Source organism: Protomyctophum parallelum (genome assembly GCF_964188405.1).
Source record: "Protomyctophum parallelum genome assembly, chromosome: 5".
Classification (NCBI taxonomy): Eukaryota; Metazoa; Chordata; class Actinopteri; order Myctophiformes; family Myctophidae; genus Protomyctophum; species Protomyctophum parallelum.
The window spans coordinates 51,251,971-51,357,004 of record NC_139702.1 but is presented as its reverse complement, the minus strand read 5'-3'; the positions used below and the strand labels follow the sequence as shown (position 1 = coordinate 51,357,004).

General features: G+C 43.2%; 6 protein-coding genes across 9 annotated transcripts; 3 read left to right on the top strand and 3 right to left on the bottom strand.

Annotated features, from left to right (window-relative positions):
* Window positions 1-13,520: 13,520 nt before the first annotated feature.
* LOC310858915 (zinc finger matrin-type protein 4-like) lies at window positions 13,521-20,257 on the bottom strand (the record flags this gene model as incomplete). The annotated part of the gene is made up of 6 exons (XM_083765219.1): window positions 13,521-13,649; window positions 15,215-15,311; window positions 15,504-15,731; window positions 15,866-16,007; window positions 18,121-18,213; window positions 20,147-20,257. The coding sequence occupies 6 exons, from the start codon at window positions 20,255-20,257 to the stop codon at window positions 13,637-13,639; spliced, it is 684 nt and encodes a 227-aa protein (XP_083621345.1). The 3' UTR covers window positions 13,521-13,636.
* A 1,440-nt stretch (window positions 20,258-21,697) lies between these two features.
* zfyve27 (zinc finger, FYVE domain containing 27) lies at window positions 21,698-36,095 on the top strand. 3 transcript variants are annotated; one of them, XM_083764684.1, is made up of 14 exons: window positions 21,698-22,008; window positions 22,414-22,659; window positions 23,031-23,101; window positions 23,225-23,411; window positions 23,915-24,010; window positions 24,170-24,282; window positions 25,703-25,830; window positions 27,550-27,618; window positions 28,870-28,890; window positions 30,757-30,898; window positions 31,050-31,096; window positions 31,215-31,296; window positions 33,779-34,613; window positions 34,839-36,095. In XM_083764684.1, exons 2-13 carry the CDS (start codon window positions 22,427-22,429, stop codon window positions 33,847-33,849), a joined length of 1,260 nt encoding a protein of 419 aa, XP_083620810.1. In that variant the 5' UTR covers window positions 21,698-22,008; window positions 22,414-22,426; the 3' UTR covers window positions 33,850-34,613; window positions 34,839-36,095. The 3 variants fall into 3 exon arrangements, with proteins under 3 accessions (XP_083620810.1, XP_083620811.1, XP_083620812.1); XM_083764685.1 differs by having other exon boundaries at window positions 22,411-22,659; XM_083764686.1 differs by lacking the exon at window positions 28,870-28,890.
* A 426-nt stretch (window positions 36,096-36,521) lies between these two features.
* LOC310858609 (golgin subfamily A member 7B-like) lies at window positions 36,522-40,016 on the top strand. The gene is made up of 5 exons (XM_083764795.1): window positions 36,522-36,581; window positions 37,761-37,886; window positions 38,284-38,436; window positions 38,549-38,650; window positions 38,774-40,016. The coding sequence occupies exons 1-5, from the start codon at window positions 36,570-36,572 to the stop codon at window positions 38,855-38,857; spliced, it is 477 nt and encodes a 158-aa protein (XP_083620921.1). The 5' UTR covers window positions 36,522-36,569; the 3' UTR covers window positions 38,858-40,016.
* A 3,251-nt stretch (window positions 40,017-43,267) lies between these two features.
* r3hcc1l (R3H domain and coiled-coil containing 1-like) lies at window positions 43,268-50,156 on the top strand. Of its 2 annotated transcripts, XM_083764807.1 has the most exons (8): window positions 43,268-43,311; window positions 43,728-44,173; window positions 44,412-44,599; window positions 44,697-44,767; window positions 44,915-45,010; window positions 45,735-45,875; window positions 47,441-47,497; window positions 48,096-50,156. In XM_083764807.1, the coding sequence occupies exons 2-7, from the start codon at window positions 43,739-43,741 to the stop codon at window positions 47,467-47,469; spliced, it is 960 nt and encodes a 319-aa protein (XP_083620933.1). In that variant the 5' UTR covers window positions 43,268-43,311; window positions 43,728-43,738; the 3' UTR covers window positions 47,470-47,497; window positions 48,096-50,156. The 2 variants fall into 2 exon arrangements, with proteins under 2 accessions (XP_083620933.1, XP_083620932.1); XM_083764806.1 differs by lacking the exon at window positions 47,441-47,497.
* A 1,959-nt stretch (window positions 50,157-52,115) lies between these two features.
* Window positions 52,116-91,917, bottom strand: LOC310859123 (lysyl oxidase homolog 4-like). Its single transcript, XM_083765517.1, has 15 exons — window positions 91,794-91,917; window positions 89,161-89,432; window positions 87,900-88,678; window positions 85,646-85,860; window positions 76,163-76,201; window positions 75,433-75,640; window positions 75,020-75,200; window positions 65,288-65,442; window positions 64,454-64,621; window positions 61,283-61,445; window positions 60,484-60,727; window positions 57,874-57,989; window positions 57,367-57,503; window positions 53,428-53,539; window positions 52,116-53,304 (listed from the first exon to the last, which is right to left on the bottom strand). Exons 2-15 carry the CDS (start codon window positions 89,429-89,431, stop codon window positions 53,234-53,236), a joined length of 2,859 nt encoding a protein of 952 aa, XP_083621643.1. The 5' UTR covers window position 89,432; window positions 91,794-91,917; the 3' UTR covers window positions 52,116-53,233.
* A 2,508-nt stretch (window positions 91,918-94,425) lies between these two features.
* On the bottom strand, window positions 94,426-99,152 carry LOC310858418 (pancreatic secretory granule membrane major glycoprotein GP2-like; the record flags this gene model as incomplete). The annotated part of the gene is made up of 7 exons (XM_083764525.1): window positions 94,426-94,457; window positions 94,910-94,985; window positions 95,432-95,591; window positions 95,762-96,010; window positions 96,267-96,424; window positions 96,699-97,201; window positions 98,651-99,152. 7 exons carry the CDS (start codon window positions 99,150-99,152, stop codon window positions 94,426-94,428), a joined length of 1,680 nt encoding a protein of 559 aa, XP_083620651.1.
* Window positions 99,153-105,034: the final 5,882 nt, after the last annotated feature.

The following is a 105,034-nucleotide window of genomic DNA, read 5'->3' as shown; positions in this document are numbered from 1 at the left end:
CAAAAAAGTTGGACGCAGTCACCCTCGAAGCATGCATTTATTGAACATAAACCAAACTAAAGACTTTTTTTACTAGGGTAAAATAAAATGTCGTGGACATGTAAAAGTCTAAAAGTCGCCACACGTGGCGAGTTGTCTCATTCACTCAGCCTCAATGATTACCCTACCGGGCCCGCCTCGGCGGCCTACCATGTTCGTCGAAACCACGTTGGTTAGCTCATCTCGGGACCCTCGCCCTCGGTTATACCTTTTCTGTATTTTGGACGGCGTTACCGAGAGCCCCGAAAGGGGCTACCGCCTAGTACCACGTTGGTTTGTGTTTAATATATAGGCCTAAATCCATCCACATCGTATCATGACGAAGGGTTCCGACTTCCGAGTCCGACTTTTAAACTTTGAACGTGCCGTGGTCATGAAACCTCTAAACATCGAAGTGTGCTCCTCCCCTCGCCTAAAAGTCGTGTTGCAGGCGGCCGGCATCCTGCCTTCCACATGGTCATGGTGCGGCGTCTGCGGCCTCTTTAGTCTAGACATCAATCAACTTTTACATCTCCTTAATCACGTCCAAACAGTCAAACTCGGCACGAAAACCCTGCTGTTTGTATCTACAGTAAGTATTTTGACACCAATCACGCATATTATAACATTTACATAAATAAATTGTGCTCTTCGTCTTTTCGCCGACCTTACCTCTTCAAAGTTGAGAAGAAATAGAACTAAGAAGGATGTTTAATGCACGATTGAAGTGACAGGTAGCACAGAGCCTTTAGACCCGCCCTGCCACGCACCCTAAAATTGCGGCGATAAGACTCCCATACCCTTGGGTATAAATCTATAGTTTTGCACGCTAGTCCAGCTGGTGGCGGTAATGCACCTTAAATGGTTTGCCAACTGCCAATAAACCAATAAACCCAAAAGAAGGAACGCGCGCTTTATTTAAGGGTATGTGAGAGTGTGAATGTGTGAGTGTCAGTGTATGTGTTGGGACTCGGGAGTGGAAATAGAGAGAAAAGGATATCCATACGGTTGATCCAATAGATGGATCACTAGATAGCGGTAATGCACCATAAACTGGATGCCAACTGCCGTAAAACTACAAGAAGAAGAAGAAGAAGAAGAAGAAGAAGGAACGCGCGCAATGTCACATCCGACTACAGCAGTCAAAGTAAAGTGGGTGGAAGTAGAAGCCAGGGTTCCCCAATTAATTTTTCCTCAAGGGCCATATTTTGACTAGCGTACCAGGCTGGGGGCCGAGTCTGCACGCGCGAGAAAATTCATTTTCAGGGCAAGACCCCATTTGAAAAGGATGCCCAGTTTGACATGCATAGGCTACTGACCCCCATTTAATGCCATTTATATCTGGGACCCTTAAAAAAAAAAAAAAAAAGAACATTCTTTTTTTTCGAAATTCTTTCATGGGCCACAAGGGGGCGCTCTGTGGGCCGCAAATGGCCCGCGGGCCGCCTATTGGGGTACCCTCTGGTGTATAGTACTGTAGGCCCATATAAGGAGTTGTGATGTTTTTCCTGGTGCATAGGGTACAAATGCTTACTTTTAAACATTTAACTAGTCAATGTATTGGGGACAATCCAGCCAAAGCTTGAACATTTGAATATATTATCATGTAAGTTTAAAATGTAATGACTGAGTCCATTTTCTATTGACCTGTAGTAAATCACCACTAGATGGTGATGTTGCTTTGATAATGGCATCTAACCAAAGTCCTTTTCCAACTACAGAGCAGAAATTAGGTGGACTAACAACATTTTGCCTGTTCTCATTAACAGAGGGCATGGAGGAATGTTAAAGGCCTATGCTTCACAGGGAGTAAGGAACATATGATACAATTTAGTTCTCTCACACTGCATTTCTCTCGATCAACTGCGGTAGTGTATCTGTTAAAGGTATGTTTTTAGGCATTCTATGCTTTATTTCAGATAGAGACAAAGCTTGTCAGACAGACAACCTCAATGACTATTCCTTGATTCATTATACTCACACACAGCACAGTACTTTGCAAGCCTTTTTGCCTCCTTTTTGGGCATCCCACGTTTTTGAAACCCTCTACAGGGCTTGACATTAACTTTTTGAGGCACTTGTCCTTGGACAAGTAATTTTCCCATTCACTTGTCCGGACACAAAAGTCACTTGTCCGGAGCACGAGCACATAAATACATTTTAAATCAACTAACTAAGTTAGTTTGGTGAATACATGTTTAAAATATAAGATGAATATTCTCAGTTTAAAAGTTAATAGCCCTAGAATGTCTGATCTTACGTACATTTCATCATGTATTCCAAATACACAGCCATAGATCGGTCCTATCCGCGCACGTTAGCAGACTGACCTCGTCATATTCATTTGAAAGTTCTGGCAGAAAACGTGTATTTAGTAAAATATCTCCACTTTTCAACGAGCTACACACGGAAGACATTCTCTCCAGCGAGGGGCCTGGAATGAGTGCAGGACTGAACATATCAAAACCTCCTTTAGGAAGCAAATATGTATAGGGCACACAAAATAGGTGGTGATCACACCCCCACAACAATCGCAACACACCTGCCAATTGTGTGCCCCATACGTCTGTGTTTCCCAAACTTCCCAATCCTCTCAAACTGTCTTAAAACCAATAACATCAACGGTCCCCAAATAGGGTATAAAAAGCATGGATCAAAAACCGATGAGATGGCACCTTTGTGGTATTTAAAAAAAAACACAACCTTTTTGGTTGAAAATGTTGTGTGCTTTTTTCTACCATCAAATTGTTTTTTAAATGTTTACATGGTCATGTTTCACCTTTGTTAGCTGGACTGGTTTATAGTCTTCCGAGCTCTGGTAGAGCAACCAAATGAGCCTCAACAAGTGGTAACTGTATAACTGTATAAGTGGAACTCCTTGCCTAGAGTTCTAAAACTAGAGACGACTCCATCATAGTCAGCTTGCTTGGTGATGATGAAGTTGGTCATGGCCAAGTACTTGAAGACTTTCTCTCCTGGCGTGGGGATGCCTTTCTCCAACTGAATGTCTTGAAAACCAAGGAAATGTGTGTAGACTTCAGGAGATCCCCCCCCCCCCCCCCCCAGTTCCCCAGAACAGTGTTGTCCATGGTGAGCAAGTCGACCTGGTGACCACTTACAAATACCTGGGTACTACATTAGACAGCAAGCTCAAATTCGACGTGAACTGTGAAATATTGTGCAAGAAAGGCCAACAACGCCTCTTTTGCTTGAGGCAGCTCGCCAAATTTCACGTTGACAAATCCCTAATGAAACTGTTCTACAGTGCCTTTATTGAGTCAGTTATCTCCTTCTCCATCATTTGTTGGTATGGAAACCTAAACGTAAAGGACAAAAACCACCTAGGTAGGATTGTGAGAACGGCCTCAAAGATTGCCGGAGTTAATTTCAGTAGTCTAGACCAAGTATTTAAAAATCAGGTGCTTAAGAAAGCCAAGTCCATTTGTACGGACAACTCCCATCCCCTCAGCTCTGAGTTGAAGCTGCTTCCCTCTGGCATTCGCCTAAAAGTTCCAGGGGCCAAAAGCAACAGGTATAAGTTCTCCTTCGTGCCTGTAGCTATCCATGCTCTAAATGCAGATAGGAGGGGGGTAACTTGTCACCTGACTCACTTTATTTATACTGTATTAATTATTTATACAACTTTCTGGAAAAGTTATGAATTATAATGTTACACTGATACCTTGAACTGCCATCCTGTTTTAATGTTCCATGTGTACTATGTGCCTTTTTACTGTGTTTTTGTGTTTCATGTTACCTGCCTGTGTTATGCCTTGCTGTAAACCAAATCGCCCCACGGGGACAAACAAATAAATGAACCTGAACCTGAATAGTAATAGCCGGGGAGCCACAGGCCCAGGATTAACCTGTGATGTCATGCTGTACCTTTTATTTGTGTTTTCTCCATTCACTTGGTCATTAAGGTCCGCAGAATGAGAGGCCTGCTCAGCTGCTCTGCCGAAAATACCACACCATAGACGACCAATATAAGGCAACATTTTCCTAATTTCATCATGCTTTAAGTAGCATGTCACAATTGTGACATATCAAACTAGGGGGTTTTCATGATTCTGAGTCCATTCCAAGCATTAGTTTTGCATGAAAAACCCTCCTTGGCTTAAATTTGACCATAGCCACTTGCCAAAATGTGCCCAAATGTGCTGACCTCATCACATTTGTGATGACGGCTATGGCTGTTTTTAGGCCAAGGTGTGTTTTTTGTGCAAAAGTAATGCTTGGAATGGATTCAGAATCATGAAAACCCCCTAGTTTGACATGTCACAATTGTCACATTGTCACATATATATATAATATATATTCCTATTGAGGTGTCAAATACACTAGAGTCCAATGACTGCTCTCCCATCTCAGGACAGCTGAGAGGCAGCGGTCTGTCAAGGAAAGGAATTTTGGCAATGAATGTTTTTTCAGTTCCCCAGTGGAAGAATGGGTAGACTCAGGGAGAGAGCACAGTATACCCACAAGCAAGAAAGAAAATTAGTGGAGAAGCTTTTATCTGTCAACCTAAGGCTAAGTTTCAATGTCACTAACAATGTGCAGGGAGAGAGAATATTAAGAAGAGAGGGGAAGAGAGATGGGTGGAATAAGATGAAAGAAGTGAACGGGGAAAAAATTAAAATTGCTGCGAGAGGTCAGAGTAAAAATATGGGGAGAGAAAACAAGTAAAAAACAGTGTTCTTGTCTGCTGTTACAGAGTCACTGGGGAACAATTAAAAATTTACTCACAGAACAAGCAGAATCCTAGACAACTATACCATAAGACCTTGGCTGGGAACTATACTGTCTGACTATCTCTGCACTCCCGTCTACTATCATGTGTGTGCATGCGCGAGCGTGCGTGTGACCCTGTTCTCACCACCCAGGCCCCTTAATTTACAATTACTCTTAATCCAGAAGAGTAAATTATCGAATGTATGAACTGGAACAACATTAGGGGTTTCACTCCTTGTTCAAGTGTAAAATAATTTGAACCAACAATCTGTCAGTCAGCCCATACTGCCAGTGCCAACAATACATTTTATTCTTTATGATTGCAGGTTTGTTTAAAAATGTGGCCAACACTTCAATATTTTAATTGAAGTGTTGTGGCAAACTAATCCAGTGTGCAATCAATCCAATTACAACTGTGAAAGCCAAGGCAACAAACAAATATTTGATTTCCCCTTCTGTCCAGAAAAGCAGACTGGATTGCTTCAACTTTCAAATTTGAAGCAATGTATTGAAGTGGGGAATCAGCAGTTTTCTGTAGTGTGTGTGTGTGTGTGTGTGTGTGTGTGTGTGTGTGTGTGTGTGTGTGTGTGTGTGTGTGTGTGTGTGTGTGTGTGTGTGTGTGTGTGTGTGTGCGTGCGCCGTGCGTGTGTGTGTGTGTGTGTGTGTGTGTGTGTTTCTCCATCTGTGTGGCATTTATATTAACAGAAACTATGCCTTCAATCAACTCTACCATCAGCAACATCCAGTTGCCTATGGATTTTCTACAACAAAACAAATAATATGCTAAATACACTTAGCAAAGGGCAGAATATAGATTTTCTTCCTATCTGATTTCATTGTTATACCTGCCACTGCTGCCAGATAACTTTATGCATACTTCCCCTGCCTGCATAGCCTACCACATGCACACGGATGGACGGAGAAACGGACAGACAGACGGTAGTACTTAAGGAGGGCAACATGACCCTTGAGAGCCTATGACACAATTTATGTTTTATTTACCCATCCATGTAACCTGTTGACATGTTAACAACTATAAGAATAATGACTAAGATCAACATCAACTAGCCAGCGGCAGCACCAGCAATCAAGGTCAACCCACTAACCATCTTGGATGACAAAGTATGTCATGAACAGTATATACTGGCCATACACCTTATTTCTAAACCTCATGTTTATGTTAATTTGTTTTCCCCTTCCTGTCTTCATGCTGCACAGGGACATTGTAATGTCAGCCACCACACAAACCATCATGTGATGTGGCCATGATTTAACTGTGTTTGTTTGACTGCAGGGCCTTTAAATAGTCAACACTGATTGACAAGGAAGTGGCAGTGCAGCCAGTCTACGGTGGCCCCTGAGGCACAAATCTGCCTGGCTACAAAATGTCAAACTGTCGTGATTGTAACAGCTCAAAACTTCCCAGTTAGATCAATGTTTAAACAAGGATAGGATGATGAAGTTGTAGCATAGTATAGTAGGCTGCTGCTATATTATTATCACAACATGAAGTTATACCATGATGTCGACCTAAATGGCATTATGATGAACAAGGATAGGATGATAAACATATTTTTGGACCACAATTCTTATATGAGACGACTCAAAACAAAGTCGGACGGTGTTTTAATTGAGCTATACTCCAACCTCTAAATGTCCGACATTCCCTCGCATGAACAGTATATACTGGCCATACACCTTATTTCTAAACCTCATGTTTATGTAGATTCCCCCCCCCCCCCTTCCTGTCTTCATGCTGCACAGGGACATTGTAATGTACTGTAGTATACTATGAGGTGATTATAAATTATGGTGCCTGCTGTGTCCCTGCTGCAGTTTGATAGGAAGTTTATTAGAGCTTTATAGCATTACAGTTTCCCAGGCCAGGAGATAGTCACATCCCTTCATTGACACAATGTTTGTCGACTCAGCAGCATCTTAAATTAACCTGTTAGGAGACTAGCAGAAAAAGAAGCAGAGGGCGCGGCACGCCTGTGTGTGTGTGTGTGTGTGTGTGTGTGTGTGTGTGTCTGTTGTGTTAGTCACCTCCTTAATTGACAAAATTGACTTATGTAACACAAGGGACCTGTTTCATTACCATGAGCTTGGCATTCAGTGTGAACATCACTGTGAGAGACACTACATCAATAATCCACACAGTTCTCTACTGGAAGTGAGAGAGAGAGAGAGTGCGTGCGTGTGTGTGTGTGTGTGTGTGTGTGTGTGTGTGTGTGTGTGTGTGTGTGTGTGTGTGTGTGTGTGTGTGTGTGCGTGCATGCGTGCGTGCATGCGTGCATGTCTAAGTTTCTCCTCCCCCCCTTAAAACTTTACCTGATGATGTGTGACATGGGGGTTTTCAGAGAAGGCAGAAATGATGGAGGGAACTAGGGAAGGCGGAAGGGTGAGGTGATTAAGGGAGGAAATTAATTTGTGCCGGAGGTCAGAGGATGGAGTGTGGTGTCAATTTGTCTTGGGAGGGAAATGGACAGTGTGAGGGAATTAATCAGTGCTGAGCTGTGCTCATTGCTCATCTCACTTGTTCTGCACAAACTCTATTTACTGCACCTGTCTGACATTGTGAGTGAGAGATACAGAGGTAGAAAGGCAGCCAGCTAGAGAGAGAGAGAAAGAGAGAGAGAGAGAGAGAGAGAGAGAGAGAGAGAGAGAGAAAAAAGAAAGACAGCCAGACAGACAGACAGACAGACTGAAAGATGAATAAGGAAGAGAAGGAGAGAGATACTGGATGAGTGATATACTATTCCACAGGCTGCTGCCTGTGGAATATACAGCTGAGCATCATGTTTTAAAGGCTAAGTTTCACTTGGTCTCCATAGGGAACCACTGCTGGTGGTCATCAAATTATTGGCGTAGGAATGTGACAACTAACAAATGTATCCATGAATTCAAGTCCCAATGGGGTGAGTAATCTATAGAAAAGGGTAATTTAAACTAATATTTTGGCACTTTATTAAGTGCCAGGTTCTCAATCATCCATTTGAGAAAGACAGGTGTCAAACTGGACAAAGTTGGATATACAGTATGGAGCAGCATCTGCTTGGATATTGTAGGTCCCTTTGAGGACAATGAACAGAATAATCACAGCCAAAGCAATGGAAATGGAATGTACGGTCGGCATGATACAGGGACAATGAAATAGAAGGGTGGGAAAAGAAGGGAAAAAAAGATATGGTTGAAATGGAAGAGGCATTGGATTGGTTTCCATTTTAAGACTAGATTTGTGATGCATTTCAATGCTGACCATGTGAAGATAGGGGAAAGGAAACCAGAGCCAGGTTTAATCCATCTGGGAAAGCAGCCCTCTGCATCTGAGGACAGGAAGGCTGCTACAGCATGGCCGCCGCTAAGCCTAATTTATATACACTTTCTGAGAGTTATTTTCAGCGAGCGATGCAGCCATACGACGCAGCATAAATTAGGCTTAACGACGTGCTTCTCAGAGACCGAGGAGAGAAATGATAATTTCCTTGATGAGTTTGATGTTGTCCCAAACTAAGACACGCCAGAGAGAGAGATTATGCAAAGAATAGAACACAATCTTCCTCTTTTTTTTTCTTTCTAGAAGTTTCTTCCACTCTCTCTCTCTCTCTCTCTCTCTCTCTGTCTGCCTCTTCATCTCATTCATCCTGTTTTGACCGATTTTTTCAAGCATGTCATAAGAGATGGAGATGGAGTGACATGCTTTTTGTATTTTTTCCAGTTTTCCATGTGTTTATGAGGTGACAGTACTACGTTAGACCCCTTGGTGTGGTTGTTATGTGGAATTATGTCTTCCCTTTGTATTTAAGGTTTATTCCTGTAGAGACTGAAACCTTGACCTTGGCTTTAGTTCAGGTTCATCACCACCCACCAGGCAAACCAGGTAAACCAGGCAAACCGCGGTGGGCGTGTCCACATAAAAAAAACACATTTAAAAAATAAAAAGTAAACTTTTTTGAAAAGGTCCACGTTATATAATAATAATACGTGATGATCGTGTTTTGGGGCTGAAAGAAATCACGGCACTCCATCTTTAAACATTCAGCAAATTGGGTACCTACCCGCATATGTTCTGGTTTTGTGTTTTGTCCAAAAATTTAATCATTTTGGCAAATAATTCACGACCAAATGAAAAAATAAAATTAAAATTGAGGAAATCTCCTCTGTTATATCTCTTGGGGGCAGACCCAAATGAGCTCTGCTCATAGGAAACTATTTGATCTATTTAGATTCTTGGAAGACAGATGACATACCTTCAGAACATATGTGGACGGCCCAAATAATGTCACTATTACCACTGGAGACTTAAATATGAAACACAAAATAAGGCAGATGTATTCGTAGAGGTATGGACCCCCTTTTTGGATTATATCGAAGAGCGCAGTTGATTCTGTGTAGGACGGAACCCACCTTCACTTGCACACATGCATTTCACAACCCTGTACCACTTGGAAATTATTTAAAAAAAAATCTCTTGTAACTTTTATTTTCTTTGTTTTCATTGTTGTTAGTATTTTATATGTACACTGTCTTGTATGTAAGTCTGTTGTGTTGTCATTGTGTCTATGTCAAAAAAGAGAAAACCCTCAAAATAAATGATGATAAAAATAAAAATAAACATTCAGAAAAAATCTGTGAAAATAGACAAGCTCACAATGACTCGCCACACATAATGAGCTTGTAGATTCCCAACGTGGCAGCCAAAGACATTTGGTGTAGTAGAGAAAAGGGCAGGCGGCCAAGTAGACCCCTGGGGAACAACAACAACAACAACATATATTTAAGTGGTTAAGAATAAAATCAATAAACCAGGACAGGTTATTTCAAGGCCTATTTCATCCCAGAGCACTCGCAATACTAAAATGACAAACTCCATCAAGAGATTTGACATTTACCAATGTCCAGATTCAGACAAGCTGCAATGATGTAAATCACAGTTCTGAACACAAGATTATTCTGACCTTAAGGGCTGTCTGAAAACGAAATGGGTTGTTACTTTGAAACCTCCACCTCCACACACATTCATCACATGTCCACTCTGGCTGGGGGGGTAAATGGTTTGGACAATGTGGGCAGATCTGCCTAATTGACCTCAAGGTAAATTGTGGGTGAAAGTACAGATTGGGCTCACTGGGTGGAAAATGGCCATGGCCAGCTGTTTTATTTTTGCACTTTTCCTCTCTGGGTGGTGTAGTGGCAGAAATCTATTGTGCGCTCTGTCTCCTGAGAATGTGGACACTTGTGTCTTTTAGTATTAAGGTTTTGAGTTGAAAAGAGAAGACAGACACAAACTGAATAGCAGAAAGTTTTAATGCCTGCATGTCCCACCCATTGTTCTGACACAGATAACAGTATAGCAAAAACTGTTTCATATTGTTGCACCATGAGATTTTGTGTGTGTGTGTGTGTGTGTGTGGCGCTTTTCCGTTATTTGCTGATGAGATTCTCAGATTGGTGCCTTCATGACAATGGCACACACAAGAAGGAATGAATTTGGATGAATACAGTATCTGACATCAATAATATGTACTATCTATTAAAAGTTCTGACATCATCTTTACATCTGTGTGTTTCTTGATTTAATTAATATAATGTTTTCATGCACATCATATTACGTACTACTCATATACTGCTGTTTGGTGAGTGTTAATGCCATATTCTGCTCCCAGTGTTCCTTGTACTAAATAATGGATGAGTTGATGCAGTTATAAATATATAAGTAATATACATTTAAGTAACACAATTACTTAGGAAAAGCTCAGAACACCTTATAGAGCGTCGTAGTCCCGCCCCCTTTCATGACGACGCTAGGACCAGAAGTGAATTCCTCATTCATTTTTCCCATAAGCTAAATTCCAATACCGCAACTTTCACACTCGCTCACTCTCCTCGCGTCCTCCACTCGCTCCTCGGCTCCGCCCCCAGCGAGGAGGAGAGGATTCTATGCGAGGACAGAGTGGTGGTCGAATTTTCCTCTGGAATCGGAATGTACTACGCTGTCATTTCAAAGCGACGGCACAATCCGCGATCACTAATGACGTGTATCAATTCAATTCAATTCAAAAGGCTTTATTGGCATGGGAAAACATACGTTGCCAAAGCAAAAGTGGTGTCACACAGCTGGATCACCGAACAGAGCCGTACAGTGCAGAATAGACAATTCATCATTTTGTAACCGAGGCCAATGTGTATGTATTGGTAACATGTGCAAGGCAAGGCTATTTATTCCTGAAATGGTGAATAAGCGCCAGGATGCGCACACGTATAAATCACCCCCCCCCCCCCCTCCTCCGACAGTCAGTCCTCCTCCGCGGTCTTTGCAAATAACGGACACTATAATAGGAATTAGGTATAGTCTCTCTGACTTACATATTCAGTTCAGTCCACTGTCCACATATAAATAAATATTTTTTTCATTTTTGTCACCGTCATTCATAGCAGTCTGTGCATTCAGGCATGCACAGAGATAAATTAACTATAGCTTTTGAGGTGCGCACAATATAGCCGGCATAATTTATATATCCTACTTTTATTATGCTTATATCACACAACGCAATAAAGCCAGTGGCTTGTTGTGGTCCTTTCACTTTCACATAAGTAGGCTAGATAGGCTACTTTATCATTCTGAAGCTCTATTCATTCAGCGAAAATGTGTCTCTTCAACAAACAGTTGAACAGTGCGTGCATGTGTGTGTTGGCCGTTGGGTCGGCGACTTCAGCCAGTCAGCCGGCCGGCAGCTAGTGGATGGGGGGGGGGGGGGGGGGGGGGTGCACAGTATCGGGTTTCATCAGTGTTTTCTGTGCCACATGTGGAGGAGGCGGACTTATGTCACTGGAGAAGGAAAAAAACATGTACACGTGATGCGGAAATCCGCTGCGAGGAGACAAAATACCCCACCGAGCCTGCACCTGATGTACACTCGCTCTATGCGGTCTCGGAGAGCTCACTCGGCTCCTCCACTCGACTCTCCTCTCCTCCTCGATGGAGCGCTTTAACAATCGGAACGTTAACCATTTCCGGGTCACGCTGGAATGACCCCGAGTGACCGAGTGGGAGTGAGCGAGTGTCCGAGATTTTGGGTATTGGAATTTAGCTATAGACATTTAAAAAAGTATTTATTTAAAGACGATTACACCACGGAAAAGGCCAACTCGAGTTGTGACAAATCATGACAACAAAGACAACATTTTGGGCCACACAAATAATTACAAAGAAGAAAAACAACAACAAAAGTGTTGTAACCTTGCCGTTTTCTTCTTCTTTCTAATTATTTGTTCGGCCCGAAGAATTGTGTTTGTTGTCATGATTTGTCACAACTCGAGTTGGCTTTGTACGAGGCTTAAAAGGTCTTTAAATAAATACTTGAGTGTGGAAAATGATGAGGAAAATGAACGGGGAATCATTTCCTGGTCCCTGGTAGGGGGCGGGACTGCGACCCTCTATTACTGATAACCTACTAGTGTGTACTAGTAGATAATGTAATGTTCACATTCAAAATAATGTGTACATGAATTATATCATGAGAGAAAACCTTTGAAATAAGCGATTACGTAATAAGTAATTAGGTAACCAGCGAATGAACCGAAAGCAAAATAACACCTCAAATCCATGGAGAAATGACAAAACAATTAAAACCTAAATATAGCTTAAAAGGGAATACCACAAATTTTCAAAATATTTCTATGTCATTAATATACCTAAGAGTTGTTGCGTGGAAATAATAAAAACCCATTCTGTGTTGCCTAGAACTGGAGGTCTGGAATGTGATCATTAACATTATGAAGTACATCTTTGTGATGTCACTGAGATGTACTTCACAATGTTTCAGACCTCCAGTTCTAGGCAACACAGAATGGGGGGGACGTTTTTTATTATTTCCACACAACTCTGAGGTATATTAATGACATAGTACAATTTTGAAAATGAGTGGTATTCCCCTTTAAGGGTCAGAGACCAAGTCAAGACTTGTAGTTGTGTGCCGGTGTCACGCACCCAAACTAATACGTGTTGTGAGCTTGCAGATCTGCTATTCTCATTGTGTGACACCAGCGTGCAACAAATTATACATCAGGTTCCAATTGCTGCGAGACTGTGATATAACTGAGTGAGACCATCAAAATGTGATGGTGAGACCATCAACATGTGATGTTGAGACCATAATGGCCCACTGGGTTACATTTGTACACTAATTACTACTGAGCTAACTGTTATAGAAGGAAAACTACAGTAGGTGAATCTGAGATATAATTAGAGAGGGATCTAATACTCTGCCACCAAAATGTGGAATGCCCTGACATCATCTATTAAACAATGTGTAACACTGGTTTAAAAAAAACAACTATCAGGACAGGACACCAAAAGGGGAGGTAAATGTAAATTTCTTTTTGCATGCTATGATGAATTGAATACAATGGAAACAAGTCCACAGGACGTTTTTGTGTTATCCTTTTAGCTGACAGATTAAGTATTCAATCAATTAAAAATTACTTTGTATTTTCTTTCGAGTGTTCTATAACCTGGTCTAGTTTAAAACTTTGTTCCAAAACAATATGACGCTAATGCATGCAGCTAAAGCTAGCATTAGGTTGTATTGAACATTCAAGTTTAGTTGGTTTGGGTTGGTGGACATTGAGATGAACCAACAAAATCTATGTACATTTAGACTATAAAGTGCTATGTGACTTTTGTGACATCACAAACACTATGTCATGATCATCATAATAGTTCACAACCTCCTCTATGGCATCACAGATCGAGTCCTGTGTTCAAACATGACAAATTGTTCAATATGACATCACAATCTGTCCTCAAAGCGTGTACCTGGCTCCATCGAGGTCCTCCAGTCACCAGATATCACACAACAGCTAAATCATCACATCTTTGGTAGGCCTACTGCTTCAAACTGCAAAAAGGTTTACAATAATATGTCAAAATAAAATTAAGACAATCTTTAATGAGTTTCTTTGAGTTGCCAAACACACTTAAAGAACACTTCATCCTGGATCCTGTCTCATATGGACAGAAACATCAGAGTCAGAATTTGGTCAGAATTTATTGAAAGGATAGCCCCTTGGGATGCAGCATCTCATTTTAGAGGGGGTCCCGTATACAGGGAAAAACATTACATACAGTACAGTGCAGTTACACAGATAGACAGTGCACAATAGACAATACAGATGTAAATGTACAGATACAGTTAGCTTGCTCATCCTCTCTCCCACCCACTCCCCCATCCCCCAACTCTTTTTGGACAAGCATATTGAGACTAGTACAGTACAGTGGTTTGAAACAGGGGTCAGAACTTCAGAGTCACATTCATCATTTAGTTTTAGCAGTAAAATAAAACAACGACCAATTGTGAGTTTTTAGATCTGCTATTTTTGGTGAATAGCTTTTGTGTGGAGGGAAAAAAGTAGGGGGCCTAGTATAGACACCTGGCAGAAGTATATGGTTTAACTGGTTATTACTATAAACTTGAATCTGACCCTGTGATATTTTAGACAAGTGGCTTTACTACATATCTTACATATCTACAAACATAATGTGCTACAGTACCTAAGTCACAATGAATCAAATGTGTCTTTCAGTACTGTCAGAGAGGGCAGAACTGTGAGTATTGAATATCCAGCAAGGTTGAGTATGGAAGAGCTGTATCCAGAGCTGACCCCCATAAAGCATTTAATCACTTTAATACATACACCTTTAACCCAAAGCCTGTGCCTATTGTCCATTAAATGCTGAGGAAGATTAATACATTTACCTTTAACTCAAAGCCTGTGCCTATTGTCCATTAAATGCTGAGGAAGATTAATTTATGAATAATCATTATTTGTTCCTGCATTTCATTTCTGCAAATCTCAATGGAGCAATGTGATTCTTCTTACCCCACTGTCACTCATCCTTTTCAGCTGCACTATACTTAGCGGGTCAGTGTACTCAAACCATGGGTAAAAAAAGAAGGGAGGGAGGCTCAATTTCCCTTCATGATATGGCAAACGGGCAGCTTGTCTTCCCTAACCTGGCAATGCTCCAAGTTGTAATGATGTATTTGCTTTGGTCTGTCGCAGCAGCAATGATTTCCCATTAGGATGGATGGTTCTATCATTGTCGTCACTTCATCCCATTGACCACAGTAATTATCTCACTGCATTTAGGCATTACAGCGTTTAAGTGTTTAGATTGGTGGATGAATAGCAAAAGAATAGAACCACATACGCGACAGTGACGATACACATGTAGTACGCACACTAACTTTCTCTCACTCACTCTATATCTCTCTCGCGCACGCACGCACGCACACACACACACACACACACACACACACACACACACACACACACACACACACACACACACACACACACACACACACACACACACACACACACACACACACACACACACACACACACACACACACAGGTACGTGGTGGAAAGAATAAGATGCATGCGGAAGAGGCAACTCACTTGTTCTGGTGTTTGGAGCCTTGGAGGTGTGCGTAGTACTGTTCAATTGAGTTCAGAGTCATGGTACACACACTGCAGGTGAAACTGCTTCGAAGCCCTGCATATAGAGCACATTACAGCAACCCATAATCATCCTTCTGACGTCTACACACACCCGCACCAAAGTGCACGCGAGCACACACACACACACACACACACACACACACACACACACACACACACACATTACGCACACACCCATGCACACACCGTTCGAGTACTAGGACTGTAGTGTCCAGTATGTAACTACCTGTGTTTTGGCAGCCATCCAGGCTGTCTGCCAGCTGTTCCAGTAGGCGTGCTCTGTCTGCATTCCTGCGGTGCCTCTTGCCATCGTAGTGCTGCTGTGCCATGGTGGGGTTGTTGAACCATGCCCCACACAGACAGCATGACTTGCACAACACATTCCCATTGGTTGGAGGTGGGATAGGGGCCAGTGACATCACAGTGGGTGATATGGGTTGACAGGGCAGCGTGTCTGAAAACAAAAAAGTCACACCTGTGTGAACTGAGTGTGGTGCTCCCTGGAACTTCCAGACCCACAGCAACATGCCCAGGGGGCCCAGTGTGTGTGTGTGTGTGTGTGTGTGTGTGTGTGTGTGTGTGTGTTACCTGCTGGAACTCCCAGTACTAGTCTCATTCTCTTGGCATGTGTTTTCCCCTGGTAGTGGGACTGAGCCACGATGGCTGAGGTGAAGAACATGTTACACAGTGTACAGCACTTATTTCTATCTATTACACTGTCTTCACTGCCCTGGAGGGAGAGGGAGAGAAAGACAGAGAGAGAGAGAGAGAGAGAGAGAGAGCGATGGGAGGAAAGAGAAATAGTCTTACACTTTGCATAACTCTCCAATGTACATACTTCGGAAAACTACTGTAAAATAAAGAAATGCACAAAAATTGACCCATAAAGGTGCATTCCCTTTTAACACAAGAGTTAATTTAACGCTGTGGATTTTACTGTGCATGCACACATTGCCAAATTGTTTTTTAGAGACTGGAAAGAATTAAAATGTCTCCGTTTATCCTATAAGAGCAAAGGAAGAAGATAGTAGTAAAAGTGTAATTAGTGAAAGAAACACAGGACAGAGATAATCGTTTCAGAAGTAGAACAGGAGAAACATGAATGTATAAGAAGTGAAAGGAAAACTCATAAAGCATTCAGAAGAGCCAACATCCATTATGTGATATTTGTGTCAATAACTGAGAAGCGTGACAGTAAATATCAATCTAAAGCCCAGAGCAACTCAGCAAAATGTTTTGAGAAGAGAGAATAGCTGAAGACTCTAATCGCAAACAATATTGTTCTCTTTATTTATTTGGTTTTTCACACATGCTTTAACTGGAAAATATGCTGAAAACTAAAATGTTACGATACAATTCTAAATGTATTAGGCATGGATTATATACTTAAGTTGTATACTTTCACTTATAGTTATAGTGTTATTGTATAGAATACAGGCAGACCATGCGTGCGTGCGTGCGTGCGTGCATGCGTGCGTGCGTCTGTGTGCGTGTGTCTGTCTGTGCGCGTGTGTGTGCGTGCGGTGTGGCGCATGCGTGTAAGTGTGCATGCATTTGTGTTTTCAACTGTACGCATACAATTAGGGAAGACATCATTGCACATAACAACCACACCAAGGGGTCTAATAAAGTACTGTCACCTCATAAACTCATAAAAATACAAAAATCACACCCGTGTGAAGTGAGTGGTGCAAATCTGTGTGGGGTCCCCGGTTTCCGGCGAGCCACACACATAGCTGTCTATAAGAGTGGTTGCACCACTCAAGAATCATAGCACTCCATCTATAAGTGGTTGAAGGATGGAGGAGGACATTTACGCATATGTACACCTTGGAGCTAGTGCTGTTGGTCATGCATAAGAATCAGTGCGATGCAAACTTGACTTCAAGTGGGAATCTGTTTGTTATTTGACAGACTGACTGGCAAATGCAGCACCACTCGTCACCATCACTGCTTATATGAGAATGACATATTCAGTGTAAATCCTGCACCATTTGCATTTATATAAGGGATAAGAATGGAAATGAAGGAGTTTTTGCACCATGTCCCTGGGGACAGGTGTCCTTCTTGTGTGCGTGTGTGTGTGTGCGTGCGTGCGTGCGTGCGTGCGTGTGTGTGTGTGTGTGCGTGCATGCGTGCGTGCGTGTGTGTGTGTGTGTGCGTGCGTGCGTGCGTGCGTGCGTGCGTGCGTGCGTGCGTGCGTGCCTGCGTGCCTGCGTTCGTCAGCTACACTGCAAAATCCTGAACTCTCAACAGTGTGTGTTTCCTTCCATTCTCCTTCATGGAGATCTATAGCTCAGCCACTATTTGTTTTCCCTGACAATTATAGGGAGACAGCATGTGACTGTATGTGCAAAGAATCGCTGCAAACCAGGCACACACACCTGATGACCTGATGAAGATCAAATAGATCAGAATTCTCAATAAAGAACGTCTTTCTTGTACCTGTGGTGTGCGGGCTCCATCCATTATCCACACACACACACACACACACGCACACATGCGCGCGCGCGCACACACACACACACACACACACACACACACACACACACACACACACACACACACTTAAAGGCACGCTACATTTTTTGACCTACTTTCTACCTGACTGTCTTCTTCCATGACAGACTCTTCCAAAACTGTCCTCCTGCAGCCTGAACCACATATACCTACACAGTGGCATTTCAAACTTTACTCCACACCTACGCACGCACGCACGCAAGCATGCATGCAAGCACACATTGCCACACACACACACACACACACACACACACACACACACACACACACACACACACACACACACACACACACACACACCCCTCCACACACACACCACTTACTGGATTGTCAGGTCGTAGTCTCTTGGACGGTGGGCCTCCATCTTCAGGATGAAGCATGTAGAAGAGACGCACCTTGTTGGCATGTTTCCTACTCTGACAAGAGAAGAGAACATTATAGTACTGTATACTATCAATTACAATGAATAAATAATTATCACCTCAGTTTTCTTATCCAATGTCAAAGCAATATTAGCCTGGGGTCCACCTATGCTTTCTATGGCATAGACCGGGAGAATCTAAACGCAGCTGTGCGACATGAGACTAATTATAGTTGGAGCGACAGAGAGAGAGAGAGGAGTGTGTGTACGTGTGTGCGTCAATTTAACAAAGGTGCAGACTATCAGAAATCAGCAGAGAGTGATCGACGTTTGCGCTACTCTATGCCGAATTGAAGTGGACTCGGACCCAGACTTTTTTTTTTCTCTCCCTGGAAATAACTACGTCTGTGTTTCCGAGGCTACCGCAATATTGAAGGTGTGGAAAACAAGATGGGGGCTTGCAATTCACTTTTCAATTATCCACATTTTAGACAAAAGACAAAAGGCAGCAGATTTCAACCCTTGCAGTCTTTTTCAAGTCTACTTGTAAAAGACTGCAAGGGTCGAAACATTGAGTATGCTTGAAAAAGACTGCAAGGATCTAAAAGTCATATCTGCTGCTGTTTGCCGTGAATAAAAGTTGGAGCAGTTGTGAGCTGTACAAGCCCTCCTCCCTGGCCTGTGTGTCTCTGTGTCACTGTGTTAGGCTGTGCAACAGTGACACTTGGTGGTGAACAGACGCGATTTCCGTGCATGGACCCAGGGACAGACCCAGGGACACACATAGCTGTCTATAGGAGTGGTTGCACCACTCAATAAGATGAAACATGACATATATATGATACCCAGGTGTATGTATATGTAACTCACAGTAGACCATGTGGTTGGAAAAGTCCCATGAGTACTGACAGTTTAGCAGGGTTTACCCCAGTGGGAGCTGAGGCCATACCACTGACACAGTTGAGTTTATACTCTGTCGCACGATGAAGTTGCCAGTTATTTTTTTTATGACAGTTGTGTTTGTGTCCTGGGCTGGCCTACCAAAGTGAACTGCACAAAGCTTAGCTCAATGGTTCCCAGAGGCCTTTGTGTTGCTTGCATCAGATTCCGTCGTTCTTCCAGGTTCTTGAAAACGCCCCCAGACACTGCGTAACTTAGTTTTACTGAGGTTAGGGTTAGGTTTATAGTTAGGTTTAGGCTGTCAATCACAGCGACTTGCCAATCACAGTGCACCCTCTCAAACGTGTTGAAGATCCATGTTTGCCTTTGGGTTCCAGGGCCAGTGCCGGATCTACCATTTGGGCACTTTGGGCACGTGCCACCAGGGGGAACTAAAACATTGTGTTTTATTGTTGCTGAAAAGTGCAATTTTGTGTAAAGCAGCTACAATGTGCTAGATTGGCTGTTCAAGGTGGTCTGTGTGAGGTGAGGTCAGGTGGAGAGGTGACTCTGATGGAATAAAAGATGTGATGTCCAGTTTGTCCACCATACAGCTTTGCTTTGTTTTCATTCTGCATGCATAGCGTCAGGTGGCTCGACAAAAAAAAGGTAAAAACACTGAAATACACTGGCACTGGTGGATTCTCTCACCCATTTGCTTACTACAGTATGTGGGTTAAATAAAAATAATGTGCTTGTTATGCCTGACTGTCACTCTGGGGCAGGGTAGGCGGCCGGGAATAGGCCAATATAACAGCATAAAACTGCCCCAAAATGGCCCGCATTTTTGCACGTGCATGTGTAGGGGTCCCTTCCAGCTTCAGTGCCCAGGGGCCCTCAGAGGTGTTAATCCAATTATTGATAGTTTTAACAAATGAATGGACCATGAGACTGAGAGTCTGACTAATCATGCTTTCAAAACTGGAGTTCCTTTAAATTAAAAAGTTTGAGAATCAGTGGCTTAGCTACAGGCACCACAGACCACACAACCATGGCCTTTTGCAACTGCGAGGTGGAGAGCCCTTGACATTTCATTATTTAATCCTCACCTGATAATGTGCAATGCGTTGTGACTCTGAGATAAGCTGGGCATTGCAGATGTTACAGTAGCTTGCTGTGAACAGGCCCTCTCCTTCTGACACCACACCTTCAGATTTCATCTACAAACACAGAGGGGTGATGAGGGAGAGGGGGAGGAAGAGGTGGAGAGATGGGGGGGGGGGGGTACCGGGTAACATCAGCAGTCATGTCGTCCTACTGAAATGGAACTTAATGTACTTATGTCAACTCTCCATCATCTGCTTTTAGACACGCACACGCACGCACACACACACACACGCACGCACGTACGCACACACGCACACGCACACACACACACACACACACACTATAAAAAAGCCACTTACCTGTGCAAGACTCTGTGGCGTGCGCTTCAATCAGTTACACTTTGTTTCTCTTCCAATTAAATGAATTAATTTTCCCAATTTAATTCCACTGCTTTCAGTGCTTTGATGGTGTAGCTGCCTAAACTACAAGCCGTTTTATCATGACTTCTTGTGCCAGACCACGCACTTTGCCTCCCTGCACGTCCCACGGTCCCACCACGGTTCCCACTGACTGGCCGCAAAGTCAAACTGACGATTCCTACAGACTAACGAAGGAGTCACTGCAGGAGGCTACACTGGATGGGAAGTGGAGGGGGGCGTAGGAGAGAGAGAGAGAGAGAGGGGGGGGGGGGGGGGGGGGGGTAGGGGAGACCTGAGAGAGATGGGTCATGGGGGTGGGGAGGTGCCGTGCTTCCATGACAGAAGTTGTCTAACATGCATGCCATGATGCTTTGCGTGATCTCAGACAACTGGTGCGTGACACGCTGCGTGTTCTCCTTGTGGACTATATGCCATATGTCGAGTAGTAGCCATGCCATGGTTCACAGGACGCTCGTAAGTCACGTCGATTGTCATGATTAGATTATTCATGACAGTTGTGTTTTCAGACCGGGCATTTTATGGGGAGATTTGTGAGGGACGTTGCCAGGATTACAGATCAAAATAGTTCGTGGTGTATGGTTGGTATTCATCATCATCAAGGTTCAATGTTGTTCTTTATTGTTAAATCTTGTAACAGGTACATATTAAACTTATTTTAGTTTGGCTTCCTTCAGACAATGCAGCAGCAAATATATCATATCAAACAGCAAACACAGCACAACACAGCAAACAAAAGAATATAGAGTGCAAAAAAAGAGCAAACAAAGAGTAGAAAAAAGTGTACATGCATGTTTTCCTTGTGCATGTTTTCCCTGTCATTCATTCATTCGAATTTATTTATGTATTTATTTATTAAATATGTTATTATTTGTTTTACAGTCTGGTGTGTGTATTATTATCGGTGTTGTTATTATAGTATTATATTATTATAGTATATAATATTATTTTAAAATCAAAATGTCACATGCGATGTGAATGATGATGATTATTTATATGTTCTTGTTGTAACCATGGTAACGAACGTGTAGTGCGATCGACCAGATCTGACATCAATTCCTTTTCCGCATTCTATTCGCCAGCCTGCCTGGGTCACTCGGCTCCAGAGAGGGGAAGTGAAGTTTTCCGGGAACAACACAAGCGATAGCTGGCGACAGCCAGTTGTCCAAAACCAAGTGTTTTCAAGCATTACGTGTCTCAGCAAGACATCCGAGAATTCCCAAACAGTCGTACACTGTAAAGCAGCAAATGTCACCGTGGGTCTTCAGGTGGCTGTCTGTCTACTGAAGGCTGACTGAGTGAACGGTCTCATCTGTGATGCTATCAGCTGGAGTAGCTAGCTAGCGACGTGTTGTCACCAGGCTCTCACCACTCTATGCCTCTCTAGTTGTTGGACACCGCGTTTGTTGTTCATCTGCATTTCTCAGGTAATACCAGCAAGCAACACTGTTGTGGAAGTATATCAAGTAATGCCAGCTTCACTGACTTCTGTAGTCTGTAGAAGTGTGTATATATATATATATATATATATATATATATATATATATATATATTATCTATCTAAGGTATAATCCAAGCTAACGTCGCTTAACTCAACTGTCAGTGTCAGTCAACATCTGTGACAGTTTTCTCATAATTTTGTTATGTCAAATTATTTACTTTGATGTTGACTACACACAGTGCAATCTTGATCAGTTTCTGTGCACTCAGTGGATGATTTCACAATCAGGATGTTACTGTGTGTATTTTTATTACTTTTACGTTTTGGCCATTGAACGCTCTCCCTGTTAGTTTTGACTGCTACTATTTGTTTTGTTTCCTTTCCCAAGCAGCACAATAACAATAATGGCCCATAATGCCGGAACGTCCCAGGACCCCCCACAGCGTCCAGGGGAACGCGGGGAGCTTGTCCACACGTCTTCTAAAGACACTCCCGGGTCCCCGGAAGCCTCTGAGTTGGGAAGCCCACGCTCGGTCCAGAACTTTGACCTCCTCAACATGGTGGTGTCCTACAAGAGAATGGCTCTGTTTCTAGAGCCAGTCACAGATTCAGTGGAGCTGATTCGCTACTTACTCGGGTGTGTTTGCTTCAACAACAATATTTATTAATAACAACCACACATCTTATTTATGATAAGAATTGTGAAATGTATTTCACACAGATTCAGGACTTGTTTTCCGTATCCTACAGCTCGGTTTCAGATAAGCTTCTCAGAACATGACAACTTTATAAAATGGCCGAAAAATATCAGATCTACAAGCTCATGAAGTGTTGTGATGACTTGCGACCTTGTAGATCTGCTATTTCTTCCCCGTGCAGGCCAGGGTGGTTTTGGTTATAATGGACACAAAAAAACGTTCTGGATTGCACTATAGTTGAAAAGAGACATATGTTGCAAAGTCAAAGTGCTTCACATTCTGAAATGGTCACTATTTCCTGTCTCTCCAGGTGGAGGATGCCCCTGTGTTCTCTGCTTGTGTATGTACTCCTCAATATCTTCTTCTTTACTGTTAGTGAAGGTAAGGTTTAAGACATTAACCTGACATTCAACAGAAGGCCTCATTTCCGAATGCTACAAAGCACGGAACTAATTGATTAACTTCTGCATGCATGTCTGTCTCCTCTTTCATCTGTTATGTCAGTGGGTTGGTTCTTGGTATGTGTATTGGGGGTGTCGGCACCTGCTGCCCTGGGCTACCTGCAGGAAATGTGTGGGCGTGAGACTTCTGAGGCAGAGCTCCAGAGGAGGCGATACAATGCAGTACACCGCCGCGATCTGCTGCAGGTGCACCTCACCAAACAGGACGCCATGCTGCAAGTCAAAGACCTGTAAGTGTGTGGAATGTGGATGTGTAATTCTGCATGTATGATAACCCATTCTGACCTGAGATCAGATTCATACGAGGTTTCCGCCGGACACACACTGGTCTGATTAAACCCATTCTGACCTGAGATCAGATTCTAGAAATGTCAGTCGCTCTTCGATTTTTCAAAAATAGCAGACCTACAAGCTCGTATCGCGCCACTCGGTGGCGCGATATGAGCTTGTAGATCTGCTATTTTTAAATAGCTAAAGCATAACATGATGCTGACACCAAAATGGGTGCCCGGTCAGAATGGGATAATAACACTGTCAATCAAGAGGAAGAGGAAAATACCAATAAAGCAAACGATTATTTTCTACTTCAGTGTGAAGTGTGAACTAGTTCTAATTTATGCTATTTCTATGCATTTTGCCCTCTTTTTTTTTTGCATTACTATGTGGAGTTTAGATTGCGTTTATCTTAACTGAGTTTGCATTAGTATGTTCTCATGCGTCCATTTTTCAATAGGTTGAAGCATCTGGATGATATGCTGTCTATTGCCTGTGTGTCAGCAGAATCTGTGTACAAGGTCCTATACTGGGACAATCACTCCAAGTCTTCTAGGTACACACACACACACACAGTCACACACATACATACACACACACACACACACACACACACACACACACACACACACACACACACACACACACACCTGCACTCCTGTACATGCAGAAAAGATAGTGTGTGTTTGTGTGTGTGTGTGTGTGTGTGTTCTAGGTTCTATGGAGGGTCATTGTTGGTGATGTGTCTGCTGTACACCACTCCAGTGGCCTGGATGCTGGCTGTGCTCAACAGTGCCCTCTTCCTGTGGAACAAAGACTTCTGCAGAGGTTACTTTATAACATAGAAATTGCTATCTGATATCTTCCTCATCTGGGGGTCTCATTTATAAAGAATCGGTCAGATAATATTTCTTGCCCAGTATTGCTTTTGTTGATATGAAGATTTAACATCAAGCATGCTTGTTTTGTTTGGGTTTTTTCTGGAAGTATTGTCAGGCTCTTTCTCTCCTAGAAATGTTAAATTATAATTCCCGGAGATAATGATCCAATTGAATTCAGATGTGGCAAATGCTGTCTGCTGTGCTGCATGTTCCTTACAAATTTAACCATTTAAAAGGGAAATAAACAGGCATTCCAGCGGCATAATGTTATTTCCATGTTTCTGAACTTTTTGTTTTGTTTATATCCTATCTCTGTAAGCTCAAAGTGAGAGTTGTGTCTGCGGCAGTAAGATGGACTCATTCTTGTATGTGTTGGCCTCTGCCAGGGTTGCAAATTGAATTGTGACGTATCCTGTTTTGTAATATTCATGGCCATGTGTCATGTGACTCATGACGTAGTAGAGGTTTTACAGTTAGGTGCGCTGGGTGGAATTGCATTACTGCTTTTTGCAGAGGATGTGGTCCTGATTTCATCATCGGTCTGTGACCTCCAGCTCTCATGCTTTAATTAAATGAAAGGGCTTTACATTCCATTATCTAATCATATAATGGTCCAAAATGGGCAGTAGTAGGATTAATCACTGGTTTTAGCTGGCAGGCCACTATGTTGGACCAAGCAAGTTGAATGGAGGCTGACTCTTGGGTTGATGAATTATTTTAGTTTTCTGGAGAAGAGGGGAAGCAGGAACAAGCTGCTGCAGAACAGCCACAGAGTAGAGCTGCCAGTTCCCACTTGAACAAGAGACGCAGTCTCAATGTGTGTTTACTGGTTAAAGGTATATTCAGTGATTTCACTTAATTCAAATATCACTTATTTGTTTGTTTTGTTGTGATAATCCTCCCTACTATAGAGTGTGCTGACCATATAAGGAGTTCCTCCCTGTCCCCAGTTAACCCCTGGGGGTCAAAAAACCTTAGGTTTCATTTTTGACTCTCTATCCTGATTGGACGAAAGGCTGGGTCCCACAGCCAAAAACGAAACCTAAGGTTTTTTGAGTGAAATCACTGAATATACCTTTAAATAAAGGTCAAATTAAAAATTAAAATAAAAGAGGTGAACTTTTCAACAAATTCTAAGTTCCAAAGAAATAACATCTAAAAGCCCACAATGCATCACACGCTTGTAGTTTGGCTATTTTCACTGTTAACTTTTGACGCCTCCTGGTCCAAACGCCTTCTGCGGGCCGAGTTCGCCTTTTGGCGCTTAATTTAATGATGTTGCAGCAGCCTTCAGACTGTCTGTCACTTGGATGTAAAGCTCCCGTGGGATGCTGTAGGTTGTAAAACGGTCTCTTTTGTGGTTCCAGTTCTGCTGAACCTTCTGGACCTGTTCAACTCAGGCCGGGCCCAGGCGTCAGAGATGGAGACGGAGCACACAGAGCAGGATCAACATGGCAACCTGCAGGACTGGACCCCTACACCCACCAGTCTAGAGGTGAGGTGGACCACTTAAACGCTCCGTACTCTGTACTTTAGCAGTTTGAAGCAGTACAGCAAAACTATGCCAAAAAGATGGGAGGCTAGTTTCCATTGTGGCAAGACAATACATTTATTTTTTTATTGTCTCCACCAGGCCGAAGGCATGTGGGGAGAGTATGTTTTGCACTCCGTCCGTCCGCGTGTCCGTCCGTCCGTGTGTCCGTCCGTGTGTCCGTGAACAGCTAATCTCGGCCACCGTTAACCCGGTCGATGCCATATTTTGCACACACACTCCCTGGATGCCAACCATGAACCTCTGCCCCAAACTTTCCAGAACGGCCTGTTATAGCGCCACCAGGAGGCCGCTTTGTGCAAAACAAGTTTTTGCACAGTACACCTACAGATTTTGTCCAAACATCACGCAAATTGGTACACAGTCTCTCTAGAGCCATTCAACGAAACGGGTCTTTCAGATTTATCAGACTCCATCCTGATTGGTTAAGATTGGCTTCCAAAGTTCACAGGAGTGCTCAGTTTCAAACAAAATGCTGCAAATCATGAACACATCGCGTGATTTCCGTGAAATTGTGCACCCACATTCCCACTAGGCCGAGGACGAAATGCCACATGAACAATTTCAACTCAGCCTCAAGGTGGCGCTATAACTGGCCGAAAAGTGTTTTTACCTCTAACTGCACGGATCTGTGGATAACCTGGTGGAGACCTGTGCCCGGAAGGGCACTTCTTCTTTTTTTTTTTTTTTTATCCCACGATTTTGTAACCCAGTTTTCTTTTCACCCAGTGCCAATTATCTAATGTAATCCTGGGCGCTACACTTCCTCTGCCAACCTGGGGGGGGCAGCGGACTGACCTCATGCCGCCTTCTATGCATGAGGAGTCCAAGCTGCTTCTTTTCACCTGACAGAGGGGAATTTCCCCGGCCGGACGTAGCGCGTGGAAGGGACACGTTATTCCGACCAGTTCCTTTCCCCTCCATCAGGCGCCCCGGCTGGCCAGGGGGAGGTAGTTTTAGAGACCAGGATTACGGCATGTTTTTGTGAGGGTATCTACCCTAGGGGACACGGGGAGAACATGCAAACTCCACACAGAAAGGCCCTATCGTCAACCCCCGCCTCGGGTATGGGCACTGATGACGTGGAGGAGGGAACACGCCGCCAGTGCCCACAGCGTCCCCAGCGGGAATCGAACCCAGGACCTTCTAGCTGTGAGGCTAGACATACATTTAATTTGAACAAGAACACTGCGGGGCTAGTAAAACTGAGGACTAGGTCTACTCTTGTTTCCCTCTACACACCAAATGTATTTTCCCAGAACGTTCCCCCAAGAATAGGGATACTAGGGACATTTCAGGTGGTTAACTTTGCCATCTGAAGGGGTGGGAGATGGGTGAGGCCGGAGATAGGAGATTGAGGGGAGGGGTTGTAGCTAGATGGAACACAATGATGGCACATTAACACAGAGATCACATGCACTCTCTGTAAGCTGCTTACTGTATGTCGTTGATCCCCTGCTATTCCATACATGTATATAATCTCTGTGTGTGTGTGTGTGTGTGTGTGTGTGTGTGTGTGTGTGTGTGTGTGTGTGTGTGTGTGTGTGTGTGTGTGTGTGTGTGTGTGTGTGTGTGTGTGTGTGTGTGTGTGTGTGTGTGTGTGTGTGTGTGTGTGTGTGTGTGTGTGTGTGTGTGTGTGTGTGTGTGTGTGTGTGTGTGTAGGACCTATCACCTGGCGTGGAGGAGGCCGAGGAAGCAGAGCCTGATGATGAGTTTAAAGATGCCATTGAGGTAGTGATGACCGGCATGCCTATTTTTAACTTTGGCTCATATTCAGCCTTTCCTTCCACATATAATGTATTGGCTTCGCCAATTGGAATAATTAGTTGAGCCACATGAAGACGGTGTACAGTACATCTGCCTGTGTATGTCTGTCAGTGTCTCTGCAAATCTGTCCACTAGAGGGTACAGCTTGCCTTGTTAGTTGGTAGCCTCATAGACAGAAAGGTAGATGCTTCCTTCGGCTCTGGGTCGTATGCATACTAAGTATTAAAAGGATAGAGACTGAACTGGCGCGAAACTCCGCCCCCTCCGCTATTCATGTCAGTGGAAGTTGCTCAGTGGCGTTTTGAAGCCGCCGGAGGGACCGTCTATTTCCGCCTTTTTGGGCGCATTTCCGCATTTGACCTCCAAAATTTGGAGGTCAAATGCGGAAGTGCAACCGAGCGCTCAATGTTAAAGCTCAGCTGCACGGGGTTTCCTCGTCATGCATCCACGGGTCCGCCTGCAGTCCTTCCTCTTACCACTAGGGCCCAGCGCTTCAACATTGGAGTGCCTAGCTGGCCCCTTGGTCGTATGTGCAAAAGTGAGGGCAAGCTTCCGCGTCGGTGGCTTGGTGCCAAGGAGCGTAATGAAAGGAAGGGACATGAGTCACTTGACTGTCCATATAACTACTGGCACACTTCCGCCCTCAGTGCGATACGAAGAAAGAAAGAGAGTGCCGCCCATAGTCTCAACATTGTTACACACAAATGGTTAAAAAAATTGTCTACATTGCATTTTGACAGGTCCCCCATTTCTGTAAGGTTTGTCCCTATTTTATAGAAAGATTTTCATTTGCACATCTACTTCTGAAGAGAAGCAGTAATTGATAAAGATGGACAGACCCATGTTAAAGTTCAAATTAATAAATTCCACCAGTGAACCTGAGCCATGGTCTCTTTGAATTGAATTGATTTGGATGCAAAATGTTTAACTTTGATTACTTTAAAGGTGTAGATTGCATATTGGCCTGCAACCTTATAATGGAACAATTGTCGGTATCCGCTGAAAATACACATATTGGTCGATTACTACATTGAGGTAAAAAAAAAAAACTTTACAACACCCTGTGCCCTCTTTGCTTATAGTGGCAATCGGCAAGTCTGATGTGATGAATAAGAGGTAGCTAGTTATTTGATATCTTCTAATTAGTCAGAGAGTGACAAGCTCTTACCCAAATGACTCCTCTCCTGTTCTTTTTCTGCTGTCTTTTGAACTCAGGAGCACTCTCTTTCTCTGCAGGTGAGTGTTGCGCCCCTCTGTTTAGCAGAGACCACCACACTGAGGGCATTTATTTTCGTCAGTGCTAAACCCCTTATCCCTAAATGTCTTTGCCTTTTTTACTTTTTTTTTTTTTTTTTTTTAATAGATCAAATACCTATCTACAAGCTCACAACGTGTTTATGTAGATCCGCTAGTGCGGGGGTTCCCAAACTGTGGTGCGTGCACCCCTTGTGGTGCGTGAACGCCCTCTAGGGGGTGTGTGACATGAAAAGCGTATTGGCGGTTTTACGGTGTTATTTAGCGCATGCGGCAAACTCTGGTAGAGCAGCTGCGGGAGTATACAGCAGCTGTGTCTCTCAGTGCAGTGATATTCTGTGATTATTTGCCATAATCATATTACAAAACATTTATCATTTTTGGCCAAATACAACGAGACTTAGCGTTGGGGGGTGCTTCAGCTAGGTCTGGAGGTAACGGGGTGCATGTTTGGGGATGGGCATGTGTTTTTCAAAATAGTAAAGAAAAAGGCAAAGAAGTTTAGGGATAAGGATACGTTTTTCACATTGTGTGGTCATTGCTCATTATGATCAATCTTTCTGTGTTTGTGTGTTTTGAAGAATGTGTGTATGCATGTCTCTTTCTCATGTGTAGACCAAATTTTACGTCTTACAATTTACATTTCATAGTAATAACTGTATGACATTTTTCTTTTGTATTGCTCCGTTTCCCTTATAAGGCGTCGCCTTTGGTCTTAGTGGTAAGTGGTTTCTCCCTCTTCCCTCCCCCTGTCCCTCCTCCATCATCATGTCTCATCAGGTGGACATTCTTGTAGATTGTCAAGTCTGATAAAAGATGGGAAATATTCCAAATATATATAGTCCTGTCTTCTTCATCTCCCTGCAGTGTGTTTTTGGTAAATGAATGCATGTGTTCAATGTATTATGCACATTTTGTAGGCATTCTGCAACATAGAGGCATAGGATTTGTACTGGTCTGTTTGTTTTATTGACTGGCTGTGGTATTAAAGTTAGCAGCCCTTTGGCTGCCTACTGTCACACAGTCAGTGGGCAAATGTGACCTTTCTGTCCTCCAAATGTCACTAAATGTTTGGGCTTAATAAGTGAGTAATAAGTATATTAGTCTTGAAACCTGAAATGAAAGATCAGACTATACAGTCATCTGTGTTCACAGCTATGTGTGACGATAGTTTGGTTTTTACAATTCATGGATTGTTTGAGCTAAATACATGTTGTTGAAAATCTCTTGGTTAATAATAGGCCTACACCCAGTTGGGTTTATCATTCTGAAGGTCAAAAGGAACAAATAAACAAACAAACAAACAAGCAAGTTAATTTCTTGGCTACTTTCAAAGTGTGAACCGAGTGATTTTAGTCCCAGATGGAACCTAATTTGTGGTGTTTGCCAAATGCAATTTGTAATTTGGCAATAGTTTCCTGTGGGTGTAATAGTTAATGGTCTAATAGACACACAGACGTTGTCAATTTTATGGACTGACTCAGCAGTCAGCACTGCTTCAGTGACTTTGTGAAATCTGTCTGATTACTTTGTACAGTTCCGGTAACAATAAAAGGAATAAGGCTAAAGAATACAGGGCGGAGTGTTTAAGATTCTATAGTCCACTACAAAAAAGTAGAAATCGAATGTTCCAAGAATAATTTGATCATGGTGTTCTCCACTGATTACTCCCATGGTGGGACGTAAAATGATATCATTGTGAATTGAATGATGCCCTCTGCTGTTTTCACAGTGAATTACGTCGAGCTTGACCCAATGCTGAGCCGTCTGGCAACGTTTCCTGGGATAATTATGTTTTTAACTCAATTTGTGGATGATAATCTCTATCTCTCTCTCTCTCTCTCTCAGGAGGATGATGATGTCCATTCGGGGCCTCCAGACTATGATAACATCTCTGACAATGGCCTCCTTAGCCGCAAAGAACCAATCCGCAGCAAGGTCTCCATGCTGACTGAGAAACTACGCAAGCGTTACCCCACCACGGCCACAGGTCAGCTCTGATTACTCCCTATATCGCTTCCTTCTTCCCACACAACCAGTTGTGTCCTGATACACTCCTGATCACAATATTCTCAAGTCCATATTTTTAACGTCTATTTTCTGCCTTCTCTCTTTATCACTTTCTTCCTCGCTCCCCAAAGGCAACTGTTCTAGCTGCAATGCAGTCTTCTCAGTGCTGAAGAAAAGGGTGAGACTGACAAGCCTTCTATGAACAAGAATCAGAGACGTGTTCAGTGGTTGTGTGTGTCCTAGGCTCTCACACATAACAGACATGATAATAGACCTTGTGTCTCTTCACGTTTCAGAGGAGCTGCAGTAACTGTGGCAACAGCTTTTGTTCTCGATGCTGTTCCTTCAAGGTGCTCAGATCCTGCATGGGAGCCACAGGTGAGAAGCCGGGATACAGCAAGAAATACCTGGATTACTGCTACTACAGTGAATTCTGAACTGTTCATTTGACTGAGAATGTAAAATGTACCCTTAAAGGCGTAGTGAAATGAAAAAGACGTTTTTCACACTTTTAGACCATATCCGTGGTCATCATATGGGCATACCTAACAATGGATGCCAAAAAAATGGGAAAATTCTCATTTCCGTGTGTTTTTATATCAAAAGTCCATAAAAACGATTGTATTATTTATTTATTAAAACGAAAATGTGCTGCGTGATGACGTGTAGAGATACACATCGATAAAAGCCAATAAAAATGAAGCTCACCCGTTTAATTCCCCATATCTGCGCATCCGTCCAACACAGCTGCTTCTGATTACAGAAATCCTCCGTTTTTATTCCCATTCAAGATAACATCCAGACAGTGTATTACTCGGTTTCAACTTAATCATCACGCTAAAATATGTATCTGAAAACATTATAGGGTAGAAATAAGCCACACAGTAAACTGGTTGTGCTGGCCAAACATCTGATTTGTAAACAAACACATACCACGCTGTTGCGCATAGCATAGCTACCGTCCCTAGCTACCGTCCCATCGCCTGAAGGGATGCGACGCTCTGATTGGTTCAGAAACTTCAGACCGGTGTTTCATGTTGAAACTTCAAAATAAATTGATCACCATTTCCGTTTCCCTACACCTTTAAAGATCAATTTCTGCACCCTGAGAGTTACATGAACCAGATTTTACTGTACTACTGCCATTGTTCCAGAATTACTGCACCTGGGGGGGGGGGGGGTCTGTTTGTCACATGGTGGGACCACTAACACATTGATTGCTGAACCAGTATCTATACGTCATTTGTTTACCGATCACGGTGTGCTGAAGACGTATCTATACGCTTTTATAGCTTTTTTATTGAATACTGTAATTCATCTTTCTATGCGCCCGGACAACATATAAAGTGACACCTATTGCCTCTCCCAAGATCCGGTCTGTGATCCGGGAGAAAAAAGCCCCCCCCCCTCCTGAAAAGAGGCGTTGGTCTGCCCGGCATAGACCAACGCAGATGTCAGGGGATCTAAAATGGACGTGCCCATGCTTTAGTGTGTGTGAATAGAATAGTAACACTCGATTCCCCCTCCCCTCCTGTTTCTACATGGTTTCTCCCGAGGGAGCATTGTGGTCCTTCTCGGATCGCATTCGCAGTGCCCCCCCACTGCCCAGTGCCTTGCACCTCTCTCATTCTCGGAAAAAGATAGAACGCAGCCGTAAGCATCGATTTGCCCTCTGCCCGTATATAAGCCAAGAATAATCTGCAACGATCGGCATTGCATAACGTTTGCAACACACATGGAGTCATGGACAGATGCACGAAACGAATCACATTATCGAGGGACCGCCATGATGTCTTTCTTTGGAGCCTCGACCCGGTTACGAATACACATGTCCTCATCCTAAACCGTTGTGTTCTGCAGATTCGTGCGGAAGCCATCGAGTTGTCATTTTGTCGATCACAGCCGGGCTTAGCTTCTCTCTCGATACCGTCGATGAAGCTTTTTTCCATCGCTGATCTCTCCTAGTGCTTCAGTGCTTCATTGCCCGGACATGCTTAGACATGTCAACCACTAACCTCACCGATGCAGTAACGCGTCTCACCGTTATACTATGGTTCTGAAACGATCGGTGGAATGTAGCCTACACAGATCAAGACTTTTGTTGCCCCCCCCTGTTACTGCGATTGAGACAATGAGCAGATATGTGAGATAGATTAGGCGAGGCGCGCATAATCATCATAATCATCATGAAGTTATCATCATAGCGAGTTATAAAGGTTTAAAGTCACAGACATTGACAGGCAGATAAAAATAAAAATAAACATAAATAAATTATTATCATATACATACCACTACACACTGAATGAAAGCCTGAATGTCTACTTTTAGGAGGAAAACAATACACATTGATCCCATGTACAGTTTGTCAGTAATTGGCTATTGAATGCAGCTTGCGCCCACCAGAGAGAATTTTAGAGAAGGCATGGACCTGAACAACTAAATATTCACAAAATAAGGCCTATAGCGACATGTACATACTATATACCGTATGAAACAGAAGACTCTGCTTTCATAAGAAAAAAACTAATACTGTAATAATAATAGAAATCACACCCCTGTGAAGTGAGCAGTGCAACGTTGCACTGCTCACTTCACAGGGGTGTGATTTTGACCGTTTTTTGACAGGTTTTTTTTAACCGTTTTTTGACAGTTTTCACCTAATAAAATGCCCAAATCAGGGATATATGGTTTAAAGTGGTTAAGAGCAAGAGTCAAATGTATAGAATATTCAAAACAAACATTAGCTGACGGTGTCTTATCACACTGCTGACAGTTTAGAAAACATGCTGCGCTCAGGAATAAATGCTTTGGTATGTGGCCACAGGGCCTAACTGTCCTCTCACGTCTCTCCCCTCTTCAGCCCCGGAGGCCCAGAGAGAAACCGTGTTTGTTTGTGCCACCTGCAACTCCTCCCTCAACAAGATGCCATGACAGAGCAAGACAGAACCTTTTGTTTTTTTATCTCCATTTCCCAAGACGACCAGCAGACCTTTCACTGTTCTACCCTTCAGCTTACCTACCGCTCATAACAACACCTTGGCTTCCAAAAGTTCAAGCTCTTCTATCTGTGATGAGAGTGCTTGTCCATAATGTTCAACTTCCTGACACCCTCACTATGGTAAACAGCTGCCTGGTTAGATGTTCATGTCGTGGTGGTGGGCTTATACAGGACTGCTCCCTGCACTGTTACTGTAGGACCCCTGTTGACCCTCAGTGTCCCACGTTCCAGTCATGATGGAGACTAGCCTCAGTGTTAGAATTTATTTTGCCCCATATTTGAATACTGGGCCCTGTTTGGTTATAGCCCGGTTCCAGAGAAATCTGGTTGGCTTGTCACCACTTCGGCCGTGATGTCCTCCCACAATTGAGAGGGGCCAGACTTATTCTGCCTGGGGCAATATGCACTGCAAAGGCAGATGAGGCTAGATGGTGTCATTGTCGCATGATTTGGGATCGCACTGGAACAGTTGGCACGCCACGCCCCCGTGTAAACCGCGCCCAGACTGAGAACGGTCATAATTCGAAAATAAGACGGGGTGATGGGTTTATTGGCCTCAAGGCTATCATTCTTCTTTTAGGTGATAAGGTGACCACTGAAAACTACAACATGATGTCACACCGCAGTGATAACTTAAGTGACACACAGCTCACCCCAACACATCTCCCCGTTTTACTTTTTACTGACCACCGAAAAGGTGAGTAGCTTTAAGGCCTATTCATAGTCTGGATTTTCGGTGGTGAGGTGACCACCGCTCCGGTGGTGAGCTGACCACCGGAGCTGAAATAACGTTGAGCGGTGGTGAGTAAAAACAGAGAGAAGGGCTGGAGTGGTGGCGGTGGTTTGCTCTTCACCGCGGCTCGTGACGTCATGTTGTAGTTCGGTGGTCACCCCACCACCGTAAATCCAGACTATGTATGAGCCTTTACTAGCTTATCACCTAAAACAGAGTAGGAACAGGCCTTCACTGTACAATAAACTTATTACATGGCTACTTGTGAACGGAATTAATCATCAATTTGCCACAAAATATTGATAATTTTTTTCTGTTAGAGTATTCAACAAACCTATCTATAATATATACACAGTATCTGTACCTTAGGTTTAGCACACAGCCCAAAACCTATATGTTTGAGGTTGTGGTTCTCGTCTTATCAGCAGGTTCTCCTGAAGGCCCAATAGAAAGAGAAACGTCATTAGAACATACTAGGCAACATACAAATAAAAGCATGTAATAATTGCTCTTTTAACATAAAACATTAAAAACAATACATGTAACATGCATAATATGCACATTATGCCAGTGCATGCATGCACATGCGCGCGCACACAGTGGTGGTGGCGGCGTTTACCGGTTTGAGGTCCCTGTGTGCGTAGCCCTGACTGAATGTAGGCCAGCGCAAAGACAATCTGTCTGAAGAACACCCTGGTTTCCTCCTCCTCCTCCGACAGACGGTCTTTTGCGATTATGTAGTCAAATAACTCGCCCCCCTGGACAGTACTGATGGAAGGACAGAAGTGCATTACTTTATGTATCATTCTGCAAGTTGTATGCAGATATTTATAAACTCTTATTTATATTATTATTATGCATTCTGGAAACAGCCAGCGAATTGGAGACTGTCTGTGTGGCGTTTACACTCCAGCAGCACCTCGGGGGGGGGGGGCCGTGGCGTGCAAACAATTCCAGTAGTGTGATCCCAAATCACGTGCCATTGTCCCCATCGTTCCAAGAAGTGGACCTTCTTGGTGACTGGAGACTTGTTACGGTTTAGACCCCTCCCCCAATCTATCTTTAGAATAGATGCCTGCTAACTAAAGGGAGGACCTTTACTTTTCCCTTTGCTGGATGAAGGAAAACTGTTGGTTCAACTGTGGCTGCTGGAGTAGTGAGCTTAGGTGATAATGTTGTGCTTTTTACATGAGCTCATCCCCTCCCTTGCAGAAAAAAGTGACTCATCTCTAGGCTTGCAATGTGAAGATACTGAGCTCTATGTAGCAGTTTAACTGTACTGTAAAAGCTTAAAGGAGACTGTATTGCCATAGAGGTGTCATTACACAAAAAGTGGATTCCAGAGGGAAAGTTTCGTTTTTTAAAACTGATTCAGACACGGATGATTGTAGTTGTTGCTATGCTTTTATTGTAATCCTATAATAAAACATGTTACTGTAAAATGTTCTACTGTATCTATCTAATATATTTAATTTAAACTCCCTGGGAAATGCACATTATATGACCCATTGATTTGTTCTGTATATTTTGACCACTTTAAGGATGAAATATGCATATATCATTAATTATATTAAACTTAAAACATTAAAATATTTAAAAAAATAAAACTGATTCTGTTCTGTCTTGTTTTCCATTTTGAGCAGAAAACCTGATAATTGGGACTTTTGTTCAGTAGGCCTACAAGTTGCCAGAGGTGTTTGTGTCACTTTTCTGCAAATTGCCATTATCGTTAAAACGATCAATAATAATACATTAAAAAAGCTCTTGGGTGCACATTGTTTTCACGCCCATATTGCTCTATTCATGTGGTCTCTCCGCCTTCTCTTCCCCTCCCCCCGTCAGTCCTCCAATCCGTCTCCAAAGCGATTTCATTTTCAGCACACTGAGCACAGACTCGTCTCTACGGCCACGGATGGCAACATGGCGACGGAGGTGAGAATATAACACGACAATGAATCTCTTGATGTGCTTATTTTTGTGGTATTGAAAAACTGTGTTCATAAGTGTATTAGGCTGTCTACAATTACTGAATGAAGGCGCTAATGCTGCCAACAGTGTCTAGGCATGGCACAGCCTATATCCTACAGGCTACACAAGGTTAAATTGCTTGGCTCAATCGCAGCATGCTCGATTGAAACAACTGTATTTTTCTTTGGTCAAATCAAATGTGTCAAGCAAGACACTTAGCCTTAGCTTCTTTGGGTGTCATTATATTCGGCGAAGAAGACGGAACTGCTTTGATTTTTTTTTCTTTTTAATTTAAATGTCGGGCAGAAACAGCGGATCATCAAGCAGACCTCGCGCCTCGCGGTGTTAAGCTGTTTTTGTGAAAGCAGATCTCTTTTTGTGTGTTGAGTTGTCCCGTTAATCCAGTGTCATGTCATGTTGTTGCCACTGTGTCTGATGTTATGATGATCGTGCTATATATATGACTGCACAGTGCACACACTGCACGCGCATAGTGTTCACTGTTCAGCACCGCGGACAGCGACCGTTCTGCACCTTCTCTGTCTGAACCGGTAATGTTAAAAAATACAAATAAAAAGAGCGAATGATGCTCGATGACATCGGGATTCGGGATAACCGCTTCCCACCCGCGACCCCACTATCATCTGTAAAAAACAGGAAAACAGGATTAAATGTGGTCTCGTGACCATCCATATATTTCATAATATTCAATAATAATCATGCTATGTTTAAACAATCCTGTTTTGGTTTTGCTGAATTGATCTGTTGTGAGTTGTAGTGAAATGTTGTACCATCTCCTTGCAGCTTGCTTCCATATCCTGCCAGAGAGAGAATGAAAGATAAGATATAGTATGTCCACTACTGGGCTCTGGTCCAACAGACAAGAGTCGAGTAGTGATTGAATGATTGATCACATGCTGAGTGCTTGTCTTCTAACATCCAATATCCCTAAATACAACAGCATCTGCTATTGTTTGTAGGTACGAGGCATGGTATAATGACAGTGTCACTCACCAAACATAACTATATACAATCTAGCAACATGTTATGATGCAACATATACATAAATTAAGCTTAAATCTCCGGTGATAATAACCTGTGAATTAGTTTTAATATGCTTTCTGTGTGCTGTTTGTCCTCTAGTTCCACAACCTACAGGAGCTGAGGCATAATGCATCGCTGGCCAACAAAGTCTTCATTCAGAGGGACTATAGCGAAGGCACCACCTGCAAGTTTCAAACTAAGTTCCCCTCTGAACTGGAAAGCAGGGTAAGGGGGCGTGGGGCAAAATGTCATGCCTTTTCAGTTCAATGGCATATTTGTGTGACTCAGTGAGTAGATGTGTGTGTATTTGTGTCCATGTTGTGTAGCTCGCAAGTAAGAGTGCAATCGCTGTTAAGCATGATCTCTGCTTCGGTGACAAGGTCGCTTACAATATTTGAAGAAAGGTGTGTGTAAAAGTGTGGATGCATTGAATGACCAAATTTATACTTTGTATTATGACAGCATCGCTTGAAAAATTAATGATTGTAGTGTGAATAAGGCTTTACTACTCGAGCTTTATTATTTATTCTGTTGGAAATTAACGACCTATCTGGCAAGTCTGGATGCACACCTTACTCACAGTAGGATAACGTATATATGCTATGCTCATGCGTGTCTCCAGATTGAGCGGACACTGTTTGAGGACACTGTGAAGACATTGAATAATTATTACACCGAGGCGGAGAAGATTGGAGGCCAGTCCTACCTGGAGGGATGCCTGGCCTGTTCCACAGCCTACCTCATCTTCCTCTGCATGGAGACACGCTATGAGAAGGTAAGACCAGAGATCTGTCTCTTACTGGCCCAGGATCACCTGGGTTGATAATGTGGTACCATTAAGATTTGTTTTTTCATTCTCTCAATTTGCCATGTGATCTGTATGTCAGGTACTTAAGAAGATTGGCAAGTACATTCAAGAACAAAATGAGAAGATCTACGCTCCCAGAGGGCTGCTCATCACAGATCCTATTGAAAGGGGAATGAGGGTTGTATCCTTACTGTGTGTGTGTGTGTGTGTGTGTGTGTGTGTGTGTGTGTGGGAGGGGGGGGGGGGGGTGCTTGATCAACTTCACACCTGTTACATCGGCAACCCTTAACTCATCTTTCATTAGATTGAAATTTCTATTTATGAGGACCGAGGCTCCAGTGGTTCCAGCTCGGGCAGCAGCACAACATCCGGTAGCACTGGTCGATGACGAGGAGCACCACTTAAACGTTTTGTTACTCAACGCCAAGTGGATGTCTACATCTGGAGGAGATGAGACAAGAGATACAGAGCCATTGGCTAAATTCCCATAAAGGAATGTTGCTAGCATGTAAAACTAAACAACTGCCAGGCATGTTGCTCCTTATCTCACACTGCTATACTTGCCGTGGACTGACTCATGTGCAGGTTGCTAGGGAGGGAAGAGATTTCACATGAGACGTACCTGCACCTAGTGTCAACCAAACAGAAAGCTCATTATTGCAGCTCAACCGCTGGGGGATTAACAAAGTGTTAAAAAAGAAAGAAAATGAAACCACATATTACCACGCATTCGCCAAACAGTTAGTTAGTCTTTCAAAAACATGCTGGAATGTGGAATGTAATTTTACCGAATTGTGAGCAAATTATGTTGATATATGCAAAGATTTGATCGGGTCAAGTGCATAGCCAGTATACCTATACCTGGAACCTATAGCGCTCCCAGACATGCTAGGAAACAGCAGCAGCCAATCTGCTGAGATTTAAATCATGTTATCTGTCTGGTAACTATTGAATGTAGCTCAGTACCCCCATGTACATTCTGTACATGCAGTCTGTAGTCTTTCAAACTTGCGGCTTGTACTGTATGTTATTTATTACATAATTACAATGACATGCTCAATGCACATGCTCATAGACACAAACAACTGTACACTAACCTCTTGGTTACAATGTACGGGACCAACTCACACAATGTTGATTATGCAAATACATTCTGTACATTAAATGTAGCAGTCCTTGGAGAGTGAATGAATTCAAGTCTTCCTTAAGTCCATGTATCATGTTCAAAATACACAACCCTTCCTTTTATTATGGTATCAATCTCCAAAGAACCATAACTGCCAAAATGATTCCTCTAAATGTGAATGTGTTACAGTACAGTGTGCAAAACAGAAATGTATACTTTATCACATGACCCTGTTTTCAACTGAAAGAAGTGTCAATGCAACACCTTCTCCAGTTGAAAACAAGTCATTTTTGTCAAGCAACGCGTGTCAAGAACGCTGTGCAACAAAGTATAAATTAGCCTTCAAGAAACAAATTTTAATACTGCTTTATTGTTTAATTCACATGGTAATGAGGTGTGTATGACCAACATCAAATAAATACCGCTTCATCACCACAATATTAAGGTATCTGTTTTCTTTCTGTGCATCACTCGATAGCCATCAGCCCATAGAGGTTGATTGGAACAATTTTAATCAGGTTTGATTCCTTGTGTTTCAGCCGTGCAACACAGTATTGATTTCAATGACAAAATACAGTAGATTTCCATACGCAAAATGGAGCAAAACTTGAAAGGAGAGAAGAAGAGGGGTGGAGGTGTGAAGGACAAAAAGCTCCGCCTTGGTCCTCAGATTATGAGTCATTTCACACACACACACACACACACACACACACACACACACACACACACACACACACACACACAATAAAGGCACTGTGTGACCTTGAGGACTGAGATGTGAGACACTCTGTCTATGGGCTAGTAACAGGTCCAGCTGCCCATCGCTGTCAAACTATCACTGTGCCACCTGTCACCCAGGGAGACAAAGGCCTTTCTACGAACCGTCTAAAGGCTCATACATAGTCTGGATTTTCGGTGGTTAGTTTACCACCGAACTACAACATAACGTCACTAGCCGCGGTGAAGAGCAAACCACCACCACCGCTCCAGCCCTTCTCTCTGTTTTTACTCACCACCGCTCAACGTTATTTCAGCTCCGGTGGTCAGCTCACCACCGGAGCGGTGGTCACCTCACCACCGAAAATCCCGACTATGAATAGGCCTTTACTCTTATTTAACAGCCCAAATTATGTTTATTTGGCATTTAAATCTAATACAAAGAACTATTTTCATAAGTGACAGGGATCACTGTGAATGAAGTAAATAATCTTAATATAATAAGTTTGTCCCTCACTGACACAAATCATTTTTATTTTTGTTCTACTAGTAATTTTGAGAAGCGGTCCCTTCTATTAGAGATACTTTTGCAAATGTTGACCAGGCTGTGGCCCCACCCTGAAGTTTAGCTTTGCTTAGACCCAGATGTAGATTTAAACATTCACACAAACAAGCATGGAAAGCTGTAAAGTAATTAATAAATAGGCCTACTATAATTAATGAATGCATTAATCCATGCACCAGAAGTGTTCCTCCTGGCAGAGTAGTTCTGGAGTAGTTCTAACGGATTGTGTGGCCCTGGTTTTGCCCTAGTGGGACTGATCGAGGGTAGCTACTGGGACGTAAGTCGCGACTTGATCACCCCGGCTGGGTCGCCTGAGTGAGGGGTATGATGTTGGAAGACCCGAAACCCCGTTGACCTCAGGATACATCACTGAGGATACGTCCCAGGTGCATCCATGCGATGTATTTTTAGTTAATGAAAATTATTGATTGAGGTCTGATAAAGGGTGTCCAGGCCTGTGAGAATGTATTCTACTTAATTAGTCCTTTTGGATGTTTCAATTAAGTGGATGAAAAAATGCCACAGACGAAAAACAGTCTAAGTCCACACTATTGATCCATAATGTATAAATGATAGATAAGGGTTCAGGACAACGAGGCCTTTTCGTGGAGGGGTCAGAATGAAATTTGGACTCAAATGAATGTGTGCAATGTGTCTCAAATATATGGGATGTCAAATGATGTGTGACAGAAGTATGATGACCAAATTCAGATAATACCAGTAAGACGCCCTGAGGGTCGCCTTGATGGCACAAAGGCCGCAAGGCGTGCACACATCCGCCTGGGTGACAGGCAGGGATCAGATAAACATACAGTATATGGAATGAATTCTGTACTGGCCATATATGGAGCATGTCTTGAGTGTACAGGGTTTGATGAGATCAGATCAACATATGGAATGTCAGAACAGGTCAACTCCATATATGGAGATCTATGGGTGGCAGCGGGGGTAGTGTCTTGAGTGTACAGGGTTTGATGAGGGACCAGAAGCGTGACACGGACAGGGAATTCAGGTTTTCATAGTAACTGCGGCCTACGGTTGCAATAACACAGGGGTGGAAAGTGGTTTACGGTAATAATATGGCTTCAAATGTGATCTTTGGATAATAGATAATATCAATATTAAAGATATTTATTCATAAGGCTCCGAAAATGTCAGAGGATACGATACGATCATTATCAGCCCGTAAAACTGAAATATAATATATTAGAAAATAAATAATGTCAATATGTAGTCCGGCTCATAGACAACCGGACAGAGCCATTGAAATACGACAGTTACGACAACTCTGTTCACTTTATATGGGACCAGTCCAGTCTTTATATGGGACCAGTCCAGTCTTTATATGGGACCAGTCCAGTCTTTATATGGGACCAGTCTAGTCTTCTAGACTCCTGGACCGGAACTTGGCAGAATGCACTGGATTGATTGAGTTGGCTATTTATTAACAGTTTGCAGAATTACAGTACATTTCAAGCACAACTCAATACAAAAACTGTTAACTGGACGACACCATAAAGCATTACACTTGTTTACAATATAGGGCCCACCGTTTTCAATTCATCAAAACATTTAGAGACGTACAATATTAATATACACTTCTATATAGCCAAAAACAGGAAACATCATAGAGGTAAAAAGGGGGGGAAAACATATAGGGAAAAGGGGGTGGGTGGGGGATTCAGATTTTACGGGGGCCAGTTTCGAATTGCAGCCGTCCGTAGGTGCCCTTTAAGAGCGGTTTTTAAGGAGTCAAGGGATTCGCAATTTCGCATGTCTTAATGACTGTTGAGGGTGTTCCACATTTTGGTGGCATAGGAGCGAAATTAATTTAGTCCCTTGTTTGTGCCGAATCTGGGTTGCACATGGTTTGTTGAACTCCCTCTGGTGTTGTGGGTGTGGACTTCGACATTAGGGAAGTATTTAGACAGGTAGGCCTACATGAGTATCTTGGTGGTCTATCGAATCTTGTGGACCAGACCCACTGCAAGATGTTGTACTCTCTCGTCAACCCTAAGCCATCCCAGCCTGTCAAAGTGGGCAGGGGACAGGGGTCAGGTGGGTTCGGGGAGTGAAGCCAAGTAGAAGCCTGACCGGTTTGTTTGGGGAAGTCTGGAGCCTTGTTTTAAGGGCCTTTGAGGTACTGTGGTACCAAGAGTACCACAATAGTATATATATTATTAATATGCAGAATGCCTAAGGCCACTATAATTTCGCCTCAGGGTTTCCTCCGGGTGCCGTCTCTATTAATATCTAAGGTCACAGTCACACTCCAGGGTTTTCTGACCCCTCGAAACTCTGAACTCTCCTGCGTCTGAGTCCGACCATAAGAACCCATAACAACACCATGTCCCATAATCCATAGCGCGAACGCCTCTGAAATGCGTCAGCAGCGCGACAGGAAAATCTGCTTCCAAACAAACAGCGGTAGCAGGTAGGTGGATACTGGCTAGTTACAAATCCTCACTCATTTATTGTTTAAATCCTGTGATTTTTAAATGAAATAATCTAAATATCAATTGTTAAGGGGGCAAAAGGCCGTTAGTAAGTATACGTGCTTCTCTGGATTGGAAATGAATTGCGTCTGGTGGATCTTAAATTGCTAGGTAGCATAGCATCGTAATCTGCTATCGTGCATGATGTGTCATTTCTGCTCCAGCTCCGGATGGAGGCGTTGGATTGCGGTCAAATATTATAATCTTTAGTGAAACTAAAACACGTAACACCAAAACGAAGCCAAAGACTTATCAGAACGAGTTCGAACAGAATGTTAGAAAACAACTGTATAACATGACTTATAATGACGCCTTTGTTTTCACCTCCTAATGGCCACTGACTGCTGTGTTGTAGCTTATTTGACAATGGAGCAGCAAGCGCCAAAGGAAGACAGTGGCCCAACTCCGCCCTCGACTGTGACTCCCTCAGGCTCAAAGAAACCCGATAAAGCATCAAGGGAGAAACCCCAAAACCAGGGAGAAGCTAAACCAAAACCCAGACCTCGTTACACAGACAAGGCACGGAAGAATGCTAAGAATAAGAAAAACAAGGCTGCGGTTGGGGATAAAGCAGCATCTGAAGGAGCAGGAGAACAGGGAGAGATGCAGAATGGTGATGCCAAACCTGATGAGGAAGCGGATAGGTTACAAGATGAAACTAGACAGACCGCCTCGGCCGGTGAGGGAGAAGAAGCTGAGGTTGGCTCACGTCTGGAAGTGGAAGAGGAGGAGGAGGAGGGAGAAAGTTGGGACACACTGTTCAACGATGATGGGGATTGTCTGGATCCACATCTTGAAGAGGTGAGTGTTCTACTTAAATTTACTAAGTGATGGTAGGCAATTTATCAAGTGAACGACTCCAGTTGATCAATCTAATTTCTTATGCAAAGTGGAAGAGATACCTGTGAAACTAGTAGAACAACAATTTGTTAGGTTTGTTGAACATTGTCTCTTTCCTCATCCTTCCATTATTGTTTACACACACTGACACTGCACATGTCATGGCCATCTGTCCTTTGCTGTCTGATCATTCATTCAGGTGGCTGTGAAGGGAGGCAGGAAGAAGGAGTCAATCCAGGAGGCCAGGTTTGACTACTACAACATGGACAGAGATGGAGATGCAGACGTGGACCTCCGAGAGGACGAGCTGTCTCACATCATAGAGGTGTACGACTTCCCAGCAGAGTTCAAGACAGAGGATCTCGTCAAGTCCTTTGAGTCCTACCAGTAAGTACAAGATAATTTGGTAGTCGAAGCATTCATGACTCACAAGGCTTCAAGTGTCATTTTAGTCACTTCTGGAATTCCCAACTTGTGTGTTTAGACAGAGGGGCTTTGACATCCAGTGGATTGATGACTCTCATGTCCTGGGCCTCTTCTCCAGCCCCATAGCAGGTTGGTATATAAAAAAAACTGAATGTAACTTAAGTGTAATTCAATTCTATTACATGGTCTGACTTATACATGATCTCAAAATGCACTCGTTATATTAAAAGGCACATAACATCACTGAATGATATGTATTGTTCTTCTTTGTGTCAGCTCGTGAGGCATTGAAGTCCAAACATCCCTTGTTCAAGGTGCAGCCTCTCTCCAAATCCTCTGTCACTACCAAGGCCAAAGCTCGCAGCTGCTCAGGTTTGCGTCACACGTTGGGCTTACACAGATTTTATTCAGAGATGCAAATCATGCTGATCATATTGTCAGCTCGGATTGATTAATTTGTATGCCAACTCTGGTAGGAAATAAGTATGTTTTTGAGTCTAGCATTAGTAATTCACTTGCCCTACCTTAAGGCCATTAAAAACAAAACAAAACATATTATAATATACAATCAATGCTGGGATATTCTGCTGCACATCATACCTAGAGATTGGCAGTCATGACTCATGAGAGTTTGAGAGCTGAAGAATTGTCTGTGTTCTAATACACATTTCATTAAGGTACCTGGGTTTATATGGTTTTACTTATTCAATTGTTCTGACATTTGACAGGATCAGGGCTTATAACTGTAATTGGAAAATAAAAACTAAAGTCATGGATATGCATTATGCATCATACATTTATAGGTATTGAGGTATCTTGGCTTTGATTATATTTATTGTGTCCACAGCAGCTTTTTATTGATTTCCAAGTCGCAAAGTTTAAAAGAAGGGTGGACCACTGTTTTATGGTGAAATAATTCATGTATTCCATTGCTTTAAATGTATTGGCTGTGACAGTAAAGTACCTAACGTGAACCTAAATTTGATTTTCAATGGGCGGTTACTATGGGGAAAGTCACAGGGGAACTGTAATGCCCATGTCTATTGCATCCATATTGACGCCAAAAATCTATCGTATCTTTTAAACCAACCTCCAGACTACCTTTTGCCTGCTAAGGAGCGACCCGCAACAAGTGCAATGTTGGCCCGTAGGCTGGTGAGTGCAGCCCTGGGTGTGAAGAGCAACCAGACCAAGGAAGACCATGAGTCTGAGAAAAAGAAGCTCCAGGAAGCTAAAGGTAACTCAGACACATACATATCATGATTGTTAGAATGTTGGCTAATGGCTAGCACCTGGAACTGCACTGTGGTCAACAGCAGTCAATCAATTACTATCAAGCTGTGTCCAGTCACCATCTGGTAGACATGTTGTTGATAACATGGGCCTGTCACTGGATGTTTTCCAATTCTATTCATCAATGACAAAACCTTTGTCAGCATTAACTCCAAATTGCTCTAGGCATGTGACGCAGGGAGTGAGACCTTGCACACTCTGTTAACCTATAAATACGAAGCAGTTGTTAGTACAACTGCCAAACCTCATGCTTGCATTGCAAGTTTTCTGCCACAAGTGGGAGCTGTTGTTAATCTTAACAGATAAAATGACAAGCACTATTGCAAGCTGATACCTTTGGGACATTGATGTCCATCCCTTCTGTTCTGTATTGCGTGCAGATCATAGCAAGTCTATAATCAGTGTAGCAGTCATTTCCCCTTCGTAGAAGGAACATAAGTATATAGGGCCACGGAAAGCCACAAGTGGCTGTCCACTAAGAAGCCACTCAGCACTGAAGTGAGGGCCCTGAAAGAAGAACAAACTAAAATAGGTCCTTTGTTCTTGACACAGGAACACTATTGTGTGATCTGTATGTGAGATCACAACAAACAGTAAATGTCAATGCAAGTGGTGAATATTGTGTGGTAGGAATGGTTGCCACGTCACGTTCTACGGGGAGGGCTAAGATGCTGCTCACAGTTTATCACACTTGCACACATATATGATAGATGTACAGTCTGTCAACAATGAATACAGAGAGTGTCTTAGTAAGGTGTTGGTCCACCAGAGCATATTCAATGTGCAAAGGTCTCTGGAAGTATACTGCAGGGATGGAACACCATTCTTTGGTGTTTTGATGATGCTGGTATGGAGTGCTGAACACGTTGTTCCAAAATCTCCTATTTTTACTAAATTGATGTGAAGGCCATAGAATGAGGTCATAGAATTTACTCTTCAAACCAAACCGTGACACCACATTTATTGTGAATTGTTAGCGATCCTGGAAGTACATTTGGATTTTGGATGGACATTTTCATCATAGAATAAAGGTGATCAATCAGAATAACTTAACAGAGCCACAGACCCCTCCATTGAATGCGTCACGTATTGTACGTAACTGTACCGTTCTCCTATGCCACATATGCACACGACCACTTGTGGAGAATATGGTGAAGGATGACTCATCTGACCATATCACTTTTTCCCCACATCTCTGTAGACCAGTGCCTATGGTTTTTGCACCACTGAAATCTCAACTGTGCATTTGTCTTTGAAATAATGAGGGGTTTATGCTCTGCAGCCCTACTATAAGTATAACATCCCTCTCTATATGTTGCTGACATACTGAGTCACCTGCGGAAGAGTTGCTCTTCTGTTTTTCCTTACATATCACAACAATGCATGAGCATCAATCCTCGAATGTGCCCTTTCAAGCACAACTTACGAACCCCTTATCTTTACTGATTACCTGATTGAAATGCAATCACTATTCCTGTTGAAACACTAACCAGTTTTTTCACTTTTCAGTCTTTGTGACTGAATCTCCTGCTGTGTGACCTTTTCCTATTGCCACCAAAATTTGAGGTAATCTGTTAATGGCTGTCAGAAATTTGGCAAAAATTATGTTCAGATATTTGTACAAAAACTAAAAAACATACATACACGTAGTTCGAACCATTCAAATTGAGTTGCCGTTTTCTCCATTGTGCCATGGTTGGTACTGAGAATGAATTTCATCTTGCAAGATTAAATGAATACTTAAATAACTTGAAGTGTACCTTGAAGTCTGCAAATGGATTGTTCTGTGATCTTGCAAGACTGCTGCTGGCCCAGCCCAGGGCCACACAAGAACGTGCAAGCAGATTATTGTATTATTTTTTAGAAAGTGTGTGTGTGTGTGTGTGTGTGTGTGTGTGTGTGTGTGTGTGTGTGTGTGTGTGTGTGTGTGTGTGTGTGTGTGTGTGTGTGTGAGAAACTGAGATGGTCATGGCATTTTGTCATTTGACCACTGTCCTGATATGTACAATTTAGGGTCTTAAAGTGTACAGACCCAGCTGATAAAGCAATTATTTGGAATTATTAAGATAAATCACTATGGAGTTGTTAAGGTATTGATGGTGGGGAGGGGGCCTGCAGACTGATATATTATTATTAAGCTGCATTGTGATCTATTGCTTTTCAGAGCAAAAGCGCCTGGCAGCCAGACAGAAGGAAGATGCTTGGGAGGGGAAAGGAGGACAGTGATAAGGGTTGCTTGCTTTTTGTTCCTCCTCCGATGACTGGATACAGCAGGACCAACATGACCCCTGTTTACTCCTCTACACTGGACAATGAGCTGCGGACTCATATTTAGTTTTTGCAACCGTCTAGCAGTAATTATTCCGCTCCAAATCTCACCCCACATCCTTCCATACCAACTGCATCACCCACTTTTAGTCCATCATTGTAGTCTCTTCAGCTGGGTACAGACTGCACAATCTAAACGCACTAGGTTTATGGAAATGATGTGTGTAAGTGTAATACCAAGTGCTCCAAATAGGTAATTTCCTTTTAATGCAGACAATGTATGTGTATATTCTAAGGTCAAGGTAAGCATCTTAAATCATCATAGAATAGGTATAGAGGTCGCACACACCAATAATCAAATTTCTCTACATCAGGACAAACGTTAAGGCTAACAGCCTCGGCTAGAGAAATAAACCTGTTGATTTGATTCTTGGTGTGCGACCTCTACCTATTTTATATTTTTTAAGGTCTCAATTTGCTAATCTGTATTTAAAATGCTAGTGCTATTACTAGTACCCCTTGTGCGTGCCATTGCCATGCACCCAGTTCTGTAGTCCACTACTCACTCCTGACAATCCAGTGGAAAAAGAAGATCTTAGCCTCACAGACAGACTCTGTTGGCGATAGCTTGCATCTTTCCTTGAGCTGCTTACACAGCCATGGTCCCGACCAAACATCTGGATCTTCTCCCTGGAGCTTGGATTTTCCTCACGATCATAACATGTAATCGGTGTGGGAAAACTGGCCCAAATCATGCAATCTGTGCCCAGCTTTATGCACCAGATGTCACCAGTCGTCTTGCACCTCATCTCCCTATCACGTCCCTGAGGAAGTGATAATTACCTTGTAGACTAGAGGCATGAGCCAGATGCAACAGTCGCCTGCTACACTGTCTACATCTATGCTGATTCTGTGTCAGAGCCACTTTCAATGCATGAGATAAGAGGCGGCTATTATCACTGAAGACATTTAATGTAGACGGAACGGTCTAGTATAGGGCCCTACCTTCCATTGTTGCATCAATGCACCAGTTCCTTAATCCATGAACCAAGTTTCATTATTTCATTATGTCCCCATTTCATTAGTGACAGTAACACGGGTGCACTATTTCCAAAGACATTTTTGTGTATAGCAGGATATGTAGTCCAGTTAGATGTGTGTATGATAGTCTAATGGCATCACTGAACCGCAAGATAGATACTAGAGACTTTTACTATTAATTCCATATTCACTATTATGTAACCCTGTTTGATGTGTAGAGTTTATAGAACTGCTGTGATTGTACCAGAATTTCCTCCCACTGACTAATCATTTGTGCTGTTTTAGTATCGACATGATGCTCCATTTCTTCTTGGGACTATGGGTCCAATTTGCATATTAAGTCAATGAAATAAGATTTATTTGGCCATTTATAATTCACATAGGTCGGTGTGTCAGTGCTCACTAGGAGCATATTGTTTGTTTACGAACTAGCAGAGCCCCTCGGCACCCCTAGACAGCCAGCACCCTAGTCACAATGAAACTGAGATGGTCATGGCATTTTGTCATTTGACCACTGTCCTGAGTCCTGATATGTACAGTTTAGGGTCTTAAAGTGTACAGACCCAGCTGATAAAGCTTTTGGGAATGTGCTTTGAAAATTCTGTTATAAGCTTACCTTGTTCTTTTTTTTTGTTATATTAAGCATACCTTCTTTTTTTAATGTATTGACTTAAGGCTAGATCTGGCATTTAACAAATGTCTGTTTTGTAGTATCCATTATCTTTAGTTACCTGACCCCCAGAGACCGAAGAATACAACTCAAACGGATCTCTTCTGGTATTAACTTTAGAGAGGAAACCAAACACTTCACTGGTGTTATGTTTTGTCTCTTTTAATTGTCCGACAATAACAAATGGTCAGATGTGTCACTATAATTTGTCATTTGTAATTTAATAAATCATTTTAAATACTGCCATTGTTGTTCATCCTGTTTTATTCTAATATTACAATTCCTGCTGGTATAGGTCTTAAAGCAGATTGTGGTTATCTCTGTCTTATTTCCATTCCTCCGAAAGAAAATCTGATCATGAGTTTGGAGTATTTATATATTGCAGTATTGATACTTTTACCCATTCTGACCGGGCACCCATTTTGGTGTCAGCATCATGTTATGCTTTAGCTATTTAAAAATAGCAGATCTACAAGCTCATATCGCGCCACCGAGTGGCGCGATACGAGCTTGTAGGTCTGCTATTTTTGAAAAATCGAAGAGCGACTGACATTTCTAGAATCTGATCTCAGGTCAGAATGGGTTTAATCAGACCAGTGCGTTGTCCGGCGGAAACCTCGTATGAATCTGATCTCAGGTCAGAATGGGTTAAGTAAGAAATATGAGTACTTGTCCCAGAGCTGCTCTTGACTGCTCAACCAGCATCGTGTGAGATCTGAGCCCTTCCCATAATCTCCAGCTTTACGGTGGCTTTACGAGGAGGTGATGTACCACAGAGCTGCCTGCCTGGGTGCCCCACACACAGTCATTAGACCAGTACACAAACTCAAACCACAACCAAGCAAATGGCGGTTTCAAGTGCCAACTTTGCCCAACAAAGCCGCCCAAAGGTGCTGCTGTGTCGCAGAGCAAATTAAATATTTGAAGAGCTTAGGATAACACACACGCATTCTCAATTGAAGGCATCATAAATCTACCAGTACCACAACGAAGAGCTCTGCTGGTTCTGTTAGTGGTCCATGACGTGTGCTGGCATGGAATCAATCCAGTCATCCTTGGTTGTTGGGCTTCTGTGATTACCTTTAAATGTGTGACTTCTTAAAACTTTATTTCTTAGAGCGTTTTAGCGTTTCTCTTTGTTTTACAGTACAGACAAACACGGTACAGTGGGTGACATTCAAAATGTCTGTACTTATGAAGTCCAGTATAAAGCTTAATTTATACTTTGTAGCAAGAGCAAGATGATGTGGCTCGCCAAAAATAGCAAAACTTTTCATATGATTAAAGTATAAATCAGGCGTAAATGCGTAATTACGCGTACTGTGAACTGTCTGTTAGAACACCATTTGAATGGGAGACGCGTCAGAGTGGTTTCTACTTACTGTGGTTTCTACGTACTGTGAACTGTCTGTTAGAACATCATTTGAATGGGAGCGTCATAGTGGTTTCTTTCAGGATGATATGTTCCCTTTCAACGAGGTACAAGAGTTCAGCCAATGGTTTGCAGTGCATTAAAATAGCATTGAGGACAACGTCAAAATAGCGAACGCCAAAAGGACACCTTTCCTCAGGGCATTCTGGAAGTGCATGATCAAAGTCTTTGAACTTCCATTTACCTATAGTCTCGTCTGTGAATATCAATTTGTAAATACATTTGTAAATTCCATTACAAGTCACATGGTGGGGGGTGGGGGTGAGACTAAAATAAGCAGCATATTTACAGCATGGTCTAATTTATTTAGTAACATCAGGCAGCTGTGATAGTTTCCACAGTGTGGTGTGTGTTTGTGTGTGTTCGTCAGTGGGAATGAGGTTGGAAACAACCATAAAACACTTGTTGGCTCAGGATCCCTAGGAAAGGATGGGGAAGCGAGTTGCTGAAGAAGACCATGGCCTTTTGAACCATTTGTAGCCAGTAGAGTGAATGTGCTAAGATGTAAGAGAAAGGGATCTTGATAGCATTAAGACGGTCCACAATATCATGATAGCAGTTAATGTCTAAAACAATTTGTCTGCTTGCGATAGGTAAAACTACAATTTCATTCCAATGTATTTTTATTGTTCAGTTAAATAACATTTCTCTATGCTATCTTTCCTTAAAAAAGTGACTGAAGAAACCCAAACATACCCTTTTTCCACTCTACATTTCCACAGTAGGACTACCTCAAAAACTATATAGTTAGTCAAATAAGCATGCCCCAAATATAGTTTGACAATCTGATGTTTATTCTTTCTCTACCATTGCAAAGTAGTGTTGAAGGCTCAACACCGTGGTACAACCAGATCTCATCTAAAGTTGTGGGTGTTTGACAGATAAAACAACAAACAGAAATATTTGCCATAATAAAATTAACAGTACAAAACACAGCTATGTATCAAGTCAAAGATGTACATGAAATTCTGTATAAATTATTGACCTCAAGAGGTCATATAAAACTGTACATGACAATACATTTGCAATACATTACAATATTTATTCAAATAAAGCAAAGTAGCACCATGAAACACTATCAATACTTTAAAAATAAAGCACACAGTTTTCTTTACAGTAAATACAGTACTGCATTTGTAATTATGAACAGTGAAAGCACAGGTAGCACAAGTCTAAGAACAAGTAAAACTGAGAATTTGTATACTCTACTACTAGAAAGTGTCTTTATTAAGCCTAATTTATACTCTGTAGTACAACGCTTGTATAAAGTATAAATTAAGTATAAATTAAGCTTTCCATGGATGGCATGTACTGTAAACATAGGGCTTGTATTGTATTGTACTCATGTGCCTTCATGTCGTTACTTTATAACTGTGGTTACATTTGAATCAAGGGAAATTAAAACAAACAAATAAAACATTCTAAACTGTAAACTACTCTAGGTTTTGTTACCATGGTGACGTCCGATGATTTTGACCACTTCCTGAAAGTCCTTTTGTGGTCGGTCTCCTTTGTTTATCTGTCTCCTATTTCTACATACATCATCCCTCTCTCAGAATCTTTCTAGCAGAAACAGTAGATGGTTGTAATCTGATCTTGCATTTGGGGGATCTGTGTTTTCAAACGTTTTCATGAAATCCCTCGGTGTCCTTCCCATTTCCGATCCCCTTTCCCCACCTTGATCCCGTTCAACCCCATTTTTTCCCCATCTACTGTTATCGAATGTTCATTGCAGGACAAGGCAGACGCTTTATGAAAGCCTCTTTGATGTTCCTCCTTTCTTGGAATATTCCTTGTGCTTGAAAGTACGTCCTTCTGATTGGCTGTGGAGGTGTGACGAGGGCTTGTCCAGATGTTAAATTCTTCTGAGTTCCGACTCAATGTTTTTCATTCAGAGATTATTATTGGAGATCTGACGCTGGTGCTCAAACAGGTCCTCCACCTCTGGGCTGTAAGCATCACCTGATGGAGTGGATGGAGATAATGGAGGGAGAGGTTCAGCTGAGCAGTCAAGGCACAGGGTGGAATTTAGAGTGGTTTACAAAAAGATGACATATCTTTTCAGACGTGAAGGAGTCTTTATACCTGCGTGGCAGCCAAACATGAAGACTCGTGCTCCGTCGTATTTGCACCGGCATCGCACCACATTGTTATGGAAGTCTGACTCGGCCATGTCCAAGGATGGGTTCACCTCCACCTGCATAGACGCATAATACGTTAGACACAGACTGCATACTGTAGATTGTCTTGCCTTTTTTATTCATTAACCATTTTTACTTTTATTTAATCACTTTTATATTAGTGTTTATTTATGTGACCTACAGCATGTCAGCAGATCCAATTCCAATCTATACAATTTACAATTGGAACAATAAATGTCTATATAAATTATAATAAAGAAAGATGATTATGATGATTCATATACTTTTCTAGTTTAATTAATTTCTCTTATATTTTATTCAGAAACAGGTGCTCAGTATGGTCCTCACTGATGGAGAATGTAAGTTTCCCCTTGGCATACTGTATGCGATGAGAAACTAAGCTAGATTCTAAACAGTTTCTTTCTCTCTGTGAGAAAGCAGCTAGTTATGGGACAAGCTGAGAAGCCACAGCATGGGTTAATGTTTCTGTTAAAAATTGTGTTTGCATGTTGGGGGTTCTGGAATGACATGACATCATTTCTAATCCTATCATTTCTCCTTAGAGAGACGTGGGGTGTTGGGGGACAGTTTTCTTTTGTTCCAACCTATGATTACAATGTAGTCATGCTTGATATGGTTGGTTGCTATGTTTGCTTGTTTTCCACCCTGTCTGTCGTACATAAAACACACACACACACACACACACACACACACACACACACACACACACACACACACACACACACACACACACACACACACACACACACACACACACACACACACACGCACGCACCCACACACAAATGATTTTTCCTGATACACACTTCAAACAGATAACCTGACCACATTTTCAATACAGCTACTGTCTTTCATTTTCTATATATGAATTCTGCGGTTCTGGTCATATTTATAGAGAGTGAGTTAACTCTCTCTATTTTGTCTTAATTTAACCATGTTTCTGGCCAATTTGCGTCGGTCCCCACAGTGTGTTTAGAGAGGGACCCAATGATTTTGGCCCTTAGTTTTATTGTCCCGGTGTTAAAGGAACGATATTAACTTGGTCCCAGTAGATGGCCATTAAAATGTCAGGCAATAATCTGAAACAAAAGGCCCCTTTTACAGTACAATGAAAGGCTGTCAGTAATAGTATCGTATAAAAACGCTGTGAGGTTGCGTCGCTGATGTTTAAATGACGGCGCAATCAGAGACAATCAAGCTTGAGGTGGACGTGACTCACTGGTTTAAATGCACAGTCCTAAACATGTCTGCTGCCCCACGTTTCTTGGCACAGAGACAAAAGAGACGCCCAGTTTGCAGACTCCCTCCCCTCAATCACACACATCTAACACAAATTTATGAACAACTTAACTACTGTTGCACCACATTTTCCATCGCAACCACAAAGGGGTGTCGGAGCCTCGGTTACCATGGCAACAAGGGATCACTGGTTTCTGACATGCATGATGTGATTGTCTCCTGGGACATGACTCAGCACGTTTCACTGGGGCCCTATATAGTCCTAATGGAGCGCTCACACAAGTACTTTATATGCATGTGCATTGTGCATGCAAATGCACGTGTACCCTGGAAAAGCCTCAATGCCAACTAAGCATTTATTTGAGAGATTATTACATTCTCAGGATTTTGCAGAACACACAGACACGCACGCGCGCGCGCACGCACGCACACACACACACACACACACACACACACACACACACACACACACACACACACACACACACACACACACACACACACACACACACACACACACACACACACACACCTAAATAAAACTTCTATATATACTGCATGAACCGTTGTGTATATAAAATGTTATGATGGGTGGTGAGCAACATCATTATATTATCTGATAAATGGACAGAGGGTAGTGGGCAGCTTTGTAACACAGCAGATGTAAAGTTTTGAGCAGTAATGAGAAGCACAGTAGACATTTCATCGCTAGCAAACCCTTCCACATTCTATATAATATTTTTAACCTTATTGTATACTTTAGCAGCTATTCGAAAAGAGATGATCTACCAGCTCATTGTGTGTTTGTAGTTTGGCTATTTTCGAAAAGCTGACGTTATGAGCTTGTATTGTACAGTAGATAGGCTATGATTGAAAGATTTTGAAAAACTTCAAAAATCTATGTTATGAGGGTCCCTGTCCCTGGCACAAAATCTTTTCAGACTATGGCCAATATCAATCAATTTTGGGGTCTTTGGCGTGAAAATATTTGAGAACCACTATTTTAGATAGGAAATGCTGACAGACTTCTTTCCACTGTCAATATGTCAGCCCTTTTCTCTGAACTGCTGGACTAATGGTAGGTCTACTTTTGCTATAAATGCAGGTTAAATCCCCTGTTCTTAAATATGCACACACCCGTAAACTACATACATACACGTAAACGCCTGCAGGCCCAGCCAAGACCCATTTAGCTAAAATTACAGTCTCTATCATTGCTTTTCATCTTGTGTACGCTTTGAAATGGTGCAACGCTAACCTTTGTTTTTGCTCTTTTTTGTGCTTTTTCCCCCCTTCTTGGCTTTAAAAGCATTTCACAGTTAATTTAAGACATAGTCGCACTTCTGAAATAGTGGACGTTATTTCACCATAATGAGTTTATGTATTTTACTTCTTATCCTTAACGTTTTTTGTTGGCTTGTGACAGAATAATCAGCACATTAACTAAATACCTATTAGGACATCATGGCTGCCTTCAGAATTGACTGTTGCTTTTCCAGTAATTAAGCTTAACCATATTAATCCTGGAGTAGTGTAAAAAATGTCTTAATAGAATATGTACAGGTGAGCTGTGTAGATATTTTTCACTATTTGTCATGATGAAGTATGTTCATTGTCTCCACACCAGGCCGAAGGCATGGGGGGAGAGTATGTTTTGCACTCCGTCCGTCCGTCCGTGTGTGTGTGTGTGTCCGTCCGTCCGTGTGTCCGTGAGCAGCTAATCTTGGCCACCGTTAACCTGGTCGATGCCAAATTTTGCACACACACTCCCTGGATGCCAACGATGAACCTCTGCCCCAAACTTTCCAGAACGGCCTGTTATAGCGCCACCAGGAGGCCGCTTTGTGCAAAACAAGTTTTTGCACAGTACACCTACAGATTTTGTCCAAACATCGCGCAAATTGGTACACAGTCTCTCTAGAGCCATTCAACGAAACCCGTCTTTCAGATTTCTCACACTCCATCCTGATTGGTTAAGATTGGCTTCCAAAGTTCACAGGAGTGCTCAGTTTCAAACAAAATGCTGCAAATCATGAACACATCGCGTGATTTCCGTGAAATTGTGCACCCACATTCCCACTAGGCCGAGGACGAAATGCCACATGAACAATTTCAACTCAGCCTCAAGGTGGCGCTATAACTGGCCGAAAAGTGTTTTTACCTCTAACTGCACGGATCTGTGGATAACTTTGTATGCCAACTCCCTAGAGGCCAAGGAAAAACCTTTGCCTGGAATTTTTCACATCTGCTCTTTATAGCACCATATGTAAAACACATTTTCTATTATTACTCCTTCAGATTTTATCCAAATTTCACGCAAATCGGTACACATGATCTCCATAGTCATGTGATCAAGACAGGTTTGTTTGATTTCTCATATTCCATCCTGATTGGCCACGATTGGCTCCTACAGTTTTCAGGAGTAGCAAATCGCCACAACTCCTCAACGCAGCGTCCGATTGCGATTAAACTGTGCACGCATATTCCCACTAGGCTGAGGAAGAATCCTGGTGGAGACCTGTGCCCAGAAGGGCACTTTTTCTAGTTTATACTCTGTTTGACAATGGTCGTGCTGACTGTCTGACTGTCGTACAGAAAATCAGGCTTTACCCCAGTCACTTACCTGGAAGATGTATTCACCGGGCCGTATGTCTGTGACGTCGACCCACTGGCAGTCAATGTCATGTCGATAGGTATCCCAGCAGCCCACTGAGATGCCCTGCTCACCCATGTTGTAGCAGGAAAACCTCTTACCTGTTCCTAGAAGTCCAAACAACAACAGCTTTAATCTTGGAACGGTGTGATTTAGCTTAAATCACTAAAAGTTTGATGGGTAATACTTTCTAATGTAGTTTTGTTTTCTGTACCTTAAGAATAAAGTGAATTAGAAAGAGATTTCCTTTTCTGCCATCGCAAAGGGCCCTATTGTAATGTAATTTAAAACAGACAGGTGGCATCTCTTTGTGAATTAAAAAAAACATACAGGTACAAGTGTTGGTATGTTTGACTTGGCAGATTGGCATTGCATTTATTTTTGGTGCAATTATTTTTGTGATTCTTGTCTAACATGGTTCAAATCACTCTTCAGATAAAAAAAAACAACAAAATGAATAACTGAATGAACATTTACCGTCAGGGCAGTAGGTATCCTCCAGACAGAAGCTGGCTTTGTGACCCTCAGCCACCTTGGTTCCATTCAAGGTTAGAAGGTCATAATGGGTGAAGACCTCAATACTGTGGTAATGCCTAAGAGTGGCAAAGATAGAAGAGGAGAGCAAAATGATAAAGATGGAGAGAGATAGTAAAAGGATAAGGGATAAGGGATAGTAAAAGTGATCAAAGTAACTGATATTCCCCACGGACTGAATCATTTAGACATAGGTTATGGCTGTTTTACTGTTCCTTTTCTTGTTTTTCTTGAATGATTCCCAGAGGAATAACAATTTACTCTGGCCTCAAATCAACAAAAAACAGAATAAGTCTAAATATGACATCCATAATTCTTGCTATCGTTGCGAGGGCGTTGTGGGGAGGAGAGCTCTGAGCGCCGAACTCTGCTTCTCCTTTTGGGACGCAGAACCACAACCACTGAGAGAAGAGCAGACACCCCAGTTTGAGCCCATGCTGTCATGGCTGTGATGACGTTAACAACTGGGTGACCAGCAAAAAGAAGGTTTATTGTAAGCCGTTGTTTTTGGTGGATGAGGGGACCAATTTATTTCAGTTAAATTACAGACATTTGTACAGTATGTCAGCAGTTTGATTACATACCGTACAGATCTCCTCATGTATAGAAATTTACTTTTCCTATGCTGTTAACTACTGTACTACACTGTATGCACTTGGCCAATCAACAAGCTCACAACATAATTATCGCCTAGTGACGCATTTTGAGCTTGACTTTTCTTTATCTTTCCTATATTGGTTTGAAAATGAGTGCAATGGTTAACCCATACTAACCAAAGATCATTACAGTATACATTCAAGAATAACAATGTGTTGGCACACATTTAGTCTAATAATATCCATCTCCACCATTTGGGGGAAAGAAATAAGAAAATAAATTGCCTACTCTTTACAAAATAATAATACATTTTGGGTTGCCAGTAAAGTTACTTCATGAGTCATCTGTAAATCTTTGCTTAGTAAAAGTTGACCTTATGTTTGACAATATAATCATCTGTGCTGCTGAACATTGATTGATGAATGTCGGTAAAGCAATGTTTCCCAACGTGCATCTATGGCTTTTTTAGGATGAAACCCCTCGCTTTGATTTTGACTTTGACTTTTAACAACGCCAGGTTCAGTGTGACCACACGCTAAATCAAACAGTACAGCATACTGTAAACCTACTCAGCTGTAACCAAGTCAAATCTAACAGACTTATGTTCTCATTTTGTCCAAACCTACTCGTCTGGAACCAAATCCCCAAGCCATACCACCCCCGTCTCCTCAGTCGCTATTGTTTTAATGTCTCCATTTCATTTAATGTGTCTTCTGTCTTCTGAATATTAGGACATTTTGTGAGCATGTATGTGTGCATGTATATTCTACACTTTTTTTTTTTTTTTTTTTTTAGATACTTTTTTGCGGCTTACGCCTTTTATTGGTTTTTGAAGGGACAGACAGTAGGCTGACAGGAAACGGGAGAGAGAGATGGAGGATGACATGCAGTAAAGGCCGTGTCGGGCTCGGGAGTCGAACCCGCAGCACACTGCGACTGGATTACCAGTCAGGTGCCCAGACGGTTACGCCACCGCCTGGGCTACAACTTCTTTAAATGATTTCATGGCCCTTTTTTGTATTTAGTGCTATAGGACAGCGATGACAGGAATGATGATTGGGGTGAAATGGAATGGGGAATCTAACCAGGGATCAGTTGTGTAAAGTAACTAAGTACATTTACTGTACAATTTTGATTTGATATATATATATATATATATATATATATTTTTTTAACTTTACTATATAGTATTTCTAGTTTTCAGTACTTTTACTTCTACTCCAACTCCATCTAACTTTGTAGATTTCTTATTATTATTACAAATCATACATTACCATGCACTTCAGCCCTATACATTTTACAATGCGTCACAACGTCACATATTGTGAACTTGTAGATCTGTGATATTCAAAAGTTTGAAAACTTGTGAAATGGACATTCTGCATATTGATTTTTTTTGTACTTTTAGTATATTTTAATGCAAGTACTTTTGTACTTTACTCAGGTACATTTTAAATAACAGACTTTCACTTGTAACATAGTATTCTACATCACAGTATTGATACTTTTACTTAAAGGGATAGGTTCACCCCCAAAATAACGTTTTTTCTATCGATTACTCACCCCATGGAGACTAGAATTCATTATTTTTGTTTCCGTCACATTCCTATAAAGCCAATCATTTGACCAGCCCGTTATATTCCCTATGGAGACACAAATGAGACTTGTTGTGTACTTGTTGTGTCTCCATAGGGTACCACTGCTGGTCAGCAAATTACTGTCTTAGGAATGTGACAAAATCAAATAAATATCCATTAATTCAAGTCTCCATGGGGCGAGGAATCGATTTTGGGGTGACTATCCCTTTAATTAAAAACGTTTAGTAGGCCTACTTTTTTCACCACTGCCAGTGATGTTGCGGTTATATGGTCAACACACACTGTGTTAGCCAACAATAAACACATTTTCGAACTTCGGACAAATAACGTCTTGGACGTCGTTCCCAGGTCTGTATACCTGTGACATTGGTGCCACGTCCAGCTCTCTCTACCGGCCCTGGGCCTGAAGTCCGCGCGGCCCAGGTTCATGATGCGGGAGGAGAAGCGCAGCAGGCGGCGGTGGCCGTAGGGCCAGTTCATCCTGGCGGCGGTCGAGGACAGACAGTTCTCCTCGTTAGCGCAGGTCAGCAGGTGCAGGGGCCGGTCCTCCAAGTAGGCAGACTCCTGGATCAGCTGGGCGTCAAAGACCAGGTCAGGGGCAGCTGCAAGAGGTTTACACAAAGAGCCACGAATCTGTACTAGTTATCAAACCACTTCTATATCATATTCATAGGAAAAAGAGATAATTATGTTTGAATATGTTTTTGTTTATCCTTAACCCATTCTGAACGGGCACCCATTTTGGTATTAGCATCATGTTATGCTTTAGCTATTGAAAAATAGCAGATCTACAAGCTCATATCGCGCCACCGAGTGGCGCGATACGAGCTTGTAGGTCTGCAATTTTTTGAAAAATCGAAGAACGACTGACATTTCTAGAATCTGATCTCAGGTCAGAATGGGTTCATCAGACCGGTGTGTCCCCGGCGGAAACCTCGTATGAATCTGATCTCAGGTCAGAATGGGTTAAGGACTTCTAGACGCCTATAAGAGCTCCATCGCACTAGACGTTGAAGGGGTTGAATCCCTTCACTGTGGAGCTTCTGAAGCAAAGACTCCACTGACCACAAAAAAGGACATGCTGAGAGAAAGGTAAATGAGTGTGTGTGTGTGTGTGTGCACATGCACCAGCACACGTGCGTGAACACAACACTCACTCTCCACACAGGCGACTCCAGCGGCTCTGCCCTCTCCTCCTCTGGGGCAGTAGAGATTGGCATTTCGGCGACACTGTTGGATAGACATCTCCGTGCCGATGCAGTGTGTTCCACTAAGAACCAGATCAGCAGCCTCTGCAGTGCCGGGCCAGTACCAAGTCTCCTGCACGGAAAGATACCGACACATTTAGACTGATGTTGGAAACAAACAACTGGAGTCTCTGGACTTAACCCATTCTGACCTGAGATCAGATTCATACGAAGTTTCCGCCGGACACACCATAGAGTTATATATCTATAGAGAAGACACCCGAGTTCTCCTCCCATCCACTTGCATTAAGTTGCTCAAAAGCGCATGAGGCGGATTCACTCCTCCTTCCTGGTAGGAACAGAGTGCATTCTGGGACGGATTGCAATGGTGAGTGGCCCCAAACACATGAACGCGCTGCCGTTGAACGCGCACGAGCGTCGTCCGTCGTGAACGTGTACAATGTTAGTCAACGGACAGCGCGTTCATGTGTTTGGGGCCAGGCTGCAATACCTTCATTCGGCCACTATGTCCATTTCGACTCAAGATTTCCTCTGGGTGCCTTCTCTATTCATATATATACTCTAAGGGACACACACTGGTCTGATGAACCCATTCTGACCTGAGATCAGATTCTAAAAATGTCAGTCGCTCTTCGATTTTTCAAAAATAGCAGACCTACAAGCTCGTATCGCGCCACTCGGTGGCGCGATATGAGCTTGTAGATCTGCTATTTTTAAATAGCTAAAGCATAACATGATGCTGACACCAAAATGGGTGCCCGTTCAGAATGGGTTAAAGCAAAGGTGAAAAATAAATTCAGAACATTTTTGACAATTTGTACCTTTTAATGACATGCCCAAAATAGAGATGCCAGGTTGAAAGTTGTCGCTGCCCCTTCCTATAATGTCCTGTACTGAGAATATGAAACTACCCCATCAGGTTCCATTTAAATAAAGGAAAATATATCTAAATAGGGCTTTCATCCCTTGAATCGACTAAACAAGGTGGGTGTTAAATTATGGGCTGTTATTTGAACGCACTTATACAGTATGCATTTGTTCTTATAATGCACTTTATGTCTGTTATGCAATATTATTGCGTGTATTTTAAGGTGGCAGCCTATAAGACAAATGTCTGTAAGAGACACAAACTGTGAACACATCTCAACATTTTTAAATTCACTGTGAAAGGTCCCCACAAACTCCCCCTCAAGCCAAGGCATACAGTATACTGTACAATACTCTCACACTGGCCTTTCCAAGCACACTCTATTTTGAGATTGTTTGCTCGCCAAATGTCTCCCTTTCCCCCTCTCTCCTCGCCTCGCTTTCCCTTTTTTATTTTCGTTCTGCTGGAAGTGGACGTTTGAGAAGCCTGTAATTACCTCAGGCCCTGGTAATAACACAGCAGAGACGCACAAACAGCAGCGCAGAGAGAAAGCGACAGAGAGGAAGAGAGAGAGAAATGGCCGACGGAGGGAGTTTGACAGAAACCAACAATATGATAATATTGTTGATTTCTGAAGCCACCCATGCCCCTGCTTCATTCATATTTAATGCCTCTCGCTTCTGGTCAAACTGAATAAAATAATCACACCCGTGTGAAGAGACACTAAAGCCGATTTGCTCAGACACTATGATGTAAAATTCTCCATTCATTGTCAATGGGAATTTCATCATCATAACTACAGTTCTGCCATCATCCCAACCAGACTGGACACAAAGCTCAGGGACCTAGGCCTGCACTCGACAGCTGGATACTTGACTTTCTGTCCGGCCGCTGTCAGGTGGTGAGAATGGGCAACCCTCAGGGCTGCATGCTGGGCCCTCTCCTCTATTCTCTGTACACTATATGACTGTACAGCCACGCACTGCTCCAACATCATCATCAAATACACGGACGACACGATAGTGATGGGCCTGATCGACGACGATGATGACACGGCCTACAGAGCTGAGGTTGGAACACTTACACAGTAGTGGTGCCAGGAGAACAGCCTACAAGTAGCCCTCAACGTCAATAAAACCAAGGAGCTGATCGTTAATTTCAATTTCAGGAGACCAGAGAGAGAGCACACACCTATTGTCATCAACGGTGCTGAAATGGAGCAGGTCTACTCCAAGTTCCTCAGAATACACATCTCGAGGAAAAACGCCTGTGGTTACTGAGGTTACAACTTGAGGGACCTGAAGTGGGCCACACACACACACGACAAAAGTGGTGAAAAAGGCCATTCTACAAGAGTACCATGTTCTGACGAGCGCCACCACTGCCTGTTTCGGGAACTGCACCGCCCGCAGAATGGAAAGCACTGCAGAGACTGGTGCGAACAGCGCATCGCAGTGGCACCCCCCACCAGGATATACACAATACACGAGAGACGTGTGGCTAGAGCTGAAAACATCATCAGGGACATCCCATCACCCCAAGCCACTGCAGCACCCACGGCCGGGCAAACATTTCCAGAGCATCAAGGGCAACACCACCAGACTCTTGAAACAGTTTCTATACTTGACAACAATTCGACTGCTGAACAAGGAGTTAGTTCAGTCAGATATACTCGAGCGGGTTCATGTTATGCTCAAGGGACATAAATGTATTTGAGTTAATATGCGGCATTACTATGTGGGTGTATACAGTGTTTGCAAGATCCACACGTCATACGCTGATGTGGATGACCAATTGGGCGGGGTATTTAAGCTCACCTAGACTGCATGCATTCTGTATATTGTTCCTGGTTGTTATGCACTGTTTGCTCCCACCGCCACCCCAGCACCACCGGTGGGCTCTGTTATTCTGTTCCCCATGGGGGGGGGGGGTTGTTATTGTATATCTATCTCCCTGATTTTTATGTTTAATGGTGTTTAATTGTGCCGAGCAGGGAGAGAATTGCAGCAGAGCCAAACACCGAGATTATATATTATATGCACACTTTGATTCTATAATAAATATTGGTAATACAGACTCTTTTTTAATTAAATAGCATGCTGTCTAAATTACATTCTCAACACTGGTCAAGAAACACATGCCTATAAGTAACAATCGTAAGAACGAATGATCAAGATGTGTCTGCATGGTAGCCACATCTCGGTCGGTCGCTTGCACCCCCCCCCCCCCCCCCCCCCCCACCACACTCTCACCTGGTGAGCTCTGGCAGCAAATCCGAAGCCCAGCTGTCGACAGACCACCATGGCCTCGTTGAGGCCCCAGTTCTCACTGCAGACCGACCCCCAGCGCTTCACTCCCCCCGCCTCCGTCAGGACCTCCACGCGGCCCTCCATCCGGTCCCTGCCTCCTGCTAACCGCACCTGTTGGTGAAACAGTGCTATGTGAAGATATGCCATTTGTGTGTGTGTGTGTGTGTGTGTGTGTGTGTGTGTGTGTGTGTGTGTGTGTCGGTTTACTCAAAAGCTGCAAAGCATTGCATCATCACGTAAAGCGATATTTCACTTTCAAATACAAATAAACATTAAAATATGTATTAAAATAAATGAAAAACGTTAAAGAAAAATCACAGACCCCTCACGTATTATAAAGACAATATCAGTCACTAGAACCAAGGATAGGTGTTTTCAATGAATCTATCATGGGTAAAATGGAGTTTAAAGTTACAAACATGTTTGAAAGTGAAATATCCCTTTAACTTTTAAAATAGTTTTTATACAATATATAACATATACATGAACATCTGGTGCAGTATATCTAAGTGTAAAGTAAACATGTGCACTAGCTGCTCTCCCTCTGTCAGAGGTTGTAGCAAGCTATCATTCATTCATTCATTCATTATAATCCCAAATGAATAAATTGTGTCATACTTGTTTGGAGATCTATAGAACAGACATGAGGAAAATGGAAACTGTCATGTGTGCTTTCTGTGTGAGAAGAATGTGCAAGTGTCTTGCACAGTAAAACCACCAGTGTTCATGTACAGTATCCACTTGTGACTGAGGGTGTTTATCTCATTATTGTCTCACCGTGGCCTGGAGGCCTGTGTCGGGAACATTGCAGCGAACTGACACATCCTGGCTGTGCTTGCAGGTGTACAAAGGAACCTCGCGGAAACCACAGTCCATGATGGACCTCTCCCTGCCTGTACACTGCACACTGTTCATATGGACCGGGCCGGTACCTACGGAGAGGGAAGACTTTCACTTATGTGTCTGCCTGGTGGTAAGATACTAAACAAGCATGTAGGTAGACATAGGATACGGCAGTATGTACAGTACATATACAGTCACAATGTGTTGCTTGTTGACTGTCTATGTTCAACATTTATTTTTATTTTTCTTAACCACTATGGTTGACCAGAGTCCCTCAGTGTTTTCTGTTTTCGCTCTACATTCAATATTTTTGGCCTTAGAGCTTGTCGATCTATTTTCCTGCGAAAGGTTTCAGCACAATACGGATGCTGGGTTAAACCCCAATGACCCCAATTTTCTTCAGAATTGTTTCAAATACATACAGTACATGTATTTCTTTATACCATGGTTACCCGAGACCTATAAAAAATGGGTCCCGACTCCCGACTCATAGTTTGGGAAACGCAGTCTCATAGTACGGTATATGGGGGCCCTCCTGGCAGCCCGAGGCCCACAGCGTCACCACAGGGAGGGATTAAGAGGCCAGACATGATCATGCCCTGTGATGTGGCTGTGGGACAGAGCATGGGCATTGGCCTCTCTGTCCAAATTACACTGTATATTACACACTGCACATCAGGGGTACGTTTAATACACCAAATATAGATGCTGCGATTTACGGAAAAAAGCTTGAATGGCTATGTGAGTGTGCCTGCGTGAATTGGTGTGTGAGGGCCCTCAGGTCCGGGCCCTGTAATTTGGGGGCACAAATAGCTAATGATGTCATCAAGGCTGTGTCACTGTGGTCAGTGCCGTCCGTTAGCCATCTTTTCTTACTGTTCTCCCTGTCTCATGTGCAGTATAGTCTCCAATGTACAGTGGCTCTGTGCAGACCCGCTGTACATGTGGTACCTGCTTCCTGAACTGGCTTCTTTTCTCATGGTCATTTTAGGATTGACAGATTCTCGTCAAGGAATTACAGCTCTGACCCTGCCATTGATTCATTATAATGATGGTGACCCAACCTTGAACTTTGAAGCCTTTGAAGATTTGATGTAGAGGCCCAGAGGGCAAAAGGTGCAGACCTAACCCTATTATGCTATAATACAATTTGCCAATGTTTGATCTCACAACACATCGCAATGCAACACAATGCGTTGTGAACTTTTGAGAGCTTTTAGAGCTTTGCCTATTTTTGCCAAATGTTTGCATTTTGGCGGAATGCATTTTCGTCTGTTATCACATGCCCAGAATAGGGACACTAGGGTTAATTTTGTTAAGGCAAATTATCACTTTGCTATATGACCATCTCATAGAAGATTATTTTTGAGTGTTGCAACCACTCCAAGGAACAGCAATGTCCGTGTTCACCTATGTACCTATGTGTCCGCCTTCTGTATGTGTTAATGAGCACGAGTATGACTATTAGTACCAGTAGGGGCGCTGTTATGCCAGAGAGAGAGAGAGTGCTGCACTGTTGCCTGCTAATGAGAGAGAGAGAGAGAAAGAGAGGAAAAGGGGGGGGGGGGGACTGGCTTTATTCTTCATTTGTTGCATGCCGCTCCGGACAGAGCAATAGCTCTATGCAAGAAAGGGGATCATGGAATTCCATTAATTTTGTGCACCCAGCGTCAGTATAGCTACACCTAATGTGAGGCTTGCCTAGAGGTCTGAATCATTCCATCTTGACATTCCCTCGTGTCCTTTTTTTAGACATAATAGCGCCATAGCACCTTCTTTTATAGAGCCCTAAAAAGCTACACCATAAATTGTTTCCATGAGCCACTTGTTTAAGACTAACGGTGAGAAGGAAATGCGACCACCTTTACAGGACATGCTGTGTGCTCGCTGGGGCATTGAAATAATGGAGGGGAAATGGATGTGGTTACGGAGGTACTGCCAAGGTACTGCAGGGAGCAAACTAAACAAGGGACAGAAAGGGTGTGTGAAAGTTGGGTCTAGGAATATGTTTATAAGTAGAATTATTAGACAGCAATGTGGCTACGTGCTCATGCCCACAAATAGCACCAAAAATGGTCACAATCTGTCCAAACACTCATGGTTTGCCAGATACGCTCCCCGGCTGATTGCTTGACAGCTTTGTTCGCTTTTCAAATAGAACAGATTTATTTTGACGACGACACAATATTGTTTAGTGTCACTGGAACTGGAACACGGTAGCATAGTTTACACTCGTCTAATTGGTCATGGGTAGAAATCCACAACAATCAGCTTCTCGGCTAGGAGCCCAGAGCAGGCTGTAAACATTTCCAGTCTGGTTTATTTGTCCACTCGGCTGTGGTCCTGTGAGGGCTATGTAGCCTGATAAAGTATGTTTAAACTGGAGAGACGCAATGACCTGAAATTGACTCTCATGGTCAACTCTGTGTCCCCTTTCAACACTCCACCGATCAGTGTTATGCCTCTGTTACGTTAAGTCCTACCATGTCTACTCTTTTCATACCAGGGATATTATTTTCCTGAATGAAACGATGCTATCAGTTGGGACAGTGGACGCGGCAAAGCCTAATGATAGGTTTGCATGCTTTACTGCCCTGGGGCATATACACATTACACACTTCCCCAACCATAGCCTCGAACCAATCCCCGACCATAACCTAGCTTTGGTCATGGGAATGAAAGCTTTTACTCGCTTGACCTTATGTCCTCATGTTCCTAATGTTTTGTTTCCCTTGATGTTTTAATCGTGTGATGTTTCTTCTTTTATGCATTTGCCTATTGTAGCATTCCATGGAATGTAAAGTGCATTAGGCCTATAAATAAATATCCATTCTTCTTCTTCTTCTTATTATTATTATTATTACATTTATTATTATTATTATCAAAAAGAGGTTCAGGAATAGAGCGGACAAGTACATAGCCAATGGACAAGTTTAGTAAAGTATTGAGAGTTTAAGTGGTTAAATGTCTGAAACATTAACATGAATCCAACTTAATAGAAAACAATAAATCATCAAACAAACAAAAAACACTGGTGATAGTGCTGTCAAACAATTCAGTCCACGAAGCTATCTATGAAATCTATGAAAATGTTTAATCTGCAACACAATTTTATATAATACGTAGTGGGGACACTGGGGGTTCCTGCTTAACCCATTCTGGGAGGGCACCCATTTTGGTGTTGGCATCATGTTATGCTTTAGCTATTGAAAAATAGCAGATATACAAGCTTGTAGGTCTGCTATTTTTGAAAAATCGAAGACACTTTTAGAATCTGATCTCAGGTCAGAATGGGTTAATAATGAAACTGTCAGGATGTAATAGACATTTTTAGAATCTGATCTCAGGTCAGAATGGGTTAACCTCTCTCTGTCAAGGGGTCCGTGGCCTGAAAACATTGAAGATCCCTGATTTAGAGTGTACAAAAGGAACGGAGTTCATTTCATTCAATTTGCACACTCTCGGATTTAGAACAAACTGAAAAGGTAGGAGCGCACACGAGTAGTAGTAGTGGCGTGCACAGACATTTAGAGGGGCAGGTGCTCAAGTGAAAAAAAAGGGCACCTTGTGCAGCGCATTTTGGGGCGGGAACCCATTTTGGTGCTTTATAGCTATTGAAAAATAGCAGATCTACAAGCTCATAGCGCGCCACTGAGTGGCGCGCTACGAGCTTGTAGGTCTGCTATTTTCTTTTTATCGAAGAACCACTGACATAGAAACATAGCTTTAGATTGTGGGGGGCCTAAATAATATAGTAGAAGCGTTTTTTTAATCAAGATTAGATCAATGTCACCGCATGGTCCACACACAGAAATTTTTTATTATTATTATTATTTTTTTTAAGAGCACATTGCCAAAAAGGGCAGGGGTGCTCTAGCACCCCCTAGTGTCTATCTGTGCACGCCACTGGTGCTGACCGCAGGAGACAAAACTTGAATAAAGAAAGAAAAGAGGCCGCACAGCTCGTAGTCACTGAACGATGCTAGAAACCTTTACAGACGTTTCGGCAAACAGGATGCCTTCTTCAGGATATGAACACTCTCGGATTTAACAGTGCCATCTCTCAAGCTCTTTAGTTTAGTAAACAGAAAGGTCAGGTCAACTTAGGATACCACACGGGAGAAAAACACACACAATGTATCAACTTCCAGTTCCGATTTCAGTCCGACAATGATTTGTTTCTTCACTTCCAATTTCACTTGTTTATTCTGTCTCCTGTATGAGTAGGCTACTGACTCCTGATTGGTTAAAATTGGTATCCCAACCTGGCTGAAAATGCATTTTCTGTGTCTCCCTGACCCCTATTTGTTCAATAGAACAAATACGCTCTCACTCATTGTTAAACATCTGCATTACTTAATTTACAGGCACAATTAGAGAATGTAGAAGAAGTGTTATTTTGATAATTGTTAGGAAGTAAAAACTTCTCCGTCACACAAGTGTGTGTGTGTGTGTGTGTGTGTGTGTGTGTGTGTGTGTGTGTGTGTGTGTGTGTGTGTGTGTGTGTGTGTGTGTGTGTGCGTGTGTGCGTGTGCGTGTGCGTGTGCGTGTGTGCGTGTGCATGCGTGTGCGTGTGAGTTAGAGGAAGGAAGTGTGAAATGAACAAACATAAATGTAATTGAAGTCCTATATGCATTTGCAGCACTGCCCCTTTAAGGGTAGTGCATAAAAGGGGTGGCCAGGTTTGAGGCCTCTGTTTGGCCGAAAGCCTCATTTGAGTGTTTGTCGAGGACCTGCAGCCATGAGGTGTACTGCACACTGCTCAGCGGCGGTGGCTCAGGGGTAGAGTGCCTGGATGGCTAACCGTAAGGTTGCCAGTTCAAACCCGGGCTCCCCCAGAGTTACTGTCGAAGTGTCCTTGAGCAAGACACTGAACCCCTAATTGCTCCCGATGTGCTAGTTGGTGCCTTGCATGGTTTCCGCTGCCATCGGTGTATGAATGTGTGTGTGAATGGGTGAATGTAATGCAAGCCCCTTGGATAAAGGCGCTATATAAATGCACCATTTACCATTTACAGCCCAGTACTTGGTAAGAAAAACCTCAAACAAATGTTGATGCTTTGATAATTTATTTGGATTATATGGGGATATATTTTAATAAAGTTACATTTAATATTCCATTTGCACTGCAGAATTCGGCAGGTGTGATGTTTTTGACATGGGGATAGTGTTAATCAAGTGTTAGCCTAATGTATCCAGTGGTGGAAAGTAACTAAGTACTTTTACTGTACTTAAGTAGAATTTTGAGGTATTTGTACTTTACTGGAGTATGTCAAATTTTCAGTACTTTTACCTCTACTCCACTACATTTCAGAGGCAAATATTGTACTTTTACCCCACTACAATTATTTACAACTTCCGTTAGGCCAGGGATGTCAAACTCGAATACACGGTGGGCCAAAATGAAGAAATTGGTAGAAGTCGAGGGCCGGACTGTGTTTCAACACACGGGACATTTTTTGGTAGCTGAAAGTTGACCACAAGTGACATACTTTCACTGCTGATCAATAGTGAAGAGAAGACGCAGGCTTGCGCTCGCGGGCCCTCGATACACGTGTGACAATGCACTCGCAGTGCATTGTGGGACTTGTAGTATTATGGTGGTCCGTGCAATATACCAGAGGGCCAGTTCTAATAGTAATTAAATATCATCCCGCGGGCCAAAGATAATTCATTCACGGGCCTGATTTGGCCCCCGGGCCTTGAGTTTGACATATATGCGTTAGGCCTACTAGTTACTTTGTAGATTTTGATTATTTCAAAACATACATTAACCACTTCAACCCTATTTCGGGCCATTTGAAAATAGCATATCTTAGCTTGTGTGTTGCATCGCGACACACGCATTGTGAGCTTGCAGATCAAATATTTTCCAAAGATATTTAAACATTTGAAAACTTTAAATTCTGCACAATGTGTACTTTTACTTTTGGTAAAAATGATATGTAATTGGCCACTGACTGGAAATCGATCTGAAATTATGTAGTTCCAGGGACCCCCCGGAAGCAAAGATTTGAGTTAAAAACGTTCGCTGTGAAAGAATATATATTCAAAGATTTGCGCCACATTTTCACGATTTTTCTAAAATAGCACAAGCTCGTAGTGCGGCACTCAGTGTCGCACTCTGAGCTTGTAGATCCGCTATTTTTCAATAGCTAAAGCATAACACAATGCTTAAAACACCAAAAGGGGTTCCCGAATCCCGTCCAGAATGGGTTAATTCAATTCAATCTTTATTTAAGGTTGCGAATACCATCAGACGGGGACAACTTCTTGCTTGCAATTAAAATTAAATTAAATTAATTGTATTTCCTATACGGTTTATCAATACTAAACACAGGGGAAAAGGGAGGTGGAACAATGTTGGCATCAAGTTCAAGGTCAAACAAATCTGAATCTGAAGGCAGAGTGTCACTTCCTGCATATAAACACTCACAGCATGGGCCCAATCCCACTGATTAGGGATGACACTAGGTCATTGTCCTATTGTCTTTAAAGTGCTATAAACAGTGCAATTCAATTAAGCTATATTACAAACAATATTCAACAAAGTTGTCTCTCTCAACTTGCTCCACAGGTACAGGTACACGAGCCAGGGGGATGACCCCAGACCCCCAAGCTCAGCTTCTTCTCAGCCCTGCATCCATTCTCATGTGAAATGCTGTGAATGCTGGACCCTAGAGCCTGGCCTAAATCCCTGACCACTGCACTACACCAGAATGCTATAATGTACGTGCAGTTCTAAACATCCAAGGCTGAGTTAGAAGTTGCAGGCAGCCAGGAGAATGAGGCTGGTTGGTGCTGTTGATACTGGGAGGAAAGTACTGGCCAGTTATACAGATGTATGTATGGAGGATGGAGATGACACTGCTGGAGGGCTCATGAACTAGAGAGAGATCCGGAGATCTGGAGGCTATCTATCCATGGGTGCCTAAGTTTGACCCTGGCATCACTTACACATCTGATGGAGTCAAGTAGAAGACAACTCAAGGTGCGAACTTTGTTTTTTGCTTCTTTGCTGCTGCTGCTTGTGTTGCTGTGTGTGTGTTTACTATAGCGTGATTCAAGCTGGTGTACTATTGCTGTCATTTTGGGACCCAATGCGTGGCAATGTTCAGTAACTGTTTGTGGCTCTGGAATTGAATGCTGATGTGAATCTACAGTTTGTATGTTGTGTAACTTGTGTTGTATCTGCCGTTGGATGTATATTAGCCCTCCAAGCAGGACCCAATGCTACTGAAGTTTCTGACTTTTTGACGACACAGAGCATGGGGTCCTGTTCCAGCAGTACCATGCCACCTGGTACGCAGACATACATAAAACATAAACAACGTGTTTATGGCCTGTCTGCGCTCTTTGACGACATTTTTTCGTGTGAGGGTTTCTGAATATGTGAAGTATAAGTACCCATACATACCGCTGCGCATATCTCCTGTGGCGCGGAAGCCGTTAAGTATTTTGTTTGACCGATTTGGTCGCTTTGATTCTTCTCTTCCTTCCTTGTTTATTGACACCTCATTGTACCGCCTATCTGGCTAGCTAGTAGCTATGACAGAGCAGATCAGAGGCAGGGACGTAGCCGGCACAAGCCAACCGCACACCGGGAGGCGGTACAATAAACGGTAAACAAACAAGAAGAAATAAAGCGACCAAATCGGTCAAACAAAGATTAAAAATACTTAACGGCTTCCGCGCCACAGGAGATATTCGCAGCGGAATGTATAGGTACTTAAAGTTCACGAATTCAGAATAACTCAAAGAAAGAAAGGCCGTCAAACGCCGCAGATTCGATCTTAGAGAGAATATGTATGTCCGCGTTCCAGAATTCCCATACGAAAATATAGTTATGAGCACGGACCCTACATAAAACTCATCAAAATGTCAGAAAAGCTTTATGGAGGGTTCCGAGAGGGGCTAGATGTATATGTGAGTTGTAACAGGGAACAGTATGTGCATGTGGCTCTTGATCACTTCAATAATCCTAGGAGTGAAATTGCTAATTGTCTCCACCAGGCCGAAGGCATGGGGGGAGAGTATGTTTTGCACTCCGTCCGTCCGTCCGTGTGTCCGTCCGTGTGTCCGTCCGTGTGTGTCCGTGAGCAGCTAATCTCCGGCACCGTTAACCCGGTCGATGCCAAATTTTGCACACACACTCCCTGGATGCCAACGATGAACCTCTGCCCCAAAATTTCCAGAACGGCCTGTTATAGCGCCACCAGGAGGCCGCTTTGTGCAAAACAAGTTTTTGCACAGTACACCTACAGATTTTGTCCAAACATCGCGCAAATTGGTACACAGTCTCTAGAGCCATTCAACGAAACGGGTCTTTCAGATTTCTCAGACTCCATCCTGATTGGTTAAGATTGGCTTCCAAAGTTCACAGGAGTGCTCAGTTTCAAACAAAATGCTGCAAATCATGAACACATCGCGTGATTTCCGTGAAATTGTGCACGCACATTCCCACTAGGCCGAGGAAGAAATGCCACATGAACAATTTCAACTCAGCCTCAAGGTGGCGCTATAACTGGCCGAAAAGTGTTTTTACCTCTAACTGCACGGATCTGTGGATAATTTACTTTTGTTGCCCTTTTATCCAACCACCAGATGAAGGCAAGCTGCAATGTCCTACATTCCTATCCTGGTGGAGACCTGTGCCCAGAAGGGCACTTTTTCTAGTTCCTTTTGGTTCGAGCTAGACGTTTTGGGCTTTGAAGACTGAAACAGTAGGTTGTCATGTGTGTTGTGTTGTCATGGTTGCCGAGGTTCGCTGTGAGTTATTGTGACAGAGTGGCTGTATTGGTTCATGACTGGCATGGTGGCAATTTCTGGCAAAGAATGTCTATGTACAGTAGGCCCTTTCTTTCTTTCTTTCTTTCTTTCTTTCTTTCTTTAAGGGACCAAGAAGTCACTTTTGTCACTTATTGTTTTTGTGGGGTTTTTCTTCTTCTTCTTCTTCTTCTTCTTCTTCTTCTTCTTCTTCTTCTTCTTCTTCTTCTTCTTCTTCTCCTTCCGCCAAAAATAGCTGTTGTGGCTGAACCGTGCAGTCGGTTTTCGCGAAACGCAGTAATCTGGTAGAGGACCAAGCCAAACAGTGACTATGCGAAGCCCATGACGATTGGCCAAATGGTGGCGCTATAGCGCTCAATTGAAAATTCTAACTTTGAACGTGCATAGCTCATGAACCGTTTGACCGTTGGCAATGACACTTTGATACACATATGTGTCTCCTCATGCCGAACAACTTTTGACCTCTGACCTTTAGATCACCCGCCATTTTGAATCATATGAAAAACAGTTAAAATGTATCTCCTCCCAGGTTCTTTGATCAAAATGCACAAAAACGTCTACACGTGAACTTTGGACCTATACGGAAAGCTCAGTTGGTAAAGGTTGTGTGTTCAAATCCGGGTACCGACAACTCAGCTCGTCAGTCTTATTTGTGCATATTGTTCTTATTGAGTATTGTCCTCTTTCTTGATCCCGCATTATCGCTGCTTGCAGCTATATTTATTATTATTATTATTATTATTATTATTATTATACTGAGATCCAGAAGACCACCGCTGAGAGTGAGAATGTCAAATTTGTGTGGGTGCATGTGTGATGGAGGAAACTATTCTTTTGAGTGTGTGCATGCATTATGCAATAAGTGTGAAATCACTTTACCTTGCCCCAGCTGGGCCCTGATGGGAGCCTCGTTGGCTGTTCCGAAGCCCAGCTCCCTGCAGACAACACTGGCAGCACTGAGGTCCCACAGGTGGTCACAGATAGAGCCCCATTTCCCCTCCCTCAGCACCTCCACGCGGCCCTCACCCAGACGCGGGCCAGACTTCAGACGAACAACTGGCTGCAGGCGGGAGGAGAATGAGAGAGGGATGGTTGGGGTCAAGGAAAGGATAAGGATAGACAGTTGAGATGGATTGTTCCTATAACTTCACTCAAGCAACCCACTTGACTTTTCTAATCAGGGCTGGAAAGAAAGAAAATTTAATATTTCATTTCCACCTTTCTCTACCTGTTCCTCAACCTGTACTACAGTGGCTATTCTTTATTTTGATTAGATTATTTTTTTTGCTGACCTGCACAGTGGGTGGTGCAGGGGGTCTGCCAGAGCGTGTGAACTGGGGTCCGGGGACACAGCGCACCACTACACTCATGCCTCCCTGGCAGGGTACGTCACTCCTGGGCAGGGACAGCTGTGACAGGCACTGGGACAGAGTGACCTCCCACCCCTGACACTGCACCTTCTCCACCCAGTAAGCCTTCTTGGTGGCCAGTGACCTCAGTCTTTGGTTTGGAGTGGAGTGGGGTGGAGTGGGGTGGCGTTGGCGTTGGCAGTGGGTGTAGAGCGTGGGTATAAAGAAACAAAAGGATATTGAGAGTTTTGTGAACATTGAATTCATGATCGTAGTATTTCCATTTTCCAATCTGTACCTTTACTTCTACTCCACTATTTTCAATCATTTTAGTACTTTTACCTGTACTACTTTGAGTAGCCTATATATTTTGATGCCAATACTTTTGTACTTTTACTCAAGTAACATTTTCAACAGTATCTTTATTTTGTGGTTTACTTATCCCATTCTGAACGGGCACCCATTTTGGTGTTAGCATCATGTTATGCTTTAGCTATTGAAAAATAGCAGATCTACAAGCTCATATCGCGCCACCGAGTGGCGCGATACGAGCTTGTAGGTCTGCTATTTTTGAATAATCGAAGAACGACTGACATTTTTTGAATCTGATCTCAGGTCAGAATGGGTTATAGATAGCATGACAACATGTCCAAAAGAATGGAACTCATTTTACCTTGAAGACGGGTCTGCAAGCTTAGAGTCCCATAGTTTCCTGAAAGACACAGACAGACTCACCTTACTTTGATTATGATATCAAAAATATAGAATGCCTCCTGCCCTCCCAGTCTGCTTTAGACTGTGAGAGGCAAAACAACCACTTATCCTATACAGTCTCATATATTTTTCTACATCTTTATCTTACACACAACCACATCCTTCTCCTGTTTCCTGCGTGCCGCGCCTATACTCAAGCCCATCTCTACTCGTTTCATTCTCTGCCACACCGTTCATTTATTTACCCTACCACTCCTTTCTCTTCACCCCCTATCTCACAGGCCTTATGACCATAGGTAAATAAATTGAACGCTGTAAATACCAACACGAGGCAGCGGGCTAGAGAGACTGTGCTTTTGTGGTTAACTTAAATGCAGTCCTCATGGGAAAGAGCGATAGACAGAGAGAGGGATCTGTGAGACATGGAGGAAGAAATAGATTGAAAGAAAGATAGACAGACTCACAGGGCTGTATTTTGCGTGTCTTTAGTACCAGGTCTTATTACCTAACTTGAGTAAACTAAAGACCTGGAGGCGTGGTCAATGCTCTTTGGCCACTCAGAATAGCCAAATGGCATTGATCACGCCTCCAGGTCTTTAGTTTAAGTTAGGTAATAAGACCTGGTACTTTAAGACACGCAAAATACAGCCCACAGTCTCATAATAACATTATACAACATTCTGTTCCTGTCTGTCTCCTTTACTCTGCATCTCCTCTCCCCCACTCGAACCATCGTACTTTTCTTCATGCCATATGTGTCTTTTTTCATCCCTCCATTCATGGGTATTTCTGTCCAAGTCTGCCTATACTGTACGTCTGCAGAAGATGTCTGCTTTGGGACATGTATTTGTGGAAAGATCCTATAAATATACACTACATGAAACACTGCTATAGTCCAAGCTAACACTAACAGGCCTTATTGACGGGTGCCAACTAACATTATGGATTACAGAGCTGGTTTCAGGTTTCGTGGATATTAGCTGAAACGTGACTATTAAAGATCTGCAGTGCATGACGATTGCACACACATACACACAGAATGGTGTTTATTATAAGGTCAATGGTGCACATACATAGCGCGCGCACACACACACACACACACACACCACTGCATATTCACTCTCACAGACAAATGCATGCACTATGCACACACCACACAAACCGGCCGCAAACGGATGAACTAAAACCTAAAGGGGCTAAAGGAAAAAATTGTAGAATTCAATAAAAGCATGATTCACAAACCAGGCAGTGTCTGGGAAGTGTCCCTCTTTGTCACACACACACACACACACACACACACGCACGCACGAACGTACGCAGTCGCACACACAAACACACACACACACACACATGCACACATTCTGACCACTTCCATCATCCCAGTTTAACCACTGACAGGTGCTGTGTAAGTGACGCCCTCTATGAACATACGTACAAATGAAAATGAGTCACATCATCCAAGTATAGACAGCAGGACAAAGTGCCCGCTGCATTCAATATTTGCCATGCTAAATCTGGAGACACGATCTCTCCAGGAGAACCCCAGTCTCCTACTATTCCACACAGCCCATTGTACTCGTTTGCAGCACGGGGCCAAGCCAATCCCTGCTGAAAGGCCTTGCGAGGGAAACCACATTCTAGGAAGGCCAGCCATCGCAGCTATGGAGCGTTTGTAGAGAAAAGCAGACACAATGGAATGGTAGAGGAGAGGCAGAGGCTGAACGGGGGGGAACACTCTTGGAACATTCTGTCCTGACAAATAACGTTTGTTTTCAAGGGCAGTGAGCGTTCATGTGAACGTGAGCAATGGTGGAATGAACTAAGTACATTTGCTTACAGTACAGTACGGTGATACTTAAGACTTTATTTATTTCCATTTCATACTTCACTACATATCAGAGGACAGTACTGTATTTTCTTTTGTCCACTGCAGTTATTTGACAACTTTAGTAACTAGTTATGTTGCAGATTTTGATTATCACTACAAAACATACATTAACTGATAGCCTAAATCAGGGGTCTTCAACAGGGGGTCCAGGACCCCTAGTGGGCCTAAAGTTGAAGTCCCCTAGCCTAATTGATTATTATAATTCTAGGTAAATGTACACAGCAGCACATAAACACAATTACAGTCAGCTCCACCTTTACCAGCTGCAACATTAAAGTGATGAACACATTATTGGATGTAGCCTACTACTACACTACAGTTCAATAATAACTAAAGCACAATTTTGAATGCAAGACTTTTACTTGTATTTCAAATTTCTATACTTCTATTCTATACTGAATGTGACCTTTGTGTCTGTGCGTGTGTGTGTGTGTGTGTGTGTGTGTGTGTGTGTGTGTGTGTGTGTGTGTGTGTGTGTGTGTGTGTGCGTGCGTGCGTGTGTGTGTGTGTGTGTGTGTGTGCACGTGTGTGTGTGTGTGTGTGTGTGTGTGTGTGTGTGTGTGTCTGTGTGTGAAAATGCAGGAGGGAAATGCTTCATAAATCTGGTGAATTAAGATGAGAGTCAGGCTGTATGGTGGGGTGAGTGAATGGGGGAGGAAGTGGAGAGAGAGAGTGTGTGTGAGAGAGAGAGAGAGACATGCTTTCCATATAATTGCCCGAATTGCTTGGCAGTGTCTGCGGTGTGGTCGAGCAGTAGCATGTTGGTTCACACACAGCAGACGTGGAAATATGCACGTACATATCAGTTTTCCCTGCCTCCTTTCTGTAAAATCAGGCTCCCTCTAATCCCTGCTTTTGTCAGCCGACATTATGACCACTGGGAAGGAGCGAGTGATGCAAGATCTCAGTTTCTGTGAACTGGACAACTTTTATATAAGGCTTTTATAACTTCACGTGAGGAGGGACAAATGTTTTTAGTTTTTTAAGTTGGTCACAGTTTTCCTTTGTGCTACTGTGTATGATGCAATTGTTTCAAAAGAAAAGTGATAACCTCATTTTTACTATGATTTAATTGAATAATGAGTTTTGCAAATATACTTTTGATATCACGATTTACATTTTTCTTTGACTGTATGGAATCATGGACTGAAGACCTGTAGCTGCTTTGGTATTAGAGGAACTACATTGCAACGTGCTCAAGGCATGACAAGTTGACAACCAACTTCTGACCACAACACTACTGTACCCGACTCACTGTACGACTGCATGCAACACACTATGACTATATCATCCTCGGTCCTCACTCTATAACCGTATCCTCTTCACCCTCTCTTGTTTCTGTGGATGTTCTGGGGGGCTTGACACCAGCTCTTTTAGGAGCACTTCTTCCTGTATGGTTCCATAAGCCACACTGGAGACTAGACGTGATTGACTGTCAGAGAGAACCTGTTATTATACGATGGAAAGCTGCATGTGTGGAACAATCGACTCTCTCAGGTCCCTGTGCTAGCAACATTAACTTCTATATCCAGTTCCAAGAATCTTCCAACATATTTCTGTTTTTACCAGAAGTCACTCACAGCCACATAATATGTTCTTTTCAGTGGAATGGAGACTTTTAATAAACCTTTCAAATAAAAGGCAACAAAGTGAGCCATAGTTTACACTTTGCCTTTTTGAGGTGATAAGTTGATATTCTTCTAAGTATAAGCCCTACAGTATTTTGTACTTTCAAAAGTGTTCCCTTATAAATGACATGCCCAAAAATAGGAACACCAGATTGAAAGTGGTTAAAATTAATTCATGGAATGAATTGTCCTTTAGGATGTTGCGGTCATCTCAACTGCCACAAAAGGCATACAAATCAACAACAAAGCATCAAGTGAGGAGGTTAGAAATAGAATGAGAGAAACGGGGTCAGGGCGAAAGTGAACTCAAGAAATGACTGTCGGGATCATATAGTGAAAGTGAAAATGGCTTTAGCACTTGCCTATTCTTTCAAGCAGAACAAAGTGGGGGAGTATTTACTGTAAATGTCTGTAAAAGTACATAAAGCATTTTAACAGGCCGAGACAAAGGCAGTCACGCCAACAGCCACCCGCCCAATAAGCAAGGTGCTGACGCAGCAAAGGGTGTGTAGCACGTCCACTCCAGGGACTATACAAGATTAGAAGAGCTTCTCCCTGCTCTTCCTATAGGCCCAGACCGTAATTATATAGTGGCTGCAATCGACAGGGCGTACAGGGGAGCCTAGGCACACAAGGTCAGGTTTTGGGCCAGCGTGTTACTCTCTAACACGAGTATTTACACACTCACTGGTCACTTTATCAGGTACGCCTGTCCAATTGCACATTAACGCAAATTTCGAATCAGCCAATTACATGGCAACAACTAGTTCCAACCGAGCATCAGAAGAAAGGTGAATGTGTCTTAAATGATTGTCTGTGCATCTTTTAATGTTTTCTTTTTTTTGGTCAGTTGTATTCTTACATTTAGTTAATATGTTAATTAATATTCTGTAACTGATTAAAAAAAAAGCAACTGATTAAAATTCAGCAACTTTCCCCAATACCGCAGATATATGGTAAGAGTGAAGAGGAAACAGCATGTTCCATGTACAGTAGCACACATTTAATCTCAGGGGGGGATTTAAGTTCCCTCATGCTTTCAACCTTGGAAAATCTTTTTAGAGAGGAGGTCACAAACTCAAATATCAGCCTCAAAATACTTTCCTTACATGAAGGGCCGGATGCTGCACATCAGGTTTCTATTCCTCACTCCCCCCCACCCTGCCCACAGCTATTTACTATGGAGACAGTAATGGCTGCTGAATTCGTGTTGTACGTGGTTAGGTGGAGGTGGAGGTAGACAAAAAATAAACAAAAAGTCTCCTGACACCGTCCAGTCTCTAAACAAGCTGTTGCTTGGCCTTGTGGATGTTAGAATACTCTCAATATTTGTTGGTGTCCAGATTAGCACTAAATTCACCAACGGAGGATGGGGCTAATTCATATTTAGATCCACAGTGCCTCTGACTTGGCTGGGAGTTCCAATAACCCATTCTGAGCTGAGATCAGATTCACACGAGGTTTCCACTGGACACACACTGGTCTGATTAACCCATTCTGACCTGAGATCAGATTCTAAAAATGTCAGTCGTTCTTCGATTTAAAACAAATTAGCAGACCTACAAGCTCGTATCGCGCCACTCGGTGGCGCGATATGAGCTTGTAGATCTGCTATTTTTCAATAGCTAAAGCATAACATGATGCCAACACCAAAATGGGTGCCCGGTCAGAATGGGATAAACACAATCGGAACACAATCAGAAGATAGCCTTGTCAGTATACTGTAGCAGCATGTCTTGTTGAAATGTCCTTGGCACAATGAATCCCTTCGCACTCTCGCACTGTCAACTACTGTAAAATGTGAATAGATAAAACCATTGAACTATTAATTACACATTCAGCTCGGGCAGAAACATTGTATCTCCATATTAAACATTGTTGCCTTTAATAAATCAATGCCACACTTCATCCCTCCTAAACCTATATACAACAGTGTCAAAGTAGAGAGAATATCTGATTTACAAGCTCACACTGTCTCATGATGTGACTCGCTGAGCTTGTAGAACAGCTATTGTCACTGTTTGTGGAACCTTTTGAAAGTGAAAGTGGCTCAAGCTGTGGGTTTTGTAAATGTATAACCGATGAAAGGAATTAACAAGAGCTTAAGTTGAGACTAAAGCGTATTGGCTCTATTGGAACACATTTTCTTTATTTATTACACTTCCTAACCGTTTTGGACAATGGTTTCCATGCACCTGACAACGACGATATTGATGTTAAGGTTAACGGTTGAATAATTGATTCAGTGTTCTCAAAGTGGGGTCCCTCGGGGGATTACGAATGGACCAGCAGGTCTATAAAACTCTGCATTTGGGGATCCTTTAAATGAGAACGTCTGAGAACCCCTGGTCCAGTGTATAGGGCAGCTGAGGAGAAGTAGGTGTAATTATTGGAGAAACATGGAAGGACAGATGGTGCAGTGCAGTGCAGTCCAGTGGTCAGTCCAACCGTCCTGTTGAGCCAGCCCATAAAAAGGCCCTTGTGGGCAGACGGGCAGACACACAGAGGAGGGCTGTGTGTGTGTGTGTGTGTGTGTGTGTGTGTGTGTGTGTGTGTGTGTGTGTGTGTGTGTGTGTGTGTGTGTGTGTGTGTGTGTGTGTGTGTGTGTGTGTGTGTGTGTGTGTGTGTGTGTGTGTGTGTGTGTGTGTGTGTGTGTGTGTGTGCGTGTGTGTGTGTGTGGGATCTCGGAGTACCATTTTTGTAAGGTCTCGTGTGTGAAGGGGGAGGGAGGGATATTGTACAGTTATAAACTGTCCTGTAATTTGTGTGTCTGTGCACACACATGCGTGCATGCGTGCGTGTATTGGGGCTTGGTGTACTTTGTGCTAGGGCTTTGAGGGTTTGTGTGTGTGTGTGTGTGTGTGTGTGTGTGTGTGTGTGTGTGTGTGTGTGTGTGTGTGTGTGTGTGTGTGTGTGTGTGTGTGTGTGTGTGTGTGTGCTATAGGCCTTTGAGGGTTTGTGTGTCTGCCTTGGAGGCTATTTACAGCTGGAGTCAGACGGACAGATGATCATCGGGATAGTAGCCGTCCATTAGCAGAGCAAATTATTACCCTTTGAAAGAAAAATGTCATGTGCAAGAAGTTTTGCAGTTCCTTACTGAGAGAATCTTTGCATCCGTATCAGTTTTATAAATTGATTTAATAATCAGTGAACTCAGACAAACACAAAGGAATTATTGATCTAATTCTGCAGCTTGTGGCTTTAAGAGGAGACTATATATAGTCTCCTCTGCTATAGCAAGATCAGGTAATGAAGGGCTGCGACTATACACATTATTTTCTTAGCGTTTCTTCTATTGATTACTCCCTTTTTGATGAATCGAATAAAAGTGTTTTTTAAAGATACTTTTTAAGCCTTGTTTTATACTCGTTCAAACTTAGTGAAAATAGCTGAATTACAAGCTCAGGTCGCATTGAAACATAATTGTGAGCATATAGATAAGCTATTTTCACTTTAGTTTTTACTAGTTTTTAATGTGTTTCTGTGGCTTTCGCATTTATTTTATATTTTTTATGGAGGGACAGACAGTAGGCTGACAGGAAATGGGGAGAGAGATGGGGGGGGGGGGGGGTGGGGGGGGGAGACATGCAGTAAAGGCCGTCGGGATCGGGAGTCGAACCCGCGGCCACACTGCCAGACTGGATTACCAGCCAAGGTAAGCCTGGACCGCTGAGCCACGGCCCAGGCCTATTTTCATACAATTGTGACTCATTTTTATTAAATGTTTTGAAACTTTATTAAATCATCGATTATTTATAGGAGTTAAATCAATTAGTTTGATTAACCCATTCTGACCGGGCACCCATTTTGGTGTCAGCATTATGTCATGCTTTAGCTATTGAAAAATAGCAGATCTACAAGCTCATATCGCGCCACCGAGTGGCGCGATACGAGCTTGTAGGTCTGCTATTTTTGAAAAAATCGAAGAACGACTGACATTTTTTTAATCTGATCTCGGGTCAGAATGGGTTCGTCAGACCAGCGTGTGTCTGATCTCAGGTCAGTGACCAGTGGGCATACAGCCGACCAGACGAGTAACCACAGACTAGACATAGAGCACAGAACGCCCACTGTTGACATGGCGATCATTGCACACACCTGTAGTGTGGCAGAAGTGGCCGGGGGGGGGGGGGACTTGGCAAAGGCATCGGCGGTGTGCGTGTGTCATGGTTGAATACATTGACGACTGCATAACTGCAGCTGAAGCAGAGCCACAGAATGATATACAGACAGACATCAGGACAAGACCGAGTCCCATGTGCTGCAGCGCGCTGCATCGAGGACTGCTGGCGCATGCAGTCCCATGTACTGTATAGCGCTCTGCATCGAGGACTGCTGGCGCATGCAGTCCCATGTACTGTGTAGCGCGCTGCATCGAGGACTGCTGGCGCATGCAGTCCCATGTACTGTATAGCGCGCTGCATCGAGGACTGCTGGCGCATGCAGTCCCATGTACTGCAGCGCGCTGCATCGAGGACTGCTGTCGCATGCAGTCCCATGTACTGTATAGCGCTCTGCATCGAGGACTGCTGGCGCATGCAGTCCCATGTACTGTATAGCGCTCTGCATCGAGGACTGCTGGCGCATGCAGTCCCATGTACTGTATAGCGCGCTGCATCGAGGACTGCTGGCGCATGCAGTCCCATGTACTGTATAGCGCGCTGCATCGAGGACTGCTGGCGCATGCAGTCCCACTGTATAGCGCGCTGCATCAAGGACAGCTGGCGCATGCAGTCCCATGTACTGTATAGCGCGCTGCATCGAGGACTGCTGCGCATGCAGTCCCATGTACTGTATAGCGCGCTGCATCGAGGACTGCTGGCGCATGCAGTCCCATGTACTGTGTAGCGCGCTGCATCGAGGACTGCTGGCGCATGCAGTCCCACTGTATAGCGCGCTGCATCAAGGACAGCTGGCGCATGCAGTCCCATGTACAGATGTACTGTAGCGCTCTGCATCGAGGACTGCTGGCGCATGCAGTCCCATGTACTGTGTAGCGCGCTGCATCGAGGACTGCTGCGCATGCAGTTTTCACCGGGGCGTCTCATAATTACATGATCCTGGAAGATATTCCATAAGAGCTTCATCTGAAGACCCACGCCGTGATGATGATGATGGTGATGATGATAATGTCTGGGTCTGACATTAATAATATACTCTTTGGAACTATTTCGGAAGTCTGTGACGAGGCCCCACTGTGTGCGCCCGAGGCAGACGGGATGGGCAGGCGTCCTGGCTTTGGCTATACCGATGCCACAGTGTCCTGGAGACCGGGATCAGAGTGCTGCCCTGTGTGGTTCTGCTAATGACAGCCGCTGTGGTTAACCTCTACTACAGGGGAGAGTGGAACAGCCTTCCACCCCATAGGTCCATCTAAAGCCACACTGCACAGCACAACCCCCGAGTGTCATCTTAACTCTGACAGGGTAAAAATAATGGAGCCGTTTGGCTGTGTGGGATGTGATACCACAGCATCACTTTTCCAGTTATTTCACACGCGCACTCTCATGCACACATGGACACACACACACGCACGCACGCAAGCACGCACGCACGCACGCACGCACGCACAACCATGCACGTGTATGTACACACAAGCGCACGCACACACACACAGTCACACACACACACACACACACACACACACACACACACACACACACACACACACACACACACACACACACACACACACACACACACGCACACACAAGCATGCACGCACGCACCTTGTCTCTCTCTCTCTCTCTCTCTCTCTCTTTCTCATCTTTCTTATCTATTTCTCTATGCACCTTACACACACACACACTCATTCTCACACACACATATGCATACCGTATACGCATGCAAACACGCTCGCACACACACACACACACACACACACACACACACACACACACACACACACACACACGCACGCACTCACCTGTACGGGTATTGGTCGAATGGCTCCGCAGCAGGGAACCCTAGCATGCCACAGGCGACGCGACTGTTGCTCAGATCCCAGCTCTGGTCACACACGTGACGCCACTTCCCAGCATACTTCACCTCCAACACACCCTCACTGACCAGACCACCACCTTGGCTGCTGGACATCACAGACCTCAGGCGCACCTCGTCCAGACGCAGTCTGTCGGTGCCCTGCCGAATGGAGGCGCAACTTTACTTCAACAGGCCTAATTTATACTCGGTGTGGCACTCCGTCTGCCGACGACAGAGTATAAACCAGGGTAAAAGGATTTGAACCCGGGTCCTAAGACAGATAGTAGGTTTAGGTGGGGGAGATATTACATTTTGAGCTTCATGCGACTCCACCTGTCGAAGTTGTCGTCCAGTAAGTGGTCCGACTGCTACGTGCTATACCCGATTACATGCTCATAATTTCTCAGTGGAAAAGCTTGGGAGACCACCGCAGTAGTGTCAGTTATCCCATTCTGACCTGAGATCAGATTCATACGAGGTTTCCGCTGGACACACGCCGGTCTGACGAACCCATTCTGACCTGAGATCAGATTCTAGAAATGTCAGTCGTTCTTCGATTTCTTTCAAAAATAGCAGACCTACAAGCTCGTATCGCGCCACTCGGTGGCGCGATATGAGCTTGTAGATCTGCTATTTTTCAATAGCTAAAGCACGACATGATGCCAACACCAAAATGCGTGCCCGGTCAGAATGGGTTATATTGTATTTACATTCTTTACCATATAGATTGGTTACAGTGTTTTTTTAGGGACCAAGCCCGAAGGGACGAAGGCCCCTATTGTTTTTCCACTGTCTTTTCTACTTCCGTCACTTGCAGTTCTGGCAGTTCTGTGCTGTCGCTTCCATGAATATCCACGGCAATATGTCAGGAAACGGTCAGGAACTGAAGATCACACTTGTTTGTCAAAGGACCTTTGACCTTTAATCTCCCAATTATATTGTATGAATTATATGATCCCACTCCTGACGAATGACGTCAGAGTTTAACCACTCCCTTTGAAATCACATTTCCATTCATTGGTGCAGAGTCTGGACCCTTCTAATGCATGGTTAGCTGCGGGAGTGCAACGTTGACAGACAACCCTTTCAACCAATCGGCGTAACAAAAAAAGTGACGTCATCTCTAGTCTCCAACTTTTTGGCTTGGCCCTGTCTTATCGCTGCTTGCAGCTATATTTTGTTCTTGATATGCAGTATTATTTAAACTAGACTGGTGCCCGGCTGTAGAGCACTGAGTCAGTAACGATGGGAGTTGGAGATCCATGCCCCACCCGGCTATGGAATACCCGTTGTACCCGTGTAAGAGTACCCGTTCCACCCATCTGTGTGTGTGTCCCTTTTATGCACATATACAGTATCAGGCATGCCCAAATATGGAGTGTTGTGATGTCAGAACAGGCCAGCCGTACGAATAATTGACAAATCCAGAATTCATCTTGATTCTTCAGTCTTGATTATGGAAAGGGCATCTTCCATTTACTGTTCCCCGCTGCATTTTTGTTTTGATGACTCTCAAATCCAATCCTAAACCCCCCCCTCCTCTTCATGGGTATATAAAACACTCTGAGAGGGGTTTGAGTTGATAAGGATCATCTTATCGTCGTCGTAACAACAATTTGTCTCAGTGTTTACCCAAATCCTGCCAGAGCGCCCGCAATTAGGATAAGAATAACAATATAAGACAATATGGTACGCCTCTAATCATCACGTGTCTCTCTCTAATCACCTATATTACACAGGCATCCGGAAGGAAACAAACATAGAAACAGGGTGTGTGTTCAGTGGGCCGTGGTGAGTGTCATAGTGATTACAAAATGGTTAACGAAAGTGTAAACTGAGTAAGATTACATGCTGGGAAGCTTAGCAAAAGAGTGATAAATGTCTTGTTATTTCCACTATAGCCTGGCCTGAAATAGTGGCATGTTTGAGGAGCTGGGGGCTATTTAACGACCCCGTGGTTGGGTCCCAAACTTCAGGTCCTGCTAGCGAATATGAATTGAATCCGGAGGAGGCCTGGTTTTTAGGGTCTGTCTATAATTATCCATGTCTGTCTACTGGCCCGTGGCTCTACCAATGACATTTGTGTGTGGAAGTCAACATTACAGAATATATTGGTGTGGATGTGTGTACATGATGTATTGTATGTGCATGTGAGTGCACATATATGCGTGTGTGTAGGCGTAACAAAACGTTCTTACCTGGATGTAGTTGGCGTCGCTCTCCAATCCCTGATCTGGGACATCTGGCTCAAAGTCAGCATGGTTTCCACCGGGCTGTTGACGCCTCTCGTTCTGGCGCTGAGGCCGAGGTTCTGGCTGCTGGGGCTGAGGCCGAGGTTCTGGCTGCTGGGGCTGCGCTTGAGGCCGGTTGACCTGATCCTCTGCCTCTCGTCTCACTGCCTGTGGACTAGTCCTCACCGCCTCCTGCCTCTGCCTGTACGCCGCGCCGTTGACCAGGTGGGACGGCAGCTGGTGGCCCTGTGGAACGGGTCCGTATCCGGGCTGCCTCGCACTCGACCGAGCGGGGTTCCTTCGCAGGATCTGGATCTCGTGGCCGTCGCGGCGCGGAGCGCTGCTGCCCCGGCTGAAGGACGAGGGGGCGCGATGGAGGGCGATCTCATGGCCCCTCTGGGGCGAGGGGGGGTCGCGGGGCGGCTGGGGAGCCGGCTGACGAGCTCGTTGAGGGGTCGGTTGAGGAGCCGGTTGAGGGGCCGGTTGAGGAGCCGGCTGAGCCACAGTCTCTGGCTGTGGGGCCGGGGGTGGCTGGGTTCTCACAGGTTGTTGGTTGGCCTGTTGCCCCGGACGCGAGGGGGCCTCCTCCAGGGAGATCGGGGCAAAGCCAGCCCTCCGTTCGGGGCTACAAATGACGCCCAAGTCCTCAGCGTGGGTGCAGTCGCTGACCCCCCAGCCGTTGGAGTGGCAGTCTGCCAGAGAGGGCTCTGTGCCCTTGCAGCGCACGTTGTCTAACCAGATCAGACCTGATGGCAACGGAAATGATGGCAAGTCACAAAATCAATGAAGTAATGTTAACTCTATCAGGTACCATATAGTACCCTATCAATACAGTAATTGATGCCAAACCACTTGAATATTAGCATTTTTATTGTCCAAAATTGCCGATCTTCAAGCTCATCACGTGTTGCAAGACTAAGTATTAGATGATTAAATGTAGAGGGTTGATATGGTTAATTCCACTTAATTAGAAAACCTTTACCCCCTGATATCCTGTCAGTACAACACATCTGATTCAGTCCTCAGGACCATAGCTAGCCTATTGCATGTCATAAGCACTAGTTGTAAGATGACCAAGAACTGTTAAAGTTCTTTGCTTGTATGGAAGCAGACATTTAGTTTGCAGTAGTCCACAGCAAATTGTATTTAAATTCCTATTGTGTATAACTATTCAAATCGTATAGATATATCAATTGAACTGAATGAAACTCATGTTTCTCGGGCATACCCTGTCCTTCGCCGAACTTGGCACTGTGTGCCCATGTGTAGCTGCGTGCGAAGCCCAACTGCCGACACACGACGTTGGCGAGGTTGAGGTCCACCTCGTCGTCGCACACTGTGCCCCACACGCCATTGTAGAACACCTCCACTCGCCCTTCATTGGCACCACGCCGGGCTACCCCGGCGAGACGCACGGGCACCTCCTGGGCAGACAGCAGGGGCAGGAAGAGGAGGAGGAGCCAGGACAGGGGGCTCGCACACAGAAGGCGACCCAACATCCTGTAGAAATGTAGATCAGGGAGAGGGGAAATGTGGCGTGGAGTCATGGACATGTTAGACATGCAGGAATGGATCCTGGAAATGGAGATCTTGTAAAGGCACAGAAATCACATAGATTGCTTGAATTGAACACCTGATGTACCTTCTTGTGCCTTAAAGGACCACTTCTTGACCAATGCTCATTATAAGATGCCCTTGTTTCAGAGGAGGATGTGGATAGTTCAGAAATCGTCCTACCAGTGACATCATTGGTAGGCAGGTTTGGTCATTCAATGGTTTCTATGTCGGCCTGCTAACTTTCCAGGAAGAGACTGTATTTTCTATTCGCTTGGAAACCCCATCAATGATGACATTGGTAGGAAGGTTTCTGTACTGTCCACAGCCCACTAATGAGACACAGGGAGTAGACGGAAATTATGCCATCTTATAATGAGCATTAGTGAGGACCAATAGGACTGGAATCGCCTTTGGGGGTTTTACCTTTCATCCCACGAACTCCTTTTGGGGTAGTTGTTTCAGTATGTACAGTACAGTATATAGCAGCATCATTTTTTTTTGAAAGATTTCAGAAAACTTAGGTCAAGATTTAGAAGGCATTTTTAGAATGGGCCTGACTGGGTTATATGAACAACATAAGGCTGACAATAGGTGATATGCTCCACGGCAGTAAACTACTACACCAGATCTCTGTGGTCTCATTAACATTCTGTTTGTTTTATGAACCTTGACTGTAAGATTGGCAGTAGATTTAGAAGTCACCATGGGATTATAAACAATGGTTACCGTAATATAGGTGAGCCAAAGTCACATAGTATGTTCCACTATGAATATGTGAATACATATTATGAGAACAATTATGAGACAATAATGTTAAAAGAGAAAGAATGGACTGATAAACACCCCTGAAATATCTAACGGTGAATTACCCATGAACTAAATATAAATAAAGTATGAAACAGACATGTATACGGCATGAAAGGCTCTAGAATCTAAATAAAATCTTATAGGACTAAATTAATTACGCCACAAACAACCCTAATATGGTGTTAAAACATTCCCCTCTGTGCACCATAAATAAATATGCGATCTCTAGTCTACCATGACATTCCAGAAATCATGTGAAGGCGTAAAACTCACATTCCAGCTCCTGACAAAACTTATAATTTGCAATCACTGTAGCAGCCCTAAAGGGACATTCCACTGTAGAATGACACTTTGATAAGATGATTTTTTTTGTTTTTGTTTCATTGCTCATGCTAAGTCCCACTGTCAGACTGTGTGTGTGTGTGTGTGTGTGTGTGTGTGTGTGTGTGTGTGTGTGTGTGTGTGTGTGTGTGTGTGTGTGTGTGTGTGTGTGTGCGTGCGTGCGTGCGTGCGTGCGTGCGTGCGTGCGTGCGTGCGTGCGTGCGTGCGTGCGTGCGTGCGTGCGTGCGTGCGTGCGTGCGTGCGTGTGTGACTGTGTGTGTGTGTGTGTGTGAGAGAGAGAGAGACAGAGACAGAGAGAGAGAGAAAATAACTGAGAATGAATCCTTTAGTCTCAACCAGTCAGGAGCACTTGTAACAACCAATGCTAAAAGTAGCACCTCTGTCCAGCCCTATGGAAATCTGGGCTCTCCGCAAAGCCTCAGGCATTGCTACATGTATTTAAGTCTGAAAACACTATAAGCAAATAAACACTGCCGTAAAATAAATGTTTCTCGCGTGTAAACAGGGCACAGGGGTGCTGCTCCTGTGAGGGACATGGATATTAACCCATTCTGACCTGAGATCAGATTCATACGAGGTTTCCGCCGGACACACACTGGTCCTGATGAACCCATTCTGACCCGAGATCAGATTCTAAAAATGTCAGTCGCTCTTCGATTTTTCTAAAATAGCAGACCTACAAGCTCGTATCGCGCCACTCGGTGGCGCGATATGAGCTTGTAGATCTGCTATTTTTAAATAGCTAAAGCATAACATGATGCCGACACCAAACACCTCGATCAACTTTAACATGTCTAAAAGGACAGTGAGGAGATGGAGAGAGGCGATACCGGGGGTGGGAAAGTCTCAACCCATGAGGGTTCAGTGGTAGGTCAATTTGCGCTCCGCATACAAAACATAATTTACAAGTTAAATAAGTTAAATAAAGAACAAAGATAAATGACTCTAAACTTGTAGTGTTGTAATAACTGCAGTGAAGCATATAGAGGTCACCAGCAGAGAAAAGGTGAGTTGGGTTATTTATACACAGTAGGCTACAATCCTCAGCATTAATTTAAATCGTCCACATTTAAAATAATAATTTTGTAGTATGGGACATCAGAGAAAAGTGTGCGAAAAAGTACAAATCAGTGCAAAGAGAGTGCAGGGACTCACCTATCTTGTTGATCTCAGCCTATAGAGTCAGTACCTCCCCTTCACTTGGAGAAAAGAAGGGACAGAAGAGCCAGGGGAAAAGAAGGCAGTGAGACTTGGTCCTGCTGTCTCTCTATTCTCCTCGTTACTCTCCTCCTTTCTTTCTCTCATGTCACTCCCTCACATCTGACACTGCCCCCATCCCTCCCATTTTCCTTTTATTTTACATAAAGGGAAAAGTGTGTTTTTTGGGTTGCAAACTTTGTCCTTTCGGACACCTACCAGTCAAACAGTCACCTACCAGAATTAGAAGGAGGAGAAGAGGAAGAAGGAGAAGAAAAACATTCTAAGTCAGTGGTTGTTAAAGTGGGGACCCTCAGGGTTCCTTTAGGGGGTTCCAAATGGATCCTTGCAGGTCTAGTAACCCTGAGTGTACAAATGGAACATAATGTGCACTCTCTAAGCTATGGGGGGGGGGGGGTCCTTGAACTTTAAAAGTTTGAGAACCACTGTTTTCAGGGACAAACAATTAGGTTGTGGTGCCTGTCATCCCTGACAACCAATTAGAGCTGTGATGCAGTGAGAGTAACCTGTGTGAACCCTATTGACCTGTAAGTGCTTGTTATCTGTGTAGTAGCTGTTTCTGTGAACCACTCTACTTTCAGACAAGCTGTTCACGTGCACTGGGACACGTGAGTATACAGCATACAGAGAGGAGGACTGTGATTGTACTCTTCCTCTCCCATCCCTCTATTGTTGGAGAAGTTACTCTAAAACGGTAATATATTACTTTTTACTAGTTACTTTAAAAAAACAGAGCAAAGCAAAGCAACTCCATCCCAAGTTCCCAACCCAGTCTACCATTATAAATAAACACACACGCACACACACGCACACACACGCACACACACGCACGCACGCACACGCACGCGCGCACACACACACACACACACACACACACACACACACACACACACACACACACACACACACACACACACACACACTGTAATTGTCCAACCTCTTCCCATATCCTAAAAGCAGTAAGTCTAGTTCTAACCACCAGTCATTAAAAGGTCCTCCTGGGCTGGATGACCACCTTCTGGAGGAGCCACAGTTGGACTGAACCTACAGTCTATGGACTGAACATGCATGGTCGCAACATCTAACTATAAATGCACCAACAAGTGTGTGTGTGTGTGTGTGTGTGTGTGTGTGTGTGTGTGTGTGTGTGTGTGTGTGTGTGTGTGTGTGTGAGTACATCTCCACTTCAAATGCACACGTTACACACTCCCACAAGGACTGCAGTGCCCGGTGTCGAGTCGGTCGGACCTATACGGTTGTCCAGAGCCGACGACACAAAAGCCCTCTGCCCCGGGGCCAGACTCCATATTTGGGCATGCCTGACAAAGAACTCCATATATGGACATAAAAGGGGACACGGCTGACATCACTCCTGACATCACTGCATAGACTCCATATTTGGGCACATGGCTGACAAAGAACTGTGTTTAAGGGTTGCCCCCTGCAACCACACTCACCGCCTTCTGAACGCCATGACTGTTGAACATCCACAAATGCAACATGTTTTGATGTATTTCAACACTTCACTTACTCCAAAAAAAGCATCAAAAGACTGACTTCTCGGGTGGGGCATGCATGCATTTGCAGCATTTCTAACTTGCATCCTTCCAAGTAGGCCAGTGCCCCATGGGCACCGCTCTATACTCTATAGCCGGGGAGCCAGTCACGCAACATTTGAGAGGACCTGTGATGTCATGACATACTTTTTATTTGTACATTTGTTTCTATTAATTTGGTCGGGTCCACAGAATGAGAGGTCTGCTCTGCCGGAAAAAAAACTCTCGGAAAAAAGTTATGGCCATTTTTGTATACTGTACAGTGTACACGCACACAGACAGACAGACAGACAGACAGACAGACAGACAGACGGACGCACAAACTCACACGCACGTCACACGTGCACACTCACACACACACACACACACACACACACACACACACACACACACACACACACACACACACACACCCCTGGAGCCCTGGCATGACTTCATGTACCAACAATTAGTGGTGTCATGAAATAAGTGCTCCATCTTCATCTTGCATGATCATGTCAAGTTTCATAACAGCCATTCTCCTGGCACTAATTCACTTGACAGTAGAAACCTTACCCTTTAGGAGGATTAAAACACTGATGCAAATGCACGTCATTAACAGAGCTATAGATACCTACCGCCTACCGGATTATGTAATCTACAAAATCAGCTTCCAAAAACGAATTGAATGCTCAGTCATAATACTGTGTAACTGTACTTTATCATGGACTGCTTTACCTTCTTATTTATAAAGACCTGATTTAAATGAACCACAGTCTCATTATCAAGACCCTAGCATAGATATAAAATGTATTCCTGTACATTTCACTATTCTGACATGAGCGCTTATTAAATTAAAATGGAAACATGTGATCACAAGCCTGAGATACTCACTGCTATAAGCTCTTTTTTTTACCATGATGGGAAAATATGATCCCAAGCTTTACAGTACGTTAATGTTGCCTGTGTGGTGTGAAAACAGCCTGGTAATGAGGTTGAACTATGAACAGCTGAGGTTCAGCCAAGGTTGAGGCTCATGAGCCCACTCTAGTGGCATAGGTGCGAACTACACAACAAATAAACGCTAAATATCTAGATATATCCATTGTATAATATCTAACATTTTCCTCTTTGTAATACGACAAAAGAAATGTTTTTATGACTCATGGATATTGCAAGAAATAAGTTTCGATTTATTGTCACTTCCAAGGATATCTGGATGAAGACCACATGTCAATATGATACAAGATGACAAAAGGTATTATGAACATGGTCAGTCAATGTAATAGATGTTGCTATCTGTTTTAGAGAATCATGCTTTTGAAACAGGCAGAATAGAATATCTCCAAGAATCTCCGCAGTTGCTGTCCAGTTTTTAGTTCCCTGGAATTGAAAGAAAGAAATGGTACACTCAGTGGTCTATAATATGCATCTGCAATTGGAATCAAAAACAAAAACATATATTTAAAAAAGACAACAGACAGACGGATAGAGTATAGGTACTCATACTGTACTGACAGTTTATTGGTCCGATGGTGACGGGCTTGATATAGACCGAACTGGCCACAGAACGAGCTACTCTTCTGGAACACATCTGTGGAGAGAGACCAGAGACGCTGTGTTGAACAGAGACCAGCTAGACTAGAGCAGTGATTCTCAAACATTTCAAGGACCCCCAAATTAATATGTATTTGGCTGCGGACCCATAACCACTGAACTAGAGGCAGCAACAGATCAACAAGGAGAAAAGGCCAACCCATAAATTGTGCATTTATATAGCACCTTTATCCAAGGCACTTTACATAGATTGTGCATTACATTCACACACACATTCATACACCGATGACAGAGGTTGCAAGGCAACCTAACCTGCCCATCGGGAGCAATTAGGGGTTCAGTGTCTTGCTCAAGGACACTTCAACACTAACTCTGGGGGAGCCCAGGTTTGAACTGGCAATCTTGCGGTTCCCATCCGGCCACTCTACCCTGAGTCACCGTCACCGCCGTCCTGGCAGAAAGAATGAGTAATGTGAGACTTACAGGAGAGCAGGAGGAGGCCATCTGGTCACACAGGTTGAGGCTGCAGTGAAGGAAGACATCTCTGTAGTCTCCCTGGAACAGGAAGAGCAGAGCAGAGAAACGAGCCTGGAGGGAAGATCCGCTCTCATCCACTGTCACCTGACGATGGTCGCTAGGGCACCTTGGGGTTAACGGTTCAGTTAAGTTAGACCGACTTGCCCGTGTTTAGTGTTAGGCGTAAAATAGAACAACAGGTAACATTGCATACAGCAGAGCAGTCTAAGATAACTGAAAGAAAGTGAAGTGAAAGAAACACTGGTTCCAATCTCGGTAACACATATGACAACATACTTGTTCTGAATGAGGAAGTATCTCATAGGGTCATCAGGGTTTGAGGAGTGAGTGGTGTAGCAGTCGTCCAGAACGACCACAAAGCGCTCTGTCTCGGTCTCCTCTACAGACACGCCTACATGCAGGACAGAACCCAGTGGCAGGGTGACTCTGGCCGATGGGTAAGGCTCTGTGTAGTTGGGGTTGTGGAACAGAGACATGGAGGCTCTGGCATAGTTGCCAACTCCTGTAATGCCCTGTCCTTCTAGCCTGCCGAAAAGGGAAATACGTAAAACGTACATGACCTGGTTTAGATGTCACAGGTCGTCATTTGTCAAGAACAAATATTAATTTAAACAAGACTAAAAGATATGAATGAACTACATATGGTAATCATATTATGTATCATTAATGTGTTCTCATAATCAAATGGTCTGGTCATATTGCCATCATTGGTGAGTAATTTGACACATTTTCTTTTTCAGGTACAATAAGGTTCATGAATCAGCCTATTACATTTACTCACGCCAGGTGGGGTACAACTTTGACATCCAGACTGGCCTCTGTGTCCATTGGATAGATACAGGAGAAGTGAATTCTGATTGGTAGTGGCAGCAGGCCAGGGGTCAGATTCAGTGGGTACACAAATATATTGTTGGAGAAGATGGCATGAGAACCATTTGTCTATATGGAAAGAGAGGAAAACAGCCCAATTAGAAATTCCTCTATTTCTTCCTGTGAGATAATGGTTAGGCTACAGAGTATGCCACAGAAATCTGTTCAGTTCATTTGGACCCTCTCTCAGAGTTTACCACTTTAACCCTGGTGTTCCTATTGTGAGCTAATTTAAATAGAATTAGCCCAAACTTTACAAAGGATATATAGGGCTTAAGTGTTTAAATTAACTCTTTTTTTATTGTGTATTAGGACTTTGTTTATGGCTGACATCCATCATTACCCTCAGGGTGTTCCCACAGCTTCCCTCCTTGCGGTCCACCTGGTACCACACTGCCCCGTCACGTTCCTCGCGCGTGGAGCACAGTCGGTCAGCCAGGTGAGCAGATGAAGCATCCAGGCCGGCGGCTGACAGCCGAGAGCTGGACAGACCCAGCTCCATAACAAGCCTTCCACAGACCAGCTCAGGCACTAAAGCCTCTGGGTCATGTGTAACGCCGCTGACAGATGTGGTGGCGCTCCCTGATGGCCCCACAGTGGGCTGCGGTGGGGCTGGGGTTTCCCTGGTGGTGGCAGGATTTGGTCTTCGTGCAGTGGTGGTGACATCTGGAACGGGAGCTTTCGTTGTCGTGGTGCTGGGCTTGGGTTCCAGGGTGGTTGTGATTGTGCTAGGTGTTGGAGTGGTTGTGGTTGTAGTGGGTTTTGGCGTTGTTGTGGTTGTAGTAGGTTTTGGAGTTGTTGGGGTTGGAGTTGTGGGTGAAGTGGTGGTTGCAAGTTCGGAGATATCTGGAACATAAGGAGTTTGGTTAAAGGCAATCTTACTTTTTCTGTAATGCATTATATTACAGAAATGCAGAAACACCTGCACTGGACATTGCACCCCGAATCATGACTGACTTTCTTAAACCAAAGGTCACCGCAAAACAGTCTACCAGAATGTTTTAGAGGACTTCATGATTCCTTCTGCTGAGGAACTGTATGGAGATGCAGATGTCATCCTCCAGCAGGACCTGGCCCCTGCCCATACCGCCAGAAGCACCACAACCTGGTTTGATGCCCACGCCATCACAGTGCTCGACTGGCCATCCAACTCGCCGGACATAAACCCCATTGAGAATCTATGGGGTATTGTCAAGAGTAAAATGAGGGGCACCAGACCCAAAAACAAAGAAGAGCTGATAGCATGAAGCATCAAGGAAACCTGGGCTTCCATAACTCCCGAGCAATGCCACAGGTTGATTGCCTCAATGCCACGGCGTATCAAGGCAGTGATGAAGGCAAAGGGATTCCCAAACAAGTATTGAAGATTGACATTTCTGTTTTGAAAGTACCATATATATATTTTTTTCTTTTTTCTTTTTTTTCTACATTTATTATCCCACGATTTTGTAACACAGTTTTCTTTTCACCCAGTGCCAATTATCTAATGTAATCCTGGGCGCTACACTTCCTCTGCCAACCTGGGGGGGCAGCAGACTGACCTCATGCCTCCTTCTATGCATGAGGAGTCCAAGCTGCTTCTTTTCACCTGACAGAGGGGAATTTCCCCAGCCGGACGTAGCGCGTGGAAGGGACACGTTATTCCGACCAGTTCCTTTCCCCTCCATCAGGCGCCCCGGCTGGCCAGAGGGAGGTAGTTTTAGAGACCAGGATTACTGCATGTTTTTGTGAGGGTATCTACCCTAGGGGACACGGGGAGAACATGCAAACTCCACACAGAAAGGCCCTATCGCCAACCCCCGCCTCGGGTATGGGCACTGATGACGCGGAGGAGGGAACACGCCGCCAGTGCCCACAGCGTCCCCAGCGGGAATCGAACCCAGGACCTTCCCCCTCAGCTGTGAGGCGACAGCACTACCAACTGTGCCACCGTGCCCCTGAAAGTACCATATTTCGATTGATTTTATGTGATCCTAATTTCCTAATGTGGCATTCAGATTAAAACATTCATGCTCTGCAAAAACTGAGGTGTAAATGGTGATTTCTTCACAGTATTCTAATTTTTAAAAATTCTGTTTTAGTGGTTTTTATAAGCTGGAAGCCAAAATTGTGTAAAGATAAACAAATAAATACTTGAAATCATTTACGTTGTGTGCACTGAATCTATAATCTATGAAAGTTAAACCTTTTGAATGGAATTACGGAAATAAACCAACTTTTCCATGAGATTCAAATTTTGTGGAAAGGTAAGTCTACTAGAAAATAATCACTGGTTCCTGCTCCAATGTATCTTACCTGCACAGTATGCTGAGTTTGACACCCTGGGGGACACAAACTTGTAGATGTAGAAGCCCCCGGGGCAAGACTTGACGTGGATCTGGTTAGCGTTGTAACGGCAGCAGCTGCCCTTCCCCGCCCCACAGACGCTGCATCGTATTACCCCTTCGTTGGGACGGGGATGAGTGTTGCTGAGCCACAGAGGAATGGTGGCCCCACACATGGACTCTTCCACACAGGTTTCTGGCATCTTGGCATTCACCCCTCCTAAGCTAAGCCGGTACCACCCGTTCCACCCGAAAGAGTTGTCGCTGAGTGGCTTCTGTGGGTCCCTTTCGAAGGTGACAGACCGCCTTGGGTCATCCAGCACCGAGTAGTGCTCACAAGGGTCAACACAATCCTTGGTCCCGTTGACGAGAAGACAGTCTTGCCCATAGTCGCAGTACTTGTTCTGCTGCTGACAATAGAAGGCTGAAGTCCGGGGTGCAGACTGCTTTATGTCCTCTGAAGCTAGAAACATGGATAATATACACATGGTGAATAAAAATGAACAAGGAATCATGAAACTACGAATGTGTGTGATGATCTGGCAACTATTGTTAGATAATGAGTAAATTATGTTGAAATTGTGTCTGAAATGCTGAGTGAGCACATCCCCTGTGAGCTGATGTCATGGTGTTTTCTTGAGTAAGCTATATTTGGGCCTGACAGTACAAAATATTATTTTTTTCAAAATATACGGTTTCCTTCATTTCCTGAAAAATATATATTTAATTTTTTTTAAATGTTAGGTGGTTTCTTCCTGACAGCAGAGATATATTTGTCACTGCATTCATGCATTGGGTAAAGAAATGACTAAACATAATGGGAATTTGTCGACAATTTAGAAGCTTATTATTATAATTATTTATCATTTATTTCATTGTCATTCTTAATTATTATATCAATGCTATTGACTTTTTTATGTATGATGCCATTGTCAATGACAAGAACAGTGGCTACAAATGAACGATACTGGTGTTATAACTGCATGAAAGTGCAGCTGCTCACTTAAATATTCAAAAAACGAATCTGTTCTTAAACCCTAGCATCCAAATTTGGCCATGTTTTAATAGGCAAACATTTGTCAAAAACAGCAGATCTACAAGCTCACATTGATCTTGTAGATCTGCTATTTTGGCAAAGAGATTTGGTGTAGAGGGAAAAAAAAGGAGTGGACCAAGTTAAGACCCCCTCGGAGAAACGGTTGATCTAGGTTTTGCCAGTGGGTTCCCATGCAGATTGGTTTTAAAGTGGTTACGTTTTTTTTAAATCTTTCTAAGAATCAGTTTTGGTTCCAGTTAAATGAAACGTAAATGTTCTGTGAGTAGGATAATGAACGTACCAGAGATGACGTCTCCTCTGATGGAGAATGCCAAAAGGACAAGCAGAAGAATCTGTGATATCATCATGCACTGCATCATTCAGCTGTAGGCCTACCAGAAATCTGGTGAAGAAATATAATGTTAACATAATTATAATAAGATAATCCACACAATTCACACCTTTAAATTGCAGTAGGCCTGCACACTAGTGTAATAAGCTCATCACCATTCACTTACCACCAGGTCGGTGTGAGTGACATTACACCTCCAAATACTTGAATATTTATACACAAGTTGGAAGGGAGTAGCAGAGAAATTACATAACTACTGTACACCATTTCATATTTACAGTCATGATTTTAAGTTACTAATTGATAACTGAGAACACAAATAACTTTCAAGACTTCAAGAAAATGTTGCTCAGCCTTTTGTCAATATGGAGAAAGAGGAACCTTATGCAAGAATGTTATCATGCTTTGGATGAATGAGACAAACCAATAACATAATACTTACTGTAAGATAAGGGTGCTTGTTTAACACATTGTTGTGTGTATCTTTGTGCATGTTTAAAGATTTGTTCTTTGGTATTATCTCAATAGAAAGAGTTGAGGCACTGTGGAGATTTTTAAGCATTTGTCACTGGTTAACAAATCTTGATTCAGGGCTGCTTTGAAAAGGCTGTTTCACAAGTAAGCATGGAGAAGCAGCCTTCAGCCTCCACCCTAACATATCTAGAATTAAGCAAAAATCTATCTAGTTACACAGATAGATAAATTAGTATTATTGGCAAATGTGATTGGTTTAAAAAGTATTAACTGCTGCACCATGTTAGTATCTAAACCCACACTACTTCACACAAGACAAGTTTTTTGCAGCCTTTTATTATCATAGCAACTGCCAATAAAAATATTATTATTCTCCTTTCATTAAATCAAGACAGAGAAATCAATAATAATAATAATACATTTTATTTATAAGGCGCCTTTCAGGGCACTCAAGGTCGCTGTACAGGTTAAAAACAGTTAATACAAAAACTAAACTAAACTAAGGCACAGCTTGCAGCAGAAGACAGCAAAGGTCAGCCATATGCCTGCCTAAACAGGTGGGTTTTGAGGTGACTTTGGAATATGGTGATAGACATAATAAAAAAGAAAATAAGAAGCTACGTGGGTCCTTTATGTAGAGAAAACTGTATGCTCTTTGGAGAGGGTTTCATATAGCAAAGCAGCACAAGATTTCTTAAAGAGTTCTATACCTTGAGTCTATGTCACTGTGGAAGGAGGTAAAAGGTGGCTAACTTAAAAGAGGGTCCAAGGCAGCTCTGTCCAGACCCTGATGAAGGCCCATGTAGGCCGAAACGCGTTGGTCTTGTTTTTAACCCTTCTAATGAAATAAAGGATTTTTTTGTACTTGAACTGTACAGAGCTGCCTTGGACCCTCTTTTAAGTTCGCCATCTTTTACCTCCTTCCACAGTGACATAGACTCAAGGTATAGAACTCTTTAAGATTTGCATGGTGATGGGTGTTCTGATATATTTACTGTTCACAGATTTATTGCAACAGTTATAATTTTTGTAACTTATTAATTTCATGTCATGACAATATTTTTGTCCAACGAGGTTTATCCTTCTAGATCAAAATGTGTGTTTCCTTAATTTTAGTCAACATTTTTTGGAACGTCAGGGAAATTGTCGCTGGACACACAAATCCATTTGTCTTCCCACAAAAACTGTATAAATTCTCCTGAGCAATGTTAAAAGACAAGTCCGGACTAACATTTAGGCTCATTTTGCTACTGATCCCAAATGACTGGTCATGGGGTCTATTTGCAGTCGTCCAGTTTCCCTATCAGTATCAGCATATCACTACTCATGCTATTTGAAAAGAAAAAGACCACAACAAATAGCGTCAGTAGGCTATAGCGATATGCTTATTGGCTCCGCTCTACGCTATGGGGCTGCCGGGGCCAGTCATGCTATGGGGCTGCTGGGGCCAGTCATGCTATGAGGGCCACTGGGGCCAGTCATTTGGGATCAATATAGGAAAATGAGCCTTCATGTTATTTAGTCCGGTCTTGTCCTTTAAGTTGAGTAGTCCTGATCTAAACCATTTTTGTTCTTCACCCTGTTTTCACATTTTACCTGGATATTGTATTCACTTTTAGTGTGTGATACTTCATACTTGTATTGCATTGTTTAATTGTTATAACAATGTCTCATGATGCTCTCTAGGCCTGGTCTCTCAGGAAATTCATTTTAATCTCAATTAGAATTTTACATTGTTTAAAGGATATGAAAGAATGAATGAATAAACTCCCAGACAACTACAGGTCTGCTACAACTCATGCTACTATACAACTCTCATTTCTCTCCCTACGTTAGAGTCAGATTTGGATTCAACATCAGGACATGGGTCAAGTCAACAAACAAAACTGTGAGCTTTGTTGGTCTTCCTGCTAAACCACAATAAAAGTATGACAACAAAGGAGTCCAAATTTAGCTCACTGCAACTTGTTTCAGAGCATATTATTGTACCTACTGTAGGTCAGTCTACACTTTACACTGTAATTTGCTCGTTTTCAGAGGACAGAAATAAAGTCCCAAAGGGGTGACTGTGCTTTTATATCTTTAAACTCATATTTATGATTCCTCCACAAAGGCCTAAATTAGAAATGACCTGACTATTCTAAGGTTCATGTGGGATCCATCTGAATCTAAAGTAGACTAAATCAAACAGCAAAGGGGCTTTAATAACCTTTTTTCCACAGTTTTGTTTATTCAAGATTTCAGTGTATACAGTAAATCAGATAACATAACAATATATGTGACACACCCATACGGGACATACCAAAAGAATGTACATAACCACCATATGCAAAATATTGTGGTAGAAAAATAAATTGTCTAGTCTATACTAACTAGGAAAGTGACACTGACAGTTACAAACCACATAACCTGAATCAAGTTTTGAAACAAAAACAAGACAAACATACGACAAGACAAGACAAGACACAACAAGGCATGGTCATTGGTCACCCCTCCAGAACATAATGGACGTGGCAGTGCATCCACACATGGCTCCTATGGCTTTAATAACTTTGGGGGTTAATTCAATTGACAGTTCTTCTATTTTGAAGTGTAATTTTGCTATAGATAGAGACATTCAAAAATGATGTTTTGTGGTCAAATCATCTTTGGTACTGTATATTTAGCATAAGACCATCCCCCACATACAGATACGGTGGGTTGCAATTATGTAATCCCCTGCATCCACCTTACGATACAGTACACCTGACCTCAGGCCTCATACAGGCCTGTTGACCAAAGGTTGATCTAAAGATAACATGTTAGCCAGTGTTAAAAGTGGTTTTGCTAAATGGACATGCAGTTTACGGATTGCACAGCACACCAAACAGTACCCCTATGTAAATATTGTGATATTATTGTGATATACAACAAAAGCTGTTGTACAAATTTGCTAGTGATTGCATAATGTGATGACCCTCACCATTCAGACCCTCATTCAGCTTGTTCTGTATATTGATTAATGATGTTGTCATTATGGTCATGTTGAAAGAAGGAATGACCCGACCGTACCTTGAGAAACAATACTTCTGTGACATTTGAACTCATATAGGCTTTCAGGAGTGCCTGCATGTCAACTTTGCAGAAATATCACACAAAATGATCAAAAACCTCAAGTATTTCTTTTTTTGTGATTTAATGATTTACTACCTGCTAACCCTTTAAAAGCAGGGACAACTCCAGCACAGATGCCACATTCTGAGCTCTGGTTCAACATCCACCTCACATCACATCGCATTCACGGTAAGGTATAACTGTATACTGGCTGTGTACAACTTGGTTTCTTCTTATAAAATGTTTTTTTTGCATATTGAGAAAATGTCCATAACAGAATAATGTATGTAGAAGTGATAACTAGACGAAAGAGGCCTTTGTAAAGCAAATATGCATGTGGTCTTTTACAGTTTGTGTCTCGCTGAGCTGAAAGATGCAGACATCATCTGGTGTTCTAGTTTTGCTGCTGCTGATCACAGCAACAGAAATAGAAGAGGGGTCTGGTTTGCCTTCTTGTGATACCTGCAGAGCAGATGAGTTGTGTCTGCTGAACAGGGATGGAGTGACTAGTTGTGGGAAATATGGTGAGAAGATCATATTTCTTCTCTTTCAGTGAAGAACTTTTTTATCCCGTTCTGCTACAGAACGCATCTGCAGAAAGTCCCCGCTGCGCAATTATAGTTGTCTCCAAAATACATCAACACATCATCAAGCCTTAACCCATTCTGACCTGAGATCAGATTCATACAAGGTTTCCGCCGGACACACACTGGTCTGATGAACCCATTCTGACCTGAGATCAGATTCTAAAAATGTCAGTCGTTCTTCGATTTTTTTCAAAAATAGCAGACCTACAAGCTCGTATCGCGCCACTCGGTGGCGCGATACGAGCTTGTAGATCTGCTATTTTTCAATAGCTAAAGCATAACATGATGCTGACACCAAAATGGGTGCCCGTTCAGAATGGGTTAATAAAAAACCATGCTGGGTTTGTGCTTCCAGTTCCAGAGTTGTTGTGTGGGAGGAACTACCTGGAGGTTGGTCTGTTGGTGTCCAGGCTGGAGCCATCTGGTCTGGATGCCTCTACAGCTCACCTGGCTGATCAACGCTGCTCCACCCACGAGGACCGCAACGGAACCGTGTGGTACCAAGTGGAGCGCAAGGAGGGAAGCTGTGGAAACACCCTGCAGGTACAATACTCTCGGTCATTATTTCTTTGTAAAAGAGACTATATGGTGTCTTGTCAGGTACTGAGAAAACTACCTGACAAACAGCATCAAACACAATGGATGGTTTCTAAAGTAGAATTAACCACTTTCAACGTGGCGTCCCTATATTTTGGGCATGTCATTATGGGTGAACGTTTTCAATGACAAAAATATGTAGGCTATATTTCGAAAAATATCTATACAAGCTAACAATGTAATGCAATGTGAGCTTTTAAAGCCCAAACCACACCA

Coding starts and splice junctions, on each gene's coding strand:
- zfyve27 (XM_083764684.1), top strand. CDS start 22,427: ATGGCCCATAATGCCGGAACGTCCCAGGACCCCCCACAGCGTCCAGGG. Junction 23,412..23,914: donor ATGCTGCAAGTCAAAGACCT/GTAAGTGTGTGG, acceptor ATTTTTCAATAG/GTTGAAGCATCTGGATGATA. Junction 25,831..27,549: donor CTACACCCACCAGTCTAGAG/GTGAGGTGGACC, acceptor GTGTGTGTGTAG/GACCTATCACCTGGCGTGGA.
- LOC310858609 (XM_083764795.1), top strand. Junction 37,887..38,283: donor CCTCTGAACTGGAAAGCAGG/GTAAGGGGGCGT, acceptor GCGTGTCTCCAG/ATTGAGCGGACACTGTTTGA. Junction 38,651..38,773: donor TTGAAAGGGGAATGAGGGTT/GTATCCTTACTG, acceptor ATCTTTCATTAG/ATTGAAATTTCTATTTATGA.
- r3hcc1l (XM_083764806.1), top strand. CDS start 43,739: ATGGAGCAGCAAGCGCCAAAGGAAGACAGTGGCCCAACTCCGCCCTCG. Junction 44,174..44,411: donor TGGATCCACATCTTGAAGAG/GTGAGTGTTCTA, acceptor TCATTCATTCAG/GTGGCTGTGAAGGGAGGCAG. Junction 45,876..48,095: donor GAAGCTCCAGGAAGCTAAAG/GTAACTCAGACA, acceptor ATTGCTTTTCAG/AGCAAAAGCGCCTGGCAGCC.
- LOC310859123 (XM_083765517.1), bottom strand. CDS start 89,431: ATGTTGGGTCGCCTTCTGTGTGCGAGCCCCCTGTCCTGGCTCCTCCTC. Junction 75,641..76,162: donor CTTGCAGACCCGTCTTCAAG/GTAAAATGAGTT, acceptor TCCAAACCAAAG/ACTGAGGTCACTGGCCACCA. Junction 60,728..61,282: donor TGGAGTCGCCTGTGTGGAGA/GTGAGTGTTGTG, acceptor AACCTCTTGCAG/CTGCCCCTGACCTGGTCTTT.